This window comes from Carcharhinus amblyrhynchos, chromosome 34, assembly GCF_965287045.1.
Source record: "Carcharhinus amblyrhynchos chromosome 34, sCarAmb.v2.hapA, whole genome shotgun sequence".
NCBI classification, from domain to species: Eukaryota; Metazoa; Chordata; class Chondrichthyes; order Carcharhiniformes; family Carcharhinidae; genus Carcharhinus; species Carcharhinus amblyrhynchos.
The window spans coordinates 7499539-7621434 of NC_137357.1; the positions used below are offsets into that span (position 1 = coordinate 7499539).

Here is a 121896-nt window from a genome sequence, read left to right on the forward strand (position 1 = left end):
TTTTCAAAATATTAGACACTTCTGATTTTTTTTTTGGTGAGGATTGTTTTTCTTATCAAGGAAAGAGATGTAACTATAACACTGGCATATTTTTTCACAACTGACAAAATGTCAGCATCAAATATCCCCATATCAGCTGTTACACAACCTGAGTCTCCTGCCAGTATGCTTTGACACAGTAAAAAGTCTGACAACACCAGGTTGAAGTCCAACCGATCTATTTGATAGTACACTCACTAGCTTTCGGGGTTAGTCCGTTCGTCAGGTGAACCCTGAGCCAACCCATTTATTTCCGGTTTTAATGGCTGACCTGTTCCCAGGCGGCAGTTTGGGACATTTTATCTTATAATGAGGCTACAGTCTCATTTTTATTCAGCTGTTTGAATTTAATGTTGGGTTTTCAGGTTTCTAGAGCATCAGAAAACTGAGTAGTCAAACCCAAACAAAAACTGTCATCAGACCCAGGAAGCCACTGCCTTTCCACCTAGCTGCAAAATTCAACATGCCTGTCCTACAGCACCTCCCCCCCACCCCGCCACCCCTCCCGACTGGATTGAATCTTCTGATGTCCCTCCTGACCTAACTCAAGTCCTCCAACTTCCCCCCTTCCTCCCATCCAACTCTGACCTACCCCAAAGGTCCCCTATCACACTCACCTTCCTCCAACCCAGGTCACCTGACAAAGGGACCAACCCCGAAAGCTAGTGAGTGTATTATCAAATAAATCGGTTGGACTTAAACCTGGTGTTGTCAAACTTTTTACTGTGTTTACCCCAGTCCAACGCCGGCATATCCACAATATGCTTTGATGCAACCTCCACTTGCATCAGTGCTCTATTTCCATTCACTTTATCAACAATCATTGTGATCAAATAATAACATGTAGGGCTAGATTTGAACTTGCCTAAGCTGCCAGGAGTGGAGGTGGGGTTGCTGGGAAATGGGCGGGGGAAGGGGGGTTGGGGCTGTAGAATATAGGATCCAGTCACTTGGTTCTTCTGCCTATTGTGGAACTCTAGGTCACTGAACTCACTGAGAGTTTCCTGGGAGACGTGGGACGCTGATCCCCGAGAGGGGTGGGTGGGGTTAATCCCTGGTGGGGAGAGATCAGGGGGTCTGATCGAAGGAGTCTTAATGTCAGGGTCCTGGGTTGGAGGAAGGTGAGAGTGATAGGGGACCTTTGGGGTAGGTCAGAGTTGGATGGGAGGAAGGGGGGAAGTTGGAGGACTTGATTTAGGTCAGGAGGGACATCAGAAGATTCAATCCAGTCGAGGGGAGGTGGTGGCGGGGAGGTGCTGTAGAACAGGCATGTTGAATTTTGCAGCTAGTTGGAAAGGCACTGGCTTCCTGGGTCTGATGACAGTTTTTAATCTAGGTTTGACTACTCAGTTTTCTGATGCTCTAGAAACCTGAAAACCCAACATTAAATTCAAACTGCTGAATAAAAATGAGACTTAAGATATTATAAGATATCATTATAAGATAATTATAAGATAAAATGTTCCAAACTACCGCCTGGGAACAGGTCAGCCATTAAAACCGGAAGTAAATGGGTTGGCTTAGGGTTCAGGTTTTTAACCCCTCACCTGAATAAAATTCCCCTGTTTCCTTGGGGTTAAAATTTCTACTTTGTGCTTAATTCTGGGCAGTGTTGTGCAATGGACTGAGCTCATGGCTCAGTTGGTAGCATACATGCCCCTGGCTCTCGGATTCAGATCTCAGATTCAGATTCCGGGATACACATTGTTTAATGTGTCATCCTTTCTGCTCAAATTACTCAAGAACTACTTAAAAAGGATGGAGCTTTACTGGTGTCTACCAGCTATCAAAGGTAGATTAACTGGTCATATGTTTCATTGCTGTCTTTGGCGTCTTGACATGCGTCAGATGGTACTTAATGTGTCAACATAACAGCAGCCACTACATTTTAAGGTAATTCATTGTGTGAAATACTTAGACTTTTGAGAAAAGTGATAAGGCTCTATTTAAATGCAAATCTTCACTCCTTCTTCTTCCAACTGGGTCGAGCTTCTCAAACTCAATTTAACTGGGGACCGTGACAGTTGGCATAGAAAAGAGACTTTTATTCCTTCACACTTGGCTTGATTTGAAGTAAGGTTCTTACTGTTCTGACCGATGACTCAGTCCCTCTCCAAATGCTTTTGATTATTTTTACACTGTTGGCTAGCAACCACTCAACTGTCTGCATCATCATTTCTAGAGAGGCAATTGTATTAAATCTAGATATCAATAAGTAAAGTAATTTAAAATCATTCTATTTAACTTGTCGTGTTATTTTCTCTTCATCCTTCTATCCTACACTTGCATTAGATTCTGTGCACTGTTACAGCAGCATAGGAAGGAGGAGGTTATTGAGCTCCACATGTATATTCCACCATTTAATGAGGTAATGGCTGATCTGTATCTTAACTCCTACTACCCACCTTGTTTTTCTAATCCTTAGCCGTCTTGCCGAATAAAAATCTATCATTTTTTTTCAATTGGGATCCCTATTCTCAACAGTACTTTGGTTTGACTCCCCTTTGTGTGAAAAAATATTTCCCGACATTACCCCTAATGGCTTAGTTGTAATTTTAAGCTGACGCTCCTTGCTCTGGCCACCCCCCAGCAGAAGAAATAGCTTCTCTTTCAACCCCATCAAAGCCTTTAATCATTTGCAACCTCTCACAATTTAATCCCCTCTTTGATCAGAAACTGGACCAGCCACATAAATGCTGTGGCTACAAGAGCAGATCAGAGGCTGGGAATTCTGTGGAGAGTAAGCCACCTCCTGACTTCCCAAAGCCTATCCATTTAACAAGACACAAGCAGGAGTGTGTTGAAAGTCTCCACTTGCCTGGGTGAGTGCAGCTCCCATAACACTCAAGAAGCTTGACACCATCCAGGGTAATGCAGCCCTACTTGATTGGCACACCATATAACTCCTTAAAAACTCCCTCACATTGATACACAGTGGCAGCAGTATTGTGTCATTTCCAAAATGCAGCAACTCACCAACTTTCCTTTGACAGAACCTTGCAAACCCACAACCTCTGCCACCTAGCAGGACAAGGTAAGCAAATGCATGAGAACAACACTGCCTGTAGGTTTTCCTCCAAGCCATCTTGACTTGGAACTATATCACCATTCCTGTTCCTCCATTGTCACTAAGATAAAATCCTGGAACTCCCTTCTTAACAGCACTGTGGTGCTCCTACAACAGATGAACTGCAGCAGTTCAAGAAGGTAGCTCACGACCTTCACAAGGGCAATTAGGGATTGGTAACAAATGCTGACGTAGCTAGAGATGTCCACATCCTATGGATGAATAATGAAACAAAAACCTTCTGTGCCCAAGAGAATGTAAAGCTAGTCAATGCAACCATCATAATTTAACCCCTTTAGCCCTGGCATCACCACCCTCTTCAGTGTGTGGGTAGAAAGCATCATGAATGGCGACTATATAAGAAAATCAGACATGGAGAATAGTATCCAATTAATGCAGCCCATTTTGTCTAATGATTAATATTTCTGAACAATGATGAAAAGGCTAGAGTGACAATAATAGATGGTGAACAACCCCACATTAGTTCAGGGAAGAAATTAGAGCTTTAACAGAAATGTGCAAAATGTGAACAGGCAGCCCTTTGGCACAATGGTTAGCACCGCTGCCTCACAGCACCAGGGATCTGGGTTCAATTCCCAGCTTGGATCACTGTGTGGACCGTGCATGTCCTCCCCATTCTGCGTGGGTTTCCTCCCACAGTATGAAAGACGCGCTGCTTAGGTGCATTGGCCACGCTAAATTCTCCCTCAGTGTACCCGCACAGGTGCCAGAGTGTGGCAGCTAGGGGATTTTCACAGTATTAATGTAAGCCTACTTGTGACACTAATAAATGAACTTAAACTTAAATCCTTACAAAATATGGCAGTCTACTGGGTTAATGGTTCTGTGCTAATCTTGGTTACTTCATCTGTTGTCATTCTCTTTCGATCCTTTTGTCATCACTTATAAACAAAGACTTGCACTTATGCAGCAACTTTCATGATGTCAAGATATCCTGGAACCAACTTACAGCCATGTAATACTTTGTGAAGTTTGGCCACTGTTGGTATCCAATTTGCATACAATAAGTTCCCACCAAATGCAACGTCATAAAGGCAAGATCATATGGTTTTCCTTCAAATGATGTTGATTGAGGGATAAGTATTGGCCAAAACACCAAGAATAATGAAGTGTGTTTCGTACTGCAAGGATAATCCAGGCTGGGGAAACAGCACTGCCCACTTTATGATCTAAAGAGTCACATGGGAATGTAGTCCTGAGTCTGGCAGAAGTCAGCACAATGATAGCACCCAGTCAGGACTGTGTCTATATATATATATATATATATATATATATATAGAAAATATAGAATTAAGTTATTGTTCAAACACTTCAGTCTCTAGACCTCTTCATTAAAGAACATACAACCTTGCAATAGGTAAATCCTTGCTCTTCTTCAAAAATGTTTTCTGGGATCTTTTAAATTAGTTTGAGAGAGAGAAGACAAAACTTTGGCTTAACATCTCATCCAAAGCTACCACCTCCAACAACATAGTATTCCCTCAGGACTGCACTGGACTTGTACCTTCTAACTCAGCAGTGCGAGTGCTATCCAAATAAGGTGCCAGCACTGCTCAGAACTCCCCGGTCTAAAATATACTCAACAAACTTTATTTTTCCATGTTTGCTAAGCATCTGAATACAATGATGTTGTTGAACCATGTTATTAAAGGTAAGAATGATTGGTCACTCTGCAACTTTCTCTTCCCAGCAGCAAACGTTGGTTTGAAAATATATTGAGTATTGAGCTTTGATGACACAGACACATGATTAAAAGTTGCTGCATCTCTGCAGATGTTAATTCAGCTCCTTCACACAGGTTTAATGAGTCAGCAGTGCGAACTCTTCAAGCAAAAACATTTCACTGTCCCTTAGGTTAATTGAGGCAAATCCTGTTCTCAATGCACTGTTGAGTCACACAAACCCACACAAATCTCATCTCAATTGCTGGGCTACAGTGCTGGTGATATTAGGCAAGTGCTACAAGCATGGAGGTCATCAAGAATAGTTTACTTCATTGCCTGTTCTATGAACTGAAAGAAACCTCTCAATATGCTGCCATATTATGGCAAAATACAAATCCAAGTGACACCTCAGGGCATATAAGCTTCTGTGATTTGTGTCTGCTTTTGATGTGGTAAGATGGCACGGGTACTTTAAATTCAGGTTTTCTGGATGAGCTCAGTGAATAGATCACATTCCAACAAGTGCTAATCTTTATGTGGCTTGGTAGTTTCAAGGGCACTGGAACAATCAATATGAATGGATTCAAGGGATAGCGTAATAAATCAAGGGTGACTTGATGTGGCTGAAGTAACAAAGGTTTTATTCCCAGTGAATAAATCAGTATTTACACTAATAGGGTCAGATGGAATAATTATGCAACTGTACAACACTCCTCCCCAACTTCAACTGAGGATTCTCCCCACCCGGGATATACACTCAATTGGTTCAGCTTCCTCCTTGACCTTTCATAGGGTCCAGCGCAATCAAATGGCCCTCAGGAATTGCCCTCTTAAAGGGGATCGCTCTCACACACTCCTTTCCCCAAGTTCCTGAAGTCAACCAAAGAGGAAACAAAAAGTAAACATCATTAACATAAAAGTGACAATTTTCAGAAAAACATCAGGAATATCTCAGGGCAACTTGTCATAGGTTTGGTCGATTTGGCAATCTCTGAACCCTGGTAGAGCATCTCAGCTTGAGCTAGGTTTGTCTGAAAATGAAGAATCAGATTGTACCAAGACAAAAGGCTAAGTCGTTAATCCAGTGTCAGGGTCTTCCTTGATAGCTGCTATATTCTCAGTTACAGAACCCACTGGTCGCTCCAGTTCCACACTTACAACTGGGAGCCTTGCAAGCAACCCTGGCGGATCCAAAATCACCTATTGTTCCCTTGTACCCCCTGCTCTCCTCCTCAAATGGTCTACTTATTTCTTGACATGGCAACCTTGTATCTCTACAATATAGGAGAGTGCTGTTCTTTCCACAATCTTACCAGCCATCCATGCTGGTCCTGCTGCAAAATTTCTGACCATGACTAAATCCTCAACTTGGAAAACGCTATTGTTCTTCTTTGAGTCATGATTGGCTCTCAGAGCCATTCTCCTCCCCACAAAATCTGGGCAACATTACATCCAAACACATCCATTAGTAGCTCAGCTGGCATGACCCCACCATGGCCACATTTGGCATGGTGTTGGAAGACCACAAGGCTGGCTACACAAAGGGTAGAGCCTATTGATTTGTTTCTTCACTGATGCCTTGAACATTTGCTAACCCATTTCAGACTAGGTAGTAAGGTGCTGACTGAATGTGATCAATACAATTTGATTTTACAAATTTTTGAAACTCTTCCTCCGTGAATATTATGTATTGTCTGGTACAAAGGGAATACATGGCTTGGGGGGTGGTCTTCAATTATCAAAATCAGATTCACACCAGCAAGGGATGGTGAAAATTGGAGATTGCCGGCATGATTCTCAATTTCTGAGTTTCACCAAATCCTGAGCTCTTACCACCATTCCTGTGCGCAGAGCTTGGGCTCAACTTCACCCCCACAATTTCTACATTGGCAAGCTTCTTGGGAGTGTCCTCCCCACACTGAAAACAAGCATCTGACATCAATGTTGTATTCCTTTCAACGGAACCTTCTGCACAACATTCAGGTTGTTTCAAAGCAGCTGTTTTCTGCAGTTCACCTAGTTTGACTTACCATCTGCATCATCAATTGTCTGGGTCAACTCCACACCATTTTCCAAAGAGATTTTGGTCTCAGCTAGTAACTTCTGTATGGTTTGGCTGTTCCACAGACCAAACAGGCTCTTAACATTTCTGCTAAAGCTGGGCCGAATTCGCAATGCTCTGCTAATCCTGTCAATCTGGCTATGAAGCCTGAGACCGTCTACCCCGGCTCTCGGACTGCCAAATAAAATTTGTAACTCGACATGATGATTGAGGGTTGGGGGATTGAAATAATTTTTAACCAACTCAACTATCTGGTCAAAAGTGTTTGGGGCATCACGCAATGTTAAACTTCTTTCTAAGCTATAAGTCTGTGCGCCACGACTGTGAGCAAAATAACATTTTTTTCAGCTGTTATTTCATTTGCTACAAAGAGGTCACAGAGCCTTTCAATATATTGCCCCCAGTTTTCTACCTTGAGGTCAAATTATTCGATTATCCCAATCGAAGGCATTTTAATATGTACTTTTGCCTGGCTTCTTCGTATTTTGGTGCTCCTGTCTCTTCCCTTCTCGCTGCACACTGTGATCCCCAAGGGCTTTGAAAGTTTTTCCTCATCGCCAGTGTAATAAGTCAAGGACAGCTTGATGTGGGTTAGGTAACAAAGGTTCAATGGTCAATGAATGACTAAGTATTTACACTAATAGGGTCAGACAGAATAACCATGCGACTGTACAAGATTCATCCTTGGCTTCAACACTGGATGCTCCTTGACCCAGGATATTTCCGCCATTGCGCCTGATTGGCTCAGCTTCCTGCCTTGACAATCGAGGGTTCAGCCTGACCAATGGTCCTCAAGAAACCCTTAAAGAGGCCACACTATGACAAATAGCTTGATGTGTTGTGGAAAGATAGAGGTTTGAGATTTCTGTGAGAGATGCTCAGGCTTGTGAACCAAATGATGATTTGTTATTTCTAAAAAGTGTTCTGTTCTCATCATTGATGCCTGATTAATTGAATTCCCAGCTCATTCTGAACTGAGCAGAGCTGAGGTGATACGGTTTCTGTCAGAAAGGAAAAGTAGTCAGCGAATGAGGCCAAACTGCTCTCAGGATCCCTCTCTATTTTGTTACAAAACAGTATTTATAGGAGTATGGAAATATGTACGCCTGCTCAGTGTCTGCTGGTGCTGAACATTACTTGGTATGGGGTGACCTCAAGAAACACAAAGGGAATCAGGAAAAGAGTGAAACACAGGCAGCCATCAAAAGGATAAAGGGCCCCGGACACTGGGCTCAGAACCAAACTAAATAAACAAAGCTCAATATCGTCCTCTCACAGCCAGATATTGTGTCAAACACTTTAAAATTCTAACTGAGAGCATTTGTGGGGCTGAGACCCAGAGAAGTGACTAAATTTGCCTGAACGTTGCTGGGAATGTTGTCAAGGCAACAGGGCATTCATCACCAGACTTTGAGAAAGAGCCCATTGTTCTACTATTAACCAGCCCCACATTTCCCTGTTATGGATAGGTTCACCTCACAACACCTCAGGCACATTAATCTCAGGGAAATGCTCTTCCCTGACAGCTTTAATTGACATGAACTTGATGGTCCATTAGTGCAGTACTTACACAAGCTCAATGCTGTTGCATTGTAGGCCCGCTTGTGAAACAATTTCTGCACAGTACATTGTAACAGGTTAAGTTTTATGTGATATAGCAGAAGGCACACTTGAATGGTAGGATACTTGTATGAAGAAAATGCAACATAATACATGCTTTTAATTAATTAAGGCATAGATTATGCCTTAGGATGGCCAACTAACTGGAGTGTATTACAAATAGATTGAAAATACTGGCAAATCTCCCAATATTTTAACCGTTTATATGATCCCTCTAAGGGCTTGCTAATTAACAAGTGCAAGAGGAATTTCAACACCACCCCACAATTCTCCTACAGCTTCTGCCATGCACCCTTCACCAGCAAAGCAAGGGCACTGAGGCCTGCTTGTACTACTCTGCTAATAGAGTTTGATTTTGATTCCCAGGGCCACTATTTCAGACTGAGTGAGAAAGTCAAATTCTCTTTCGATTGCTTGAATTGAGTGAATTATGTGATTTTTTTAAAATCATGTTTTAGGGATTGAGTTCTACCAGTTTGTATGGAGGCCCACAGATTTATGTTCACTGGTTAAGTCAAAGTTTGGTTTCATTCACTGGGATTCCAGGATTTTCCACAATTTTTAACCTGTATTTTGCAAATCATATTCCATAATTGTCTCTTTTCTTTACAACGTTCAGTATTCTGCACAATGTTCAGTGTTCAGGACTCCTCTGATACTGAATCAGTTCATATCAAAATGCAGCAAGACTTGGGCAATATCCAGACTTCGGTTGACAAGTGGCAAGTAACTTTCAAACCACAGGTGCCAGGAAATGACCATCTCCAACAAAAAAAAAATCACCCCTTGACAATTCAATATTACCACCGCTGAAAGCCCAACGTTCAACATCTTTGACCAGAAACTGAACTGGGCTAGCCATATAAATATTGTGGTGACCAGAGCAGGTCAAAGGCTAGGAATCCTGCAATGAGGAATTCACCTCCTCACTACCCAAAAGCTGTACAAGGCAGAAATCAGGAGTGTAATGTCATACCCTCCACTTGCCTGGATGAATGCAGCTCTAACACAAGAAACTTGACACTAAGCAGCCCATTTGATTAATACCTCTTCCACAAACATTTAATCCCTTCACTGCCAATAAATAGCGGCACCAGTGTGTACCACCTACAAGATACACTGCAGGAACTCACCAAGATCTCCTAGGCAGCACCTTCCAAAATCAATATCTCTACCATCTAGAAGAACAAGTGCAGTAGATACCTGGAAACACACCATCAGGAGGCATCCCTCCAAGTCATTTACCATCCTGACTTGCAAATGTATGTGCCTTCACTGTCGCTGGGTCAAAATCGTGGGACTGTCCCGAACAGCACTTGGGTGTTCCTACACCTGTGGGACTGCAGCAGTTCAAGAATGTGGCTCACCACCACCTTCTCAATGGCAACAAGCAATAGTCAAATCAGTGCTGGCCTAGTCAGTGGCACCCACATCCCATACATGAATGTTTTAAAACTCAGTAATTTTGGTGGTTATTACTTGTGGGAATCATTCACATATCATGGTTACTGCCGACACCTCAACTTATGTATATATGGGTGTGTTTCTCTATCATCATCAATGAGCTGTAATTATTCTCATCAAAGCAAGAATGAACTTTCTATGAAGGTTTGAAATTCTTTACCTCACTGAAGAAAAACTGGCCTGGAATTTCCTGGAACTGTGCTATATAAAATACACAATTATTTTTCTTCTTTCATGGGATGTGAGCACAGCTGATAAGGCCAGTCTTTGTTATCCATTCCTAATTGTCCTAGACAAGGTGGTGGTGACCCACAGCCCATATACTGCATTTATTCCCACAATGCTTTTAGGGAATAGGAATTCAGAAGATTTTGTGCATGTGACGTTGTCTCACACATCTAAAAATCGAGATTTCTGTTCCAAATGGCACTGTGGGGAAAAGGCAAAGGAGTAGGACAAGATGAATTGCTCTTGTTGAGAACCAGCACAGATATAATGGGCTGAATGGCCACCTTATGTGCTTTAAGCATTCTATGATCTTCCTCCTGCAGTTCACAGAGGTGGCCAATTTGTGAAGAGTCTTCTGTGCATGCACATCCTCTCTGACAGTGCCTTGAATAACACATCTCTCGCACACTCTCTGGAGATTTGAAATAGAAGCGAGTTAAGTGCAGACTTTGTTCATTTTTGCTGCACCCACTGTGTCACCTTCCCTTGCTTCTGTTTCAGAAATCCTTCCACTTTCCTCACAAGTAGAGAGAGGGATAGGAGTACTTAAAGTGTTGATCTTAGCAAAGGAATCTGGATAACAAAATTCGCAGGAGTGCCTAAACAGAGTCAGAAAAGAAAAGCTGAGAACAATTTCCAGTCTGCTGGGATGAGGTTCCACTTTAATGGTCCTTTTATTGTTCTTGTCTACTGAGTCTTGTTAAAGCCATAAATCATGTTAATACCAGGTCACCTGAGCCATTGTATTTCAGTCTATGTGACTGAAGCAAGGAAACAGGCATAAATCCAGGAAACTGGTGATCACCAACAACTGCAATGCTGGGTGCAGCTATGATGCTAAAGAATAATTGTTTCGGCTAGTGGAGCAGTGAAAAAATCCAAAGAGATTTTAGCACATTATTAATACTTGCAGACCTCACTTACTCCAGTATTTTCTGGAACATGTGATGAACCTTTATGTCCCAATGGGCATTGCACTTTAGGAAAGATATGAAAGCTTTGGAGAGGGTCCAGGAAAGATATATGAGAATGGTTCCAGCGATGAGGGATTTTGGTTACATGGACAGAGGGGATTTGATGTCCAAAATCATGATGGCTCTCAACAGAGTAGAAAGAGAGAAACTGTTCCCTTCAGCAGAAAGGTTGAGAACCAAAATATATTAATTCAAGGTGATTGGCAATAAAATCAAAAGGCAACTTGGGGAAAAAACCTTTTTGATACCGTGGTGCTTAGGAGCTCGAATGCACTGTCCATAAGTATGGTGGAAGCAGGTTCAATTAAAAGCGCTTTCAAAATGGAACCAGATAAACACTTGAAGAGAAGACAATGTTGTTGTCCAAAAGCATATCCATTTTCCCCACCACCTAACCAATATCATAATCAGTTCGATAAAAGTTGCCTTCAATCCCACATGCTTTAATTTTCACGAACAATGTCTCATGCAGATTTTTTTTTATAATACTGTTTTCCTGTTTCTCATTCCAATCTTCTATTCACTGCAGGCCATTCACAATATCATGTTAATTTCACTTTAACACTACATTCTGCACTCTCTCCTTTCCTTCTCATTGAACAGTATGCTTTGTCTGTCTTGCATGCAAGAAACAATACTTTTCACTGTATACTAGTAGATGTGATAATAATAAATCAAATCAAAATTTAAGCAGAAATTTAGAATTCTATACATGTTTGAAATGGTGCCCTGCATCCTGGTCCATATTGTGCAGATTTGAGTTATGATGAGAACTCTAAGGATGTACTTCACTAACAAATACTGAATCTTTATGTTAAAATTGTTCATTCGGTTTCATTTTAAGTATATTGTTCCCTCTAAATTGATAATCAGATTGGCTGAGTGCTTGGAAAAGAACTAAGCTGATTAATGGTTGAAAACTAAATTATGTTTGTGCTCATCCAGATTCAACAAACCATCCAATGTGATCACTTCCTCAACAGCTACCCAATCATTTTTCTCTCTCTCTCTCTCCTTTGAGCAATTCAACAGCACTGTTTTTCTTTCTCTTAATCCGCAATTAAAGCATGACACTTTGATTCCAGGTGTAGACCAGGTGGATGCTGGGTGACGTGGCTACTTAATGAATCATTTGTCGCTAGCATGGGAGTTCACCTCAGGAGTATGGGCAGAGATACAACGTGTTAATAGCCACTCAGAGTATTTATATAAAAGTGCTGTTCTCAATCCCTCGTTGACAGTCATTGGAACCCAGCACTTCTCTATGGTGTCAGGCGTTGGCAGAATAGCACAACACATCAGCCTGCTCATGTTTGACGTAAATATTGCAGTCAACTGAGCAAAGCTTCAGAAAGAGTGGCACATCTGCAGTACCAGTTTTTCAGTCAAATCCAAAAGGTACAGACATATACACGAGTAAATTTAGTGAGCAACTTGTCCATCGAAATTTGAATCCTCTGTTTTCCAGATGGAGAAGAAGAGGGCCCTGAGGTAGTTTGAGAACATTTGCTTGCCATCAGAAAACATTATACTCGATAGATACATGTTTAACACTGCCAACCGAATATTTGATGAATTGATACAGTCCTACAGTGTAACTCTAAAACTCCTAGCGAATAAATGTATGTTTGGCACGCTTACTGAAGAGTTAGTCAGGGATCACATTGGTTGTGAGGTCCATCGTGCCCTTGTCCTTGAACAGCTTCTTCAGGAGAAAGATTTAACATTAAAATCGGCCATCAGCATCTGTCTGCTGAATGAGCAATCAGAAAAAAAGCTGCATAGAGCTAAGGCAGGAAAATGACATTTTCAGAGTACAGGGAATGCCCTGCCTCCAAGTGTGAAAGCCATCAATCACAGAACAGAAATGTATGTTTGGTGTTTGGTAAACGCTTCAATAAATGTGTCAAATGCTGTAGACCTAAACCAGCCTTCCTATGTCACCAGCCACATTGCAGCCTGTCATTCCTCCGGTTTGGAGCATGAACAATGTAAATGAATTGGAGCTCAATCAGAGCAGCCAAACCACTGAACCTCCAACAACAGTCTACTGTGAGTGGACACCATCACACAAGGATGAGATCTTCACTACCTTGAACATTGTGTATAGCAACACAAAACTAAAAGTAAAGATTGATATTGGGGTTACTGAACTTCCACCAGGAGGTCCTGTGGCAGAAGCATCACACTGCTGCATTCAACAGACTCAAAACAGGCACTCTCAGCCCCACCACTGTAACAGTGCTTGATATTCCAGCATCCATACTCCTATCTGCAGACTCCTCCCAAAATGGACTATGTGTAGTCTGCATCTAGAATGGCAGAGCAATAGCCTGAATATCAAAGGCCTTCACTGACACTGAGACTTGATGCCCAGATTGAGAAGATACTCCATGACTACAAACATAGTTGTCCTCTAAGTGTTGAAACTGATAGTCAGCTGTTCATATCTATTCTACAAAAGCCTCTTCACACTGCACAGTTGCAGCACATGATGCTGAACCTCAGTGTTATGTCCAAACATGATAAGTGTTGATCTTACAGAAGGAACTTTTCATTGTAGGCAAAATAAAGCAAAACTTACTCCAATCTATCAATCAAAGAAAAAAATTTAATAAATTCATTACTCCAAACTTGAGGTCTCGTGGACCATTCCAAGCCTCCCACAATTTCCAACAGATTCTTATTTATACTGAATCAGTTGGTCAGCTAACCATCACATCATTTTGTCATTGTTTACATAGTTGACTGAGTCAGCTGACCCTTTCAGCTTGTTACCATTGGTCACACTGCAACAGATCCAGTGTCATCATTGGTTAAATACTAACAGTAAGGAGTTGTAGTTTGCTGATGCCCTCTCCGAAGTTTCCAGTGCCTTCCCACCACCACAGACGAGGCTGATCATGAGAAGGTTCATCAGTAGCATGGCAATAGAGGTGTTTGACTCTCAGAATCCAGGAATCCTACAGGCAGATGTCACATGCAAACAGCTTCATGATGTCATCATGAAAAGCTGACTTGAGTGCTTGAGGGAGCTTCCTCAAGAGCTCCACATATCTTTTACATCAACTAACTGTACAGAATAGATTGATGCTGCGTGGCCACCGATTTGTCTTTGCCACCTCTCTGTAGGAGTACAATGCCACGCAACTCAACCAAAGGTCACCCAGGTTGAGAAGCAATCAGATACAGGACAAAGGAAACACTATACTGGCCCTCCATGTATACCTACATGGAGAGGGAAGTATCTATATGTGTACCATACAACACGCTGCACCTACATGTTATGGACTTCCCACAGTCACTTATGACAGCCTACATTTTCAAATGGAATGATAAACAGCACTTTGTCCTCATCGATTAGTATTCCGGATGGTTTGAACTCGACCATCTGTCAGACACGAAAAGTAATGTAGTCAATCAAGCTAAAGAGACTTTGCCACACATGGCAGCCCTCAGAGGATAATGATGGATAACACTCAAGTTTGTCTCCAATTAATTTAGGTACTTTGCACAAACATGGGACTTTGAGCATATCATGAGTAGTCCCCTATACCCACAGTTCAATGACCTGGCAGTTCAGCTGGTACACTCAGCCAAGCATTTACTTTGATAAATGTGCCTGAGATCACATTGATTAGTACGCTGCACTTCTCAGGTGGAAAAATATGTCAGAACAGGGTCTGCCACCATCCGTACAGCAACTGTTCTCCAAGCTCACCAAGACCACTATCCTCATTGCCAAGGCTTTCTTGCAGCTGAATATCAATGTGAGTGGCACTGTCATGGTGTGCCGACTGAGGGGGAAAAGGCCGAAGATCTTTCTGAAATGCTCACAGACACTGCCCTGGAACATCTGGTCAAATGGGCAGGATCCAGGCCACACGCGGCCATGACAAATTGATAGTGGCACACAGCCATGTCCCACAGCCAAACAGCATTGTAGTGGCCTTGGACAGTGCCCATTACTGGCGTCACTTACTGCAGGTATTGGAACCAGCATACATCAACTACCACAGTACCCCCAGGCATCCAGCCTACAATCCCAATCTCCTACACCAGTGGAAATCAAGGCTTCTCCCTGCACCTATGCAGTAAGTCCTGAAGCCTCTGGGTACACTGAAAGGATGCTTGAGGCCATCCACACTGAGGACACCAACACAAGAACACCTCCAGCACAGCCAACTGGCACGATCATACTCAGGGCACATGAAAAAAAAACAAACACAAGGTACCAGAACTATGACATGGACTACAGCTGGCCTTTGGTTTTTTTAAAAAAAAGCTTGGGCATGGGGTGTGGAGAGGAGATACAGTGGACTCTGTACCATAGTTACGTGTTGCTAGTCTGTTCAATTTGTGTTTGTAAAATAGTTTGCATCCAGTGGCTCTTCTTAGATTGTGCTGCACCTTATTGCCATCAGTTGTCCCAATGTAAATGGAGAAGACCAGGTGGTCATGTGGACACTGGATGATGCGGCTCTTGAAGGGTCCCGTGTTGGACGTGCGAGAGTTCTCCCCTGAGTTCAGATAGAAATTGAATCCTTAATCTCTCAAGAGGTCAGTGTTGGCTCAATGTGGTTTAAGACAGGAGATACACAAAAATGCAACTTTGTTTTTTTTCCAAATGGTGGCTTTGGCCACCTAAAAATACCCAGGTGGGAGAAGACTTCAGACTGTTAACTAAATCCCTTATTTGGGACCATGACTTGACACTGATGAGAGATCACATGATAGAGTGGCCATCTTGAATCCTTACTAAAGATAGAGCAGGAAATTCCAACAGTTTTCAGAGGCATCATCAGCAACACAGACTTTGACCTGAGAGAGGAGAGACTAAGATGGGGGTGTGGAGGGCGCAAACAGACAAAAACTACTGACAAAATCTTGAAAGAGAAACTAAGCTTCACTCTTTCTCTAACTTGTTCCATCTTCAAACCAACCTGTGAAAATAACCTCTGTGCAGACCAATTCTGGGAATCATCATTTCTATTGAGAATTCTCTGCATTTTTGAGACCTTCATTCCAACTAATGTAACAACTCAACTGCAAAACATCAGGCTCACACCATAATAGAGGCTAAAGTAAATTACAAATTTTACAAGTGGACCAGGGCTGTCATTTGTATTAGTACCCAAGAGTTGGGCTAGGATTTTCAGTATAACATTTCCTGAGCTACTATTGAGGTAAATAAGTTGAACTGTCGTAAGTCTCCCACTCTAATGCCGAGTCTTTTTGGAAGTCTCCTGGGGGCAGGGGAATTGGCAGTTGGAAGTTCAAACTTCCCAGGCAATTCCCATGGTGTGGCTGCACTGAGACTTCCACAGGGTCTGAAGCATCTCGTGTGGGGTACATCCAATCTCTGATGACCAGAAGGCAAGAAGATCTGAGTCCCAGTGAAGCATTTAGAAAGTGTTATAGAATTTCAAACTGTTCTTGCAGCAAGATTTAATTTGGAACCCCTCCTGGAATACCTAACCAGATACAAATTCCTATCCATATTATAGGACATTGAAAATAATTGGGAAGTGTCTACTGCTGCTGCCCCACTGAGATCAGCACAGATCATAGAATCCCTACAGAACAGAGAGAGGCCATTTGGCCCATCAAGTCTGCACCAACCACAATCCCACCCAAGAACTATCCCCATATCCCTACATATATACCCACTAATCCCTCTAACCTACACATCTCAGGACACTAAGGGCAATTTTAGCATGGCCCGTCAACCTAACCCGCACACCTTTGGGCTGTGGGAGGAAACCAGAGCACCCGGAAGAAACCCATGCAGACATGAGGAGAATGTGCAAACTCCACACAGACAGTGACCCGAGCCGGGAATTGAACCCAGGTCCCTGGAGCTATGAAGCAGCAGTGCTAACCACTATGCTACCATGCCGCCCTGAGATCTGTCTGTTTTGTACAGCTCAGAACTATTTATCATCCAGAACTATGTTTTTTGTTTAAATGATGGTAAAGCAGCTTTTGTGTGACCCTCTCAGGAGTATGCTGAAAGAGGGAAGTCGTGGAAATTGCATTTGACTTGTCTTGCAAAAATACAGTCTCCATTCCCTCCTGGTCTCACAAAGTAACGTTTGATGGGAGAGAGGTTACATTTTGTTTAATGCAACAGGCAACTGTGTCCTGAACAAAACATGCTCTGAATTCAATTCTTCAGCCCTTGCAAGGAGAATGATAGTCCCACCCTACGTGTGTGCTTTGTTTTGTGTAATGGTGCAGTGTAATGTCATGGTCTGATGTGGAGATGACAGTAATGTCTTGGTATCACCACCAAATGCAGCAGACCATAAACAAACAGCACACAGAGAGTCTTTGTTTACTGGCCCATTAGTCCCAGTGTAGCTAGAATTGGATACTGTTACATAGGTGGCTAGCAATCACTTTTTAAAGGAGTGAATGAATTATTTAAGGGAGAGTGTCTCCTGTTTTGGTCCCTACACTTGCTGCATTTTGAAAAGTTTTACATTTCAGACCATATTATCTTGTGTGTCTCCTCTTCTCAAACAAGATTTAGTTACAGCATCACCTTTGGCAACAGGTACTTGGCTTTTCGGAACAATAGGCTTAGGTCTCAGTTGTTTGCCAGTCAAATCTGGAGAAATACTAAAGAAAAGGTTACTTGTAAATCAGGAAATTTTGTGTCATGGCAGTAAATAGTAACTACAGTAGGACCAAGTAAATACTCACTCAAGATCCATCATCATGGGCAAAGTTGCAACAGAATAATCTTTTCCCCATCCATTGCTGTTGCATAGCATTCTTAATCTCATCAAAGAATCTCCAACAATCCAATTTTCAAAGGTTGGTTCAGAGATAGCAACAGGTTTAAAAGTCAAGACACTTTCTGTGAAACACATTTGTAAGTATCTTCTGAGCTGCACCGGTGGCTCTTGTTGGTAGCAGTAAGGTTATCAGGGTATCTTATCTTCCTGCACCCAAATCCCTGCCACCCAGATTTCCAGAGCCTGCATGGAAGAGCGGTAAGGAAAGTGTAGTGATACCAGTAGATCAAATGGATGCTGACTGAAGTTTGCAATTTATTATATTCTTGCTTATTATTGTCACACTTCAGATTTCACTGCCAAGACCACTTCAATACTGAGGGTGCTGGATCTTTATCCTGCTTATTATGTGTTAACACAGGGATCTGAGAACACTTTGGAGTGTTAGGAAATGCAACCAAGAGGTGCAGAAACCTCTCAGTACTCTGTAGTGTAGGGGTGGCTCCAGTGCAGCTGCATTCAAATTCCTAATAATGCCGATCTCACAAGTTGTACAAGGGTGGCCTGCTACTGGATGCTGCTAATAGATCAACATGGCTTTCATGTGCTAAGACTGGCTGTGGGGAGTGAGAAAAGTGACCAGGATTAGAACGCAGTCAGGGGTGTTGAGCAGACGGTACCAAAGACTGGTGATTCAGTCATGCAGATTAAAAAATAATTTCACAATAACTGATAGATTGAGAAAGGTGAATAATTACTGAACCGGAACAAAAAATGACAATGAGAAAATTGAAAATAGGAAAACAATTTTTGTGCTGCATAAGTTTAAAATGCAACTTGAGTGCTTTCAGTGATTCAAAAACAACACATATTTCTGTTAGTATGCAAACATCTACCTCTATCACTCTCAGACCATTCCAATTATATGGATTAGGGGAACTGATTCCAGTGATTCCATCGGCCACAGCAAGCAAGGGCAGGGAGAAGTAGTAATATGATGGAAGGGGTCAACAGTGCTATCAAGTGGCCTTTACTCAGCAATAACCTGCTCAGTGATGCCCAGTTTGAGTTTCGCCAGGATCACTTAGTTCCTGACCTCATTACAGCCTTGGTCCAAACATGGACAAAAGAGCTGAACTCCAAGAGGTGAAAACGACTGCCAGCAAAACTGGAGTCAATGGGAATCGGGGAAAACTCATTGGTGGGAGTCATACCTGCCTCAGAGGAAGAGTTTGTAAGTGTTTGGAGTTTAATCATTGCAGCTTCAGGACATCACTGTAGGGGTTCATCAGGGTAGTGGCTGAGGCCCAAATATCTTCAGTTGCTTCATCAGTGACCTTCCTTCCATCAGAAGTGGGGATGTTCACTGATGATTGCACAATGTTCAGCAACATTTGTAACTCCTCAGATATTCAACTGGTCCATGTCCAAATGCAGCAAGACCTGGACAATATCCAGGCCTGTACTGGCAAGTAGCAAGTAACATTTGAATCACAAAAGTGCCAAGCAATGAATAACTCTAACAAGAGCTAAACATCACCTCTTGATATTCAATGTACTACCATCACTAAATCTCCTATCATGTACATCCTAGGGGTTATTATTGATCAGAAAATGAACTGGACCAGCCGTATAAATACTGTGGCAACAAAAGCATTGGAATTGGAATCCTGTGGTGAGTAACTCACGTCCTGACTCCTCAAAGCCTGTCCATCATCTACAAGGCACAAGTCAGGAGGAGTATGATGGAATACTGTCTCCTTGCCCAGATGAGTGCAGCTCCGACAATACTGAAGAAGCTTGATACCATCCAGGATAAAGTAGCCCTGCTTGATTGGTAACCCTTCTACAAACAAACACTCACTCCTTCCACCACTGAAACTGTGGCAATGGTGAGGACCGTGTACAAATTGCACTACAACCACTTACCGATGTTCCTTTGGCAGCAACCTACAAAGCTGCGACCACTGCCATTTAGGGGGACAAGGGCAGCAAATACCTGGGAATACCACCAACTACAAGTTCCCTGTCAAGTCACTCACTATCCTGACTTGGAAATATTTTGCCATTTCTTCACTGTTGCTGGGTCAAATTCCTGGAACTCCCTCCCTACCGGTATTGTGGGCGTATCTTTACCTCTGCGACTGCAGCAATTCAAGAAAGTGGTTCACCACCACCACCTTAAGGGCAACTAGGGGTGGCCAATTAATGCTGACCTAGCCAGTCATAGCTATATCCCATCATGAATCGGAAAAGAAGGGGTCAGTTTCAACAAGTCTCAGGATATCCCTGCAACTGCCACATTAAAAATATCTGCTTCAACCTGCCTTGGAAGAAAATAAGCTTTTGTGTAAGAATCTGGTCAGGAATACTTCAAAAAAGTCTTTGGAGAAGGACAACATTCTGAAATCTCCATCTTAGAAAAACATTCGTAACACAATTCCTTTGGAAACAAGTTTACATCTATGACTCTCAGAAGTCATCAGGCTAATTCAAAATTTTGTTGTCTCAAGTTTGTATGCAACAAAAAGTGAGAAAAAGGTAAATTCTAATTAAATCTTAGCAGCCACATGGTGGTGGAAGGGAGGGTAGACTTTTTTGAAAATGGCCCTGATATGTTTCAGCTTCTGGGCAATCTTTGCAAAGATGGGTAAGCAGTGAGCAGAGATGGATAGCAAATTAGTGGATAAATTAGCTATTTAGGATCATACCGTGATCTTACTCGCATTGGATAGGGCCCAACACTGGAAGTGGTCGCTCCTTACCAGCTGGAAACGCTTCTGGAACAGAGTCACCTTCTACAATAATGGCCTGGCAGCTGTGGTTATAAATTTTAATTTTCCTTTATCTTCAGAGGGCACCTTCATCTTGATGTGCCCTCACATTCTCCTGCCTGCAGCAGCAGAGTCTATCTCTCCTGATAGATGCTGGCAGGACAACACAGGCAGACCCAGCTAGACGCATGTCCCACTCATTTGCACTGGACAATGCTCTCAAATAGCCTATTGACTGGCCACCTATGAAAAGGTCATGCAAGTGGGTGACCAGGCATCAAAGTGTTGGGACCTGCTTTTGGTCTGACCTCTGAAAATATTTAAAGGCAGTAAGATTCCATCCCTTGGGTTTGTAGAGTCTTAGTCCTGTTCTCCAGTGCATCTGAGAGTCTTTAGTCCTGGCATCCAATTGATTTAATTGGTTGATTGTAGACAGTCTCTCAATTGACTTATGATTTGAAGCCCTGTCATCTTAAATAGGGTTGATGGTAATATAATGTGCTCGTTGTGATACAATGTTTGAAAACTGACAATGGTCACATTTTACATGAATGTCAACACTGATAAAAGAATAAGGAGGAAACTAATGAGGATTGGTATTGCTCAAGGATGAAAACAAAGGAGTTCTTGGCAGACTGTAAATGTATTCTGCTGTCCTATTTGTAAATTTCATCGAACTCAGAGTCTGCTCCTTTTCCCATTTGCCTGCTAAATGTGAAGGGTTGGGGATTGATGAATCTTCTTCTGCCGGAGAATAAATCAACTCAAGTTGTGCACTTTGTGAACGAAGTATCAAGTACAATCCCATTCTACTTTCAAGATGGCAAGAATATGCGAGCGAGTGAGAGACATCAGAGGCAATCCACTTCAGGTGAAAGCAAGGCTCTTGTTCATTCGCATGGAAGGGGAATTACAACCCAACTTGATACACTTTCCTGCATCTGTTTGGTGGCTATAATAGTGGTAAAAGTTGAGCCCTGAGAATAGATCACAATTCTTTACTCAGGTCACCCAAATTTGGAAGGGGAGTGTCCACTTTTCATTACATTAACTTCAATTCACATTAATCTTTTTTTCCACAAATTTAGATTTCCTGACTGAGGCAGAATAGACTCATCCCTGCTACCGGAATGAAAACAAGATGCAGTGTGTCTCGTATCCTCTTCCACTCCCTCTGGTGGGATAACACCTTTTATTTTTGCCTCTAATGTGAAGAGAGGAAAACTGCTGTATTGAAAATAACAGTCACTGCCTCCAATGATGCTATTCCCCGTTGCAACAGCGGCATCATCCATTACTGCAAAACTGAAGAAAACAGCAAACGGAAAAAATTAAAAATTTATAAATATTAAAAAGATTTGTTGTGTCCATAAGGATGAATGTGTGACTTAAAGAGAAAGGACTATAATTTGAAACCAAGCCTCACTAGATAAATGTGTTGGAGGCCTACATATTAGAATCACACCAGGAAAGCTTCTGAGCTGCTCAGAATATGCTCCCAGTTGTAAATTGTCGCAAGAATTGTCTACATATGGAGTATAAAGAGAGTGATGATAATCCCTTCCCTTCAGGTAGATGAATTAGCTCAATGATCTGTCAGGCTCCAAGCAAATGAATGTTCTAGAATCTTCTTGTAGGCAAAAAGAGAGATAGGGAATTCATCTTCTGAGGATAAACAAATCCAAATTGAAGCAGTAGGAAAATTATATTTAGCACTGTATGGTAGTAATTGTTTTCTAATCCTGTTAAGCTAAAACAGCTTTGCAATTTGGCTGTGATATTAAAAGTAAATATTTTTCAGGGGTGGCGCGGTGGTTAGCACTGCTGCCTCACGTTCCAGGAACCCAGGTTCAATTCTGACCTCGGGTCACTATCTGTGTGGAGTTTGCACGTTCTCACTGTGTCTGCGTGGGTTTCTTCCAGGTGTTCCGGTTTCCTCTCATAGTCCAAAGATGTGTGGGTCAGGTTGACTGGCCATGCTAATTTGACCCTAGCGTCAGAAGATTAGCAAGGTAAATATGTGGGGTTATGGGAATAGGGCCTGGGTGGGGTTGTGGTCGGTGCAGAGTCAATGGGCCAAATGGCCTCCTTCTGCATTGTGGGAATTCGATGATTCTATAAAATATTTGAATACCAAAGTAATTACGTTGAGTTTCACAACAGCAATGCAGTCACACTAATGCCATTACAGCAATGGAAGTACATGTAATTGAGGCAAGAAAGGGCAATTTTTTGGGTTTAGAACAAATTAGTAGCAAAAAGACAAACAAACACTCCTCACAGGAAAAACGGATTTCAATCTCGTTACTGCCATTTTGCACCAAATGCAACAGCAGAATGTTCTCTGTGAATTTCACATGACTGCCCTTGGAAAGGGTGCAGGAATGCAAGTTACATACAAATAAATGCCAGAGATCTGTGCATACTAAAGTTTAATCACCAGTGCTTGGCACACTTTAGTGGCAAACTACTCCTCAGAAAACTGGTATTACACCTTCTAAGGTTGCCATTTGCTTGTTTTATATCATTAAAAATAGGCTGGTTGTCAAGAAAGCGTTTTATTTTTACCTTTGCGAATAAGAATGGATTTGTGGCTGATGTCCCTAAATGTTCTTAAACTTTCGTGCTCAGTAATTGGCCGCTCATTTGAATGCAGATGAGGGGAAATAACTACAATTGATTTTGATAAGTATTGGAGTCCTTTGTGTGGGTTTCTTCTGAGCCTGTAGATTTCCCCATAACTCCCCCACTAACTGTCCAACTGCTCCATGCCATATCACTTCAGATGAAATACTTCTCCACTTGCCTGAATGAGTGCAGCTCCGACAAGAGGTTTGACACCATCCAGGACAAAGCAACCCACTTGATCAGTACCCCATCCACCAGCTTACTCCCTTTGACAAAGGTATTATTTCTACAGTGTGCATCATCTGCAAGATGAATTACAGAAACCTGCAAAGATTCCTTTGACCGCATCTCTCAAAACTGCAACTATTACAAGGGCAACACCACCAAGGACAACACCACCATATTACATTTTTCCAACAAGGCACACACTACACTGTTTTGGAAATATTGTTGTCGGCCAAAATCAAACTCACTACCTAATAACCACACAGATTGCAATACTTCAGCAAAGTCTCTCATCACCACCTTTGAGCAATGTCAGCACTGCTTACACTCCATGATTGAATAATTAAGAAGTAACTCACTTAAGTCACCAACCTTATCTGATTTCCCAGCTTCCCCATTGAGAAAATAGAATATAAATAAAGGGTTAATTCAGAAAATATGGGTTCGCATGACTTGATAGGGGTTAGAGAGGATAGCATGACTCCAATAAAATGAAGACATACAAAGAATGGAATGCTCTAGGAAGAGAGCTAAAAGTGTATAAGTTATTTAATTATGGGTGTGATTGTATTCTGGTAAAGACCTATTGGGAAACAAGGTAGGAAATCTATTGTATTGAGGGCCGTGATTGAAGCTGTACAGATTTGAAAACACTCGTATGATTAGATCTGCATAAAAATTGGCTGTTACAGAACCTCTGCATAGATCCTGCTGATCACTCCCAAAGGCCATTGTAAGCACGAAATAAAATATACTGTATGGATTTGCCACAATCTTTAACACTATTTCCTCTACCTACTGCTTGGTGCAAAAGCACGGCCCTTTCAGCTCACTTCACACCCAGAGATACACTGCAAAGGTGCTTAGCTGTCATTTATGGCCCTATAGTCTCTGACTTGTCCCAGCAACTACAAAATGGCAAAGGAGCATCAACTGAATCACAGAATATGGAACATTTTAATTAACAGGACCATTTATGTGGAAATCAGAGATTCTGGAATAATAAATTAAGTTAGAAATTTATCACTCTCCATAAGTAGTCAAAGTCTTGGCATATTACCTGCAAAGAAACAAAAACTTTGACTTTCCCATATGTCATGAACTATATCCAACAAGTATGGACAGGGAAGAGAGGTAGGATGGTTCCCCCTTTTCCCACCTTTCAACTAACTGCAACAAGATGTGTTTTTAAAAGAAGTGTGACACCCCTTGATAGCTGTGATTCTCAAGAGTAGACACAAGACAGTCTATCTTGTAAGTTAAAAGAAAACTTTTATTTCTCAACACCTGAAATGTAATCACAAGATTACATTCAGAAGAGACACAAGAAAACAAAAGAGGTAGCATGCAAACAGATTTTTAGGAGTGTCACTTTAGCTCAGTTTTTAAGATGGCAACTGGAAATGTCACAGTGATTCTGTTCTGGTTCACTAAAGAAAATGGTGGTTCAAAATTTCCAATGATCAATTCACAGTGGCTTACTTCTAGCAACATTTCTGGGTTTTTTTCTGCAAATCTGGAGGTAGAAGAATAGATCCACTTTTCCGCCTGTTAGGATACTGGACAGGGACCCCTCCTCTTGCTGGATAGGATCTTTTCCCTCAGAGTCTCTTTGTGCTGAATAATACAATTCCAAATGGGAATGAATTGTGCATTGGGAGATGTGATCTTGGGTGTGATGTTGGGTAATGTTTCTCATGTCATCATACCAGTTTCAAATTATGGGTAGGCTTAAAATTCAGAGCCCCACCTGCGTTAAAGTAATCTTGATTAAAGGTGTAATTATGGTTATTTGCGACAGAACTGATTTCCATGAAAACTCTGAAGACAAAACTCTGAAGACGGTCTTACAGTTAGAAGCATGCCATGTGAGGAGTCTGTTTTTTAATCTTGTTTGGGTGGGTTTAAAAGCTGCAGCTACGCAAAGAGTCTCAGTTTAGCGGTTATTACATCAGTAAGTCACTTGAGGTAGAGGACTTTTCTTGACTGTGTGGTATTCTATTGAGCGCTAGATTTTGTTTCTGCCCATCTCACGGAGCTGTAAAGTATCCCCAATTTACGCAAGCTCCGAAGGGTGTGCTGCATGCCTGGTGCCCGAATTAAGGGCATCTCCTCATGGTTGGAGGGGAACTTGGAGTGGAAGGGGGGAGGGACCCAATTTCTATGGTCCACGTGGGAACCAAGAGCCATAGGTAGAATCAGGAATTTGGTCTGCTAAGAGAATTTGAAGCGTTAGGGCCCAAATTAAAATACAGAATGTCAAAATAATCTTTTGGATTTTAATCTGAGCCATGCACCAATTGCCATAAAATTAAACAGATTAGAGAAATAAATGCATAGCTTAAATTGTGGTATGGGAATAAAGGGTTTCAATTTGTGGGGCACTTACATTAGTACTCAGGGAAAAGTGACTTATTCTGTTGGGATGGAGTACACTTGAAACAGCTGGGACCAGTATCCTGGCCAATTGTATAACTAGGGCTGTGGCGGGTTTGGGTGAAGGGAATTTTAAGAATTCAAAGAGAGAGGTTGACGCATCAGAGCAGAACAACATTGGTGTGTAAAAAATAAAGCAGAGTGGGCAAGAAGAGACAGAGTTTAACAAATATTGTGCATCAGTGAATAAAGTTATTGCTGGGAGTGCAAGTAAAAATTAAATTAAAAGTTCTTTATCTGAATGTATGAAGCATCTGCAATAAGATGGATGAACTAGTGGCACAGAGGCACAGTTAGAAGATAGTCAAAGCTGGAAAGTAAATATTCCAGGATACAAAATATTTCAGAAAGACAGAAGCAATGACAAAAGGAGCAGGGATAGCATTAATAGTGAATGATGCCATAAGGACCTGAGGGAAAAGGAATCTGGCATACAATCAGTATGGATAGAAATTAGAAATAGCAAGAGTCAGAAGCACTGGTGAAAGTAGTTTATACAGTTGGATAGAGCATTAAACAAGAAATCATTGGTGCCTGTAGCAAAGACAATGTAATAACTATGAGGAACTTTTATCTTCATATAGACTGGGACAATCAAATTGTCAAGAGTTGTATAGAAGATAAGTCTGTGGAATGTTTTGTGACAATTTTTTGGACTAATAGATTTTGAAACCAACTAGGGATGAAACTATCTTAGATATAGTATTGTGTAATGAGGCAGGGTTAATTTGTAATGCTGAAATAAAAGATTCACTGGCAGACAGTGATCAGAGCACCTTTGAATTTCAGATTAAATTTGAAAGTGACATACCCCAATCACAATCAAGAATCTTAAACATAAACAAAGCCAATTGATAGTCTGGTCTCCCCTCATATCTAAGGGAACTTGAGCAATGGGCTAAAAGGTATGGCTTTAAATAAACAGTGGAAAGGTTTTTTTAAAAACCAAAATGTCCGATAAAAATGCATTCCATGGGAAAACAAAAAAATCAGTAAGAAAGTCCTATTCACAGCTCACACAAAGTTTGGATAAAAGTTAATTTATAAGTCACAAGTAAGGCTTACATTAACACTGCAATGAAGTTACTATGAAATTCCCCTAATCGCCACATTTGGGAGCCTTTTCGGGTCAGTGCACCTAAGCAGCATGTCTTTTAGGAACCGGAGCACCTGGAGGAAACCCAAGTGGACACAGGGAAAATGTGCAGACTCCACACAGACAGTGACCCAAGCTGGGAATCAAACCCTGGTCCCTGGTGCTGTGAGGCAGCAGTGCTAATCACTATGCCATCATGTTGTCCAAAATGCACAGACTAACATCAAAGAGAACTAGATAAAATCCATTTGCATTTGATAAGCCAGGCTTGTCAGCAAAGTCAGTGAGTCTACAGAAATCATGACTTCACCAATACCAGCTCCTCAACAAATACCACCTCTATCAACCCACAATAGCTGAGACATTATCAGTACTGAATCAAAGCCAATTTCTAGACACTAGATAAACATCCTTTGAAGTAATTGTGGAGAAATAAGGCTACCTGACCTAAGACTCTGGCTTGCTGAACAGGTTAATATTACTCTGAGCTGTAAACACTGCCCACTGTTAAATAATGTATATTTAAAGAGCACATCCCAGACATAGTCTATTCAAACTTCTTCTGTCAGGAAAAACATACAAAAGTCTGAGGACATTACCAACCAACTTAAGAACAATTTCTTCCTTGCTGTCATCAGACTTTTGAATGGGCCGACTTCACATTAAGTTGATCTTTCTCTACACCCTAGCTGTGACTATAACACCACGTTCAACACTCTCACCCTTCTTTCTCTATGTATAGTGTGCTTTGTCTATATAGCACACAAGAAACAATACTTTTCACTGTATACTAATATATGTGACGATAATAAATCAAATCAAATCTGTTATGACCGACAGGCCATGCAGAAGCAAGCTCTGGCCAAGCTGGACAACTGGCCCTCTAACCTAACCTGATGGTGATCTGGTACTTTTGCGTACAAAATCTTGTGCCATCAACACCACTCAAAAAGTGAATCTTACACCACTGATCTTCAACCAATTTATCTCTGCAAAATAAATTCCTGTCAGGAAAATGGGGAATTAGAATATTTTTCTTTCGGTAATAACACAGTCATATCTGTCATGTATTTGAAAATAGGCAGATAGGGCTGTGATTGTTGTAATTGGATGGAGTGACAGAGTGACTGCAAAAGAACAGTAAATATGATTTGATATGTAAATGAACCAAGAGGCACTTCCATAAGAATTTACAGAAGGCAATAAAAAGTAGTTTTGAAGTGGGTTGTTTTCGTTCAAAGGGGGACATATACAAGTTTTAAAGATTATAAGTAAGTGAGACAAAGGTAAGATGAGTTCACTTGTTAAAAGAGAGGAATCCATAGTAAAGAAAGGAGTGTGATCAGTTCTAGCGAAAAAGCACTTTTGAGAGACTGGGTGAAACAAGGAGGATAAAAAGATCAAAGGGAAGGAATGCATTGAAGAAAACACTGAAACCTGTGTGAGGGGTAGCTGCTCAGATCTCCCAGAAGGTAGGGTGGTAGCTGGTCAGATCTTCCAGAAGACAGTGTGGACAATGCCAGACCGAGAAAACCAGTCAGCCTAACATGAACACCCCAAAAGCAAAAAGGCGCTTCATGGTAAAGATTACTAGAATTCTATAGATTTACAAATCGATGAGGATTGTTGTCAAACAGAAAAGGAATGGTTAGCTCATCGTTTAAGTTTAAGTTTGGAACTGTTTAAAAGTACTGTCAACTGCGTGAAGCCATTCTTTTGTGCAAGTGTAATCCTTTTATAATTTCTTTTCTAAAATAAATATTTACTTTTATATAAAATCATAACAATTGGTTGCAGACATCATTCCCTGACTTCAGAACACCGCCTCATAATTTACAAATTGCAAAACAAATGTTTTGTTAGCTATTTCAAGTTTCCCTGTGGAATTTGGGCAGCTCCGCATTTACCATTAGCCTTCACATTTCTCATTGGACTTTGATTGTGGACTCTGGCACTCATATGAACCAATACTTATTTTCTCTATGGTCCTTGTATAGTATAACCTCCTTTTCTCTATCTTTCCCTTTACTGTACGAATGTGGAGTGAGACATTGCAGACACTGTTTCTTGTGGATTATTTTGAACCTTACAAACTAACCTTCTGAGTTAATCCCAACTCAAGCTTGCCGTCAGGTTATTAGGACAAATCAGGTCACACAAAAGGAAATATGCCACGCTTTACAGATAGGTGGTAAGAAGAAAATCAGAATGTTTGAACTGATTCCCCACTATTTCCGAGTCTCTAACTGTTCCATTGGGATCAGAGGCAGGAGAAACAGGAATGATTTGATTTATTATTGTCACATACATGAAAAGTACTGTTTATTAGCACACTATAATGACAAAACATACCATTCAAAGAGAAAGAAACGAGTGCAGAATGTCATGCTACTGTCATAACTAGGGTGTAGAGAAAGATGAGCTTAATGCAAGGCAAGTCCATTCAAAAGTCTGACAGCAGCAGGGAAGAAGCTGTTCTCGAGTCAGTTGGTATGTGACCTCAGATTTTGTGCGCTTTTCTCGAAGGAAGAAGGTGAAAGAGAAAATGTCCGGATGCCTGGGGTCCTTAATTATGCTGGCTGCTTTGCTGAGGCAGCAGTAAGTGTAGACAGAGTCAATGGATGGGAGGTTGGTTTGTGTGATGGATTGGACTACATTCACAACCTTTTGTAGTTCTTTGCAGTCTTGGGCAGAGCAGAAGCCGTACCAACCTGTGATACAACCAGAAAGAATGCTTTCTATGGTGCATCTGTAAAAGTTGGTGAGAGTCTGTGCTGACATGCCAAATTTCCTTAGTCTTCTGAGAAAGTAGAGGCATTGTTGGACTTTCATAACTGTAGTGTTGGCGGGGGGAGAACCAGGACAGGCTGTTAGTGATCTGGATATCTAAAAACTTGAAATCTTTCTATTTCATCCCCTTTGATGTAGACAGGGGCATGTTTTCCTTCATGCTTCCTGAAGTCGATGACAATCTCCTTCATTTTGTTGACATTGAGATTATTGTTGCTGCACCAGATTCTCTCTCTCATTCCTGTACTCTGTCTCATCATTGTTTGGAGATCCAACCCACTATTGTGGTGTCATCAGCAAATTTGAAAATCAAATTGGTGGGAATTTGGCTGCACAGACATAGATGTATAAGGAGGATAGTAGGGGGCTGAGAACACAGCCTTCTGGCACCAGTATTGAGGATGACCGTGGAGAAGGTGTAGCCTACCCTTACTGATTGTGGTCTGTAAGTTAGGAAGTTCAGGATCCAGTCTCAGAGGGAGATGTCGAGGCCCAGGCCACGGATTTTGGAGATAAGCTTTGTGGGAATAATAATATTGAAGGTTGAGCTGTAGTCAATAAATAGGAGTCTGACATAGATGTCCTTGTTATCTAGGTGTTACAAGGTTGAGTGCAGGGCCAGGGAAATGCAGTCTGCTGTGAACATGTTGCGGCATTGGCAAACCATAGTGGATCCAGTTTGTCTAGGAGGCTGGAATTTATTCGTTCCATGACTAATCTTTCGAAGCACTTCACAATGATGGATATCAGAGCCACTGGCCAATCGTCATTAAGGCACGCTGCTTGGTTTTTCTTCGGTATTAGGATGATGGTCATCTTCTTGAAGGAGATAGGGACCTCAGATTATTGTAAAGAGAGGTTAAAGGTGCATGTGAATACCTCTGCCAGCTGATCTGCGCAGGATCTAAGTGCACATCCGGGTACCCCATCTGGGCCAATTGCTTTCCATGGGTTGACCTTCGAAAAAGCTGCTCTGTCATCTGCAAAGGAGACCTCAGATACAGGTTCACCCAGGGAAATGGCAGAGGCATTGAACAAATTTGTTGTACCTGTCTTCACAGTGATACATGTATCATTCCAGAAATAGACAGTAAGCTAGGGGCTTAAAAAAAGAGTGAGGGAATTAGGGAAAATCAATATCAATAAAGAAAAGGTATTGGAAAAAAACTTACAAAGTGAATTGTAACAAATTCCCTGGGCCTAATGACCTATACCTTGGCGGACTAAAGGAGATAGCTACAGAGATCGTGAATGCACTATTATTTTCCAGAATTCATTGGATTTGGGAATAGTCCTATCAGATTGGAAGTTAGTCAATGTTACTCCACTCTTCTGAGAAAACAGAACTATAGGCCAGATAGCCAAACATCAGTTATTGGGTAAATGTTGCAATCTTTTATTAAGGAAGTGTTAACAATGCACTTAGAACAAGTTAACATGGTTTTACTAAATAGAAATCCTGTTCAACAAATTTATTGTAATCTTTTGAGATGTAACTGGTAGGGTCGATAAAGCGGAATCAGAAGATATCGCAGACTGGGATTTTCAATAAGATGTCACACAAAAGATTAATTGCTGAGATAAATGTGCATGGAATTGGAGATAATATCTTAGCATAGATTGGTTAAATACAGGACGCAAGAGAGTGGACATAAATGGACTTTAAGTTGACAGGTAGTGAATAGTGGAATACAGTAAGGGTCAATGTTGGGACCTTGGCTATTTACAATCTACATTAATGACTTAGATGCAGAGACGGAGATTAACGTATCTAAGTTTGACAATGATACTAAGCTATGGAGAAACGTTGGCTGTGGGGAGGACACAGGCTGCAAAGTGAATGGGCAATAAGATGGCAGATGGAATATCACGTAGGGAAGAGTGAAGTTATTCACTTTGGTCAAAAGAATGTAAGAGCTGAATATCTTTTAAAAGGTGAGAATTTTTTTGGTTGAGATTCAAAGAAGCTCATACAAGGAATGCAAAACATTTACTTCCAAGTTCAGCAGGAAATTCGGAAGGCCAAGGATGTGTTGGTATTTGGTGTAGGGGAATTGGGGTACAGGAATAAAGAAATCTTGCTTGAGACCATGCCTGGGGCATTAACTTGGTCCCTTGGATGAAGGGGTGACAAGAGGCTGAGCAAATTTGGTCTGTTTTCTCTGGAGTTTAGAAGACAAAGATTCAATGTCATTGACATGTACAGGCTTCTGAAGGAGCTTGTTAGGGTAGAATCTGAGAGATCATTTCCATTGCCTGGGGAGTCTAAAATATGAAGGCACAGTACAGTCTCAAGATAAAGAGCCAATAATCTAAGATGGAGATGAGGGTAAATTATTTCACTCAAATGAAGTAATGAAATGTGAATTTTTTGAAATCTCTGCCACAGAGGGTTGTGGATACTTCAACATTGAACACATTTAAGGATGTGATCCACATTTAAGGACAGATCTTTGGAATCTCAAGAGGATCAAGGGAAATGGGGAGAGGGCAGAAACGTGGATTGAAGCCCAAGATCAACCATGATCTGAATGGCAGAGCATGTTTAACAGGCCAGGTGGTCTATTTCTTGTGTTCTCCAATCTCTGCAATCCTGAAGGCCTGTCAGCATGTTATAGATTTTCTCCTGCCCCCCCTTCAGTGATTATTCCTTTATTCATGCCCCTGGGATGCAACATCTGTTAACAACTGAGCAGTGGACTGGACAAGACTCCATTGTATGATACAAGACTTCACAACTATCTGCAATTACTATACTGCAACTACAATTACTATCTGCTCACACTCACTTATGAGCTGAGTAGTCAGGTGAAAACTCAAAACTGGATCCACTGAAGCATTAGTATTAGCACTGTTGAACGGTGTGTATGGTGTGTACGTAATCTGCACCCTCAAAAGAAATCAACTCTTTTGAAGATGTGTTTGTGAGATCCACTAACTGCTGTCACCGCACATGGTAAAGCCCAGTTGGACATAAAAATCATGAACTAAAAATTACTTGGTAAGAACGTTGCAACTTATTTTGGAAATGGTTGTCATGTTTACTCACTGCTGAAATCAATTTAACATGACTGAGTATAGTATAACATGCAAGTCAAACGCATTTAATTCTCCCAAGAAATCCTCATCTTTTGATAGCTGGAGAAGCTTAGACACCACCAGTCTCCATCCGAGACTTGCTCACCCCTCTGTGGCTATTGCTGAGAAATCTGTGATAGCCACCCCTGGTTTTCCCCCCTCCCCTATAACAGAAGAAAGAAGAACAGAGCTATGAGTGAGTGTAATAGAATGAATTCAATCAATGGAGGCAGTGCATTTGGTGAGGGTGACTACCAGGGAGAAGCATTAAATTGCACAATGATGAGGGCGAGCAGTAAAGGTGGATGGAGAATTGGGGATGTCAGTTAAGTGCGTGGAAAGTGATGGCTGCAAGTGTGCGCTTGCAGAGGAAGTGAATGTGAGAAGTGATTTGATGGACCTGGTAGATTAAGAGGATGAGGCAATTCACGTAAGAGCATGTTGAGTAATATAGAACTACATCCACATTATTCAACATCCCTTATTCAAGCGCTTCCCGCACTGAATCCAGGGGGAAGGCAAATTCCACCTTGCAGTGTGACTTGTGGTTTGGGAAACCTCCCAACTCCTGGACTTCCCTTTAAAATGTCCAGTTGACACCCTGTCCTGTGGGTCTGCACTGCTGTCGCTGCCAGGCATTCACACCTAGTTTGGAAAGTGATGAGGCTGCTCCCAGCGCCCAGACACCACTCCTCTACGCTGGACGAGATTTCAGGTCCCTGCTCCTCACCACAGCTCAGTTAATATCGGAGCCAATTCAATATTTAAAATCGCCCAATATCAAATCAAAAGCTCAAAAGTGGTCAAACTGAGTTGCCTATGTGTATTTGGACCACCCATTAATTTTTCTTTCATATCCCAAGGATGGGAGACGTGCCGACGATATCAGCACATATCACCTGCATTTGGAATAAACCACCTAATATGGTCGGCGTGCACATTGCCTGCATTTAAAAGCTATTGCAGAAGGTGCTTGAAAAGTTAGTTCAGACTAGCTGATGGCTGCAGTTACCAACACGCAGTACCGCAGCACCACACACTCATCGGCAGGGGTGCTGGGAAGACAAACGTTACATCAGCCTCACATCCTCAATCTCGTCAGTGAGGATCAAGCCAAATCAGTGAATTGAAAATGGCATCTGAAATAGAAACCAACCATTTTGAAATCTGCAAATGAGAATAGCATCTCTGCGATACTGTGTGCGATCAGCTGCAGAACGAGGGGCAGCCCCCCCCTTCAAAAAAAAGAGTACGCTGCCCCCTTGAGAATAATTCTCTTTTGGAACAGAATGGCATAAAAAAGATTTTAGATTCCTTTCAAGAATCATTTCACAGCACAGTTTCTCTATCCCTCCTCTCCTCTGCTCAAAAAATAGAATTAATTACACCTTTATTTTTCCATTGCACCATTCATTGATATTATTCACTCCAAGAGTCATCGTACAATTGCATTTGCCGAGGCAGTGAACACAACACGTCAATGTGGTAGTGCCCTGCAACAAATCTGAAATAACACTTGCTAATGATTGGCAGCCCAAAGAGGCGAAGGTGCCTGAGGAGGCGGGGTTGGGATGGAAGGGAAGGGGTGGACTGGCATTATTAGCTCCGAATGAAGTGTTCAAGGAATTGCGGAAAATATTCCTCGCACACTGCAAAGCTGCGGTGTCAAAGGCGTTCAATGAAAGCTCTCACTATATAAAATGTATCAAGACAATTACCCAGTTCAGCCTGACATGGTTAGTCTCGCCTGAGAAGAGCACCCTCTACTGGAAACAAGGTTGGCAAATTAGTGCCAATTTGTCTCAAATCAGAGCCAGTTTACATGTCCATTGTTTCTGCAAAACATGATGGCAATGTTCTTTTCGGCTGTTCCCCTGAACAGAGATGCCTGACTCATTCTCTTCAAGGTTGCCGTGCGCACAGTTTATAGCGTTTCAGCTGCTCAGTCTCCGCATCTGCAGCAATATCAACAGTGCTGGTTTCAGTTAATGAGAATCCAGTTATTGGCGAGGGTGTGATGAGGTTTCCACCACACAGCATACAAGTGCCATGAAATTGTACTGAATTCAAGGTTAACTAACTCCGAGCTGAGCGGAATACTGATGTATCCTGGCTAAGTGCTGAGGGAGATTGAGCATGTCTGTTCACGTAATGGAGAGCCGCAGTTCAGATGAACTCAGTGCTCTTCAATCAGCTTCCTATTAATCATCCTTGCCTACTCATGTACAAATCTTTTTAAAGGCACCCTACTCGGCGGAAGGTCAAGAACTATTAAAACCGCGCTGTAAAAAAAAGAATGTTATAATCTATTACCAAGCTTTTAGCTATCCGGCAAATACTTCGGCAGCATTTCTGCAGAAGGGCAGCGAAAGGTCAGTATTTCCAATGTATTAAATTTTAAGTCCGGCTCTTCCACAACAATGTATTCTCGGAAACCCTAATAGGAGAAAATAAACTGGAGTGAACCCTCATGAAGATGTGCTACAAAACTGTTTCTCCACCTTTAACAGGCAACGTTTTGCAACAAAACTATGAAGAAAATGTGTGGCACTTTGTCCTGTCAGAATTTTCTGTGACTCCATCCTTCAGTCTCCTGATTTCTAACTGGAGGATAGGTATCTGCTGCCAAGCTATCCGGGCCTTTCTTGCTAAGAATCCAGTCACCAAGAGATTTGTGGCAGTGTTCGAGGGTGACTGTCCTTCTGCTAGTCCTTTGACAAATGGAGATATCAGTCCACTGAGTGAGAAATGGGATTGTTACTGTCAAACACCTAAATATGGTAGAAGTGGGCAGAAGAGGCTGTATTCAATCCTGTCACTCTGGGTAATATATCTAGTGTCAGTTATAGGTTCCCGTCCAACTGTTATTTCAAGCTCCCCTCAAGCAGACCATACTTTGCTCCATTATTCAGGAGGGTACAAATTACTCTATTCAGCAACAACTGTGGGCACTGGAATTCACCAAGCATTCTCAGTCCTCATCACACTGACAACACAAATTGATTTACAATTAAGCAGTTTGCAGCATTGTACATTATACCATATAATAAATAAGTGCACCTAAAAGATTTGCAAACCATTCGCAGGGAGCAATTTTACCCTTTTCAAGGTTTAAATGTTTCTCGTGTTGTAAGGACATCCAAAATGCTAGAATACTTTCCCTTCTGCTCCATGCACAAATAATCATGACCTAGTGATTCCAATAAACTGGTCAACGTTCTTAAAAGTCTCAGTTTCATGTGAAGAATTGAAGCGGACAGTATAATGGCCTGCCCTGCCCTTTATCAGATGTTAGAAATGACTGCAGGTTACATAATCAGGCAAATGTTTAACGGCATCCCTTTGTTGTCTATATTAACACAAGTGTTAAGTTGTTTACTTTAAATGGCTTAATATCTCTACTGGAATAGCAGACAGGGGAATGCCATACAAACTCATTAAGTGTTCATCCATTAACATTGCTAACAGTAATTTCCAGGCTAATGAGATGATGCCTTATGACATCTGCATCGTCACCCTCCTCCCTCACATGTGGCATTTATACACAAGGTACACAGTCTGTTTTAGCACTTGGCTGTATTTGGAAATTACATTTTCACCTGCTTGTTCAACAGGATGAATGCACAAGATGTTAATGAAGAGATAAACACAATCCTTGAAAATCTCTCTCAATGAACCTGCTTGCAACTTCCTCTGCTCAATGCGGTGGACTTCCTGGATCGGGTGGGGAGTCAGGAGATTTCCTGATTTGGTCCATCACATGCCAGGAACTCCAGACCGAAGGGGATCCCACTCAAACATGAAATAGATCTGTACCTTTAAATATGGCTGACGTTTAGCAGACAATTAAAGCACTAAGCAGCGTTCTGACCTCCACTAGGAAAATAACAAACTTTTCATTTGAAGTAAAGCAAAGACATTGAAGGTGAGACACTTACAAGGATGGTACAAGAACAGTGAGATTACAGTTATTAGGAAAGATTGAACAGATTAGAGGTTTCTTTAGAATAGAGAAGATCTAAGGTAAACTATGAACAAGGACAGGGAATGGAGAGAATGTTTTTGCTTGTCGAAAAATCCAAAACTGAGAGTGATAAATACAAGATAAAGAAAAAGTTATTTACCCAGAGTGGCTAGAACGTGAAACCTGCTACACAGGAAGCAGCTGAGACAAATCATTGGAGGAGACTCCTGTGGAGTATAAACGCCAGCAAAGATTAATAAGGCCAAATAGCTGATGTGATAAAGTTTCAAAAAGTTTATTTATTAGTCACAAGTAAGGCTTACATTAACACTGCAATGAAGTTACTGTGAAAATTCCCTGGATTATATTGAACCCCAATCTTTGTTCCTGCACTTCGCTAAAAATTAAAATCATTAGATTGTCTCACATAAGAACATAAGAAATAGGAGCAGGAGTAGGCCATCCAGCCCCTCGAGCCTGCCCCGCCACTCAATAAGATCATGGCTGATCTGTCGTGGCTCAGTTCCACTTTCCCGCCCTCTCCCCATAACCCTTAATCCCCTTGCTGATCAAAAACCCATCAACCCGCATCTTAAAAATATTTAGCGAGGCAGCCTCCACCACTTCAACGGGCAGAGAATTCCAGAGATTCACCACCCTTTGAGTGAAGTTCCTCTTCAACTCCGTTCTAAACCGCCCCCACTTTATCTTGAGGCTGTGCCCTCTAGTCCTACTGTCCTTTCTGAGCAGGAAGAGCCTCTCCACCTCTATCCTATCCATCCCATTCATCATCTTATATGTCTCAACGAGATCTCCCCTCATTCTTCTAAACTCTAACGAGTACAAGCCTAGTTTATTCAGCCTCTGCTCATAGCTCAACCCCCTCAACTCCAGCATCAGCCTAGTAAACCTCCTCTGCACTCCCTCCAAGGCCAAAATGTCCTTGCGTAAGTGCGGCGACCAAAACTGCACACAGTACTCCAGCTGCGGCCTCACCAATGCCCTATACAGCTGCAGCAAGACCTCCCTACTTTTATGTTCAATCCCCCTCGCTATGAAGGCCAGCATCCCATTAGCCTTCCTGACCACCTGCAGGCTGGGTTTTTGCGACTCATGCACAAGGACCCCGAGGTCCCTCTGCACCGTCGCCTGCTGCAGTTTTTCGCCAGGCAAGTAATAGTCCTTCCTACCATTATTCCTACCAAAGTGGACCACCTCACACTTGCCAACATTAAATTCCATTTGCCAGATCCTGGCCCATTCGCCCAGCCTATCTAGATCCTTCTGCAGACTCTCCACACCCTCCGCGCAATTTGCCGTTCCACCAATCTTGGTGGCATCAGCAAATTTCGACACCCGTACACTCAGTTCCCTCTTCCAGATCATCTATATAAATGGTAAATAGCTGAGGCCCCAGCACCGACCCCTGGGGCACTCCACTAGTCACCAACTGCCAATCCGAATAGCACCCATTGACCCCCACTCTCTGCCTCCTATTTGACAACCAATCCTCTATCCACGCTAACACCCTACCCCCAACTCCATGCCCCCTTACCTTCTGCAATAACCTCTTGAGGTACCTTGTCAAACGCCTTCTGAAAATCAAGAAAGACCACATCCACCGGCTCTCCTCTATCCACCGCCCTAGACACATCCTCATAGAACTCCAATAAATTTGTCAGACACAACTTCCCCTTAACGAAACCGTGCTGCGGTTTCACCTAATTTGTTCCACCTAATTTGTTCCTAAAATACACCAATTAATGACATTGAACTGCTATCATTCATTGCTCTTCCTTTATCCTGTAGTTGCATATCAGAGGTCGGAGGGGCTGAATTTTCATTCTGGGGTTGAGCATCTGATGCTCAGACTACTTTCAGATCCTGAACATGTATCAGCAACAGTGATGCGATGCAATCTTTAAAGAGTTATGGTGATAGCTGATTGTGTGCGTGGACTTGAGTATTAGATATCATATCAGGTATGCCCTATGTTACACAGGGACACCTGACCCGGAGATGAAAGGTCAGATTGCACATGTCAGGGAGTTAGCCAGTGTAGCAGCTTAGCTGATGTTATTCTTGCTGTTAAATCTGACTTTGAAAGTTGTTCTTTCACACTGAGATGTGACATCACTAATTGGCCCAGAGGCATGTTTGGTATGCAGTTATAGGTGACTACGTGGTCAAGAGGTAGGAACTGGAACTGGAGGGATAATTTAATGACAAGAGACAGCTATGACTGAAATTGCTATTACCTTTGCGAAAGAATGAACAGGGGAGGGCAGAGAGCTGGTGCTGGTTTCTAATGCTGAGTAATCTAGTTAGCTGCCGCACTGTTGCAGTAGTTGATGGGAACCTCGTCAGGGATTTGTGTGTATATCTTGAAAATAGAAAGCATCTTTTCCATCACCGGGCCTTCTAATTTATGAAATCCTGTTCTATGGGATAGTAGATAGGAGTTAGCAGTGGAATAACAGGGAGTGAAAGAAGCTGATGAAGTTTTGGGATTGAGAAGAGGCTGTTCACAGCAAGCTAATGATGACAACTGTGGGAACCTTTTAATTCAGCATGTTGTTTGGTGTCACATTTCTGTCCCGGAACACCTGGACGCATTCGGAAAACTTCAAAATAGTGGACGCATCATATCAGAGATCTTCCCTGACAGCTGACATATTATGAACTCCCTGCCTATCCATCTGTAACTTGATATTACTGTCACCAAAGAATGCAAGCATTCAGACCAGGTTTACCATTCACTCTTAAGAATCCGGCAGCACAGTGCCACTTACAGTTAAGACTGCGTCTGACTCTCAGCAGTGCTATATTCATACTGACACCTTGAAGCTGATTAACTTCATCTCCAACACATACAAAGGCATAAAAAAAATCTTTTGTACCTCCTGTTCACACCATGAAGATTGTTGATTCAAGCCCCACTCAAGAAGCTTGAAGGTAAAATCTAGACTCTGATTGCACTGTGGAGGAAGTGTTACAATATTGGGAGTACCATGCTTTGAATGAGACGTTGAAACCTTGTTCAATGCATCAATTCAGGTGAATGTAAAAGATTCCAAGGTACTATTCAAAGGAGAATAGAAGACTATTTCCAGTGCCCTAGCCAACACTTGTCCCTTAAGCAACATCATTATAAGACTATCCACCCATTAACTTTGTGCAATTTTGGGGAGATTAACATGAAAGTAATCCAACTAAAATTTATTCTCAAACCCAAGTTATTCAATTTAATTATGAAGGGTTTTTTGAATGTATGATCATCTTGTACATACATGAAGCAGTGGGAAGTTCCAATGCCAGAAGTATATTCTTTTTGATGGGCAAATTCCCAAAATACAAATAATAGTTGTTGAAGGTCTTATGGGTGAAATTCCTGCAGATCTAATCTGTTAATTGAGCAGCAACATTTTTTTCAGGAACCACAGCATATGTTGTTTGTTCACTTTGAGGACAATTTGCATTTGTAAAGCACTTTCAACATAGTTAAATGTCCCAAGGGTCCTCACAGGAGTGTTCAAACAAAATTTGACACCGAGCCATCTGGAGATGTATCAGGACAGGTGATCAAAACATTGCTCTAAGAGAATTGAGGAGCATCTTAAGAGGAGGAGAGAGAAGAGAGGTGCTGAGGTTCAGGAGAGGATTGAAGAGGACTTTGGCAGCAGATGGCACAGCTACCAATGATGAAGTGGAAGAGGTCAGCATTATAGGAACGCAGAGCACTCAGAGGCCTACTGGACCAAAAGGGGTGACGGAAATATAGAGAGGTTTCAGGCCATGGAGAAATTTGCACGCGAACATTAGAATTTTGAATTTAAAACTTTGCTGGTACAATTTTGTCTTTTAAAAAGCATTTAGGGAATTACATGGGTAAGATGGGTATAGAGGGATATGGGCCAAATGCGGACAATTGGGACTAGCTCAGTATTTGGCATGGGTAAGTTGGGCCAAATGTTTCCATGCTGTAAACCTCTATGACTCTGGCAAAATATATATTGAGCATTCAGCTGTTGAGTCAGCACGAGTTTGGATACTGGCAGCAAGTTTTTGCTGATCTCAAATTTATGGAGGATGAACGATAAGCTGGCCAGGATTCTGCAGCTGGAGCATTGGATAATCGTCAGGAATGGGTGCTTTTTAATTTTCTCCTCCTGCACCAAACTCAATCAGCTGATTTAAAACAGGAATCAGTTCTGGGACCTGAAGGCTCAGTTGTTTGCTGATTACAACAGTGAGCCATTGGTAGAACTGCTCCATTAGATTTGCTACAGTGGAACAACATGTATGCTAATACGATGAAGTCCATATGCTGTGAATCAATGCTGCCCTAAAAGAAATGCAAAACTACACAATGTAAAAATAAACTTTACTATGTAGTGGATTTTGGGGTGGCATGGTGGTACAGCGGTTAGCACTGTTGCCTCAGAGCGCCTGGGAAGCAGGTTCGATATCCAGCTTGGGTCATTGTGCAAACTGCACACAGACATTCTCCTTGTGTCTGCATGGGTTTCCTCTGGGTGCTCCAGTTTCCTCTTCCAGTCTGAAAGATGTGCTGGTTAGGTGCATTGACCTAAACAAGTATTGGAGTGTTACGACTTGGAGAATTTCACAGTAACTTCATTGCAATGTTAATGTAAGTCTTAGAGTCATAGAAGTTTCTTCAGCCTTACTTGTCCATGCTGCCCTTTTTTAAAAAACCCCTAAATTAATCCCAATTGCCTGCATTTGGCCCATATCCATCACACCCATGTAACTACCTAAATTCTTTTTAAAAGATAAAATTGTACCCGCCTCTACTACTACCTCTGGCAGCTTGTTCCAGACACTCACCACCCTCTGTGTGAAAAAATTCCCCCTCCAGACACCTTTGTATTTCTCCCCTCTGACCTTAAACATATGCCCTCTAGTTTTAGACTCCCCTACCTTTGGGCAAAGGTCTTATTTGTGACTAATGAATAAACTTTTTATTTTATCCACTTTCTGGTGTAAACCTGATCCTGTTCAGAAAGCATATGATAGATCTTAGCTGAGTTTTAGACCAAGTTATTGCTAACAACTCCAGAATCTTTTGCCTAGCGTCAAACTTTTCAGTGTAACAATACTGCTTGTTTTGACCTCTAAGCATCATTCTGACTTTGATGTGCTTTTGACTTTGTGCTGCGAAAGGAGTTAGACTTGGTGCATCAGCACCCCCTGGTGGTTAAACCCAATTTCAGCTCAGCATTCATGATTAAACAGATCAGACACGCTCTGTACCCAGTAGGAAGGATCTCTGACAGCCTCGGCCTCACACTATTCAGGGCAATGATTGTCTAGAGACGGGATAAGGGCTTCGGTAGCTGCCTTCGACTGGGAGAATGCCTTTGACAACGAGTATTGATTAATGTACTGTCAAAAATGGGAAATCTGCAATTGGATCCAACTGCGCTACATAAATATTAGTTTCAATCAATGAATGGGTAATGGAAAGTTTTCTGATCAGACATGGAGCAGGTAGGATTGTCTTGTCTCCCCTCTCTTGTTCATATGGTACCGAGTCCATCGGGAAGGATGCAGAGATAAAAGGAATGACAACCCCAGGCAGCAAAAGCAGTTGGGTCAAAGCCTTTTTGTGCACACCAACACTGCTATCTTCTGCTCAGATCTACTATTTGATCTGCAGACTGATGAGTATCTGCAACCAATGCGCACTGGCCTTGAGGACAAAAAGTAAATCTCAGTATGAGTGAGCTCATGTTCTTTGGGGACTGAGATGAACAATTCGTCTGTCCCCTCACTGTCAGGTCAGACTACCTGAATGTGTTGGGGGTATTGCTGGAAGGACCTGGGGTGTGTGTTAAAACCCAGAGTCATGGTAATGCTAAAACTGGGCAAGTCGGGTGACGCTCCCTCTTCATTTAAGGACCTGGTCAACATGTACGAGGTGTTCTCAGCACTGCTGAATGTGGCACAGCTCGAGGCCAGACACTACAGTACACCTTATGCTGTGGCTATCACCAGCTATCTGCTGCTTTACCTGGAGGTCAAAACAGGACCATATCTATTTGGGGAGAAAACACTTCCAATATTGCCCTCTGACAGACACCTTTAGTATGTGTGGCGCATAAAGCTGTTCATAGACCCCCCTGTACATAAGTGCCAAGTTTCACGGTGTGCTAAGTTCTAACTGTCCCCAGTGTTGTGCATGTTACTGCAGAACATTCATTTCAGTTGGACTGTGCTTGTTAGAACATTTATGCAGAAAAGCATCTCTGACTGCATGTCCATCAGGCAGTTGTCCGCAACTCAGGTTTTTGAAGGGGATCCTGTTGTGTGGCACCTTGAACAGACTGTCAAACTCATCTTGTTGAATGCTTCAATACCAGAACTTTCAAACTAGCATCAAGACATAGATTGATAGTGGTGAAAAGGGCCCTCCCTGTCAGATCCATCCTGCCCTCCATCACCTCCGCACGGTGGCTGCCCTGGTGAAGAGACTGTCATCCTACTGAAACATAGCTTTGCAAATCAGGTCTGAAGAAAAGATGCAGTGGTTTTTGTCAAGGTTCGTCACGAGCAGCCTCATAACAGGATTATCTGCTCAATGGGCTGTTGCTAGGAAGGCACAGTGAAATAAACAACTGCTGCTGGAGGATCATCAATTTGGGGAAGGACACAGCTTGGTTTGCTTGAAACTTGCTGGTCTTCCTCTGTTAAGACTTAACTATAGTTAAGAAAGCCCATCAATGCCTCTACTTTCTCAGAGACGAAGAAAATTTGGCATATCAGCTACGACTCTCACCAACTTTTACAGATGCACCACAGAAAGCATCCTTTCTGGTTGAATCACAACTTGGATGGCTCCTACTCTGCCCAAGATAGCAAGAAACTACTCAAACCACCCTCCCATCCATTGACTCTGTCTGCACTTCCCACTGCCTCTGCAAAGCAGCCAGCATAATTAAGGATCCTATGCACTCCGGACAATCTCTCTTCCACCTTCTTCTGTCGGGAAGAAGATACAAAAGTCTGACGTCACGTACAACCAACTCAAGAACAGCTTCTTCTCTACTGCCGTCAGACTTTTGAAAGGACCTACCTTGCATTAAGTTGATCTTTCTCTACACCCTAGCTGTAACTGTGACAGTACATTCTACACCCTATTTCCTTCTCTACGAACGATATGCTTTGTCTGTATAGCACGCACGAAATAATACTTTTCACTGTATACTAATACATGCAACAATAATAAATCAAATCAAATGATGATTGAATGTTGTAGATAGGTATATACAAGGGTCCCGGGCTACGTACTGAGGGACATGGTAAAATGTGAGGCAGCTGCTGCAAAGTCATAATGAGGAAAGGCTACTGTATAAGGTCCTCCCAACATAGTACTCTGAGGGTTGGAAATTGTGTAAAGTCCTTCAGTCTGATGTCTGCTATGAAATGAATATTGTAATATAACTTGCAATTGTAAATATGAAATCTGATATTCACCTTTCAATAGAACACAGGCTGGAGCCCATTAAGATACAAGTTAATTATTACAAAATTTCTTTTTTTTTGATTTGATGTGCTCTTGCTGCTAATTCACTTTGGAAATGGAGCAGTCAAATTAACTCCCTTGACATACTAGTTGGGAAATCTGCCAGGGTGTTCTTTGCCACAGTCTACTGCCTGTCTTTACACATTGGGATCCTTACAGCTCCAGGTGTGATAGATTAGCCTTATGGTAATCTCATAAATAGGGCCCAAACAGTGTGCTCATGAAACAAGCTTGATGCCGAAATAGGGTGGATCAAAAGCACCCTTCAGCATAATGGCGACCTTAATTCGATCATTTTGTGCTGCATATTGAAGAAATTCAATAGACCAAATGGTGAAAAAGTGCCCAGCCTATGGAAAGGCAAGATATGTCAAAAATATGACCAACAGTTGAAGCCAGCAGTTTCACTCTGTTGCTACGTAGGAGCAACATAAGCAGTAGCCGCCTCCAACAGGATGCTGTTGGCAAGTCAAAAAATCTGCCTGTCACACAAATATATGAATTTCATACCAGTGTGATATGTAGGCCATTTGTTCCAAAGACTGGCAGGTCGTGTCAAACTGCACGACCCTTCTGTTGTTCGTAACGGGCAAGGTTCAGATCAGCCCATGCTTACAAAACTCCAAATACAGAGCTCAACATGAGAAATGGTTTGGAGTTTGGACAACATTTGCTAAATAATACTCGGTGTGCTAAGAATTACGCTGATAACCAATTAAAATTGTCAGTTGGTCATGCAGTGTGGCATATTTGAATGCACTGGAAGCTACATATATTAATGTGACAGCCATTCATCGGTTTATTCTTAGACCTTGACCAATCAGGGTCAAGTTGCCTGGTTTAAATTTAAACTAATGCTTCACAGTTAACTGTCAGTTCCCATCAACTGGTGCATTCTTCATGGCAACAAAGTCCCTCACATTGGATTTCTTGTGAATGTCCTGATGAGGTTTCAACAAAACTTCTCTTTTTTTTATAAACACAAATTCTGGACTACCAAATGACTAAATTGTAGACTAATGGTTATAAATTGGGTACTGACATTTATCAAATGATAATCCACACTGAGGAAATAATAGTCCACATAAGAATAATCTGCAATACTGACGTCTAAAGTGTGAAGGATGCATATTTGGGAATGCTGTTCATGCAAAATGCATTGCATAACTTATGCAAACCACATTACCTGCAGATATGAGTAATTTATATCAGCTGCCACACAAGTAGCTTGTTTCCTGTAAACGGCTGGTCCCTCATGCATATTCTATTTATACAGTAATAAATGTAAACAATAAAGAATAATGCATGCAGAACAATTTATTTCAAGTTCATTGTCATTTTAAAGTGCATTTAAATCCAGAGTGATGTGTGGAATGAGATTGTATTGCGAGCATGAATTAACCATGGTGTCTCCTTTTGAAAAAGGCTTTGTGACCACACGCTGATGATATTATTACAAAATAACTTTGATACATGGCTGCCTTGTTACACATTCTAATTCATAAATTATTTATCATATAAAGTTCCTCTGATATAAAATTCACTATGTTGGCTGAGTGTCGTTTTGAGCTAGAGAAGAAGTGGAGTGACGTGTCGCCATGGTCATCATGCCATATTCTCAGATAGTTGTGGGATGGGGGGTGGTTTGCATGAGTTTCATGCAGCGCCTGTGGTGGACTGACTGATTTGCCCATACCAGTATCATTTGAGCTCTTCAATCAGGAGTGCGCTTCATTTAAACACCTCCCCACCACAGAGGAGAGTAGCTCTGAAGATGAGTTCTCTGACATTGAAGATCCATCACAACTGTCACCTGCATCCTCCACCAGTGCAGATACTCACACCTTGGTGGGAATAACTAGCAGGCAGGGTCACTCACTGCGAGCACCTCCCTTGTTTACAATCCACAGCAGGGGGAGTCAGGGACATCCCAGGGATTCTACACTCAGAGGAATGCTAGAGTCCAGAACTCTGCTGAGCCCCAATCAGATGACATGTCCCAGCTGCTCGAGCTGCAAAGATAGAGTCAGAAACATCAGGGTGGGACGTTAACATCCCTCCTTGAGCTGCAAGGCCAGCAGGAGGAGCCGAGTCCCATTGCGTTCTGTCCGAGGCAAACAGGCCAACATTGCAAGGGTGGCCTCCACAGTGCAGACCTTGGTGCAGGATGTACGTTCCATAGCAGGGGTTGTCCACTGCGCAGTTCAGGGCATCAACTGCATGGTGCAGGGCATTTGTGGGTATCGATGAGTGCCAGTGCCAGAGGATAGCGAGGCTTCTGGTTCTCATTCCAACTGCCCCTGTTTCCAATGGAGGAGTCATGATGTGGATATGCTGGCGTTGGACTGGGGTAAACACAGTAAGAAGTCTGACAACACCAGGTTTAAGTCCAACCGATTTATTTGATAGTAAACTCACAAGCTTTCGAGGTTTGCCTCTTCGTCAGGTGAATGGAGGGTTTACTATCAAATAAATCGTTTGGACTTAAACCTGGTGTTGTCAGGCTTCTTACTGTGTCTTCCAATGGAGGAGCCCAGGAGCTCCTGGGCACCCACAGGGAGGAGAAACTATTACATATCCCAGGGCCTTCCACCCTGGAGACCCTGGAGCATTAGCGGAGTGTGGGAGCGGTGGTGTCCAATCCATCTGACTCCCATCTTCCTGTAACCAACAGAACTCCAGATGCGCACATCAAGGTGTACCCACTACTCCCATGCTGCCCAAAAGCTGGCCAGGACCCTCCACATACTGGCACTCCAGAAGACACCCACCAAGATCAGAACAACAGGCAGACAGCAAGTGGTCTGCATCTCAGCTGTGGATTCCGATGGAGAGGTAAGGGATAGGAAGGTAATGAACATTTAGTATCACAGTGGGCACAGGAGATGTTGAGCACTTCACGACTCAATTTTTGAGCACCTATGTTACTTATTAGAGATCACCTGTTGCACCCTCTGTGTCCCCACTTTCATTTGATTGCTGCATGCCCTGCCATTTGTCACAAAGGCTGGGTGCCCACTAATGACCATCTCCTGTCTGTGAGGATGTCAGCTAATTACTTTGCACTGACAGGATGCAGTAATGTCAGTGCCATCCTGCTGACGAGGAGCTCCACCACCCATGACCAAGGCCACTACTCAACCCAGTCATTTTGGGAAGTCTGCTGTAAGCACAAACAACGCAGCAGCCATACCCCAGGGAAAGACTCCTGCCTGGCTAAGGCAGCTCGTGACACAGATCTACATCTGAACTCTTAAGAAAGGAGATAGCAGTATAAACTGTTCGCATATCATCACCTTGAAATTACCCCGGTCAGTGGGAGTTCACGAGCTGTCTTAGCCAGGCAGGAGTCAGACATCCGCGGTAGATCTCTGTCCTCACTGCAAGCCATTCATCTTCTTCCTGTATCATATTGTTAGAGCAACATCAGGGTTGTGGCACACTGCCACCAAATGGTGATGAAATGCCCCATGCCACCCACCGCCATGATATGACCTCAGTGCCCACCCTAGATCTCATTGTCATGGAATCCTACATGGCAGAAAGAGACCATTCAGCCCATCGAATCTGCACTGACCACAACCCCACCCAGTTCCTATCCCCATAGCCCCACATATTTATCCTGCTAATCCCCCGACAGTAAGGGGCAATTCATGGCCAATCAACATAATCTGCTCATCTTTCAGACTGTGGGAGGAAACCAGAGCACCCGAAGGAAACCACACAGACACAAGGAAAATGTGCAAACTCCACACAGACAGTGACCCAAGGCGGGAATTGAACCCGGGTTCCTGGCACTGTGAGGCAGCAGTGCTAACCACTGTGCCACCCTGAGTTGTCACTGAAGCGAGAAACTACTGGGGTACCCTGAGTTCTTCTCCCAATTCAATCACCTGATGGCCTTCCTGTACCTTCTCCAGCAGTTACCTCTCATTTCTCTCTCAACGGAGGAACGTGCTTCCCGGCCCAGTACTGGGGCTTCTCAAACTTCACAGGCCCTTCAGCTGTGGATTCCAGCCTCAGGCCAGGTGAGCTTTGTTAATGGCTTTGTTGATCTCTTATTTAAAATGTCCTTGCCCCCTTTATAGGGCCAGACTATACAACCCCCCTTTCAAAGACATGGTAATGGTGCTCCCCGACCCCCTGCCAAGACTGCCACCCACCTTCCACCTCGGAACATTGCCTTCGGCTGCTGCAAAGTAGATATAGGTTGATGGTTATGGGAAGGTAGTCTGGAGATTGAGGGCAGAGTGAAGGGGCAGTGTCTAGCTGGAAGTATGGGAACAGTGGTCAGGGTTGTGGGTAATCAGGAGGTTGGGGCAAAGTTGGACAGTCAGGACCTTTGGGAGGGAAGGTAGCCTAAGTGGTAGAGGGGATAGTCAGGGGAGATCAGGAAGGTTTTCGGGTGGGGAAGGAGAGAGGCATCATGAGGGTAGTCAGAGTTGGGAGTAGTCAGGGAATTGGGGGTAGTTAAGGGGTAGGGAGGGTAGCCAGGGGAGAAATTGGTGGGTTCAGGAGGGTATTTAGGGGTTTGACAGTGCCAGAGTAATCCTTTTAACAATCCTAGAGAGACTGAAACACCTGAAGTCTTAAAGTTAAAATTGGAATATTAGGTGGTTCCAGGTGCAGGATAATTGCCCATCAGAAACTTCCCAATTTAAACTTCCCAGGCAGTTCCTGTGTATCCTTTGCATGGAGACTGCTGAGTCCCACAACAAATCTGCTGTGTTATCTTTTGAGGAATGATCCCTTGAGAGATTTAAGTTCTGGGCCACCTTTCACAGTGGGAGAACTTATCTGTACCTGATATTGATATTGATATTGATAGAGATATTGATGGGTTTTTGATAAGAGAGGGGATTAAGGGTTATGGGGAGAGGGCGGGAAAGTGGAACTGAGCAGCGACAGATCAGCCATGATCTTATTGAATGGCGGGGCAGGCTCGAGGGGCTGGATGGCCTACTCCTGCTCCTATTTCTTATGTTCTTATGTTCTTATGTTCATGGTGTAGAGAACTTTGGGTGGTAGAAGATTTTTTAAAAAAAATCAGATTTAATACCTCATTTTGGCATTCATATTAATAGTTGTCTTGTACGACTGTTTGACAATTGACGATAGTGTATGGTTGCTTTTTTATCCATATTCTGGAGTTGTGTGTGTGAATTTTATTTCTGTCGTTTTGAAAATCTTTCAGACAACATTTTTTTCAACAAAAATACTAGACTTGGAATACTGAATATTCTCTCCTGTGAGAACATAGAATCCCTGAAATGTGGAAGGATACCATTCAACCTATTGAACCTACATCTGCAACAGTCCCACCCAGGTTCTATCCCTGTAACCCTCCATATTTACCCTGCTAATTTGCCCCTGACACTAAGGGGTAATTTAGCATGGCCAATCAACCTAACCCACACATCTTTGGACTGTGAGAGGAAACTGGAGCACCTGGAGGAAACCCATGTAGACACAAGGAGAACATGCAAACTCCAAACAGTCACCCAAGGCCAGAATTGAACCCAGGAGCAGACCCTGAAGCAGCAGTGCTAACCATTGTGCCACCCAGGAAGGCAGGGGCATAATATACAATGCTGGGCATAAGTGAACAACTCAAGTTCATTTGTATATAAAATGTAAAGTGCATTAAAATATAACAACATTCCCACGCAGAATATATTTCAGCGCTATGTTTTCCAGTGATCTGCTGCTGAGCAGGATCCTTGTACAGTTCCAGGAAAAGATCTGGTACTTACCACAGGGTAATCTTGGAAGGATAAATAAACTTCCATTAAAAAAAAGGAAGAGGATTCAAATTTCCTCCACATAAAGCACACAACTGCAATGGCATTTTATATCACAGATTATTAGGGTATAAGTTTGTAACCAGCAATCCCTCTCTCCATTGATACAAACTGATCTGTCAGTAGCAGCTACCAGGCAGAGGGATAACCATTAGTCTCTCAACATCCACATTTGTGTCTCCCATAACAAAAATCACTGACAAAAATGGCAGATACAAAATAGAAGTCTTTGTAACAGATAGAGTACCTATACTATGGAAAAATAAGAGAAACATGGGGCTAAATTTAGTAGGGTCTGCTGGAGTGGGCATGAGTTGGTATGGGCTGGGCTTGAAGAACTGAGCAGGTCCCACCTATGTCAGGAAAATTGTCCCAGTTAGTTAGGGGCAGGAAGAGTTTAACATCCTGCCTTTTGGTGCAGGATACCAAAAGACTCAAATGAGCTATTTAAAAAGACAATTATCCATGAATCCAGCAGAATTTAGTGATAGCTTAGGGATTTAATTGGACTCGCACAGGTTTCCTGCAGTTCCAAACACTGCACAACAAACCTTGTCTGGTTTGTTCAGGCTGGGGGTGGGGGGGGCAGTTCCTCATTGTGCAATGAATGCTTGTCAAAGGATCTAACATTGTGAAATGGAAGGCCATATGAAAGCCATCCCCTACCCTTTAGGCTCTCCTTCACCAATGAACCCCCGCTCAATGTTGCCAGCTCACCCCATTCATCTGTCACCAGGGATCCAGTGTTGATCCTCTGATAGATCTGCAGCCAGACTTCCTGGTGCTGCTGCTGGCACTGGAGAGATTCTGACCTTTAATTTGCCAGGAGCTCTTGTTTACAACTTCCTTTGGTCTTAAATATGTGGAAGGCCGACCCTGGCCAGTTAATCATCTGAGTGCACTTGAATAACTTCAGGCCTCCTGCTGATAACTCGACTGACAAGCTTGTCATATGTAATTTATCTTATGATTTTTGGAGGTTCATATATACTATGGCTACAAGGTTAAGTGCAAGGGAGGGAGAGGAATCTGGGCTGCTTGCAACTTACTTGAGATATCTCCAACAAGTGGAGGATTGGTAGGTGCTCTTCTGTGCCCCAGCCTTACCATGCTGTCATTGATGGTCTACATCCCCTCCTTTTCTGCAAATTTTAATGTCCGTTCCTCAAAATAGTGGGGGGGTCAGGGGTGGGGTGGAAGGGGGGGTAGTTGAGGACCCAAACCTTGGGCACACCACCCCTAAGGGTATCAGGAGGTGGCCCTCAGAGGGTAAGGGTTGCGACACTCTTGGGGGTAGGAGGAAGTTGCTAGGGAGTCAGAGGCTGGAAGCACACAGGGTACTGGGGGTCATTTAGGGGGAAGATGCTGGATGAGGTTAAACACATCCTTGCTGCCAGGATGAGGTAATTTGCAGCACTGTTTCCCAGTTCTCTTAACACATGCTGCCACTGCCTCCCAGGCTGCGTTACCATTCCTTCCCCTGGGATGGTATCCTGCTGTGGAGAAGAGGGAGTCCCGCCTTACTTCCACCATATCCAGCAACCTGGCCAGATCAGCATCAGGAAAACAGGGAGCTGTCTTCCTGGAGGCCGTTTCTTCCTGCAGTGCCTGCCTGACTGTCCATCCTTGGGGGTTTTAATGGAACTTTTCCCTTGTTGGGGCAGATCAGCTGCAGGCAGTTTGGGTGAGTCACACACCCATTAGACCATTCCAGTGAGTTTAAAGCAGCTTGCCTTGTGATCATGTAGGGGAAGCCAAATCAGCATTTCCTGGTGTGCTGATGGAGGGTGGTGGGGGCATGGGGATTTGTACCTTTTTGATGATCGGGGGCAGAGGAGAAAGGCTCATGTCACTCAGCCATTGGGGCAAGGGGGCTGATGAGGGGGCCATGTGCAAGGACCTCCAGGGAGATTGGGGGTAGTAAGGGGGTCAGTAATATTGGGGGGGAGGTCCTCCCTGTCCATGGTGGGGGAAAAAGGTGAGACTGTATCAGGCTGGGGGGAGGGGGGGGGGGCAGGGTTCTGTCAGGAAGGCTGCTTTTTTTGCTTTTTCTGTGCACGTGCAGTTTGTGGCTCTGATCTGAGCTGCTGGCTACTTTGCGAATTAAGTCCCATCAACTACCTCTGGTGGCTAGAGACGGTCTAGCTTTCTTTTTCAAAGACTGAATGCATAAGCTTCAGCGTGAAAACTTGCCCGAAGAAACAGATGAGAGATTCTCCAGTTTTCACACGAGCTGGACACAGAGGTTGAAATTATATGCGATTTTTTTTCTATCTTTTCTTGGCAACTTACTTTCCTTCCTATCTTTGTGTCATTCGCAAATTTAGCTGCTAAACATTTGGTCCCTTCATCCAAGTCATTGATGTGGATTACAAATAATTGCAGTCCCAGCACTGATTCCTGTGACACTCCATTAATTAGCTTGCCAATCCAAAAATGACCCATTTAATCTTACTTTCTGCTCCGGGTGTTAGCGATGGAAAGGTGGTAGGACTGGAGGGTCTTAATGACATTACTGTTACTAGAGAGGTGGTGCTCGACAGACTGGAGGGGCTGATTGTGGACAAGTCCCCAGGACCGGATGGAATGCATCCGAGGGTTCTGAAAGAAATGGCGGAGGTTATAGTGGATGCCTTGGTGGTTATTTTCCAGACGTCGCTGGATTCCGGGGAAGTGCCGGAAGATTGGAAAACGGCTAATGTTACGCCGTTGTTTAAGAAGGGTGCCAGGCAAAAGGCGGGGAATTATAGGCCGGTTAGTTTAACGTCTGTGGTAGGTAAAATGTTAGAATCCGTCATTAAGGAGGAAATTGCGAGGCATCTTGAAGGGAATTGCTTGATAGGGCAGACGCAACACGGTTTCATTAAAGGGAAGTCGTGTCTGACAAATTTACTGGAGTTCTATGAGGATGTGTCTAGGGCAGTGGATAGAGGAGAGCCGGTGGATGTGGCCTTTCTGGATTTTCAGAAGGCGTTTGACAAGGTACCTCACAAGAGGTTATTGCAGAAGGTCAGGGGACATGGAGTTGGGGGTAGGGTGTTAGCGTGGATAGAGGATTGGTTGTCAAATAGGAGGCAGAGAGTGGGGGTCAATGGGTGCTATTCGGATTGGCGGTTGGTGACTAGTGGGGTGCCCCAGGGGTCGGTGCTGGGGCCTCAGCTATTTACCATTTATATAGATGATCTGGAGGAGGGAACCGAGTGCAGGGTGTCAAAATTTGCTGATGACACCAAGATTGGGGGAAAGGCAAATTGTGCAGAGGGTGTGGAGAGTCTGCAGAAGGATCTAGATAGGCTGGGCGAATGGGCCAGGAAATGGCAAATGGAATTTAATGTTGGCAAGTGTGAGGTGGTCCACTTTGGTAGGAAGAATGGTAGGAAGGACTATTACTTACGTGGCGAAAAACTGCAGCAGGCGACGGTGCAGAGGGACCTCGGGGTCCTTGTGCATGAGTCGCAAAAACCCAGCCTGCAGGTGCAGCAGGTGGTCAGGAAGGCGAATGGGATGCTGGCCTTCATAGCGAGGGGGATTGAATATAAAAGTAGGGAGGTCTTGCTGCAGCTGTATAGGGCATTGGTGAGGCCGCAGCTGGAGTACTGTGTGCAGTTTTGGGCGCCGCACCTGCGCAAGGATATTTTGGCCCTGGAGGGAGTGCAGAGGAGGTTTACTAGGCTGATACCGGAGTTGAGGGGATTGAGCTATGAGGAGAGGCTGAATAAACTAGGCTTGTACTCGTTAGAGTTTAGAAGAATGAGGGGAGATCTCATTGAGACGTATAAGATGATGAATGGGATGGATAGGATAGAGGTGGAGAGACTCTTCCCGCTCAAAAAAGACAGTAGGACTAGGGGGCACAGCCTCAAGATAAAGGGGAGGCGGTTTAGAACGGAGTTGAGGAGGAACTTCTTCACTCAAAGGGTGGTGAATCTCTGGAATTCTCTGCCCGTTGAAGTGGTGGAGGCTGCCTCGCTAAATATTTTTAAGAAGCGGGTTGATGGGTTTTTGATAAGAGAGGGGATTAAGGGTTATGGGGAGAGGGCGGGAAAGTGGAACTGAGCCACGACAGATCAGCCATGATCTTATTGAATGGCGGGGCAGGCTCGAAGGGCTAGATGGCCTACTCCTGCTCCTATTTCTTATGTTCTTATGTTCTTATGTTCATGTTTGCTAACTAATCCTCGGTGCCAAAATGTTAACCTCTACACCATGAACTGTTGTCAGAGCATTCCCACAAGCTTTCGGAAACGGTGTTCCTTTGTCAGGTGTGTGGAAGGTTCTGATCAGAGAAGTTTAAACTGTGAGAGACTTTATATGCCCTTCTCTGATCAGAACCTTCCACACACCTGACGAAGGAACACCGTTACCAAAAGCTTGAGGGATTACTATCAAATAAACTGGTTGGACTTTAACCTGGTGTTGTGAGACTTCTTACTGTGTTTACCCCAGTCCAATGCCAGCAACTCCACGTCAGGTCAGAGCATGATGCCAGAGTAAGAGCAGTATTGCAATGCTTGCAAGAACCTTTCATAATACATCTGAGTTCATGCAACCAAACATTAAATTTCTGGGATACATTGTTCACACATCAGGTAGCAGGGTTGATCCTCAAAAAAAAAAAGGCCATGGAAGAATTTCCACCACTTTGCAGTGTCACAGAGCTTTGGTACTTCAAGTGAATGGTGAATCAAGGAGGAAAGCTCTTGCCTAATCTAATATAAATAAACCCCTGCAGCAATTGCTCAGATATAACCAAGTATAATATTGGGGGAAAGAAAATCAATCCTTTATCCTCATTTCACAAGGCTCATTGTCTGGACCACAGTGAGCCAATAATTGCTATTGCTGCACCATGGACAGGACAAGGAGCAGAGGCTACGGAAAGAAATTGTGGAGCCTGGTACCTCTGCTCTTTCCAGGCCCCACATTTCCACCCTCCCCACACCCCACCCTCACCCTCCCACCCTATATCTTCCCTACTTAACCTTCCCCCTCAACAATGCATGATATTTTCTCCCCTTTCAAGGTTTACCAATCAGTACAACATTCATATAAAGGTTCTAATAAAATAATAACACTCATTGTTGGCATCTGGTTACATACATTGTCTAATATATAATATGTATGTGTGTATATTTATCGGTACATGAGCCATTATTATTAGGAGTAATGATATAATTCATGTGCATCTTATAAGAGATTGTATCATGATTTTTATACATCCTGACAGTACACATTTTACTTTGAAAACATTGTGCAATATTGTTAGTTTGACAGGAAAATATCCCATTATTTATCTGTAACACTGTGCAGACAAGAAAGCTAATTTTGGCGACTGCCTCATCCCTCAAGTTATTTTACACATTGCACCATATGAACATGGTGATAGTAATTTCATATTCAGGGAAAAGATGCAATATTTGCAACCCAGAAGAACTGCACAAGGTATTTTCCATTTTATAGAAAAATTCAAAGACTTTCTCCTATTTGGATGTGTGATATTATTCAATCTAATTATTTCTTAGAAGAGGTATAATTGTGTTCTATTTTATCATTAATTTTACGGGGTAGAATGATCAGATGACTTCAGAGCAACAAATGGATTGATTGGACAACTGGGTCTTCACAGCCAGAGAACCATTGGTGTCTCTGTGCGACACAACTTTTAAGAGGCCAGAGGACAAAGATTGAATCTTTGAATCACAGTTGTATCTGCGCTGTCTTGATCAGCAAGCTTGAAGCTTCCGCTGATTGCTGCTTTTCACTGCAATATATTTTCGATAGCTAACATGCAACATAAAAAAAATTATGATATTTCATTCCTCTTAAAAACTCAAAGAAGCACCAAGATAGAGTAGAATAACAGGTCAGTAGACAAAAGGACAAGATTGAAGTCAATAGAAAAGGCTCTTGAGAATCTTGTGCTGTGTAAAACAGGTTACTGATTCAGAGCCCATTACACACTCCTGTCCTGGTAATTTCACCCTACGAAGCCTGCTCACAGTAAACTTCCATTAGCATCAAAATAAAGAGAACTCCTGTCATGATTGCATCCTCTGTTCACAAGATAATTATGATGACAAAATATATATAGCCCAGATTATCTTATTCATCCAGAATTACACACTAATAAACCAACAGGAATAAGCCATTTGGCCCCTCATGCCTGCCTTGCCATCTGATAACATTGTCAACATTATACAAGTGATTACAACTCAAAAGTATTTAATTGGCTGTGAGGTGTTTTGAGATATCAACACAGAGCTGTACAAAGTGCTTTTTCATTACACCTGCATGCAGTCAGCAGAGTGACTGTAGCAACGGTGAACCTGGAGGCCCAATGCTGATTCTCTCAGGATAATGAATCATAGAGCAATCAACTGATATTAGGAAGGTAGCTGGAAAAAAAAATTACAACAGTTCTACTCTCTAGCTAATACAAGCTTACCATTCCAACTCCTCTGGCACCAACACACAATTTACTATAAATGGCATCGACTCTTTTTACACTAGTCCCCAGGATATCGGTCAGCAGTTAGGAAAGGTGTAGATTGAATTGTCGATCTGAATACTTCAAGTAAGAATGATACATAGTCCAAAAATGCAATGTGACCTTAATTCAAGAACTTCAAGATTTTCCTTCCCTCAGAAGCTGTCATTAAAAAACCGTGCTGCATCAAAAACAGAACAATGTGGTCAATAAATAAGAAATTGCAACAGCTAAAAGAAGTGTGAAAGTAATATCCTGAGATAAATCATTTCTGGAAGTCATAGGGCTGGGTTTTATTCAAACCTTTTATGGTAAAAGCCCTCAATTCTGTTTCTCTGGGATTTCAATGGTTTTTTTTTTAACCAATGGATGATCGAGAATCTCCCCAGAGAAACTTTACTTGTACAGTGTGACCACCTTCTGCAGGGCAGGGTGAACCAAGGATGGAGTAGAGATTTGGAAAACTTTTCTTCAAGCAATGTTTGAGTGACAAATAGGGATTTGGGTCACAGACTTTGCAAGAATATTAAAATAGATAATAATGAATAATTCCCGAGTTGTAGTTTATTACATTTATTTTGGAGAGATCCAGCATTCTGAAACCTCCACTACATCAACCCAGCATGTCATCGGAATTGTGCCTATTCTGGCCACGATGAAAATTTAGACTATTGTTGATATGCTGATTTAAATTCAAAACTGAATTTTGAGAAGTGAAGAGTATTTAATTTTGTAGCACTAAATCTTAAAAGTGACACCCCACACCACCCCTGCCACCCCTCCCATATCCACCCCCCCCACCTCCCACAACTATACCCATTCAACCCCCTCCCCAACCTCATCCCCAAATCCCACCAGCGTCTTCCTTGTACCCAGCAGTCACCTTCAAACCTCACCCACCCCCTCTCACCTTTACAATCCTAAGGGATTTTCATAGTAACTTCATTGCAATGATAATGTCAGCTTACTTCTGATGCAAATAAACTTCAAACTTTAAAAACAACATCAAATTGGTTCTTAAAATAATTAGTGATTACAATGTTTTAATCACAAACACTCCCAGTTGCTGCATTGCTGTTGACCTTCAAGCAGCTTTATGATTTTCTGGTGGATTCTTGAAAAAATAATTGGAATCATGAAGCTGCCTGCAAGTCAAAAGCAGCAGCACAGCAACTCAATGGAACAAGCCTGACAGTCCAGCTTTATTAAAAAAAGGAACAACTGTACTTTCAGGGCTGAAGCATGTCTGAAGGACAATGAGAGCTCTGTATAAAACAGCATGCCCCCAACCCCACCACCACCCCCCACCCAGCCCAACTCCAAGCAATACAGCTATAGCCAATTTTAAGTCATCCCAAGTACAATAATTTTGTTATTAAAGCAGGCAAGAACAGGGTGCAAAAGTTTTTATTGTAACTGCCTTCAGAATACTGGCTGGCTGGATCAATAAAAAAGCTGTTTTCCCAATTCTCTACAACTTTGTGTACTCATGACTCCTGATAGTTATAGCAAGTCTGTGTGTGTGTGTGTGTGTGTGTGTGTGTGTGTGTGTGTGTGTGTGTGTGTGTGAGAGAGAGAGAGAGATAGCTAATCTTTCTCTATACCCTCGCTACAACTGTAACACTATATTATGTACCCTCTCCTTTCCTTCTCCCCTATGTGCTCTATGAATGGTACGTTTGTTTGTATGGCACACAGAAAACAAGACTTTTCACTGTATCCCAGTACAAATGACAAAAATAAATCAATCAAATCAAATCAGAAACCAACCCTTGGAATATATTGTTAGTTTAGGTTTTGGGCATGAATCAGGAGGAAAATTAGCACAGGAAGCAGAATAAGGGATGAAACAAATTAAAGTGAGCAACTGGGAAATCACAATAATAAGGCAACTATATCTTGGGGACGTATTTTGCAGTGATGCAGGTGGTGACTACTGGGGTCCCACAGCTATGCACAATACACTTCAATGATTTGGTTGAGGGAACCAAATGTAATATTTCCAGGTTTGTATATCTGTTTTGCAGGTTTGAAACATTAGCTCTGTTCTCTCTGCACAGATGCTATCAGACGTGCTGAGATTTTCCAGCATTTTCTGTTTTTGTTTCAGATTCCAGCATCCGTAATAATTTGCTTTTATCTCTGTACTAATTGGAATTTAGAAGAATTGAAGTCAATCTAAATTAAATTTTCAAACTCTAATACGGCTGGACAGACTCGGGGGTGGGGGGGTCTCGAACAAGGGTGGGGTGAGAACACAGTCTCAAGGTACAGGGTAGGCCATTTCGGACTAAGACGAGGACACATTTCACTCAGACGATGGTGAATCTGTAACATTCTCTAAACAAAAAAGGGGTAGTGGAGGCCAAGTCACTGAATATATTTAAGAATTAAAGGTGTAAAAGGGTATGGTGAGAGAGCAGTAGTTTGGCATTGAGATGGAGAGTCAGCCATGATGATATTGAATGGCGAAACTGGCTCAAAGGGCCAAATCATAGAAATCCGACAGTGCAGAAACAGGCCACCTGGCTCATCAAGTCTGCACCAACCACAACCCCACTCAAGCCCTACCCCCATATCCCTACATATTTACCCACTAATCCCTCTAACCTACGCATCTCAGGACACTAAGGGGCAATTTTAGCTTGGCCAATCAACCTAACCCACACGTCTTTGGAGTGTGGGAGGAAACCGCAGCCCTCGGAGGAAACCCACGTAGACACAAAGAGAATGTACAAACTCCACACAAACAATGACCCGAGCCAGGAATCGAAGCCAGGTCCCTGGAGCTGTGAGGCAGCAGTGCTAACCACTGTGCTACCATGCTGCCCATGGCCTACTCCCATCCCTATTTTTTATTATTCTTATTTTAGTACAATCAATAAAGCCTGTCACCAAAAGAGAAAATGCTGGAAAATCTCAGCAGGTCTGCCTTTAGTTCTTCGTTGTATCATTGGGAAGGAGATTTATTAACATTGTAAATTTGTTAGATTCATGTTTATGTTACATATGGGGTAGGCATCTTGTGTTGTGAATGCACATTACCCTATTTCAATGAGAGTGCTTGATTCGATATAAGGTACGAGGTACGAGGTACTTCAGTACTGGGTAGTGGCCGCCTGCACCTTATATTCGAGGTTTCAAACAGGGTACTCCTGCTTGGTCCTTTAATGGATACACGCAGGCCTTGTCCAATCAGCACCAAGTGAGGGCGGAACAGCCAATCATTGACTGGGGGGCGGGATTAGAGTGGGCGATTGGCCAATGAGACGGGCGGGGATCCCGGAAGTGATTGGAGAGCAAGCTGCAGGCGGAAGTGAGTGAGGAGAGGAGAGGAGAGCAGCTCAGCCAAGTTGTCTGAGCTAGCTCGGCCTGACCACCCACAGCTGTTTGCTCCTCTCAGCATGATCCACAGTTTGTTCCTCATTAACTCCTCCGGGGACATCTTCCTGGAGAAGCACTGGAAGAGTGTGGTGAGCCGTTCGGTTTGCGACTACTTCTTTGAAGCACAGGAGAAGGCGAACGAGTCGGAGAATGTGCCCCCGGTCATTCCCACTCCGCACCACTACTTGATCAGCGTCTACCGTGATCGCATCTTCTTCGTGGCTGTCATCCAGAGTGAGGTGCCGCCGCTGTTTGTCATCGAGTTCCTCCATCGGGTGGTTGACACGTTTCAGGTTAGTGGAGATTGGCATCTTCTCTTTCTGAAAGCTGCGTTTTCTTTCGCAGTACATTGTGGGGAATTTCCATTGATCCCAAAGAGAGACGTATTCAACTTACAAATTGCAACAAAGACACATAACAATAGAAATACAGGGCATCAAAATAGGAGTTGGATTCTACATTATCCTAAAATGCTAGAAGACAAGATAACCGTATAGGTGCCTCTGGGCCCTTCCTTATTTAAGTTTTGGTGATAAGAGCTGAATATGAACACTGTCTATTGATGAGATTTCTGCCCACAGTCCAACATTGCCTGTACTTCGGTTTCATTCCCCAAATTCCAGAGCAATGGCTGCCACATAAAGCCGACAGTTAGCTTGCGTTATGATGTTAAAAACTTTCATTAAAATAACGAGCTTTCTCCGTGGTTTGTGTGAAATGGTTCTTCCTCTTTGGTAAATCTTCGGGACCGCACACACAAACTGCAGTCTCTAATTTGCTGTGGCAGCCAGGCCAGTTAAGGAGAGAAAGTACAATTCATGTTATATCTGCGTTGTTGATTTACCTTCAGGATGGGCTGAACATTTTGGTAACTTGTCAGCTGTTGCAGAATTTTAGGCAATCAGATTTTTGTTTCGCTTTATGTGTCTCTGAAGTTTGTGACTGATTCATTTCGTGAGCAAATGCTGAAAATGAGTTTGCATCTGGTCTGTGCTAAAAAGCTGGATATAAATTGTTCCACCGCTGGAGTTTCCTGTGAATGTGACAGTTGTGTGATGAAAACAGAACATATTCAGCAGCTATATTGTCAAGAATTAGCACGTTTCAGATGGTGCGACCTTAGTCAAAGCTGCAATAACAAAGACAGGAAACTCTATTTACAAAGCTGATTAGAACATATTAAAATGGTGCGGAGAGAGGAAAAACTGGAGTAAATATAGAGTATAAATTGGCTCAGCAAGAGTCTTTGAGCAGACAGTTTTTAAAGCGGGGAGAGGTGAAAGTTCTGCTCAGGTTAAGGACCTAACTCTCCTGACATTTACTTGTTGGTTTTCTTCACTCGTGTTCAACTTTTTTGGTTTCCATTTTGCAACTGTTCACTCCACTTCTATTTTTCTGTTGCACTTTCACAAATTGATTGAAATTGTTTTAGCACATTCTCCAGTACTTTTCATTGCTATCTAGATTTTAAGTCTGTTCAGGGATTGTAAAAGCCCAAGTTTAAAGTGACCTTATTTACATTCTTGGTGTTCCGCCATAACTCTTAGTTCCCTTATTCTATGAACTAGCCAACATAAATCATTGAATCCCTGCAGTGCAAAATGAGGCCATTCAGCCCATCAAGGCTGCACCAACCGCAATCCTACCCAGGCCCTATCCCTGTAACTGCACATATTTACCCTGCTAACACCCCCCACCCTGACTCTTAAGGGAAATTTAAAATGGCCAGTCAACCTAACCTGCACATCTTTGGTGTGGGAGGAAACCAGAGCACCTGGAGGAAACCCATCCAGACACAAGGAGAACGTGCAAACTCCACACAGTTCTATGGCGTTCTTCTAGGCTTCAATTTTCAATTCTTACGGTTTCAACACAGTGTTGGTTTGTGTTTTCGTTCCAGTTGTTCTCGGATCTGTTTTATTTCCAATCATTCCTGTTCTTTATTGTCTTTGGTGTGAAGGAAAAAAATCTGTGACAATGTTAAACTGTAACTATCAAGATATGAAGAATATGGAAACCAGCCTCTTCCACAACACTAGTCACTTCCATAACATGATGCACATTTATATGAAACAAAATGAGACAAACTTCATGTTTCCTCCAGTTCTGTGGGGATATGTCTCAGTTTGAACAACTACTGTAACTGAAGAACATGAATTTACATTGAATGTAGTAAAAGAAAACTTCAGGATTAAGATAAATTGAAAACAGAAGTTGTCTTATGAAATTCAATCCTGACTGTCCACGATCTCAAATTCCTTCCATCTCATTTTTTTTTTTGGTAATCTCTAGATTGGATTATGGGCTTTACTTACTTAGTGGACCAGTGGTGTGATTGGAAATTTTGGTTTTGTCTGTCTTAGTGTATTGAACTAATGACTGCATGCATTATGACATCAATTGATACAGAACATGCAGACCATCAGTGAACTGTTGATGTAATCTGATTGGAGGATCTGCAGTACTGTTAAGGGCACAAAGCCAGATAATGCATGGCAAATGAGAACATTGATCACAGCTGGCAACAGCACTTGACAATGCCACTTGTGTAGTAAATTCCCAATTTTCCTTTATAATGTGAGGAAAAGACAAGAAAATCAGTTGTAGTGTGTTATGTCCTCATCAGTTTACAGAAGAATGAAGGGAGAAGGTAGAAAATGGTCTGTCTTGTTTACTTCAAACAAGTGGCTGGTTGTATTTCATAGTCAATCTCAGAACTGTGGCACAAATAGGAATCTTGAGATCTGTAAAGTATTGTAGAGAGCGTGATCCAGTTTGTGGCTTGAGTTGCCTCATCAGGTTAACATAACAGCCATTGTTTTCCTGTGCGGGCTGATTTGTTATGTGTGCAGCAATTGAAGTTTCCAGTTAAAAGAAGAAAGCTAAATTTTGATGCTAATTTCTCCAGTTCTGTATTATCACAATTTCACGTTTTTCACTGTATTGAAAGATTCTTCACACTGCAGTACAGTTTTGTGCAAGATCTCAGATGTTCTGGAGAGTTGCAGAGCACCTGTGATTTGCAGTAATGTTTGATGCAGATTGGACAGCTTATGGTCAGGATCACTCATTTTCTGAAGCTTCAAGTACTCTGTAGAATTGTTTTTACGGTGGAAGACATGTCGTTTTAATTTGCATTGTCCCAAGTAAGCGAGCAGTATTTTTAGCTTTAAAACCAAAGCCAAAAACCAACTGCACCAAATCATAGCTTTTATACAAGTGTTAGCTTGTCTCTCAAATCTGCGGTTTTGGCCACATTCCTTGTGTCTTGCCACGTGCACCCAATTGTACTTATAAAGAGATTCTGCTTTTCAGAAACAGCAGCAGTATAGAAATAGAATTTATGTCAACGATACCTTTTGCAGGTTGTTGGCAGAGTTCAAAAACAAGATGGTGCATTGAGTGGAATGGAAGAATGTTGAGGCCTGATATCAATATTACCTGCCAGTAGTGTCCTAAAGAAGCCAGTTGCCAGGTAAAGTTTGAATTGGAGTTTACCTATTTAGGTGGTTGGTTTGTATAATTGATTATTTTGAGTTTGGTTTGTTCATTTCTGATTCCAGTGGGTACTAGCAGACCATTTTTCATGTGCAAATCCACACATCAAGTCTATTTGAGGGTTGAGATAATTGCCTGATTCTATCTGGTCTTTTCAGTGGGGAGGAGAATGTCATCAGGTTGATGCACGTTACTGAAACCTATTTAGCCCACTTATTGCTGTTCAAGTTGAGAAGTGGTATGGTCATTCAAAAGGTCAAATCTCAGAATTGTGGAATGAAGAAATTTATGGTGTGGTGAGGTAGAATTACAGCACAGGAGACCAATTCGATGGCCATGTCCCTGCTAGCTATCAGCAGAAGTAGATGTTCAGATCACCAATCTGTCCAGTCCCTCTATGCTGATGTTGTAGTTAAGAAAGCCCATCTTTTTCAGGCTAAGAAATTCAACATGTCGACTATAACTCTCGCCAACTTTTCCAGATGCACCATAGAAAGCATCCTTTCCGGTTGTATTGCTGTTTGGTATGGCTCCTGCTCTGATCAAGATTACATGAAACTACAAAGGGTTGTGAATGTAGCCCAGTCCATCAAGCAAACTAGCCTCCCATTGACTCAGGAAAGTGTAGACTGTGTGTCGGAAAAGCAGCCAGCATAATCAAGGATTCCACACGTTCTAGACATACTCTCTTCCGCCACCTTTTATTGGGAAAAAAGTACAGAAGTCTAAGAACACATACTAGCTGACTCAAAAACAGCTTTTTCCTGTGCTGCCATCCAGACTTTTCAATGGACCTACCATATATTAAGCTAATCTTTCTCTTCACCCTATCTGTAACTGCAACACCTTATCTGCACCCTATCCTTTCCTTCTCTTTTATGTACTCCTTGAATACTATGCTTGTTTGTATAGTGCACAAGAAACAATACTTGTGACTGTATCCTGATAGATGTGACAATAATAAATCAAATTAAAAAAAGTTCATCCTACTCTGAACCTTTTCCCATAGCGCTGAAAATTGATTCTCTTCAGATGCTTATCCAACTTCCTTCTGAAAGCTGTAATTGAATCTGCTTCCTTCACACTGAGGCAGCGCTCTTCAGATCCTAATCACTCATGCTTAGGAAAAAGGTTTACCTCCTCTTGCTTGGTTCTTTGCCACTCATCTTTACATCATTGTAGTCTGGCTCTTGACCTTGCCACCAATGGGAAACAGTGTCTATTTAACTGCTTAGTCTCAACCCACCAGGATTTTGAACACCCCTATCAAATTTCCCCTCAAACTAAAGAGAATAACCCCAGTTTATCCATCTGTCAACATCACTGAATTCCAGGATCCCAGGATCTATTCTCATAAATCTTTTCTGCATTCTCTCCAAAGCCTCGAATTGTACACACAACTCCAGTTGAGATCAAACCAGCATTTTACAAATACTCATTACAATTTCCAGGGCACTGGTGAGGCCGCAGCTGGAGCACTGTGTGCAGTTTTGGCCGCCGCACTTACGCAAGGATATTTTGGCCTTGGAGGGAGTGCAGAGGAGGTTTACTAGGCTGATACCGGAGTTGAGGGGGTTGAACTATGAGGAGAGGCTGAATAAACTAGGCTTGTACTCGTTAGAGTTTAGAAGAATGAGGGGAGATCTCATTGAGACATATAAGATGATGAATGGGATGGATAGGATAGAGGTGGAGAGGCTCTTCCCGCTCAAAGGACAGTAGGACGAGAGGGCACAGCCTCAAGATAAAGGGGGGGGGGGAAGCGGTTTAGAACAGAGTTGAGGAGGAACTTCTTCACTCAAAGGGTGGTGAATCTCTGGAATTCTCTGCCCGTTGAAGTGGTGGAGGCTGCCTCGCTAAATATTTTTAAGACGCGGGTTGATAGGTTTTTGATAGGCAAAGGGATTAAGGGTTACGGGGAGAGGGTGGGAATGTGGAACTGAGACATGACAGATCAGCCATGATCTTATTGAATGGCGGGGCAGGCTTGAAGGGCTAGATGGCCTACTTCTGCTCCTAGTTCTTATGTTCTTGTACTGTGTAAAGATTTATAAACATATTTTGGCAGCTCTCTATTCCTGTATCCCCTTTAGTATTACACCCTTTCTTTTATATTGGTTGTCCTCCTCCTCCTTCCTACCAAAATATCTCTTCACACTTCTCTGCATTAAATTTCATCTTCCACCATTGAACCCAGTCTGTCTCCATCCTTTTAACTCTATCACTATCTTCCTCACAATTAACGATGCTTCCAAGTTTCATATCGTTTGCAATTATTGAAATTGTACCCTGTATATCCAAATCTAGGTCATTCGTTTTGATCAAAGAAAGTAATGGTCCTACTATCAACCCCAGGTGAACTGCACTTCCCTTGAGTTTGAAGAATACAGCTAGTCTAATTCCCCTATCCATTCCTTATAGCTCTGCAAATTGTTTCTTCTACAGTACAAGCTACTTTTTCTTGCAAGGTGCATTGTACTAAATTAATTGTGGCAGGGAAATAAAACAGAACCTGCAAAGTGAATATGATCCTTACTTTTTAAATATTTATGTCAAGAGTTCGTTGTGTTCCTGCTACGTAGTATCAGAATCCAAGTTGCAGACTTTTGCAGGAGCAGTTTGTTGAGGAACAGAATTGAATTCTCTCTGGAATTACTCTAACTCCAGTTAATTTAGTCTGGAAATAGGGTTTTCTTTAGTCATAAGAGCCCATTGTAAATGAGTTCCGTGATACAAAGGTGTGCAATAGTTGATTCCCTTTCAGACTGATGTTGTTCCGGTTATTTGTTTCCTGTAAAAACTTTCAACTGCTTCTTTATAAATTGTGGACACAAGATCTTGCAGTTCAGCTGTGTTGATAAACCACATGATGAAGCACATAATCCACGTATTTGATTTTTTTTGTCATTTAGGGTGAAGGGTGTTGATGTTGAGGTGGTGTAATTTTGTTTTCTTTTTCTACAATTATTTATATCTAGTACGACAATTGAGCACTCTGGAGGTCACTAACAAACAAGAGGAAGAATCAACTGCTTCACCCCAACATGATGCTTAAAATTCCAAACAATTTTTTTTTCACATTCCATACCATCCAACAAGCCATGTAGTTTGCAAAATATCATAACTGTGAACTTGTATTATTAAGTATTGAATGAGCCCAACTTGTGTGATGTGATCCCTTGAAACTATCAAAGATGAGACATGTTGACCCTGTCAATTTGGGTGTATTTGAACCCAATTCCCAGAAGTGAAGAGAGATTATACAAACCCACACCTTCAAATCACCTTGGGATTGAAAATACAGTTCTGGTGCTGTGCCTGCAGAGATGAGTTAACCTGCTTACATGTATTTTTTTAAAAAAGGAAGCAAGTCTAAATTAATCAATCTCTTAAATTATGAGAACGGGGGAAAGTAAGGAAGTGGCAGAGACGTTAAACAAGTAATTTGTATCTAATTCATTGTGCACACATTGATTACCTGCTATTATTGATTAAAAAAAATTAAAGTGGAAAGGCAGGGAAGAACTGAAAGCAATCATGATCACTCTTGAAAAAGTATGAGCAAAGCTAATAGGATGATGCTAACAAGTTCCCTGGACCTGATGGCCTGCATCCTAAGTCTTAAAACAAGTGGTTGCATTGATAACGGCCAGAATTTTACCACCCCACCTGCCATGGCATGAGAGTGGACGAAGGGCGGACAATGGAAATAACCATTGGCCTCGGGCAGGAATTTACAATTTTGGGATGAGTGAGACCATAAAATTCCATCTTGTGGCTACATTTGTTGTGATCTCTCAAAATTCCTTTGATTCTGGAACAGTTACAGTGGATTGAAAAAAAACACATATTTAATAGCCATATTCAGGAAAAGAGAGAAACCGAATGCTGGAAAGTATAGCCAGGAAGACATCTATCTTTGCAAAAATGTTAAACCATTATTCAGGAAGTTGTATCAGAAATGTTTAGAAAATCATGATTTTTGTGGAAGAAAAAGTGTATATGAGAAACTTATTTTGAGTTTTTTTGAGAATGTAAAAAGCAGGGTGGTTATGAGGAAATCAGTGTGTTTGGATTTCAAAAAAGCATTTCGCAAGTGCCACAAGTTGCATAAGAGCCCATGGTGTTGGGGTAATATATTAGCATAGTCATTTTCAGATTAGCGAATAGTAACGAATCAGGTGCCATGGGGATTATTATTGGGGCCTCAACTATTTCCAATCTATATGAATGACTTGGATGAAAGTACAGAGTGTACTGTAGCCATATTTGTTGCCACCAGAAGATGAGCAAGAAAGCAAATTGTGAGGAGGATAGGAAGATGCTACAAAGAGAGAGATTGATTTAAGAGAGTAAGCAAAAATTTAAGATGGAGTACAGTATAGGAAAATGTGAGGTTGTCCACTTTGGTAGGAAGCAAATATTATTTAAATTGAGAGACTGCAAAATGCGGCGTGCAGAAGGATCTGGATTTCCTTGTATGAAATATAAGTTCGCATGCAGTACAGGAAGTAATATGGAAGGCAGATGGAATGTTGCAATGGGTAGAAAAGTAAACCTTGTACAGTTGTACAGGGTGTTGGTGAGACCACATCTCGGTTACTGCAGAAGAGATATCCTTGTAGTAAGAAGGTATTGTCACAATGGATCGTGTCCCTGTCTCTGAGCGAGAAGCTCTAAGTTTGAGTCCTACCCCAAGGCTTGATGGTCAAGGAAGGTGGGTTCGTAACATGATCAAACAGACTGAGTATCGACTTGTAAATCCTTCCAACACGAGGCAAGAGTCGACAAGATTCCTGGTTAACCATGTGACAAAGTAAATTGGAGCCTCTACCATCACTATCTGTAGCTCCAGACTACATCATGCAAGGCTCATCATGTTGATTCCTGGGATGGAGGGGTTTCCTCATGAGGAAATATTGAGCAGGTTGGGCCTATACTCATTGAAGTTTAGAAGAATGAGAGGTTAGCATTTTGTAACATAAGAGCCTTGACAGGATAGATGCTGAGAAGATGTCTTCTCTTGTGGGGGAATCTAGAACTGGAGGGCACAGTTTCTGATTGTCAGAGGAGGAATTTCTTCTGAGGGTCCTTTTAATCTTTGGGAATTTTTTGTCCTGGAAACCATTGGAGGCTGGGTCAGTGAAGATATTAAATCTGTCTAAATCAGCTTTGTTGATCGACAAGACATTAGAGGATTATGAAGATATTCAGGATGATTTAATTTGTAATATCTAATGCAAAATTCATAGATCTTTAATAGTGCCAATGAATGATGTTTGCTGCTCTTTCTTTCCAGGACTATTTTGGAACCTGTTCAGAGGTGGCAATCAAAGACAATGTTGTGGTTGTGTATGAGGTGCTGGAAGAGATGTTGGACAATGGCTTCCCATTGGCAACTGAGTCTAATATTTTAAAGGAATTGATCAGACCTCCCACCATTCTCCGTACTGTTGTGAACACGATCACCGGTAGGTATTGTGGCATATGGCAGGAACAATTGCAAGAGTAACACAGAAATTTTTCATGTTTTGTGATACCTTCTTCATGTTCGACAGACAATCTAGAAATCAGCACCCAATTTCTGCACCTGTAAGGTTGACAGCATCTGTAGAGAATGGGCAGACTGGCGAATTTGCAGCCTTGCCTCCCACTTCTCCCAGAGGTTAGTCAGTGACAGTCAGGCATCAAGATGTAACTTGGATATTAAAGAGATGTAATATCAAGATGTATTTATGCTGTATTGACTCAATATTAGTGCTGTGAGAAGCTCTCCCTTTTTATGTACAATAACAGTAAAATAAGCCCCCATTTGCCTTATTTTTGACCTCATGCACCTCAATTTTGTCAGTTTATTATTTCTCTGGTCTGTCAATAATTTTAAAATACAGCTGTCTCTAATGATGCAACCTTTTGATCTTTTACATAGGTGACTGTGTTGGCTCTGACTGTTTCATGATATCCCATAAAATAGGTGTTTTAAGTGGTACAGCTTCTCTTGCAGTCTGCTGTTGTTTTGTTGTACCTTAGCTATTTTTAATTAATTGCAAATGAAAATTTCTGTCTTTTGGAAGGGTTTACTGAGGTGAGGTATTTTCAAGGACTCTGATGGCATTTGATCACATGAAAACATGACAAAGTACATTGAATTCCAGTTTTTGCCAAACCTGTTATGAACGGTATCTCTTTTGTTGAGACACCTTGAATCACAAAATTCAATCCAAACATGCTTAAATAAAGTTGAAAAGCTACTGTTCAAACGAAATGATTGAATATCTTGCATTGATAAATTTCACAGATACAAGATGAGCTATCTGTCTTTCTAATTTACTGCTGTATTCCTCACGATGATTTTATTTGTAGGTAGTACCAATGTCGGGGACCACCTTCCCACAGGACAGCTTTCTGTGGTGCCCTGGCGTCGTACAGGAGTGAGGTACGCTAATAATGAAGCCTACTTTGATGTGGTGGAAGAGATTGATGCCATCATTGACAAATCAGGTACAGATGGTATTGCAGCATTCTTTGTCACTGATGCAAAGCCATTACATTTTGTCTGACAATCTTGTGTACTTGGCATAACTTTATCTAATTTTATGACCAATGTTTTATATTCTGGGATATGTTCATTGCCAAGCTTGCAAATCAAATCTGCCCCATCCAGAGGTAGGAAAAAACAGACTGACTTCCTGTTTTTACTCATAGCCATTTTCCACACCACCTTTGTTTAACTTCACTTTTTTAAAACCTCAGAGCATGGATGGTGATGTGTCCCAAAGTAGGTGGTAACTGAGCTGAAATTCAATCGTAATGTCAAAGAACAAAGAAAATTACAGCTCAGGAACAGGCCCTTTGTCTCTCCAAGGCTGCACTGACCATGCTGCCCTACTTTATTAAAACCCCCTAGCTTTTCGGGGACCATATCCCTCTATTACCATTCTATTCATGTATTTGTCAAGACGCCCTTTAAAAGTCACTACCATTTCTGCTTCCACTACCTGCCCTGGCAACAGGCTCCAGGCACCCATCAGCCTCGTAATCTCTTTTAATCTCTGTGCCCCCTAGTAATTGACTCTTCCACCTGGTAAAAGCTTCTGACTATCCACTCTGTCCGTACCTCTCATAATCTTGTCGACTTCTATCAAGTTATCCCTCAACCTCTGTCGTTCCAGCGAGAACAAACCAAGTTTCTCCAACCTCTCTTTATAGCTAATGCCCTCCATACCAGGCAACATCCTGGTAAATCTTTTTTATCCCTCTCAAAGTCTCCACATCCTTCTGGTAGTATGTCAATTGGAATTGAACACTATATTCTAAGTTCTATACAGCTCCACATAACTTGCCGGTTTTTAAACTGAATGCACCGGCAAGCATGCCACATGCCTTCTTGACTACCTTCTCCACCTGCATTGTCATTTTCAGTGACCTGCGTACCTGTATGCCTAGATCCCTTTGCCTATCGATACTCCTGAGGGTTCTGCCATTTATTGTATATTTCCTATCTGTATTCAACCGACCAAAATGCATTACCTCACATTTGTCCAGATTAAACTCCATCTCTCCAACAAAGTCTCCAACTGATCTATATCCTGCTGTATCCTCTGATGATCCTCGTCGCTATCCACAAATCCACCAACCTTTGTGTCGTCCGCAAACTTACTAATCAAACCAGTTACATTTTCCTCAGTCATATATATTACAAACAGCAAAGGTCCTGAAGAATGCCACTCGTCACAGCTCTGTCTTCTTCCAGCCAGTTTTGTATCCACCTTCCAGCTCACCTCTGATCCCATGTGACTTCACCTTCTGCACCAGGCTGCCATGAGGGACTTGGTTAAACGTCTTACTGAAATGCATGTATAAAACATCCACTGCGCTACCCTCAATCATCTTATACATCACGCCAGCGGCGTAACGTTAGCCGTTTTCCAATCTTCCGGCACTTCCCCGGAATCCAGCAAAGATTGGTAAATAATCACTGAAGCATCCACTATCATCTCTGCCATTTCCTTCAGAACCCTGGGATGCGTTCCATCCGGTCCTGGGGACTTGTCCGTCATCAGTCCCGTTAGTCTTTCAAGCACTACCTCTCTAGTGACAGTAATCGCATTCAGGCCCTCAACTCCTGCCATCCTTCTATCTTTAATATCCGGCAAACGATTCGCGTCCTCCTCCGTGATGACCAAGGCAAAAAAACTTATTTAAGGCCTCTGCCATTTCCTCATCTCCCACCACTAAATCCCCCCTCTCATCCTCTCAGGGTCCAACATTCACTCTAGCCAGCCTCCTCCTCTTTATACATTTGTAAAAATTCTTACTGTCCTTTTTTATATTTAGTGCTAGTTTAGCTTCATAGTCTATCCTTCCTTTCTTTATCAACTTCTTAGTCATTCTTTGTTGATTTTTAAACCTCTCCCAATCTTCTTCTCGCCCACTACTTTTAGCCACTCTAAACGCATCAGCTTTTAATTTAATACTCTCCTTTATTTCCTTTGATAACCACGGCTGGTTATCCCTTCTCCTACATTCCTTCTTTACCATTGGAATAAATTTCTGCTGAGCACCGAAAAAGATCTCCTTAAAGATCCTCCACTGTTCCTCAGCAGTCCTACCGACCAATCTGCGCCCCCAATCTACATTTGCCAATTCCTCTCTCATCCTATCGTACTCCCCTCTGTTCAAACAGAGGACACAGGTTCGGGACCCTACTTTCTCATCCTCCATCTGCATCAAAAACTCAACTATACAATGATTGCTCGTCCCAAGAGGATCCCTCACAACAAGATCCCTAATTCTTCCTGCCTCGTTACACAACACCAGATCTAAGATAGCTCGCTCCCTCGTTGGTTCCGTCACACACTGTTCAAGGAAACTATCCCGACAGCATTCCAAGAACTCTTCCTCAAGCCCACCGCGTCCGACTTGGGTCAACCAATCAATATGCAGATTGAAATCCCACATAATTATTGCCGCTCCATTCCTGCACGCATCATTTATTTGCTTGTTTATAGCCCGCCCCACCTCCAAGTTATTATTTGGGGGCCTAGAGACCACACCCACCAGCGTCTTCCTCCCCTTGCTGTTCCTCATCTCCACCCACAACGATTCCACGTTCCGCTCTTTGGAGCCTATATTTTCCCTTACTACCGCCCTGATATTATCCTTAATCAGCAGAGCTACCCCTACCCACTTTTTCCTCCCTTCTATCCTTCCTAAACACTTGATACCCCTGGACATTCAGCTCTCAGTCCCTGTCACCCTGCAACCACGTTTCCGTAATGGCCACCAGATCATATCCATTTGTGCTGATCTGCGCCACCAGCTCATTCACTTTGTTCCAAATGCTTTGTGCATTCAGGTGAAGTGTCTTTTTCCCAGCCTTTATCTGGACCCTATTTGAAGGAACGCTACCAACCTTTCTCATACCCCCTCCTCCCTTTTATTATTGGGACATCCTCCACGTTTTCCTGCGCCTGTACCCTCTCTTTACTTTAGATATTGTAATTTCTCGCAGCCCCCCCCCCCCCCCCCCCCCCCCCAAAATTAATTTAAAGCCCTATCTACAGTCCTAGTTATACGATTCGCCAGGACTCTGGTCCCAGCACGGTTCAGACGAAGACCATCCCATCTGAACAGGTCCCACCTGCCCCAACACTGGTGCCAATGCCCCATAAATTCAAACCCATTGATCACTTGGCCACGCTCATTCCCAGCTCCCAATACCAGATCTAGTATGGCCCCTTCCCTGTCTTGAACTATCTACATTCTATTTCAAGAAGCCCTCCTGGATGCTCCTTACCAACTCTGCCCCATCCAGTCAATATAGGGGAAGTTAAAATCTCCCACAACAACCCTGTTACTTTTACACCTTACCGAAATCTGCCTACATGTTTGTTCCTCTGTTTCCCACTGGCAGTTAGGTGGCCTATACTAAACCCCCAACAATGTAACTACACCCTTCCTATTCCTGAGCTCGACCCATATTGCCTCGCTGTATGAACCCTCCAAGATGTCCTCCCAGAGTACAGCTGTAACATTCTCTTTAACCAGTAGTGCAACTCCCCCACCCTTTTTACATCCCCCTCTATCCCACCTAAACATCTGTATCCTGGAATGGTAAGCTGTCAATCCTGTCCTTCCTTTAACCAAGTCTCTGTAATAGCAATAACATCATAGTTCTTCATAATAATCTGCTTTACTTGTTGTTATACTTCTCATATTGAAACAAATGCACTTCAGTCCATCAGACCCTCTTTGATTTGCAACCCCACCCTGCCTGCTGTTTCTCTGAGTCTTACTGGCCCTACTGTCTGGTTTCCCTTCAGCTAACTCACCTTTGCTTTGGATCCCATCATCACCCCCCGCCTTCTCCTGTATGACACTAGCAAACCTCCCAGCCAGAATATTTATGCCTTCCAGTTTAGATGCATACCATTCTTTTTGTACAGGTCCCACCTGCCTCGGATGATACCTGAAACCCTCCCTCCTACCACCAGTTGTTTAGCCACACGTTGAACTGCACTATCTTTCTATTCCTAGCCTCACTGGCACGGGGAGTAATCCTGAGATTACAACCCTAGAGGTTCTGCTTTTTAACTTTATACCAAACTCCTGCTGCAGGACTTCACTCTTCCTACCTATGTCATTAGTACCAATCTGTATCACAACCTCTGACTGTTCTCCCCCCCTCCTCTCCCTTCAGAACACTGTCTGTTCAGAGACATCCTGGACCTTGGCACTAAGGAGGCAACATACCATCCTGGAGTCACTTTCACGTCCACAGAAGCGCCTATCTGCACCCCTAACTATGGAGTTCCCTATAACTATTGCTGTAGTCCCCTTTGTCGCTCCATGCTTAACAAGAGTTTTGTGCCACTGCTTTGGCTGCTGCTATGTCTTCGAATCTCTTGAGCTTCAGTTCACGTTGATGAATTTACAGCTCCGTTTCTTATTGCAAGCTATCATTCCGTGTAACTGTACTTCAAGATGGCGGCTCAACTTCTGGCACTGATTCTGTTTTTATATTCCTTGTGTTGACTATTTATCTGTTACTTCTTTCCCCATGTTAGTTGGTTAACACAAGCCATTTGAACTGGATGCTAATGTTGATTACATTGAGTCAGAACACTCCGACCTTACCGGTAACTGAGTTTCTTCAGACTGACTGCTGTGAACGGAGATTTGGCTGGGCACCAAAATCTCCTGTTCTCACTCGCAACGGGGCATATGAAACTGGAAAACTCGACCATGTCATTTGAATGCAGTCTCACCTCTTTCTGATGGAGTCACCAAGGCCAGTTATTACAGAGTGTCATGGCTGAATTAAGTCTAAGACTTTGGACCTCTGATCCAGTCAACTGATCTCCCAAGTTATGTTTGATCAATCGAGGATATATTGCTTCTGGGTATTACAAATAATGAATAATATGTAAAACACAAGTCTTAATTTTTTGTTCCCCTTGAGCTCTTGCTACAATCATAGAATCAGAATGATAAGAGCGCCCACTCTTTAAAAGAAATTAAGAACTATCCAACTCTCCAATTTGGAACAGTCTGTTCTTGCCCATAACCCTGAAAATATTGAATCTGCTTTGCATCACCTTTCAGGAAATGCATTGAGAATTAGTACCAACCATTGTCTAGCACTTCTCAGTGCTGCTGCGTGACCATCTGCAATGAGCTTTATTATAGCATTCCAGGTACCAGTTCTTGCATTGTCTTTCTTAAAATTCCATCTTGTTAAAACCCTGATGCACTTGCTGTCCTTGCCACCACCTCAGGATTGCATGGCAAACAGGGGAAACTGTTTATATAGGAATTTGTGTGGTCATGCACCTGAATGGCAGGGTGTTTATATAGGAGTTTCTGTGGTCATGCACCTGAATGGCAGGGGTGGTTCATGGAAAATCCTAAGTTTTTTTTTGTTCAAATAGATAACTCAATCTGATGGTTCTAGCTCCCTTTCGGTTTATATGAATTAATTTCATTGACAGGCAAATTGATAATGTTAATACATGCTCTTCTTATTGATCTGCTCTAATTTGGAATTGTTTGTGTTGATGCTTACCCCACTCCTGTTGCAGGTTCAACAGTATTTGCTGAAATACAGGGTGTTATTGATGCCTGTGTGAAGCTGACTGGAATGCCAGATCTCACCCTGTCATTCATGGTAAGATTTCTTGCAAATGGCTCACATATGACCAAGGAAATATTTGTTATGATTACATCCAGCCTTTCCTTATTAGCCTGTGAATTGAACGGAATTGGATGAAAGCTAGCATCAATGATGATGGAGACCTCAAGAGACATCTTGGCACTTCTGACTGCAGGTGGTTGCAAAAAAAATTGCTTTGGCCTTGTTGTATCACATGTCATTGTTTTGGATGGGATGTTCATTGGGCCTCCTTGCCCATTAGTTGGTTAATTGCCCACCAATATTTTTGACTGAATTTGGCAAGAATGCAGAGCTTTGATCTAATTCATGAGTTGTAGGATCTCCTAGCTCTGGATATAGCATGCTGCTGTTAGCATGCAGGCAGTATAGTAGTATTGCTTCATCAGGTTGATACCTCTTTCAGGTACGCGTGCTATTCCTTGAATAGTTGTCTACACTCGTCATTAAACCAGGGTTGGCTTCCAGCTGGCTTGATGACAATGACAGAATGAGGGATATGTCATTGGTGGAATACAGTACTACTGAAGCCAATGGTCCCAACCCCCCTCAAATGCACAGTTTGAGTTGCCAGATCTGTTCCAGAACTATCCCATTTAGCATGGTGGTATGCCTTTTAATGCAATGAAGCCTGTCCTCAGTGTGAAGACAATATTTTGTATGATGTTATTCCTACTGTGGACAAATGCACCTACGACAGGCAAGATGAGTAAAGATGAGGTCAAATAGAAATTACCCTCATTTTGATTCTTTCTCCATCTGTACAAGCTTATTTTGGCAGTTGTATTCTTTAGGACTCCACCCATTAGTGGTGCTACTGAGTCATTCTTGGTGATGGTCATTAGTATAATCCTGGGTGATCTGCCTGGGCTTTGAGCTAAGGCCTGGTCTATAAATGAAGACATGATGTGGGTATGCCGGCGTTGGACTGGCGTAAACACAGTAAAAAGTCTGACAACACCAGGTTTTAGTCCAACCTATTTATTTGATAATATACTCACAAGCTTTCGGGGTTAGCCCCTTCGTCAGGTGATGAAGGGGCTAACCCCGAAAGCTTGTGAGTATATTATCAAATAAATAGGTTGGACTAAAACCTGGTGTTGTCAGACTTTTTACTATAAATGAAGAGACAGGACAGGAGAATTAAACTCTTGGTGAGTTCAGGATGGTAACAGTGAGTGCTGATCTCTAGTGTAAGGAATGACATTTATAATAAGAAATTCTCATGTTTTCTCTCTTCCAACAACTGCAGAATCCTCGACTGTTGGACGATGTCAGTTTCCATCCTTGTGTACGTTTCAAGCGTTGGGAGTCGGAACGAATTCTCTCTTTCATACCACCTGATGGCAATTTTCGCCTCTTGTCCTATCATGTCAGTTCCCAGAAGTAAGTAATACTTTGCTGGACTGAAGGATGGAGTAATCAAAAATGTTTTATTCCCATCCTCTCTCTCCACTATATTGGCTGTGGATGGTCAATTGACTTCTGAAAGTCACTTGTGGTTTGAATTGATACCCTGACTTATATCAGAGAAGCTCTTCTGGAACTAATGTCAGTTCCCTCATTTAATTTGTCACCAGGAGATGCAGAGGCCAATGGATTTATAGTATTGTGATAATTACAAATTTCATCCTGTTACTTAAATATCTTTTGGTAACACCTTGCATGTTGTTTGGAAGTTGGAAATATTAAAAATGTAATTGAAAATATGGAATGGGGGATAGAGCAAACCACCTCAGTTTTCTTGCCATGTTTTATTGAACATTTTAATCATACTTGTCATGAGGAATAGGCCATTTGGCCCATCAAGCCTGCTCCACTATTCAATAAGATCATGCATGGCTGATTTGGAGCATTAACTTCACTTTCCATTCCAAAAATCTAATTTCCATGTTGGTCAAAAATTGGCCTTCCTCAGCCTAGGATCAAGCCTTTGCTGTTTTCTGGGGAAGAGAATTTCGAAGTCTAAACAGGTTGAGATTCTCCTGACCTCTGGCTAGAATTTTCTGACCTCACCTGTAGCTGAGATTCTCCAGGCCCTTTGCTGTGAACGGAGATTTGGTTAACCACCAAAGCCTCCATTCTCACTGGTGGGGGAGTGTAAGACCGGAGAATTCCTTCCCTGTCTTAAAACAGGAGATGCCTTTTAAAAATGTGCTCCCTAGTTTGAGACTGCCCCACATGGAGACACATTCTCCTGGTATCCACCTGTGAAGTCAGCTTCCATTTCAATCAAAATTGCTTTCAAGAACACAACGTTGTAAATCTGAAGTCACAAATAAATGGCAGTAATTTTTCCCTATTTGACACAGATTGACTATGACTACTATTACAGTAACTTGGAACAATAAGAATCAAGCACCAGGTTATTCTCTTTTTGGTCGGTCTTTCTGGGTTATGGGTTAATATATACAAATCACATCGGGCTGAGTGTGCATTTGAAAAAGTGAGTAGATCTTGCGCAAATCTCCTTCAGTCAATCATTCTTGCATGCAGCCCACTTAGGAAACAGACCAGCTCTTTGATCTCCTTCAAAATGTTAGAAATATCTTAATTGTATCACTATTGGGAGAGACAGCTGATACTCGAGTGACTGTGTTTCAACTTGATATAATCTTGCAGTGGAACAATAGCTCTTTTATGCTTTATACTGCCAGTTCAGATGGTTGAGGAGGCATGCTGCTGAAGAGAGCTGGCAACATTTTATTATTGGATATGTTAACTGAAGTATTGTTTGTGTCAACTATTCATCTGCTTTATATCATTGTTACTTGGAAGTAAATGAGTATTTATTATTTTTAGGAGTAATTATCAACATATCCTGGATATTCTGTACGATCTTCATTGTCCAACGCAATGGGAAAATGACAGTTATTAGGCACATTATTCCCTCATGCCACTCAATTAATTCAAAACTGTATCCTTATAAAATTAATCCCATTCCAAGAGTTGGAATGAATCCTGAACTGTAGTACTGCAAACACAGGTGAAAAATGTTGGTCGTCTCAATGTTCTCATGTTAAAGTACTGTAAAAGTGAAAAGTAATATCATCACCTACCTCGAAGTTGAGTGGTGAATATGCCAAAATTTTTCACCCAGACATCTTTTGGTGCAGGGTGTGCCTTTTGTAGTTAATTACATCATGGTTGGTACAGGCTTGGAGGGCTGGTTCTTGTGCTATAATTTTCTTTGTTCTTGTGTGTCTTTGGATCTGCTGGATGCTACGTTTCCTCTTTTTTGCCAGTGTTGAGCCATTCCTATGAAGTGAATTTTTCAAAAAGTGAAACCTGACTGCTCAGTTTGTTTTTTTTTAAAGCAACGAGATACAAAAGCAAAATATCATGGATGCTGGAAATCTAAAATATAAATTGCTGGAAATCTTAGAGATGGAGAGTTGATGTTTTCAGAGGAGTCCTGGTGAAATTGTCCTGAATTGGGTAATCTGTTGCTATCTCCACAGATGATGCTTGACCTACGTACAGCAGTTTGTTTTGATTTTAGTCACGTCTGATGTTGGGTAAAATGGGATTGGCTGTGATGCTGCCTCTGGTCAAATGTTCTGCTGCCTATCCGTGCATGACAACCAAATTTGGCCATGTCCAACCCTAACATTGGGCTTTAAGCTCTTGACCTTGCACTAAAGTAATGAGTACCAGAAAAGGCATCTTTCAGTATTCTCCCTGCAGGTGCCTTAAAGAAGGGATGAGTGGGGTAAATGGTGAGATATAAAACTTATAGAAACCAAATATATTCTTAGATTTCCCCCTCTCTCACAATATGTAGAAACAAATTGTATGTATTCTTTATTTAACAGCTTTGTTTATTGTCTTTCAGTTTAGTTGCTATTCCTGTCTATGTGAAACACAACATCACCTTCCGGGATGGCAGTTCCATGGGACGGTTTGAAATCACCGTTGGCCCAAAACAAACGATGGGGAAAATGGTGGAAGGTACGGTCGTGACCAGCCAGCTGCCAAAGGTGGTTCTGAACATGAATCTCACGTCCACACAAGGAAACTATACCTTTGACCCAGTCACTAAGGTAACAGCATGAGAAGTGGGACTGCCATGAGTTGACTGGTGATAATGTACTGATGAACATCAGGAATAAACTCCACAGAGTAAAAATAGCTTGCATACACGTAGATTCTTTACACTCAACACAAAAGTTAATAGCTTAATCTCAACATAAACATAAACATAATTGCTGGAGAAACATTCACTGAATCCTTTTTTCTCCTCCATCTCTTAGTATTTCAAGTATTTATCCAATTAACAGTTGTGCTGTAATTAATGCAGTAATCGCATCCAGTCATGCATTATGAAGGGTTATCAGAATTTAAATGAAAAACAAGACATTCAAATCTTGTTCTTCAGCACTAAGCCATGATTTTTGCTCCTTTGTTACTGATAATTGTCTGAATTAGGCAATCTTCTCTCAATTTTTCAAAGCCTTTCAAAACTTGGAACATTTCTATTCGAGGCCACCTATGCCTCTTATCCCCAGTCTTGCTCTACTCAAGCAAATACATTTCAGCTTGTAAAGTTTCTTATCATAACTGGATTAGATCAATCCTGTATTACCTTAATAAAGCTACACTGTATCTTCTTTTTTCTCTCTGATAGTGTCTTCAACTATACACACTGCTCCATAGTTTAACCTGCCTTGAGTAGTGTAGCCAAACACTAGTTTCCCACCACCAAACATCTTATTGTGCACCAAAGAGAAGAGCTGTGCCTGCAGGCTTACATCCAGGCACTCTCCACCTCAAGACATACAACACCAGTTTGGGTTTAGCAGTAGGTTTAAAAACCCCCACTGACTGCTTCTCATTGGGCAAGCCTCCACTCAGTTAATAAGGGAGCTCATACACCACAAAGCCTATGGGGAGGTCTGTGGCCTTTATTGTAAGGTACAGAATTCAGGGTTTTGATACTGATACACTTTGAGGGTCATAGCACAAAGTGAGTTGGTGAGGACAGCAGTGATTTAATTTTTGGGGTAGCTCATTAAGTATTGAAGGGTAATATTATTTAACAGTTACAAGGTACTGGTCACCTGTGATGTTGTAATAGTTGGTGAAGTAGAGGTGCTTGAATATAAGCAGTGCTATGTAACAAGTATCCATGGGAAGCAGCAAGTTAAAACACTTTGTGTTCAGGACCAGATCAGAAACTCCAACATATATTTGTGAATTTCACCTTGACCCTGTGTTTTTTTATTTTGACATTAATCCAAGTATAAGGTGTTTCCAAAGACCCACCAATAAACTTTATTTAATACAGTTAAAATATAACAAAAAGAATTAACATCTTTTACCAGTTGAAATACTTAAACATGACAAGGTGCAATTTTTAACTGCTAGCTCTCCCTATCATTCCAATTTAAGCAACATCCCCATGGACATAAGTCCCTCTTCAGGATCAATTAGCACAAAATATATAGTCTTCAGTGGGTGCTCAGCTTCCAGCATTTTAACAGCTCTGGACACAGAAAAACACTTATCTTCTGACTCCAGGGAAAGAATTACCTTCAAACACCAGAACTTCAGAGCAAGAGACACAACCTTCAATCTCCAAAGAGAAGGCCACAGAGAGCTACTTCTCTCAAGATACCAAGCAGCAACTGAGCTTGTCTCTTTGTGAGTCCAGCCCCTCCCAGTCACATGAACTTTCCTGCCAATTAACCTAATCAATCCCCACCCTGAAAAGCCCCAAGCGGGGAGATGGGGGGGCTGCTCTCTTCCATGCCAAACAAGTGATCTTTTGCATGCCAAACAAGTAAACAAACTCAAATTAACTTGGGGACAAATTAAAAGGGGCAGCCCCCCAAAAAGGAAGGTGGGGGGGGTGGCGGCGGCAGCGGCAGCGGCAGCGATGGGCCCCAAGGGAGAATGCTAAAGGACCAGCACTGCATTTAGTCCAGATTAAGACAAGCATTCCGGCAATTAGGAACAATTATGCTTCTGCAGAATCAACATGGGCTGCCGGTTTTCAACAAAGCACACTGAGTGAATAGAACTGACTGCTTCAAAAAATAATGCTACACGAAACTTGGCACAGATACATTTCTTAAAAGCAGTATTGTCACAAAAATTAAAGGTACAACTTTTATGGTTGAGGGTGAATTAATAGGCTTTCTGGTTTCAGTGAAGTACAAGATCAATCTTGATGGGAATATTGCGACTACTATATCTGTTTTTATTTTAGAACATATCTATTTAAGTTGAAACTTTGAGTCAGTGTGAAAATCTATCAGGAGATATCTCATTTGTACTGTTTGGAATAAATAACAGAAAATACAGCATAAAAGGAGGTTGTTAGACTGATTATCATCATTGTGCCATCTTTGGTAGAGTTATCCCATTAATCCTGCTCTTCCTTCCTAATCTTGTTTATTCTTTATTCGGACAAGTATTTATACAATTAACTTTTGCATGTTGCTGTTGAATCTACTTCCACAACTTTTGTGGAATTGCAGATCACTACTTATAGTGTAGAAATGGTTTTCTTAGAGAAACATAGAAACTAGAAGCAGGAGTAGGCCATTTGGCCCTTTTGAGTCTACTCCACCATTCATTATGATCATGACTGATCATCCCCCCCCCCCACCCCCACCCTCCATATCCCCTGCTTATCCTATGATTCCTTTAATCTCAAGCTATATCTAACTCTTAAAAACATACGGGGGTGGTGGGTCTCCTGAAGTGCTGAATCAGCAGGAAAACTGTTCTAAATCCTGACTGTTCTGACAGTTCAGCTTCTCACCTAAATCTCTGCACTCTGTGTACTGAAGAGGTCGCAGTCGTGAATCTTATTAAAAACCCAGAGCAGTGGGGCCTATTTGCGCCAGAGTTTGACAGTTCTGGAGCTCTGTGGCCCCCCAGTTGTTAAACTCCCATTTGGATATAGGCTTCCGCTACTGCTACTGCTGCGGCTCCTACCCTTTCCTCCTCCTCAGTCCCGAGTGCCCTGATGTCCAGGCCCTACACCTCTTTACCCCCCACCCACTCACCCACCACCACCACACACAGCAGTGGCGATTTCTCTGCCTGCCCCAATCACTGCCCTTCCTCCGTCCCAGACAGATCCCAATGCAGAATGGCACTGGTGTACCCCTACCCCACCAATTGACCCCTTGACACTGCCCACTGCCAGTGGACAATGCCAAGATGCACCTTGGGTAGTGCCAAGGGGCACAGGCTGGCATTGCTAGGGTGCCCATGCACAAGGGGCACCTGCCGCCTGACTCGTCCCTCCCCCCTCTCCATTAGTTGGGCTAAATGGCTTCTTTGGCACTGTAGGGATTCTACGATTCTCTAGAAAATTCCACTTCTTCGGTATCAGAATACAATGACAATCTCTTGTCCCTGCTATAATTCCAGTAAATCACTTCCACACCCTCTCCAAGACCACGACATTCATCCTAACATCGGGTACCCAGAATTGAACACAGTACTCCAGCTTGAGGTCTAATCAGTTTTGAAATATTTTTGCATAAGTTTCTTGCTTTAGAGATGTATGCCCCTATTTGTTGTAGCCTTCTCAACCTGACCTGCCAACTTCAAAGATTTGTGTACACCCCCAGGTTCCTGCACATACCTTAAAATTGTCCCATTTAGTTTGATTGACTTGCCTCAATAATTCCTTCCAAACATGTGACTATTCTATTTCCTTCCGCATAAATTTATTTTGACTTAAGACTTTACATAGAAACTAGAAGCAGGAGTAGGCCATTTGGCTCTTCCAACCTGCTCAGCCATTCATGTTGATCATGGCTGATCATCGAATTCAATATCCTGATCCCTCTTCTTACCCCATCCCTACTCCCTCCATATCCCTTGAGCTCTTTAGCCCCAAGAACTATATCTAATTTCTTCTTGAAATCATACAATGTTTTGTCCTCAGCTACATTCTGTGGTAGTGACTACCACACATTCACTACCCTCTGAGTGAAGAGATTTCTCCTCACCTTTGTTTTAAAAGGTTTACCCCTTATCTTCAGACTATGACCCATAGTTCTGGACTCTTTCCTCCTTAGACCCCTCCGTCCCCCAATTATTGGGAACATTCTTTCTGAATCTACTCTGTCTAACCCTGTTAGAATTTTTTAAGTTTCTGTGAGATCCCTTGTCACTCTTTTAAACTCCAGTGAATATAATCCTAACCGTCTTAATTTGTCCTCATGTGACAGATCAGCCTGATAATGTTAGAACACCTGCCTCCCAACCAGATGGTCAAAGGTCTGGGTCACAGGATTGCTTGTCGCTCTAAATTGGATGCCACTTTTGAGACCAAATTCAATCAGTTTTTGCTAGATGTGATGTATTTCTAATTTGGGACGCTCTTTTGAAAAAGCTGAGACAATAGGCTTGCAGCACAGCAAGTGTATTTTCTAATGTTATTTCATGGAACAGCATTGACAGCTGTGGTAGAGAAATCTGCGCACCAGACCATCCTAGTCTCCAGGCTGAAGGATGCTATCTGTGGGCGAGCAGCACCTTGGATAAAATTGGGAATAAATTCAAAGTAAACACGATATATATTTCCATTAAAAGCTTTGTTGTATTCATGTTTGTTGTCCATTTAAATGCAAAGAAAAACTATTTGGAGCATTACGTGGCCATATCCCAATTGAGAGTTCTCATGATATGAATGGCAAGAGTTGACGTCTCAGTGTTTATGTAATCATTTGAACCCTCAAGAGTTATAGCCACTAAGATACTCCCATTGAATATAGATACAAGAGCAAAAATATTTTATTAATGATTAAGGGTTATGGGGAGAGGGCGGGAATGTGGAACTGAGCCACGACAGATCAGCCATGATCTTATTGAATGGCGGGGCAGGCTCGAAGGGCTAGATGGCCTACTCCTGCTCCTATTTTCTTATGTTCTTATTTTCTTATGTTCTTATAAACCTGCACTGCATTCCCTCTATAGCAAGGATACCAAAACTGCACACAATACTCCAGGTGTGGCCTCACCGATGCCCTATACAATTGCAGCAAAACACCCTTATCCGAAATTCAAATCCTCTTTCAATGAAGGCCAGTATACCATTTGCCTCCTTTACTGCCTGCTGTACCTGCATGCTTACTTTCAGTGACTGATGGCATGAGGGCTCCAAGGTCTCATTGAATACCCACCTCGCTCAATTTACACACATTCAAGAAATCATCCTATTATTGCTAGCTAAGTGAATAACCTCACATATATTCACATTTATACAGCATCTGCCATGTGGATGCCCACACATTCAGCCTGTCTAAATCATGCTGAAGCATCTCTGCATCCTCCGCACAGCTCACACTCCCTTCCAACTTTCTATCATCTGACATTTAGAGATAATGCATTCAGTTCCCTCTTCCAAATCATTAATATATAATGTGAACAGTTAGGATCCTAGCACAAACCCTGCAGAACCCCACTCGTCACTGACTGCCAATCAGAAAATTTATACCAATTCTTCGCTCCCTATCTACTCACCAGCTGTCAATCCCATGTGCTTTACATAGTAGTCTGGTCGAAAGCCTTCTGAAAGTCAAAACCACATCTGCTTTTTCTCCTTGGTCAACTCTACTAGTTACGTTCATCAAGCATGATTTCCCTTTTGTATATCCATGCTGACTTTGTCTGATTATACCACCGTCTTCCAAATACTGAGTTGTGAAATCCTTTACATGGAAACAGGATTTGTATATTTTACTTCAGCTTTCCATTTTCATTGTAGTGAATATGTTCTTTTCAATTATGTTGATTTGAGTAATTAAAAAAACTATAGTGGATGTCCGTGTCATCCACCATGCAGGTGCTGTCATGGGATATTGGGAAGATCAACCCACAGAGGTTGCCAAGCTTGAAGGGCACCATGAGCCTGCAGACAGGGACACCCAAGCCTGATGAGAACCCCAATATTAACATCCAGTTCAAAATCCAGCAACTGGCCATTTCAGGTAAGCAGTTGAAAAAGCATTTATCTTGGTCTTTAACTTGCTGGTTTAACATGGATGGTTTGCTTTTACACTTGAATAACAAAGAAAAGTACAGCACAGGAACAGGCCCTTTGGCCCTACAAGCCTGCACCGCTCATGATGCCTGCCCAAACTAAATCAATATGTGCTTCCGGAATCTGTATCCTTCATTCCCATCCTATTCATGTATTCGTCTAGCTGCTGTTAATGCACTTGCTCCCACTACCACCTCAAGCAGTGTGTTCCAAACATTCACCATCCTCTGTGTAAAAAAAAAACTTTGCACATCTCCTTTAATCGTTTTCTCACACCCTTTAAACTTATGTCTCCTAGTACTTGACTTTTCTAGTCGCATCTGACCATCCAGTCTGTCCATGCCACTCATAATCTTGTAAACCTCTTATCAGGTCACCCTTTCACCTCTGTTGTTCCAGTGAGAACAAACTGGGTTTATCTAAACTCTCCTCATAGCTAATACCACCCCCCCCCCCCCAACCTGATCAGGCAACATCCTGGTAAACTTTTTCTGTACCCTCTCCAAAGCTTCCACATCCTTCTGGTAGTGTAGTGACCAGAATTGTACACGGTATTCTGAATAAACTCGGAAAGAAATATGGGGCTGTCTACCTTCAAATTGTCCTTTAGCTTGGCAGTTGTGGGCTTCTGTCTCACTGTTATTACACATTTGCTTTAGCTTGATGGTGACAGTGATTGCAAAGTTTTGATTTCACATTTTAATTTGCTTTAATCTTTGCCCTGCTTCTTGTGGATGAAGCTATTCACTTTGAGGTAGGCAAGCTATTGAGGAAAATTGGCCTTAAGAGAAAAATAACTTGAATTCTTTCCTGCAGTTCTACTCACATGACCTCTGTTGCTCTACTAACAGATTGCTTGTGGTTTTTAGATCTAAAACAGTAGCAATCTTCCTTCTGAAAGCAGCCCAAATGAGGTCTTCTGCCCCGATCTTTCAACAACTTGCAGCGTAATGAGGAGATAGGGTGCAAGTGTAAAAATATTTTACTGAAGATAGTCATACAAAGAAACAAATTCAAAAAGTTGCAAGAAAAATCTTGTATCTTTCACTTTTAATCTTACTGTCTATTACAGGATATTTTATCATCATAAGCGACAGTAAAGAATTCCTGTTTCTTATCTGCAGAGTGAGAAATGGTCTCACTGCTGTGGACCAAATTATATTGACTAATTCCAGATTAAAAATGGAGCATAGCAGTGTGTGGAAAGAGTTGAAAATGTCCTTATGGGATTCTAAACATGAATCTTAAGTGATAGTCTGAAAGGAATTCTTTGTGTGAATTCTTCCCCTTACCAATTACAGAAACTAATAATAAAGACTTTACTCCAGAAGGCAGCTGATGTTTTGTCTCATTGATGTGAAAGCTACCAAGAGTGGGGAGCAGAATACTGAAACCTCAATGCATGTAGTGCAACAGCATTAATCATTTTGTTTAGGCTTTTCATTGTTTAAATGGAAAGTAAGTATAATTTGCTGTTCCAAGCTCAAATTGGTATTTTAAATTGTAGTAGTGTGTAATTTTGATTTCTGACCAACTATCATTACGATCTGAGAGTGACTGCAGATATATTTTTACTGCAATGTGGAACTGGATAGCGATTGTCAAAAGTGACTCCATTGATGACTTCACAAATGCCAGACTCAAGTTTCATCTACCCATTCATTTTTCCAAGTCTTTTATATTGCTTACAGTCATCCGCAAAGTGCAATTTCAGTCTTGTGTCTTACATTATACTGAGATTGCCTTTTCTTATTGGAATAAAACTGTTTACTGATATTGTGTTGCATCTTGCCTCAGGTTTGAAGGTAAATCGACTCGACATGTATGGCGAGAAATATAAACCATTCAAAGGCATCAAGTACATGACAAAAGCTGGAAAATTCCAAGTCCGAACGTAATAACTGTACTGCATGTTGCAGCAGCAAGACTTCCTTTCCCTAATTGTTTGCTTAACGATTGAATGTTCCCACTTTTGTGTGTTGCGTTGATATCAATACAACCAACTTGCATGGTTCACCATGTCTCAAAGACTTCAGAACTGTACTCTTAATGTTAACCACAATCTTCTTGGCATGAGTCAAAGTTTTAAGACTTGTGTGTCCTATGGTAAAGTTTATATTATAGTCTCCCTCATTGAAGGAGTGCAGTTTGTTATCACCACCTGGCCTGTCTTCAAATAAAATGTTATCACTTCAATATAATTAGCAACCACCATTATCTCGAGTAAGATAAGAGCTCAAAATTTGCCATGTGACATAAGTTTTACATCACAGAAGCAGAGTACAGAAAGAACATTTATGGAAAGCAGTGTTACTGTATTGTATCTTCAAGACTCAAACTGCTTGATTGGGCATTGCAATTTTTCATAATTGTCACGTTAGTAACTACTAGGATGCCAGTTTATTAAGGTGGTGATTTTTGTTTTGCACTGCTCCTGCCCATCAAAAGGACATGTTGATTTGCACATGACCTTTTTCTGTTTTGCTTGTTTCCCAATTATTGAAATGTTCTTGCTGTTCAAGATCTTTCAGTATTCAGTTAGCCTGAAGACCTAATACACGCACATTGTTTGGAACTATGTTTGTTTGTATCCTTGTATAAATTAAATATAACAGTGTCCCTACTTAACTTTTTGAAGAGGATATCAGTATTTTCATTGTTGCAATGTTAAGTGTTACAAAGTTCTTTTGAATATCTGTTTTTAAATAGATTTTATTTTAATATTTTCTTGATCCTGTCTGGATACAATCTGTTTGAAAAGGAATGCATTGGCATCTATTGTTGCCTCTAACATCTGTGGGCAAAGTATTGTGTAGTAACTAAAATTATTTATACTCTGTTTGGAACATTTAGGATCAAATAGGTCCACTGTAAGTCAGCACCATTTAAGGTAATCTGGGTAATTAAATAAGGCAAGCTGAACATCTCCCTGTTAGAAAATTGTTGAAGTTGCCTGACTTGAACAACCTGTTCATTTACGTGACTGTTTTCCACCCTTAAGCATTTCCTGACTTGCACAATTTTCACATGCAACAGTGATTGACAGACAAACATGTATTATCCTGATCTTTGTGTGCACTGGTGGGTTACTACTCTGATTTGAGGTACAGCTGATAATGGGCTCAGCAGAAAATGTCTTAATCATGGAATGCCATTTGGCACTAATCAGCTAATGAGGAGGTTAACATGTAGTCATACTCAACTGTCCAGAATGCTCAGCACAAATTGTCTCCCCTTGTTCCCACCAGCCATCCCCTTCTCCTGAGCATGCATTTTTAACAGTAAAAAAGAACAACTGGATTCTTTTGCTTTTTTTGCCTGCACATTGCTTTGTGAAAATGCCAGAATTCTAAAGTCAATTGTTGTAAGAAGACAGACCTTACATTCTCACAATCCACTTTTTATTAATGTTCACTCTTTTGTTCCACAATTATTTGAAGCTCAGCTTTTGGAAATATTTAATACTGTTGACGCAAACAACTGAATTCAACACGAGGGACCACGATTAACTGCAATTGACAAAAAATTTAGGAGAGAGAAAACATTCAATACAAACTGATGACAAAAGAAAGGAAAGAGATACTTATTCCTTTTCTTTATCATATTCCTGATAAAGGCTGAATTTTCTATTTGTTATTGTTACCATATTGAGGTCCAAATGAAACAAAGAGACAAGTATTTGAAGGTGAAGTACAGGTTCGCATGAAGCTGACACTAAATTGGTCAATACTATTACCTCATTGTGTTCTTCTGGGAGACTTAGGCCTTGTGGGTAGTATAATGTTTTAATTTATTTTGAGTATTTGGATGTATTTAAAAGAACAAATATTACAGCAGTCTCTTATTGGGTGTTGTGAATATGGAATATGATTCTATCATGGGTCAGAATTTTGCTTGATGCGTGTATCTGTTAATGTTTAGTATTAAAGAAATAAAGCATTGTTACAACAAATTATCTGCAGAATATTGTGTTTTGATAACGTTAAGCCTTTTTTCTGTGAGCTCGTACAAATAAAATCTTTGTTAGACAAATAACAAAAGACGAACCCAGCATCATTCAGACAATTGGACTGGTTAAACATGACATTAAATTTCAGCATTGCCATCCTGAAAATGATATTATTTTACTGAAATATTAAACATATTTTATACTGTCTCAGTTTTGACCTTGCATGATCTCTTCCCATCTGAAGTTGCATCACCTGCCAAATGCAGTGACTATTAACAGATAAGAGAAGTGCAATATCCATGCAAAGCCTTTGATTGTGGTTTAATGATTTTACAAAACCTGTTATTCATTCATTTGTTCTTCTTAGGCAGTCCGTCAGGACCGAGGATTACTTCTTTTCACACCAGGATCCTGAGATAACTAAACAGTCCAATGCTGGATACACACACTCTGCCACAGGCAGGGCAGATCATGTTCAATGAGGTGGGTGGGTGGATGTTCGGATTTTGTTCTGCTCCTTCCACTGTTTGTGCTTGCCTCCACCTGGGCCTGTTGGAGATGTTTAACATGGTTAGCAACTTAACGGATGCTTCTTCCCTGGTTTGCGTACTCGAGTAAGCAATTCCTCCACACAGTCGCAGATATTAAATTGTTTTCAGGAAGCTTTGAGAATGTCCCTAAAACGTTTCCTTTGCTCTCCTCAGTAACCATTTGCAGTGACAAAGCTCCAAGTCGAGAGCTTGTGTTGGGAGTTTTGTCAGGCATGCAGACAGTGTGGCCAACCCAAAATAGCTGATTATCCACAACCGTTGCTTCAATACTGAGGATGTTGACCTAATACGTGGAACACCTGTCCTGCAATTGATTACGTGGAGGCATTGCAGGTGATATTTCTCCAGGGATTTGAGAGATGTCTGCTGTATGTTGTCCATGTCTCTGACACATACATGAGGGCAGGTCATACTGCAGCCCTGTAGACCATGAACTGCTTGTTGGGTTTGAGGTCTTTGTCATCATGGCTGAAGACTGCACTGACAGACTAGTGATGAAATTGAGTTTGATCATCAATGTCTGCTCTCATGGACAGGACATTCCAAAAGTTTGAGAAGTGATCTACATTATCAAATCATTTGCTGTAAATTTAGATAGGCAGGGGGCATACACTCAGGAGATAACCAACATTGTCATCATCCACACTGTACTTAGTGTTTCATGCCTTAAATGTGTCAATGTCCAAAAGCCTCACTAAAAGCATTAATTTTCTCATTTCCATACTCCATCAAGAATACTTTCAGCCAGAATAAATGCATCACAATGCTTCCTTATGAACTCCTAAAACAGGCATTCAATTTCCTCTGGAAAATAGCTATTCTCACACTTCTTTTGAATTGTTATTGCTATGAGAGCATAATATTGGTTTTTTGGAAGTGTTGAAATCTGGTTAAGGGCAACTGATGTTTAAAGAAGAAATCTTCTGATTTCTTTCCTATCCCATGACTGTGGATTCCTGAAGCATAAGCCTCCCTCTAACTCCTGCACGATGATTTAAAATATTGGAAACCAAGGATGTTTTCCCATAGCCTGCTGTTGTGGTTTCAGAGCGCTAACAAGCTGATGATTCTCAGAACTCCAACTGCAATAAGCTTTACTGCATTTTATTGAGAGGATTTCTGTACATTTCTTCTTCTAGCTTCAAACCAAATAGATCTTCCAGTTGTTTTTCCCTTTCCAATTTTGTTTTACAGTGAATACCAGCTTCCAATCACAGTCTGTGTTATGAACAATAGATTGAGCATTTACCCTGCTTCGATTGTAGGTTTGTCTTTACTTCTTGACTTCTTCGAAACTACAAGCTACGTAAGATCCAAAGTTGAGACAAACTCATAGTTGCTTCTCTTTACCAGTATTGCCAGCTGGCTGTGCACCAACCACATGAAGAGATGAAACTCAAAACAAGATCAAACTAAATTCCACTAATCTCCATGGCAATGTGGTACACAGCCTGTTCACAGGTAGAAATGAAAGTTAACTACATTTCAATTACAAAGCTTTCCTTAATTATGGAAAAGCACATGAATAACCTATCTTTCATTCGAATAGCTACATACATTATATTTTCAGTTCCTTAAATAAGCCCATCTGCTGTGATCGTACCTTTCTGGCTGTTTACCTCGTATGCCAACATGGCTTCAACCTTTTAGATGTAATAAACTCCAAGCTTGTTTGCATTGCACTTACTTCAAGGTTGCTTTTACCGGTTTCTTAAACTGACTCTGCCATTTACCTCAAAGAAAGTTCTGTTCTAAAACATATGAATTAGATATTCGTAACAAGTTATTGTTAAAATCATGGACCAGAGCTCCGATGGAATGGTAATCGCCATCGAATTTTAACTCTGCTCCTTTTCACTCCCCCAAGTCCTGAGCTGCATATTTCTCACCCAGACTTTCAAACCGGGCCTGTTGAGAGATGTGCAGCATAGCAGCTCCAAGAATCCATTATGTACAGTGCAGTAGTGTTGGAGAAAGTGAAGCTATGTTCCCTTCTTAGGGCACAAACTGCTGTAAACCAGGTAAGTTTAAAGGTTCCAGCACTTTGAAGGCAAGCGTATAAGATAAGTGGGTGAGGGGGTAATATGGGATGAGAAAGAAACCTTTCGGGGCAGGATTTTCCAACTGTGCTTGCCCCAAAACTAGAAAATTCTGCCTGAGGCCAATGGACCTTTCCATGTTCCGCCCCTGAAAAGTTCAAGTTGCTTTTCTGTCCAAAGATGCTGCCAGACTTATCAATTATTTCCAGCATTTTCTGCTTTCATTTCTGCTTTTATTTCAAATTTCTCGCATTCATAGTATTTTGTCTTTGCCGTTGGCTTTCTCTTTGTCCATGATAATTGATGTCTGTCTTTTAGAACATTTGTGGTGAACAATGTAAGGAATAACAGGGTAGAGAATATGTAAATATAAAATTTGATTTCTATTAATAATCACTGTAATTATGTCCCTTTTTGGACCTCACATTTGTTGAAAGCTACTAACAGTGGGTTTTTTTCAGTACTTGAAAGTAGTTTACCAGGTACGGTTGAGAATGGTATTATCCTGGTGTCCCTTAGGTCAAAACCATGATATTCTGTTTTTGTAACAATCTTGCTGAGACCAGTCTTCTGTCACCAATACCCCTTACTTACCTAGTGAATAAAGAACCGCTTGTGCGGCTACAGTAACAGGTCAAGCTCAGGAGGCCTCTGACTGCTGGGCTGAGTAGAGAAAGCTGATTTTAACCTGCTGCTCCTTTCCTGTTGGACGAGCATTTGCTTGCTTAATATGGAAGCTCAAACTCTCCAAGACCCACAGGGACCCTGGCCATCATAACATCCCTCTCCCCTCAAGACCATTTCTTCATCAGCAACCCTGGTTCAAACCAGCACACAGTTCACGGCCTGGGATTATTGAAGATTGCAGGACAGAAATCTATTATCAGCTGTTGCGGAATAAGGTAAACCTATTGTTGCAAGAAAGCTGCAATTTTTAAATTCTTTCAGAGTGATTTCTCCAACTACTTTTTAAATCGATATTTCCTTACACTGAAAACACAAAATGCACGCCGGGGCAGGCCTGCTTCTGTCACTTGGCTTTACAGTTAGGGCATTTGTGCTCCACTAGAGGGGGCAGTGACATTAACTTGGCCAATTTCCGCACACATGAGGATGGCCTCAACCAGGATATTGGGTTCATGTCACACTATCTGTAACCCCATGACTTGCCCAGCTTGCAAAATCTCACTAACTGTCTTGGCTGAAGACAATACACATCTCTTTAATCTGTGCTTAACCCTCTCTCCACTCACATTGCCTGTATCTTTAAGACACAATTACCTGGAAAGACTTGCATTCTAAACATTATTTTGTAAATTGAGTTTGTGTCTTTATATGCCCTGTTTGTAAACAGAACTCCCACTGATGAAGGAGCAGTGCTCTGAAAGCTTATGGCTTGTTCTACCAAATAAACCTGTTGGACTTTAACCTGGTGTTATGAGACATCTTACTGAAGATAAACCTGCAGGTGGCTGCGTGTGCTTGAATACAAGCGTGGGACAATTGGGCATAGCTGGTCATTATAGCAGAATCAGAAGCCAAGAAAGGAAAGGTAGTTCATTTGAATAATGAGTTTTGCTAGGCAGAATGACCTCTTGCTCAACCCAGACCTTCCATTCTTTCAGCAGTCCAGTGATGATGGAATAATTAACAACTTCTGTGAATTTTGGGTCAGGTTAAAATTAAAATGATGTTTTGCTCAAAATTAAAAACTTGTAAAATGTGTTAAATGCACTCCACACACAAGACTCTGAATATTGAACCATTTATCTTCATTTCCTTTAAGCATCAATTGACATAATGAATAACCATGGCTCAGACTTATTTGATTTCATCTTCATTTGTTTTGGAAATTAGTTTAGAATGTGTTTCTCTAAACATTTATAACATGTCACCTTCTCACTGCCCTTGGCCCTGCAAAATCCATCATCCGACATGGTAGATAAGCAACATGGTGGTGTGAGATTATAATGTTGCCCTCTAAACAACCACACCCTCCCATCAATGTGGGAAGAACACATCATTTCCATTTACAATATTGTCACTGACAACTTGGTCAAAACTGGAAACTTGTAACATGGAACACCATCAATATCTCTGCCTTCATGTCATGAAAGATCTTTCAGAATAGACATTGCAATGAGACACTGGCTGGAATTTTCTGGCCATTCCCACGGCAAGATCTTCTGGTCCTGCTAGCAGTGAACAGCTGCCACTTGCTCCCTGGTAGTGGAGGTGCAAACAACAGGAAACACTGTTGCTAGCAGCAGGACAAGAATATCCTTCTCATCAATGAATGGCAGGCACCTCCACTGCCACAAAACATGCAGAAAATAAAGCCCACCGTCTGTCTTGGTCAAATATCAACTATCCAATTGCTCAATTTGAAGAACAGGAAGTCCCCAAGTGTCCTCGCCAACATTTCCACCAAAAAAAAATTAACTGGTGGATGTACTGTACTTCGATTTCCAGGGGGCATTTGATAAGCCACATCAAAGGTTATCGCATAAACTAAAAGCATTTGTGTAGGGGGCAACATATTGGCACGAGTTAATGACTGGCCAACTAACAGGCAACAGAGCAATGGCATAAATGGGTCTTTTTCTGTTTGGCAGGACGTGATAAGTGATGTGCCACAGGGATCAGTGCTGCAGCCTCAATGTTTTACAATTTGTATAAATGACTTGGATGAAGGGACTGAAGGTATGGTTGCTAAATTTGCTGAAGATTCCCTCTTCGCAAGAACATAAGGCTACAAAGAGACATAAATGGGTTAAGTGAGTGGGCAAAAATCTGGCAAATGGAATATGATATATACAAATGTGAAATTGTCCACTTTGGGTGGAAGAATAAAAAATAAACTTATCTAAATGGTGAGAAGCTGCAGAGGTGCAGCAGGATCTGGGTGTCCTAATTCATGAATCACAAAAGGCTAGTGTACAAGTATAGCAAACAATTAGGAAAGCTAACATAATTATATCATTTGGTGTGAGGAGAATTGATTACAAAAGTCAGGAGGTTATGCTTCAGTTGTACAGGGCATTGGTGAGAACACATCTGGACTGTTATGCATAGTATCAGTCTCTTTATTTAAGGAAGGATGTAACTGCATTAGAAGCATTTCAGGGAAGGTTCACTGGACTAATATCAGGAATGGGCAGTTGTCTTATGAGGAAAGGTTGAAGTAGTTAGGTTTGTATCCATTAGGATTCATGGGTAAGAGGCAACTGGATCAAAACCTATAAGACTTTGAAGGGACTTGACAGGGTGGATGTGGAGCGGATGTTTCCTCGTGTCAAAGAATCTAGAACTAGGGTCACTATTTAAAATTAAAGGGTCATTCATATAAGAAAGATATGAGGATTTTTTTGTCTCTCTCAGGGGGTTGTGAGTCTCTTGAATTCATCCTCAAAAGTCAATAGAAGCAGAGTTTTTGAATATGGCACAACTAGAGAGATTCTTGAGTCACAAGGGGGTGAAAGATTATTGGGGATTATTGGGGATTGATATGGGGTTGAAGTCAGCCATGATGTTACTGAATGATGGAGAAGGCTCAAGGTGCAGAATGACCTATTCCTGCTCCATCATTCTAATAATACTACTATGAAAAGGATATTACTGTTCTCATATGTTTATTTATCTCATTGGTTTGTGGGAATGGAAATTGGCTGTGCAAATGGATGGTCACAGTTGCCAACAAAGTAAGTCAGTAATGTAATTGATTAAATGTGAAATGCTTTCTCAAAATGTGATTAGAGTGATATAAATATGTTTCTTCTTTACAAAATCAGTTCCGACTGATCTAAAACGTTTTTCCCCTTGCCCCTTTTTCCAGTAGCAGCACAAGTCTGGGTTAAATAATTACTGATCAAGAGGCAACATGGATATAAAACTACATAGCTGCACAATTATGTGGACTGTTAGTTTTCCATTCTCTGTGCAGATTTGAAAAGGGAGAGTTGTGCTTCCGGAATGCCATCTGGATTCCAAAACTAAACTACTCACTCTCTCCCACTTCTATTTTCTTTATCGTACATTGTAAGGTCTCTATAAAATAAATATTATATTGATAGTTGGGAGTGCTGCTAAATTATACTAATAAAGATTGATCAGCAATTATCACTATTGACTCATGTTCCAAAACAGACCAGGGCCTGTCTTATCAGCAGTTTTATATAATAAACCACAGAAATATAGAAACATTAAACTATCTTTTGAGGAGTTCTGAATTAGAGAATCATAGCATCTTATTGTGCAAAAGAAGAGAGAGCTGTCCAATTTATTCCACACCTCAGCTTTTTTGCCACAATCCAGCAAATTAGTCATCTTTCAAGTGTTTGTCCAACTGATTTTTAGAAGTTCCTGTGGAATCTGATATCACCACTCTTTCATTGATGAATCTAACAACGCTGCCATGTTTTATTCATTCCGAGGATGTGAGCATTGCAGGCAGACCGGCATTTATTGCCCATCTCTAATTGTTCTTGAGAAGGTGTTGATGAGCCACCTTCTTTTAGCGAAGCAGTGTCAGTACATCCACAGTGCTTTTGGGGAGCAAGAGTCTGGATTTTGATACAGAAATCGTGGCAAAGCAATGATAATTGTTGCAAGTCAGCGGCTATGTGCCTTACATGAGGCCAACTTGGAGGTGACAGTTTCCCATGTATTTGCTGCACTTGTTCTTCTGGGTGGTAGAAGCTGTGAGTTTGGAAGTTGCTGTTAAAGGAACCTTGGTGAGTTGTTGCAATACATCTTGTGCTGCCAGTGTGCATCGGTGGAAGGAGTGACTGCTTAAAATGGCATATAGGGTGTCAATCAATCAAACAACTTTGTCTGGGATGATTCTGAGCGTCCTGAGTTTTGGAGCTGAACTTACCGAGGCAATTTATGAGTATTCTATTACACTCCTGACTTGTGATTGTTGATACTGAACAGGTTCTGAGGAGTCTAGAGGTAAGCTACTACAGAATTCGCAGGCTATGACCTGGTTTTGTAGCAATATTATTATCCAGTGAATTTCTGTCAAAGGTAGTTCAAAGGATGTTGATGATGAGGGATTCTGCAATGCAGGGACGGTTAGATTATATCTTGTTGAAGATGGTCATTGTCTGGTACTTCTTTGATATCAACCAAACGTGTACACCGACACAAGCTGCTTTGTTTTCTATGAAGTTGCAAATGGTATTGAAGATTGTGTAATCATCAGTGAAAATCCTCACTTCTGATCTTATGATGAAGGGAAGATCATTGATGAAGCAGCTGTGGACGATTGGGCCAAGGAACTCAGGTAGCAATGCTCTGGACTGAAAATATTGATCTCTAACAGCTACAATCTGCGAGGTATGTCTCCGACCAGTGGAGATTTCCCCCCTCCAACTCCATTTACTGCAGTGTTGCAAGAACCGCTTGATGTCACACTCAATAAGAAACTGCTTTGATGTCAAAGGAAGTCACTCGCATCTCATCTCTTTTACCCATGTTTGAACAAAGACTGTAATAAGGTCAGGAGCTGAGTGATCCTGGTGAAACACAAACTGACCATCAGTGAGCAGGTTATTGTTAAGCAAGGAATCAAAACTGACTCGGTCAAAGAAGACAGAGTGTAGCAGTGGAAAGATGCATTTCTGAATGGAGGGCTGTGGCAAGTGGCATTCCTCAGAAATCAGTGCTGGGACCTTCACTGTTTGTAATATATATATAAATGATTTGGCGGAAAATGTAACTAGTTTGATCAGTCAGTTTGTGGACGACACAAAGGTTGGTGGATTTGCAGATAGCAATGAGGACCATCAGAGGATACATCGGGATATAGATCACTTGGATACTAAGGCGGAGAGATGGCAGATGGAGTTTAATCCAGCCAAATGTGAGGTAATGCATTTTGGAAGGTCTAATACAGATTGGAAATATACAGTAAATGACAGAACCCTTAAGAGTATTGATAGGCAAAGGGATCTGGGTGTACAGGTACACAGATCACTGAAAGTGACAATGCAGGTGGAGAAAGTAGTGAAGAAGTATATGGCATGCTCGTCTTCATTGGCTGGGGCACTGAGTTTAACAATTGGCAAGTCATGTTGCAGCTTTATAGAACCTTAGTTAGGCCACACTTGGAATATAGTGTTCAATTCTGATCGCCAAACTAGAAGGAAGTGGAGGCTTTGGAGAGGGTACAGAAAAGATTTACAAGGATGTTGCCTCGTATGGAAGGCATTAGCTATGAGGAGAGGTTGGAGAAACTTGGTTTGTTCTCACTGGAACAACAAGGTTGAGGGGCGACCCAATAGAAGTCTACAAAATTATGAGAGGCATGGACAGAGTGGATAGTCAGAATCTTTTTCCCAGGGTGGAAGAGTCAATTACTCTTGACACAGCTTTAAGGTGCAAGGGACAAGGTTTAAAGGAGATGTACGAGGCAGATTTTTTACACAGAGAGTAGTGGGTGCCTGGAACTCATTGCCCGGGGAGGTAGTGAAAACAGATACGGAAGTGACTTTTAAGGGGCGTCTTGACAAATACATGAATAGGATGGGGTGGGGGGGAGGGTGCTCTTTTAGGTCTACATGAATAGGATGGGAATAGAGGGATATGGTCCCTGGAAGGGTAGGGGGTTTTAGTTCAGTCAGGCAGCATGGTTGGTGCAGGTTTGGAGAGCTGAAGGGCCTGTTTCTGTGCTGTAATTGTCTTTGTTCTTTATTCAAGTGCTGCTTGATAATACTGTTGATGGCCCTGTCTACTATTTTATCGAGGATTGGGAAGCTGATGGGACAGTAATTGGCCAGATTGGGTTTGTCCTTTTTGTGTACAGGACATACCTGGGCAATTTTCCACATTGGTGGATCAATGCCAGTGTTATATTTGTACTGGAACACCTTAGCTAGTGCTGCAACTAGTTCTGGAGCACAAGTCTTCAGTACTGTTGCCAGAAAGGTCCATGGCCTTTGAAGTATCCAATGCCTGCAATTGTTTCATGATATAATGCAGTGTGAATCGAATTGCCTGGATATTGGCACTTGCGATGCTGGGAACCTGAGGAGGTGGTCCAGCTGGATCATTCACTCTGCACATCTGGCTGTAGGTGCTTCTGCTTTGTCCTTTGCACTGATGTGTTGGGCTTCTCCATCATTGGGGATGCAGGTACTTGTGGAGCCTTCTCCTCCTTTGGTTTGTTGTTTGATTGTCCAGCATCATTCATGGTGTGTGGGAGTGAGTGACTGATTGGGACTGAAATGGGAGTGAGTGACTGAGTGTGAGAGACTGAGTCAGTATGTCAGGGTATGTGTGAATCTGCATTTTCCCTGTTTCAAGTTTCTCCTTCACTGTACCAGGCATACATGCACCCCCTCACACTAACCTATCCACATGCACTGACTGCCTCGGGTCATTTCTATTACTTTTCAACTTAATCTTACCGCTGTGACTTTGCTGTACTTTTGCTCAGCGATTTTTTTTCCCCTTAGAACCCCAGCTTCTCTTTGAAATTCAGTTTATTGTCCCTGATCTTATGAAATTTCTCGTGCTCATCAGCCCCGGGGTGACAAAGAAATGCCCCCATCCCCGCATCAAGCGACAAGGTTGCACAAGCCTGTTTGAAGTCTCACAACACCAGGTTACAGTCCAACAGATTTATTTGGTAGCAACTGCCACTAGCTTTCGGAGCACTGTGCCTTCGTCAGGTAAGTGGGAGTTCTGTTTACAAACAGGGCATATAAAGACACAAACTCAATTTACAAAATACTGATTGGAATGTGAGCCCTTACAGGTAATCATGTCTTAAAGGTACAGACACATTGTCTGTAAAGACTCGCATTCCAATCATTATTCTGTAAATTGAGTTTGTGTCTTCATATGCCCTGTTTGTGAACAGAACTCCCACTCACCTGATGAAGGAGCATCGCTCCAAAATCTAGCGCTGTTTGCTACCAAATAATCCTGTTGGACTTTAACCTAGTGTTGCGAGACTTTTCACTGTGTTTACCCCATTCCAAAGCCGTCATGTCCACAGCAGGGTTGTCCCAAACCCAAGAATTGCAGCAATGCGGCAGCCATTCGGTGTGAACACAAGATGCAGTCCAAATATAGAATCAAATGGATTATTTTGAGTCTGGGCACATGTGCCTTTAGATATTTTCCACACTCGTTTCTCAACTGCAAACAGTAGCTGTGAAATAAAGTTCAGTAATGACATTAACCCGGAACTACTTCTCTGAATATTAAAGGGTCGTTCCCAGCAGAAAGGAAGCAACGTGTTATGATGGGGACTAGAGTGTCGTGAACATCGCTGTGCTCTGAGTGGATCGGCGGTGCTTCAAAGAATACGTGCAGACGGGAAGCCAGAGGCGCGACATCATGCATGTCTCAAAGCTTTACAAGCTGCGGTTAAAATGGCTACACTGTTCAGATTTGTAGCAAGGATTACACGCAGGAGATTCCCCCATTGCCAGATGCTACCAGCCAGAGATGTGACTGGTCGCTGCTTGCTGAGTTCTTTTCTCTGCGTCCGGAGAAGAAGGTCGATCTCCCCCGCTAGGTCCTGCTGGAAGGGATGCAGTAACATTGAGCTGATGATGGGGACCGAGGTCGCTTGTAAACGTCTTTGCTCCGCCGTTGATGCTGTTACGAACCAGAAAAGTCTGGGAATCACCAGGATTTCAGTGGAGGGCAATATCGGTAGGGCTTCATAAATTCAAAAAATAAAATTACATGCCAAAGTGTGAGTGTGGCGTGAGTTCATGTAAATATTTCAGAATAGTGCAAACAAGGATTTTGGTTAAAAAATAACGGCAGAATAATAATAAACTTATTTTCTACTATTGTAAACTAATTCCAAGTATTAAAATCTCTCGGGATTGTTACGGAATTTATTCACAAAGTGTCATAGTGTTAAGTGAATATTGCACTTAAAAAAAATCCCATTTTTCTGAAGGCCATGGTTGTATAACGAGTGCGATTTATATAACTCCTCAGTCACTTCCAGCCTTCAGGGCTTTAAACTTTCATCTTGAAATCCCTCCTTTCATATTGTACTATTTTCGTTTGTTCATTGGTATCCAGTATTTTAATTGTTCCTACTTCATTTTAGCTTCTTAATTTGAAACAATGTATTGCAGAGTGTGTAATTCTTTCGGTGAAAAATAAAGTTCAAAACTACAACGTGCATTTAAGGAAGAATGTGCAGGGTCATGGGGACTGGTACTGAGTGAGTCGTTCATTCAGAGCCAGTGCAAACACAATGCACCGAATGGTTTTCTGCCCCGTAGCAATTCTGGATTATCTTTTTAAAGGTTTAATCTTGCTAATTGACCTGGTTGTCTGGTAAGGTTAAGTAGTTCTGCCTCTGGATACCATTGAGGTCCTGCTCTTTAAATTCCTTCCTATCTTCTGAAACTTTGTCTGAGACCAGAAAAATTTTTCTACCTGTATAATCAGTTTCAAAATAGACTCTAACTTCCAGCTGTTCCCTGTCCACTGCAAAAATATTCTGCATTCTTCAGTATTGCCTTCCATGTGCCCCCTTACGGGAAATGATTACAATGTGCGACTCACGGTTACGAAAATAATTCCATGTTCTTGAGCACTGACGATGGAACTTCTCAAAAAATGGCAGTGTCAGGTTTAGACTGAAAACCAGTGTGTTTCTCCGAACAGAAACAGGCAAGTTCTCTGTGAGATCTTTGCATATTTTGCCATTTTAAAGCAGAGGGCACGTTTTGCACTGTCATTGTGAAGGGCAGGGCCTAAAGATACTGGCAGACAGCAATGTGCCCAAAATTCAAATCGACATTAAACCTCTCCCTTCTCCATCCCCCAATTGCTGGCACTGGGCCCCCCACCCCATCGCCTCCCTTCTCCACTTGAAACAAGCCCCCACGATGTGGGTGTTGACAGGCCCTGCCCCTGGCAGTGCCAACCAGTTACCATTGTCAGGTTAGCACTGCCTTGTCATGTCCCTGACCACCTGGGGAACACATTGGCCTCTGATTTCTCTCAGCATTATCATATTTGGTCTGTGTTTTTGGGGACTAGAAGTAATTCTTGCTGTCATTACGGCAGGCAGGAACATATGGAGTTCCTGGAAGCGGCATTAAGCTGCTGGGGGGGGTGGGGGGTGTTGTGAAGTTGGGTAGAGTAATTGTACATTGGTGTTTGTAAAATGCTAGGCACAAAGCATTTACATGGTCCCTTTAAAAGGTTTTTTTTCTTGTGCTTGGAGAGTTAAAAAAAATTACATAGGGAGCCCCAAACCGAAGCATTTGTATTGAAACACCAAGCTGCAGTTTTTACCAAGACAACAGGCTTTTGAATTGGCCAATCGATTTGAATCAGGCACTTAGACACCAAGGACCTATTAAATTTAAATCTGATAGTTTCGACAACCTAGGACCAATCCTATTCTGGGAAATATTGATATGTTATCACAGGTATAAAGAAGGGAGCAGTGGGACAAAAAAAGAGAGCAACTGCCACCTGCCAGAGATAACAGCTTTCAATTCTCGAAAGAGAGAATCGCTGGCTGTTAAAACTTAATCTATGTCTCAGAGAAAGCACCATCTAGATAGGAAAGGTACCAAAGAAGAAAGAAGTTCCAGACAGAAGAATCAACAAAAAAGATCCAGAATATTCTGGAAGACACAAAACCTGGTTGTAATTTAGAGACTGAGTACATTCTATTTTTGTTAATCAGTGGGAATTGTATTTATTAAAACAGCACACCATTAGAATCTTGTTTTATTCAGGAATTGCTAATAGTTAGGGATTTATTTGGCTTTTTAATAGTTTAGCTAATTTCTTCACTATTAGATAAATAAATTGTTACATGTTGATTTTAGAGTGTAAAGGAGTTATTTTGTATTTAGCCACTAGAAGTTGTTAAAGAGTAGGTCACACCATTTCTCACACACTTTTTACAGATTATAAGGTGAGGAACTTCCTTTGGGTGTTTTGGTGTTAGTTCTCAGAGGGGGGAATCAACCTCTGCTTTATGACACAGGGAAAATCTCATTCTGAGATCTGCCTGGTGCAAATACCATTCTGGCCATCTTGTGAGGGTTTCCAGCCATAATGGGATTTGCACTTGCGTCAAATGGGGCCAGAAATTTCCCGCTCAATTTCCTATGACCACGGCATTCCTACACTTAGCTATGACCTTGCAGTCATTTGTGCCACATTGTGGATGTATTCTAGACTGCACTCATCAAGTTGTTACCTGCCCTCAATGAAAACTAATTTCAGAGTTGCATGCTCCCAGAGAACTCTTTCACTATCTGCTCTTCCTAACCTCACCTGATGGACACCTAGTTAGCATCCTAATAATTTCAATAATACAGCTGTGATGATATTACCTTTAAGAAATGTATTTGGGTCACATTTCTTGTGCAGGATCTGTTTTTGCAGCTGTTCCATTATCAATGCCCTTTTGTCTGGGTCTGTCAGTCCTATTGTTACTGCAGCAGCATAAATGGTCTTAATGACAAGAATGTTTGTTTGAATCTGGCCTGATGCGGTTCTGTTATTTTAGTGCTTTCCCCTGGGGTTTTGCCAGGAGGCAGTGATTGGGTTGACTGACAATAATACCAGGTGACTGGGCAGGACTGCGCTCACAGAGAGAAACCCAGCTCATTTGCTCTTTGGGAGCTGTAGAACAATAAATAGCTCTGAGTCTCTCTGAAGTCTGGAATCTGTCAGAAACTAGATTTGTTTCTCTGAAGTTCTGCTCTTTGAGGATATATCCTTTTCTGGAAACTGTTATATAGGAGTCAGAAGGCAGGTGTCTTTCTGCATCTGTTGAGAGGGATTAAAAGGTGAGAAATCTAGCATTCACATGAGATATCTGTTGTTGGTGCTAATTGGTTCTGAAGGAGGATTTATGCCTATGGGTTGAATGTTGCTTCAGTTGGAACGATAGAGATGGACAGCTATTAAGAATTATACTTTGTCGTGTGAACATCTTCATTGCTAAAAACTTTGCTAATTCTTTTTGTTATATTCTAACTGTGTTAAATAAAGTTTGTTTCAATAAAAGCATCCTCATGGGTCAATTGAATCACAACTGGAGCAAAACACTTTGTTCATCCTAATGCCAAATTTAATGATAAGTTGGGCTGCAGGCTAACTGCATAATATGCTGACATCGGGCCCTCCATCCTCTCTCTCCTTGAAATGAACTCCACTCTTGGGTCACCTACATGAGCTATCTCTGGCAATGCCAAATAGTTAGTAGATGTGATAGCACTGGGAGTTTGGAAGCCAGTGTAGCCGCTAGTTGGTCAGGGACATGGCAGTGCCAACCTGACTTGGAGTTTTTGATCTGTTCCCTAACACAGTCTCCTGGAGCATGTACAATTGGAAATTATGCCCTACAGTGACTTCAACCACTCCTCAAGCTCAAAATCCTGAAGCGGAGGTTGAATATCAGGTGCAGCTTTCTGCACCTTATGGTTATTCATGAAGTCTCTTGGAGTTCCCATTGGAATTTCAGGCAACAGGTTAAGCTGTCTCCACATTTTCTTTTATATTTCTGTCTTAGAAAGCTGTATATAATGTGTCTACAAGACCTGAATTTTCATCTGTCAGGCATGCGACCGGAGCAGGAACGAAGCATGCTTCCAGTCCCAGTACCTGATATCATGCTAACTGGCAAAATTGGGCATCCAGTGTGAAACACATTAGTGTTACCAAGGAGGATGGGAAGAGGGTGAGTGCCCAGAAAGGGGAGTGTGTAGCTGGTGCTCTGTCGGCAACAGCCGCTGAGGAGCTGTCTTGGGGAGCTGCAGACCTGTTTTGTAAAAAAAATTGCAATGGGAAAATTTATACAAAGACAATCTAGGAAGCATATTCAAACACAAACCTCAGTCCCCCAAACACCTTTGGAAATTTTATTTACATGTAAGTGCAGTAAAATTTAAGAAAAATGTGGAGACAGCTTAAACTTGTTGCCTGTTCATCCCAACCTGGAGTAAGGTTGAAGCTAATACATAAGTCACTCAGCCAATCTCCCAACTAGAAAAGGAGGCAGGCCATTTAAAATTTTGTTCAGTTGGCTTCTTAATGAGTTAAATTGCCTGTTTGGTTGACGGCAGGTGTGCTCACAACTAAAATATTGTGTAAGTATGTGATGGTGTCAGGATTTGTGATTTCATGTGCTTCCAGGTTGGATGCATGCTTACCTGAGCAATGTAAAATTCTGACCAATGGTCTTCTTAGTTTAGTATCCTCTCAGTTTGATTACTTATTCATATCAGATTTTTACTTGATCATTCAGATCACTCTCGAGTCAGAGGTTTACAGCATGGAAACTGGCCCTTCAGCTCAACTTGTCAATGCCGCCCCTTTTTTTTTTAAAGCCCCTAAGCTAATCTCAATTGCCCACATTTGGGCCATATCCCTCTGTACCCATCTTACCCATCTTACTAAATGCTTTTTAAAAGATAAAATTGCACCCGCCTCTGTTGTTACCTCTGGCAGCTTGTTCCACACACTCACCACCCTCTGTGAAAAAAATTGCCCCTCCAGATGCTTTTGTATCTCTCTCCTCTCACCTTAAACCTATGCCCTCTAGTTTTAGACTTCACTACCTTTGGGAAAAGATCTTGACTATCTAGCTGATCTGTGCCCCTCATTATTTTACAGACCTCTATACGATCACCCCTCAGCCTTCCATGCTCCAGAGAAAAAAGTCCCAGTCTGTCCAGCCTCTCCTTATAACTCAATCCATCAAGTCCTGGTAGCATCCTAGTAAATCTTTTATGCACTCTTTGATAATATCCTTTCTACAATAGGGTGACCAGTATTCTTAGTGTGGCCTTAGCAATGTCTTATACAACTTCAACAAGACATTCCAACTGTATTCAGTGTTCTGACCAATGAAACCAAGCATGCCGAATGCCTTCGTCACCACTCTGACCACCTGTGACTCCACTTTCAAGGAGTTATAACCTCCTCTGCTTAGTTAATTTAATTTTACCCACTTAAGATCTAATTAATTGCTCTGGTATTTATTTATTAACTGTTGTCCTTCGGTTTAAATTACATAGCACCTCCTTCGCCTTCAGTATTGAATTCCTTCCCTTACCAAATTCCTGTCATCAGTCTATTTAGTGCATTCAATCAACTCTCACCAAATTCTACGAGTAAAGCCATGTGCTTTTGCAGATATCCATTCTTATGTATATTCTTGAGAAGTATTTTTGTTAGAACTAATCAGTCAACTTCTAACCACAATAATTAATAACCAATCAGGACCCACTTCCAGTTGATTGTCATTGATATCTTGAAGTTTGTAAAGTAAGTTAAATTAAGTTTGATAAAAACACATATTGTACCACTTACCCATTATTCCTCAGTGCATTCTCATTCATGCAGATTCCTTTTGTCACTTTTTAGCAAGCCGCTCCATTTGTCAGATGTGTCCAATTCACACCAAGCTCTGTGTGTAAGCTCTGAATTCTTGTACATCATCTGCCAAGAGGCATGACCTCCAGCCACAGAGACCCCAGTCAACTGAGGGCAGGTAGATGGTCCACCAGGAGATTTGGCAGGGAACTCGCCTGTGCAGAATTAGTAAGATTCCAAGTGCAGAATCTGGCCCAGGATCCCGCTATTCTAGCCAGTGGAACAGGCGCTACAACACTTAATCTCAAAATGTGATAACTCTACACCGTGTTTCGGATTTATAGATTGCAATTTAATGATAGGAAATACAACAAAAATGCTGGGAATACTCAACAGGTCGGGCAGCAGAAGGAAAAAAAAGAAATAAGATTCAGGATGATGACCTTTCATCGGAACTAATTATTAAACTTCTTCTGGCACTTTACTATCACTTTTAGATTGAAACAGAGTGGTATTGATTGCAAATCAGTATGACAGTGATAATAAAACTATGTGACTTCAGGCTGCACTTGTCTAATGCTTTGAGAACTTCCTTCAGGGAGCTCTTCTCACATAAGTTGAGAAAATGGGCTGCTTGCCTTGCTGTTTTGCCATTGGAAAAACACCTGTCAGGTTTGGGATACTCTACATAAATGAAAGCACACATGTGATAAACTACCTATTGCTAGAAATCAGTTTTGAGAGCTGTGTATGGCTGTACAAAGATCTTAACAGATGTAAGCATTTGGATAAGCAGTCATTGAGCATGCCATTGTGCTCAAAAAAGCAATATGTTTTATCAAATTCTTAAATTGACAATGCTAGGAATTCAGACAAACAAATGGGCCTTGAGATGCATGTTCGTAGATCCCTGAAGACACCAGGACAGGTAGATGGTTAAGAAGTCTTTATGAGCTGAAGACTATAAAAGCACAGAAGTTCTAATGGAATAAAACACTTGTTAAGCCAAAGCTGGAGTACTGTGTGCAGATCTAGTTGTTACTCAAAAGGAAGGTTGTGATTGTATGAGAGCACGCGCAGACAAGATTCACCAGAATGAGGAAAAACTTCACCTCGAGGGTGGTGGAAATCTGGAACTTACCGTCTGAAAGGATGGTAGAGGTGGGAACCTTCACAGCATTTAAGAAGCACTTAGAGAGCACCTGAAGTAACATAGCATTCAAGACCAAGTGCTGGAAGATGGAATTAGAATAGGTGCTTGATGGCTGGGCTGATAAGATAGACAATGCTGTAAAACTCTATGACAATCTAATCAGGAGAGTTCTGGCAAAGCACTTGGCAAACATTGCAAATGGCATCAGTATGTTTTTGAATATGATCTTTGGAGTGTACTGGCTCTTACTTGATGGGGGAAAAAATAGTTGTGTTTCACAGATGCTTCTTGGAGTCAAAAACTATATTTCAGGATCGTTTTGCTGGAGGAATCCAGCTGTTTTAGGACATCATTCATTGTGATTTTTATCAAGCATAAATGACATCCCCGTGCTCCTCCAATTCATCCATCCTCTCCGCTGAATCAGTTTCTTCACAGTCTTGACAAAGCAACAGCTCATCCATCAACAAGAGCTAAAGCAATATGAAAGATGCCCTGTCACTGCGACTGAAACTCTGAATTGCTTTTCATTCATTTAACTTCAATTTGTAATTAAGTTTTGCTTGTGTTTGAGTCTGCTTGATGCTCAATCCAACTTTATCCCAACACAAGTTAAATATTTATTGTATAATGACACTGTTGAATTGAAAGGTGGTAAATAATTTTTAAAGCTTCACAGTAATTGTTAGCTGCTGTCAGCATTTCTGGATTCAGCAGTCAATATATCAGCACATTCAGCCCTGCTTCAGCTACAATTTCTAAAGTTGGCCGCTGCATTTCATGGAAAGGTAAGGTATGTGGTGTCTGAAAAAGTAATTACTAACCAAGCCATTTTGGCTAATCTAAATACAGACATTGTTGGAAATACTCAACAGGTCTTGCAGCATCTGTCTTGAAAAAAAAAACAGTGTTAATGACTCAGGTCTGTGATCTTTCATTTTGGTTCACTGCTTGTCAAAATGGCCGCGAAAAACTTGTATGATTACCTAGAATATTTTTCAAAATGTAGACAAAAGCTTCTTGATGACACTATTTATTCTTCCGTAAAACTGAATAATGTTTTCTGCTTTGATTTAGCTGTCGGTAAATCGACATTTGCTGAGTTACTGGAGAAGATGGCCAGTAGCCAATGGGAAATTATTCGAGAGCCCATTGCCAAATGGTGCAACATTCCAGCTTCCAGCTGCAGTGAGGTAGGCATCAAATTCTTGCAATGCAATCAAAAATGACCAAATGACACATGAAGCTGTTATGTCTCCAATCAGTACAACATTTACAGTCAGACCTGGTCTGACTGTGATCAGAAGACTCTTTCTCAAAACCAGTTTATCAAAAGAAATCTAAAATTTCTGGTGAACATTTTTCCTACTTGTGAATTTTGTAATAAGCTCTGTGAAATGATTTTTTTTTCTTGGGACCCATGCATTTAACCACAATGAATTGGAATTTTGGCCAGGCTTCCTCCTGGAAGCGATGCAAATCAGTGCCATAGATTTCATTTGTTGGCAGAATCAAAGCATTGGAAAATAAAATGTTATTGATTAAAATAATATCTTGTATTCTGAACACATGGATGCTATTCATTGTGTATGTCTGAAGTCACAGGCAGTTGAGTTGTTGAGGAGCCATGCGCAGTAGTATCACCTCTAGTTGAGATAAGATTGACCTTGTCTTAACCAGCTGGATTGGAATGCTTTTTGGCATCATTGTTGTTCACAGGTACAAAGAAATCCAAAAGTTCTTATGATTGAATGTTATTCCTGTCTGATTGTAGTAGCTTTTGAGTTGGAGAGTTAGGAGCTAAAGTCCTGTTCCAAAGAACATTAACTATAGGCTGACATTCCAGGACAGTCCTGAGGGATGCTGCATTGCCAGAGTCTTTGGGGTGAGTTAAACCAAAACCTACCTGCCTTGTAAGTAAACATAAAATTTTGAAGAAGAGCAGTGCCGTTCTCCTGATGGCTTTAAAACATTTATCCCTCAACAAATGTGTCAAAGGAAGGGTAACGTGGTCATTTGTTTGTGTGCCTTTGCTATCTGCATGTTGACTGCAACATTTGTTTAGTTTATAACAGTAGTACAATTAACAAAATACTTCATTGGCTGTAGTGCTATGGGATATCCTTAATATTAGAGAAACAAGTTTTTCATTTTTCACTTGTTGAAAAAACAAAGTTGAAAGGAAATTATAGCCTGCAATAAACACAAGAATATGTCAAGTCAGTCAGCACCTGCAAGAGAAAAATGGGTGAACATTTCAGATGAAATTCACCTTTAGTCTCAGCCTGAGACACTGACCTTTTCTTTCTACAGCTGACGCCTCAGCAATGAATTTTCTGTTGTATTTTGTTCTTCAGTGTTCATAGTTTTTAGTAACTATTGTTTGTTATTCCCTAGGAGGTATCGTCCACACAGCGAAGTGTTGGTAACCTACTTCAGATGCTTTACCAGGACCCCCACCGATGGTCTTATACCTTTCAATCGTACTCCTGCATGAGTCGAATCAAAGCACATTTGGCACCAGTATCCCCAAGACTACAAACGGCAGAAGACCCAGTTCAGATATTTGAAAGATCAGTCTATAGTGATAGGTAACAACATAACTGCGATATTGACTCATAACACCATCTACTTTCTCAGTGTTCAGCAAGGTGAAGTGAGTGGGAATTGCAAAGCTTCTTTCACAATCAATTTCAGCAGAATACCCCTCACTATTAGAATTATGTTTCTCAACTATATAAACGTTCCTGAACTGGTTAATTTGGGATTATTTTGCGATTTCACTTGTGCCATTAGGTTCATAGCGATGGCAGCATAGTGGCAATATACAATAACAGATAGACGTTGCCTTTGGAAATAACAATGACCAGTCCAGCCGAATTGACCCTGCAGATTCCTCCTTGCTAACTTCTGGGGGCTTGTCCCATAGCCGACTCAAACAATATCCTGACATAGACATACTCATTACATCATTACTTCCAGACAATGTCCCAGACACACCTCTATCATTATCCTTAGTGGCAGGACATACCCGGCAGAGATGGTAGCACAATGGTAGGAAGAATTTTCCCTGATTATTTTTACCATTGACTTCGAACCCCATGAATTTTCATGGCATCAAGTCAAACATGAAGAGGGAAAACTTCTGCTGGTTACCATGAACTGACCCCTCTCAGCTGATGAATTTGTATTCCTCCACATTGAATACCATTTGGAAGATGCACTGAGGATAGCGAGAAAACAGAATTTACTCTGGGTGGAGGACTTCAGTGTCCATCGCTGAGAGTGGTTTGGTTACACCACTATTGACTGAGCTGGCTGAATCCTGAAGGATATACCTGGCAGGCTGGGCCTATTGCAGGTGGAGGGGGAGCCAAAGTCCTTCCCAGTCTACCTGCTGAGATGCAGCTGTCTGTGACTTCAGCACAGTCCTTGTGAAGATGAAACCCCACCTTCACACTAATGATACTTTCCCTTGTGTTGAGTGACACTGTCACTCTGTGAAATGGGATAGAATCAGACAGAACTGGCAGCTCAATAGTGGGAATCCATGCAACTCCATAGGCCAACTGCACCAGCAGAATTGTATTCACCTGTGATCTGCCCAGCTTATCCCTCACCTTCATAGAAACTCTTACAGTGCAAAAGGGGGGCATTCGACCCATTCAAGTTGCATCGACTCTCTGACAGAGTACCAGGCCCTCTCCCCTACCCTATTCCTGTAACCATTTACATGGCTAATCCGTCACACTTATATATCTTGGGTCACTAAGGGACAATTTAGCATGGCCAATCCACCTAACCTGAACATCTTTAGATTGGGAGGAAACAAAAGCATCCAGAGGAAACCTATGCAGACACAGGGAGAACATACAAACTCCACACAGAGACCCAAGGCGATTGGAGAGATGATCCCTGATGCTGTAAGGCAGTAGTACTAACCACTATGCCACCCATAATAGTTACCTTAAAGTTAGGTGATCAACTCTAGTTCATTGAGGAGATCAAGAGAGCATACCAGCTAGAAGCAGCACCAAGCATATTTAAAATGAGGTGCCAATTTCTTGAATCAACAACGCACCATACCATCGACAGAGCGAAGCAATCCCACAACCTTCATATCAGAAAGATCTGCAATCCTGAACAATAGTGAACAATTAATCAACTCACTGGAGGAGAAGGTCCAACCAATATCCCCATTTTCAATGATGCCCAGCACATCAGTGCAAAAGATAACTGCTGTTGTGTGCTGGGTGGATGCTCCAATTTGTTAATCCAAAGTGGGTGTTGTTTGCTGGGCTAACATTTATTGCCCATCCCTAATTGCATTCAACTGAGTCGCTTTCGGAGGGCATTTAAGAGTCAAATACAAGATTCACATTGCTATGGATCTGGAGGCCAGACGGGAGAATGGCTAATTTCCTTTCCTAAATGACATTTGTAATCCAGATGGGGTTTTACGACAGTCATTAGAATTTCAGATTTTTATTGAATATAAATTTCACCATCTGCCATGATCATTGCCCTGGGTCTCTGGATTGCTTGTCCAGTGATAATGCCACTATGCCACTACCTCCATACCCATAGCAAAGCCATTCAAGTACAGCTACAACACAGGCACTGTGAAATATGCAAAATTTCCCAAGTGTTTCATGTCCACAAAAGGTAGGACTAAACCAATCTGATTAAGCACTGCCCCATCAGTCTACTCTTGAACATTAACAAAGTGCGGAAGGTACTTTTGACAATGCTATCAAATGGCACTTAGCAAGCCATTTGGTGAGTTCATGTTCTGCTAGAGCCAATTGGATCCTGACCTCATTACAGCTTTAGTCCAATCATGGGTTAATGGGGTGACTGCTCTTGATATCAGGTCAGCAATTGACTGAGTTTTTCATCAATGTCCTCTAGCAAAACTGGAATCCATGAGAATCGAGTTGGGTGGTGGAGGGGGGAGGTGCTCTCCATTGGTTGGAGACATACCTTGCATAAAGGAAGATGGTTGTTCCAATTACCTTAGCCCAGACATCATGATAGGAGTACCTTGGGTCCAGCCATCTTCAGCTGCTTCATGAATGATCATCTGCTCTTCATAACCTCTGAGGGGGTTATTTGCTGATGATTTCATGTTGTTCAATGCAATTAATTACTCATCAAATACTAAAGCAGTCCATGTCCATAAACAGCAAGACCTGAACAACATTCAGGCTTGGTGTGGTAAGTGGTAAGTTCATTCATGCCACACAAGTGCCAGGCAATGACCATCCCAAACAAAAACGATTCTAACCATTCCCCATTGATGATATTTCCATCACCGAAACTCCTGCCATCAATACTCTGGGGGGTTACCATTGACCAGAAACTTTGCTGGACCAGCATATCAGTAGTATGGATACCAGATTTGGTTAGAGATTGGGGAACAAAAATCTGGTGAATAACTCACCTCTTGACTCCCCAAGCCTATCTACCGTCTACAATGCACAAGTCAGAAATGTGATGGAATACTGGCTGCTTGCCTGGATGAGTGCAACTCCAACAACACTCAAGCTCGACATTGTTTTCGTCCAGAAAAAAATAGCCCGCTTGATCAACACTTAATCCATCATTTAAACATTATGTTCTCTTTCATCCTGATTGCATTGTCCTCAGCCTTAATTGAAGTTTAAAACATCCCAGAATATAAAATCTTTCTTGTTCTTACGACCTCCACTTCTGGGTTAAATAAAATTTAATAACCTTGCCTTGGATTTCCAAATTGTAAATCCAAATTTATTCCCCTTTGAAATTTAACAGTTAAACACAACAAACTTTGTTCATCTCCTAATGAAAGTGTCTACTAATGGCTGAGTTACTTTTCAAACATTCAGCTTGGCCACATTTACTTCCAGTGTATGCTTTTCAAATCTAGACCACTTTGAAACACACACAGCCATAAGCTTGTTTCACAACCCTAAAAATATCATTATTCACATGAGTAAACTTTATGTTGCCACAGCTTAAGCCAGCTAACACTGATGGGAGATCAAAACTGAACCATTACAAACTGTACTTCGCAGTTGCTCAGTGAACAATGGAGATGCCTTCAAACTGCAAGCTGACATCCAGGTTCAAAATCATTGTAGAATCAATAGATCTGATCTGTTTACATTAACAGTTGACCAAAAACTATCCATAAATTTACAAAAGCTCTCTGTAGAACTAAAAATTTCTGAATTGTTTGATAATCAGAAACTTTAATTGAGTTATATTTGTGATTATTTATGTAGGTATATACTGGATAAAAGCAAATTACTGCGGATGCTGGAATCTGAAACCAAAAGAGAAAATGCTAGAAAATCTCAGCATATCTGGCAGCATTTGTAAGGAGAAAAGAGTTGATGTTTCAAGTCCAGATCACCATCAGCTCTTTTCTCTCCTTACAGATACTGCCAGACCTGCTGAGGTTTTCCAGCATTTTCTCTTTTGGTTCCAGCTTTGACAAAGGGTCATCCGGACTTGAAATGTCAGCTCTTTTCTCTCCTTATAGATGCTGCCAGACTTGCTGAGATGTTCCAACATTTTCTTCTTTTTTGTATATAGGTACATATTTGCTTCCAATCTATATGAATTGGGTTGCTTGAATGAGACTGAATGGACGATCTACCAAGACTGGCATACTTACCTTCTAAATCAATTTGGCAATCGAATAGCATTAGAAGGAATCATCTATCTTCAAGCATCTCCTGAGGTAAATTGTGCTGAAATTTAGCAACTTCGACTAATAGATTCAGATCTTAGCATTTTAACAATGCAGAACTGATCAAATTATGCTGTGAACTGAGAGGGTACATCTAACCATCTAATGCAGCCCGTGTGTTTCCCACCTTTCTGTAAAGGAAAGTTGATGCAGGCATTTACAACCAAATTATATTTTCAAATGGAAGATTTGCTCTTTAGTGAAACTTTCTTTCTCAGAATGTTTTTTAAAATCTTGACTTTTAGATCAAAATACTGTAGGTGTTAATCAGACTTAGTTTCTATTAAAGCAGATCATATCCCTTTGGGGTAGCTTCTCGCCAAATGCATTTTGTTTCCCTCAAGGGCACCCTATCTTTCCAACACAACAGTGTCTTCCCTCATCAGCACTTTACTTTTTTCCTTCCCTATCTTTTGTGAACACTTCATCTGCTCAAATATTAAGAACCTTGTCTGTACCATTTTAAGCAACCTTTCTGTTATTACTCCTACATGGCTATTTGTGCTTGTAGGTTGTCAACCTTATTCACAAGGCAAGTACAAAGCTATTAGCCTCGCCTTTGTACAAGGCATACACAGGAAACACTGAAGAGCACTCTGAACTATCTAGTCTCCATACAAAAAAAAGGTACAAACAAGATTTACAAAATACCATTTATGGTTCATGTCAGAAAAGTCAAAGTGTTTTATGGAGCCCGCCTGGATCATAAATTTTGCATCTTGAATTTGGCGAGGACAAACATGATATGCTTCCCTTCAGGAATGATTCAAATGACCCACTAAGGAAATCTTATCAAACAAAGTTCATTTAAGAATATAGTCAACATGTATAATAAGAAAATTAGCAAGAACTTTTATCAGTTACAAACAAGAGCAAAGCAACCACTAATATTAACCTTAACAAAGATATCTAATGTGTTCCAATCAAACCAATCTCCATTACCAACCCTTGAAACAGGTTCAATACAGCAAAGTCTGCTACTCACTCGATAATGGAAATGGAGTCCTTTGGTTGAGGTCTGCAGTTCTCTGGATTTACTCTGAACAGTTTGAAGATAAAACAGCTTCCCAAAACACCAGAGAGACTCTGATCCAGCCCCCAACAACAACAGATTTTTACCCTTCAGAAAAACAAGATCTTGTTTTCCGCTAACGTACAGAATTTTCAAAACAACAGGGAGAGAGGGAAAACACTTCTTTTTAGCTTGCTGTCTCTTCTAAAACTTAAACTCAAATCTGCAGCTCCAAACTGGAAAAAAAATTGTCCAAAAACACATGATCATCTTCCGAACAATGAAGGACCATAAAACTAATCCCAGAGTAAACACAAACAATCCCGTTTAAGACACTTAAGTACCAATAAAAGCAGCTAGGCATCCCATGAAGCACAGCTGACTAGAATTGATAATATGTCAGGAAATTAAGTACAGGAGCCAAAGAATTAGAAACAATCACACCACTTACTCCATACAATGTTTCACATCAAGCTGGCAACAATGACATTACTGAAGCTGTGAGCTATGAAACCGCTGAAGCTATGAGAGCTACAGAAATCATGTTTTTTTTTAAAGAAAAAAATTTCTTAAAGATACACTAACGTCACAATAGAACCAGACATAAAAGGCTATATCTATCAATGCAGACTAGAAATTATAAGGCTGAAGGGTTACCTGAGAGGTTTTTAAAATTAGGAAGGTATTGAGGAATATGTATAGAAGATGTGAAGGGGGAATCTAAAGCTTTGTGTCATACATAAATTCTGTAAAGAATTCAGAAGAAACATCTTATCAGAGACTGGTTTCATTATGGATCTACTACCCCATTAAGTAGTTCAAGCAAATAATCTACCTGTGTTTAAGGAAAAGCTACATAGGCTCAAGGGAGAAAGGAGTAGAAGTTCTTGTTGATAGGATTAGATGAACTAGGGTAGAAGGAGGCTGCAGTGGAACATAATCCTCAAATTTCTTTGTGTAAATTCCATGTACTGCTACAGAACAGAAACTAGAGTGTGAGTAAGAAAGAGGTAAATACCTGACAAGCTTCCTTATTCCTTTTGAGATGTTACAAATAAAATGAACTGGAGAATTTCTTTCAGAAAATTTTACCTTAACTTTCAGAATGCTTTAGGGAAATAAAAATAGAAAATGCTGAAAGGGAGATTCCAGGTAAAGTTCTAGATAACTTTAGTTGGACAGATACTTGGAAAGGAAAGATTTAGTGGGATATGGACCAAATGCAGGCAAACGAGGTTAGCTTAGACAGGCTTTTTAGTCAGCATGGACCAGTTTGGGCCAAAACGCCTATCTCTGTGCCATAAACTCTATGATTTTATAATTAAGCAAAAAGCCTTGAGAATCTATTATAATGGATACACAAGTTGAGTAAAAAGTAGAGAAGCATTTGAGGAAACGTTTTCATGCAGTGGACAAATTGTTGAGTGATATTTTTCAAGGGATCGATGTGTGGTGCATTAACCTCTGCTGTTTCTTGTTTGCATAAATTGATGGGCCTCTGAAATCACATTAAAAATGAGAATGTAAAGAAATATTTTCAGAATAATTGCTTTATTTGTGTAAATGACGGAAATAAAGATTAATGAAGACCCATGCAAAGTGTTGCTCAATGGACAAAGCTCCAGATTAATAGAATCAGCAAACGTTCTTATCACATTTACTGATACTTCGAACAGAAACTTTTGCAAGGACTTTAATGCAGTTTTTGTCCTTTGATTTGATATAACTTTTCACCAAAGGGAATTGTTACTAAATCTAAATTATAATCAGTGACAGGGTTAAATGTATTTGAAATGTTGTTTTTCCCCAAAAGGTTTTGTTGGACTTGTTGATTATTTTTCCACAGAAATGCTTAGAAAGACTACGACAAAGGGGGAGAGATGAAGAAAAAGAAATTCAGTTGGATTATCTGAAACAGCTGCATTCACGACATGAAAACTGGCTTGTGAAACATTGTATGGAGTAAGTGATGTGATTGTTTCGAATTCTTCGGCTCTTGTACTTAATTTCCTGACATATTATCAATTCTAGTCAGCTGTGCTACATGGGGTGCCTAGCTGCTTTTTTCTTCACCTAATTAATTCTTCTTGTCTTTTTTTACTTTTTTTGCTTTTTGACCTTTTAAAGCACTATTTCACAAACGGCTCTGTAAAAATGTGACTTAATGTTCAGACCTCCGAAAGGTCAGATCATAGAATGATACAGTGCACATGAAAACTAACCTATCATTTCTGTGTCAACTCTTAGTTGAGTCCCACTCCCCTGTTATTTCCCTGTGGTCCTGTAAAAGTTTTTCTTTTCCCAAAAATGGGTATGAGAACTTATGGCTGGAAGCTGATGCAGAGACAACCCCCTGGCTGAAATTCAAAGCAAGCGCCCCCGCCCACCCCCCATTTCTTCGATTCACTCTTCAGCTATTTAATAGTGGCACAGTGGTTAAGCAATGCTGCCTCACAGCACCAGGGACCCCGGTTCAATTCTGGTCTCGGGTGACTGTCTGCGTGGAGCTTGCATGTTCTCCCTTGTGTCTGCGTGTGTTTCCTCTGGGTACTCCAGTTTCCTCCCACAGTTCAATGTGCAGGGTAGATTGATTAGCCATACTCAGTTGTCCCTTAGTATCAGGGAGATTAGCAGGGTTAATACATGGGGTGTGGGGGGGGGTGGTGTGGAAGATTCTACCCCATATTGCAACAAGCCATTTTTAGATCTTAACGTCAGCCTGATTGTCATACATAAGCGTAGGGAAAGATGTAGTAGGCAAGAGGAGAAATACTTTTCCTCTGGAGAGCTTGTTTTGTTTCCTACATTCTGGTTAAATAATATTAGTTGAGAATCGGGAACCAATCTTTTGATCCATTTGTCACGTGCAACACAAACACAATGTGTGAAAGGCAAGATGAAATAAAACAACATTGAGGAAATGTAGTTTTATTTGAATGAGTCTTTGACACATTTTTCTTTTTTGACAGATTGCACTTTGAACATCTGAAGAACATTCCAGTCTTGGTATTGGATGTAAATGAAGATTTCGAAGATGATAAATCAAGACAGGAAGAACTTTTCAAACAAGTACAGTGTTGTTCTTTCACCTTACCTTCTTTGTTCATTTTTCCTCTTTTTAATACCTTCATGAGATGTGAGCATCAGTGGCAAAGGAACCATTTGCCTATCCTCCTAATTGCCCTTGGGAAGGTGGTGGTGAACCACCTTCTTGAACCATTGTAGTCCATATCATGATGGGACTCCCACAATCCTGTTAGGCAGGACATTCCAGGATTTTGACCAAGGAGCGATGAAAAAATTGTGATATATTTTTAAATCAAGATGGTGCCGGGCATTTTGTAGATGATGGTATTTCCGTGTGCCTGCTGTCATTGTCCTTCTTGGAGGTAGAAATTGTAAACATTGGAGGTGCTTTTTAAAAATTCTTTCACATGATATGAGTTGAGCAAGGCCAGCTTTCATTGCCCATCCCGAATTGACCTTGAGAAGGAGGTAGTGAGCTGCTTTCTTAAATCACTATAGACCATGTGGAGTACCCACAGTACTGTAAGGGAGGGAATCCCTGCTCTTGAACGAGTCTAGACCAGTTGCTGCAATATACCTTGTACCTGATATACGTTGTAGCGGCAGTCTGCTGGTAGAGGGATCTTTCAAATTGGATTGGTGCAAGTCAAATGGGTTACTTTGTTTTAGATGGTATTAAACTTCTTGGGTATTGTTGGAATGGCACTCATCCAGCCAAATTCTCCTGACTTCTGCTTTACTGATGGTAGTCTTACTTTGTGGAGCCAGAAGTTGAATCACTCAGCATAGAATAGCCAACCTCTGACCTGCTGTTGAAGTCAGAATGTGCTTTGCCACAGTGGTTGGGAAAAGACAAGTGACAGAGAGATTGTCCACCCCACCAAATATTATTCCCTCCGAAGAATAAACAGGCATCATGTGGGCAGCATGGTAGTTAGCATTGTTGCTTCACAGCGACAGGACCCGGGTTTGATTCCAGCCTTGAGTGACTGTGTGGAGTTCTGACATTTTCCCAGTGACTGCGTGGGTTTCTTCTGGGTGGTTTGGTTTCCTCCCACAATCCAAAGATGTACAGGTTAGGTGGATTGGCTGTGCTAAATTACGCCTTAATGTCTCAAGATGTTTGAGGGATTAGTGGAGTGAATATGTGGGGTGACGGGAATAGGGCAGGGATGGGCATGGGTAAGATCCTCTGTCACAGATCGGTGCAGACTCAATGGGCCAAATGGCCTCCTTCTGTCCTGTATAAATTCTATTCTACGATATCACCTGTCCCATCTTTGTGCAGGATTGTGTAGCAGAGCCAGACTTCACCAAAATGATTACTGCATGGGGTTAAGTTGCAGTTAACTGCTGTTGTGCTGTTTGTGGCAATGAAATTAACAAACATAACCTGGCATGGAAGTTTCAAGCAGAAACAGCCACGGTGATCTCTTTAACATCAGCCAAGGTCCAGTGTAAGATTACAGTCAACGGGCTGCCAATGTGAAAGCTGGAGCATCAAGATAACTTTGCAATGCTGTCATTCTGATTCATACTCCAATAGCTGACACCCACTCTAATTTGGGAGCTTCTATAGTCAACTTTCACATAATTATAATTCCTGAAAATGTAGACTGCGACAACTTACATGTCAATATAAGATATGGTGAAAGTTGTCATGTTGCATGAATCCTGCCTCTTGCAGGAAAATAATCAAGTCGCTGGATGGCTCATGCCTTACAAAACATACATCGTGATCTCATGGTCCATAATCCCACTGATCTCCCACCAGTAACAGAAGACCATAGTGATTATTGGGGTAATGGATGTCAATAGGTGTCCAGAACATTGGTGGCTACAATCCACAGCTTATTGGCCCATGGAATTTCATGAAATAGATTTTGACGTGTCCTAATTTTGTCTTCTGCTTCTCTCACAGGTGAACATCTTTGTGACCAATCTGAAGTTGGGAAAATGAAAAACCCCTGTCCTTTGTTTTATGCTAATTTTTAGAACTTTTGTGGTATAGGAAATCGTAGAGAAAATTTTGTTACTGAGATTTTGATCCTTGTTACAGTGCATTGTTCACATGAACATCCAAAATTAGGGCAACATTCGGCCCATTGAGCACGTCTGCTGATCTCTTTATTGAGTTCTACATTCCTATCCATCCAAAATAACCTTTGATTACCTTGCCTAACAAGAATCTACTTGTCTCTGTCTCAAAAATATTCAATGATTCCACTTCCACCATCTTTTAAGGCAGAGAATTCCAAAGGCGGGCAACCCTCTCAGAGAAAAAACTTTTCCCCATCTGTTCTTTAAGTGCAATCCCTTTTAAAATAGTGTTTCCTTGTTCTCGACTCGTCCACACGAGGAAATATCCTTTCTACGGCTACCTTGTTAAGACCGTTCAGGATTTTTAATACTTCAATTAAATCACCCCTCACTCTTCTGAACTCCAGTGGAAACAAGCCTAGCCTGTCCAATTTATTCTCATAAAACAATCCACTCACTCCAGGGATTAATCTAGTAAATCACTTCCAACATATATACATCACCCTTTAAGTAAGGAGACTAAAACTATGCACACCTGGTTCCATCTCTTATTTCAGAAGAACTGAAATGCCTGTGAAGCTGGATGGAACGGCAGAAATTAATTTTAACAAATTGCAAACAGCATTGGATTTTTTTTTTACAGAAATATTTCATTGATATCTTCATGATGGCAAAAAAAATCAATTGAAAACCATTACTCATTCTATTATTTTTCATGGAATTGTTTCTATTTTTGTCAGTTCATTTAATTCAATTTTACTTTTTACGTATAAACCATCATGTGGAGCATAGGATAAAGATAGTTTAATTTGTATTGTTTAGCTTCAACTGCTGATGCATGTTTAGTTTAGAACTGTGAACTGTTACAATCAGTGAAAGCACATGATACATAAGCAAGAAATAACATTATTAGTATGTATTCTTATCATGTTTTCTGTTAATTTGACAGCTTATTTATTACCTTTAGTTTAGTTTAAGTTTATGGCTGAGCTTGCTCATTGGTTCAGTACTTTTAGTATTTCTGAGATTTCAGTATTTACCTGAAGTGTTGAAGGGAAATAAAATTGTTCAGCCTTTGTGTCCATTCCTACAAGTGCAATTTGCATTGTCATTCCTCTTAGTTTATTTATATTTCTTCTGTAACCGGAACCTGTCACTGGTTCCTCAGTCACCCATTGAGAGGAGAGCTGTAGCTTTCCTTACTGCTTGTTCTTTTTCTTTGACAATTCTTTGATATGCCTGAGGCGTTACCTGCCATTCACACCCATTCTTCTTGCTCACCCCTGAA

General features: G+C 41.6%; 2 protein-coding genes across 3 annotated transcripts; both read left to right on the top strand.

Annotated features, from left to right (window-relative positions):
- Positions 1–60033: 60033 nt before the first annotated feature.
- Positions 60034–89719, top strand: LOC145361355 (AP-3 complex subunit mu-2). The gene is made up of 8 exons (XM_080217034.1): positions 60034–60384; positions 68889–69060; positions 69953–70090; positions 75673–75758; positions 77014–77147; positions 79597–79804; positions 85573–85717; positions 87568–89719. Exons 1-8 carry the CDS (start codon positions 60112–60114, stop codon positions 87666–87668), a joined length of 1257 nt encoding a protein of 418 aa, XP_080073160.1. The 5' UTR covers positions 60034–60111; the 3' UTR covers positions 87669–89719.
- A 10837-nt stretch (positions 89720–100556) lies between these two features.
- Positions 100557–121695, top strand: LOC145361177 (deoxycytidine kinase 2-like). 2 transcript variants are annotated; one of them, XM_080216798.1, is made up of 7 exons: positions 100557–100979; positions 108871–108986; positions 110191–110384; positions 114373–114520; positions 117388–117503; positions 118511–118610; positions 120490–121695. In XM_080216798.1, the coding sequence occupies exons 1-7, from the start codon at positions 100694–100696 to the stop codon at positions 120526–120528; spliced, it is 999 nt and encodes a 332-aa protein (XP_080072924.1). In that variant the 5' UTR covers positions 100557–100693; the 3' UTR covers positions 120529–121695. The 2 variants fall into 2 exon arrangements, with proteins under 2 accessions (XP_080072924.1, XP_080072925.1); XM_080216799.1 differs by having other exon boundaries at positions 100558–100979; positions 110194–110384.
- The last annotated feature ends 201 nt before the right edge of the window (positions 121696–121896 follow it).

Bases quoted from the DNA above. Each gene is read 5' to 3' on its own strand.
- LOC145361355 (XM_080217034.1), top strand. From the start codon at position 60,112: ATGATCCACAGTTTGTTCCTCATTAACTCCTCCGGGGACATCTTCCTG. The intron at 70,091-75,672 runs GTACAGATGGTA...CTCCTGTTGCAG, and splicing joins TGCCATCATTGACAAATCAG to GTTCAACAGTATTTGCTGAA. The intron at 77,148-79,596 runs GTAAGTAATACT...ATTGTCTTTCAG, and splicing joins TATCATGTCAGTTCCCAGAA to TTTAGTTGCTATTCCTGTCT.
- LOC145361177 (XM_080216798.1), top strand. From the start codon at position 100,694: ATGGCTACACTGTTCAGATTTGTAGCAAGGATTACACGCAGGAGATTC. The intron at 108,987-110,190 runs GTAGGCATCAAA...GTTATTCCCTAG, and splicing joins CAGCTTCCAGCTGCAGTGAG to GAGGTATCGTCCACACAGCG. The intron at 117,504-118,510 runs GTAAGTGATGTG...CTTTTTTGACAG, and splicing joins CTTGTGAAACATTGTATGGA to ATTGCACTTTGAACATCTGA.